Below are 144,179 nucleotides of genomic sequence, written 5' to 3'. Positions count from 1 at the left end.
GCTATTTGTTTGGCGTTCCATTCAAGCATTATGCCTCTGATGTAGTTTCGGTAATCCAGCAAGTACATGCCTAGGAATGGACATTTGGAGAACAAAGTACAATGTGGACAGATTCCTGTATCGAAAGTCACATTTTCCTGTTAAACCTCAAAATGAAAGTGTCCTAGGATCCAGAATAGGTATGTGTATGCTTAGTCTCTCAGTTGTGTCTGACTCTTTGCGACCCCATGAACTGTAGGCTCCTCTGTCCATGGAATTTTTACAGGCAAGGACACTGAAGTGAGTTGCCATTTCCTTCTCCAGGGGATCTTGCCAACCCAGGGATCGAACCTGCATCTCGTGTGTCTCCTGCATTGGCAGGTGGATTCTTTACCACTGAGCCACCTGAGAAGCCTCAGGCAAATAAAGAGAACTTTTTCTTAAGCTTTAGACCAAAGGAGAAGCTGCTGTCCTTGCAGCCTGAACCCCACAGGAAGTCAGCAGAGCTCTTACTTAACCCTCAGTGGGTACCAAAGGCTGGAATTTGTTTCTAGGGTCAAGGAAGCATCGATCTAAACCAGGGACACAGACATTGGTCAGTGTTGGTGGTTTTGCTGATCTCACTTATTTGCTTTGGTTTTTCCTCTTTATTGATTTTTTTCTTAATCAGCACTGAGAACTTTCATTTTTCTACATGGGAAGTCAGGTTGTGTCCCAATTAGAAAAAAGTCATAGTTGAAAAATATTACGTTATAATAAAAACATTTCATTCTTCATTGAAAAACATTTACTGAGCACCTAGTATATGCTAAAGTAGTGAAGTTCACAATGCAAGTGAGTTGAGATGAGCTCAGGAAATGATCAGATACAAGTTCAGCATATGAGAAGGAGCCAGGTTACAGCACGAGACCTGCAGAGTATATATTGCTTCTGATTTGGCCCCAAGAAAGCAGTCTCCTGAAGGAAGCATCTGGAAGCACATCTTTCTGCAGTAGAGTCTTGACCAGCTCCTTCAGGCTTCCAGAAAGATTATAGGGAAGGGCAGACAATAGAACAATTAACCTCTTCCTATGAGCCTTCTCTTAAAGGTCTCGTAACATCTGGAAGATTTGAGTGACAGCCTAGAAAAGCTGAAACCAAGAAACTCTCTCTGTATAATATTTTCTCTATTTTTCTCCTGTCCACTTTATTCCCTCAAATTATGCTAACAGTCTTTCTTTACTCTCAATTTTAGACTGGACCTGGAGTTTAAAATGCACTGATTTGCAGAAATTGCTTCACTTGTGAATCACTGTTGTATAAGAGAATCAGTGTTTAGAGGGTAGGTTACTGCTTTTACATATAGGAGTTTTGTTGGATTCTGGGAATATGTATAATTAAATCACACGGGTGTCCTGTGTTATTGATATTCTGGAATCTCAAAAAGAATATATGAGAAGCTGGTCATATTATTTAATGAGTACTGCACAACAGAAAACCCCCAAAGAAATTTATCTGCTCACAACTCCGTGGGGGTGATAATTTAAGCAGGCCATGTGGGATGGCTTGTTTCTATTCCGTGTGGTGGCAGCTGGGCTCACTCCTGTGTTCTCCATCAGTTGCAGGGGCTTCACAGTCTGCCTGCTCCTGGATGGCCTCACTCACAAGGTTAGCAGTGGTTTGGGCTTTCAGCAGAGGTGCTTTAATTTTCCCATGTGACCTCTTCATATAGTTAATCCAGACTTCTAACCCAGTGGCCAAATTTCAAGATGTCATGGCCCAATGTACAAATGTTCATCAAGCCTCTGCTTACAGCACGTCTGTTGATGTTTAATGGGACAGAGTAAGTCATGAGGACAACCCCAGAGCCAACTTGGAAAAGGACACACAAGGGCACGTATGATTAGAGACATGACTTGTTGGGGGCCATTAGTATAACAATGTATCACAGTTAGGGCTTCCCCATTGGCTTTTTGCTAAAGAATCCGCCTGCCAATGCAGGAGACTCGGGTTCCATCCCTGGGTCAGGAAGATCCCCTGGAGAAGGAAATGGCAACCCACTCCAGTATTCTTGCCTGGAAAATCCCATGGACGGGGGAGCCTGGTGGGGTATAATCCAGGGGGTCACAAAGAGTTGGACACGACCGAGCAACTAAACAAGAACACATGCCACCGTTCTGGGGAGGATAAGCTCTCTTTAGTGGTAACCAAGTATCCATATTAGTTCTATGCCAAATGATACGGGCTAAACACAGTCACACGCACTCATTTACATTCACTTGAGTGAGATTCTTTTAGGTAGGGCCAAATAGAATAAGAAGAAATCTTAAAATCTCTCTTTAAGAGGAAATCTTAAAGAAGAAATCTCAAATCTTTGAATTATTGGGGGGCAAAAAGTTCTCCTTAGCTGAGAGAAGGAAGTTCTTTTGTCCTTTTCTATGGAAATAGGAATTATCTTGATAATTAAAGGATTTCGATTGCATTATTTGACTTGTAGTATCCATTTCACAATGTTTAATACTGTCTGGTGAGTGCAGCTAGACAGCAAGAAGACTTAATCAAAGTAGAAAATAGAAGAGATGGTAAATTCTTGACTTGCTATGGCCTAAGGGTTAACTTAATATTTTATCTTGATCAACTGCAGAAACTTTCTGGAGGGATTATAAAAGATTTGAGGGTGTGGTGGTTTTGAACTATGTCCACAAATTCTTTGATAGCCCTTCCTTCAAGTGATAGTTTTATTTTCTTTCTGGACTCACTTGTGACAAGCACTGTGTGGCAGAAATGATGATTTGTGACAGACAAGATTAAGATAATAAAATGTATTTTGACTTTCTCTTCGATCTCTCCTCTTGAGTCACATGCTCTGGAGGAAGCAGCAGCCAAGTCATAAGGACACTCAGGAAACTATAGAAAGGTCTATGTGGTGAGAGACTGTAGCATCCAGCTGACCGTTATGTGAGTGACCCTCCTGGAGGCAGACTCCCCAAGCTCACCCACGCCTTCAGATGACTCCAGCATCCCCTGATATCTTGAGTGCAATGCCATGAGAAACTCTGAACCAGAACTCCCCAGCTTAGCCATTCCCAGATTCCTATCTCTGAGAAACTGTATGAGGTAATAAATGTTTGTTGTTTTAAGATGCTAAGTTTGGAGACACTTTGGTGGCTCAGATGGTAGAGTCTGCCTGCATTTGGGAGACCTGGGTTCAATCCCTGGGTCAGGAAGATCCCCTGGAGGAGGAAATGGCAAGTAGTCTTGTCTGGAGAATTCCATGGACAGAGGAGCCTGGCGGGGCTACAGTCCATGGGTCACAAAGAGTCAACAAAGAGTCAGACAAGAGTTCAGAGGAACTGAACCACCTCTATCTTTAATCCCAGATGCACAAAATAGTGCACTGAATGTGCTCAGGAAAATTGGGTCTTCCCAGGTGGCCCATTGGTTGGGACTCCAGGTTTCCCATGCAGTGTGGGGTGAGGGTTTGATCCCTGGTTGGGGAACTAAGATCCCACATGCTGCATGATATAGCAAAAAAATTTTTAATTAAAAAAAAATTGAAAATAACCCCAGTGATGCATGTGGATCACAATAAACTGTGGAAAATTCTGAAAGAGATGAACCAGACCACCTGACCTGCCTCTTGAGAAACCTATATGCAGGTCAGGAAGCAACAGTTAGAACTGGACATGGAACAACAGACTGGTTCCAAATAAGAAAAAGAGTACATCAAGGCTGTATATTGTCACCCTGCTTACTTAACTTATATGCAGTGTACATCATGAGAAACACTGGGCTGGAGGAAGAACAAGCTGGAATCAAGATTTCTGGGAGAAATATCAATAACCTCAGATATGCAGATGATACCACCCTTATGGCAGAAAGTGAAGAATTAAAGAGCCTCTTGATGAAAGTGAAAGAGGAGAGTGAAAAAGTTGGCTTAAAACTCAACATTCACAGAACTAAGATCATGGCATCCAGTCCCATCACTTCATGGCAAATAGATGGGGAAACAGTGGAAAAGTGGCTGACTTTATTTTTCTGGGCTCCAAAATCACTGCAGACGGTGACTGCAGCCATGAAATTAAAAGACGCTTCCTCCTTGGAAGGAAAGTTATGACCAAACTAGATAGTATATTAAAAAACAGACATTACTTTGCCAACAAAGGTCCATCTAGTCAAGGCTGTGGTTTTTCCAGTGGTCATGTATGGATGTGAGAGTTGGATTATAAAGAAAGCTGAGCGCCGAAGAATTGATGCTTTTGAACTGTGGTATTGGAGAAGACTCTTGAGAGTCCCTTGGACTGCAAGGAGATCCAACCAATCCATCCTAAAGGAGATCAGTCCTGGGTGTTCATTGGAAGGACTGATGCTGAAGCTGAAACTCCAATACTTTGGCCACCTGATGTGAAGAGCTGACTCATTTGAAAAGACCCTGATGCTGGGAAGGATTGAGGGCAGGAGGAGAAGGGGACAACAGAGGATGAGATGGCTGGATGGCATCACCGACTCGATGGACATGGGTTTGGGTAAACTCTGGGAGTTGGTGATGGACAGGAGGCCTGCTGTGCTGCAGTTCATGGGGTCACAAAGAGTCGGACACGACTGAGCGACTGAACTGAACTGATGCATGTAGAACTTGCTGATGTTTACTGACCTCTTTCCCACAAAGAGAGATAGCCTCCCCCTTAACTCATCACAGACTTGACCTTTAACTCCATAGAATTAACATGAGAATGAACACAAAGACAATTTTGTCTTATGGGGAAAGAAACAAAAACTTCTGTGCAACACCTCTCCTGCTTACTTCATCTCAAGGAGGAATCTGAATCTAATGAAAAATACTCTACCACCAAAATAGAGCATGTACTGCTGAATTTCTGAGGGAGAAGCCACTAGTTAACGGATCTGTCATGGACAGGTAAGGCCAGGTGAAGACCGTCCCCATGAAGCCTGCAAGGTGGTAAGCCAAGGGTTACTACCACAGAGTAGGGCCACACACCTTTCACTCTTTCTTTCAGCTTTTTTCTCTTCTATCCACAAGTCTGAGAGAAGCTCAGAACTTGTTTTCCTTCAAACAAAACAAAAGCACAAAAACAAAACCACACACAATGGGCGAAGGAGGTGAGGAACAAATTAAAGAGAGTAACGTTGAAATATACATTACCATATGTAAAATAGATAGCTAGTGGGAAGCTGCACTCCAGTGTTCTTGCCTGGAGAAGCCCAGGGACGGGGGAGCCTGGTGGGCTGCCGTCTATGGGGTCGCACAGAGTCAGACATGACTGAAGTGACTTAGCAGCAGCAGCAGCAGTGGGAAGCTGTATAGCACAGGGAGCTTAACACCTCAACCCTGGTGCTCTGTGATGACCTAGAGGGCTGAGTGGAGTGGGCCAGCAAGGTTCAAAAGGGAGGGGATAGATGTACACTTATGGCTGATTCATGTTGTTGTTTGGCAGAAACCAATGCAACATTGTAATGCAACTATCCTCCAATTAAAAATAATTTTTTTTTATTTTTAATGGAGTAAAAATAATACTCCATTGTGTATATGTACCACAGCTTTCTTATCCATTCATCTGCTGATGGACATCTAGGTTGCTTCCATGTCCTGGCTATTATAAACAGTGCTGCGATGAACACTGGGGTACACGTGTCTCTTTCCCTTCTGGTTTCCTCAGTGTGTATGCCCAGCAGTGAGACTGCTGGATCATAAGGCAGTTCTATTTCCAGTTTTTTAAGGAATCTCCACACTGTTCTCCATAGTGGCTGTACCAGTTTGCATTCCCACACAATGGAGTATTACTCAGCCATTAAAAAGAATACATTTGAATCAGTTCTAATGAGGTGGATGAAACTGGAGCCTATTATACAGAGTGAAGTAAGCCAGAAAGAAAAACACCAATACAGTATACTAACGCATATATATGGAATTTAGAAAGATGGTAACAATAACCCTGTGTACAAGACAGCAAAAGAGACACTGATGTATAGAACAGTCTTATGGACTCTGTTGGAGAGGGAGAGATTTGGGAGAATGGCCTTGAAACATGTATAATATCATGTATGAGACGAGTCGCCAGTCCGGGTTTGATGCACGATACTGGATGCTTGGGGCTGGTGCACTGGGATGACCCAGAGGGATGGTATGGGGAGGGAGGAGGGAGGAGGGTTCAGGATGGGGAACACATGTATACCTGTGGTGGATTCATTTCGATATTTGGCAAAACTAATACAATATTGTAAAATTTTAAAATAAAATAAAATTTAAAAATAAAAATAAATTAAAAAATAAATTTAAAAATTTTTTAAAGTTTAAAAAAAACACACACCAAAAAAAATGCTAGCTATCTCTTCATAAAGCCCAACTTATCTATTTCTACTTTAGCTGGATTTCAGAGCAAAAGCCCCAGCCAAGAATAAAATAGCTCTTTGACTTCTTTGCTTTTCTGTGCATATATATACATATGTATATATATGCTTCCCTGGTAGCTTAGCTGGTAAAGAATCCGCCTGCAATGCAGGAGACCCCAGTTCGATTCCTGAGTTGGGAAGTTTCCCTGGCAAAGGGATAGGATACCCACTCCAGTATTCTTGGGTGGTGAATACTCGTGGCTCAGATGGTAAAGAATCCACCTGCAATGTGGGAGACCTGGGTTTGATTCCTGGGTTGGGAAGATTTCCTGGAGGAGGCCATGGCAACCCACTCTAATAGTCTTGCCCGGAGAATCCCCAAGGAAAGCAGAGCCTGGCAGGCTACAGTTCATGGGGTCACAAACTGAAAGAGTAAGCAAGAGGCTTTCAGAAAAGGAGGCAGAAGCAGGGTTTCAAAGTAGGTTCTAAGTGACCACAGTTTGTTGTTGTTTTTGTTGTACTATACAATTATTTAGTGAAATGGAAGAATCATTTGCTTGACTTAATTGGTGAATCAAGCTAAGAAATGGATTCAATGACATTAGCCTGGACTATCTGTGAAATTGTCAGTCGAGCTAATGCTCTGTAAAATGTGAGAAAATGCACAATATTCCAAACAGGAATCTGGCACCATAAGATCAGGCAAAATTTCATAGTGTCGAGCTCAAAATAAGGCACATGGGAAATAGCAATTTCATATCCTTTGTCCTGATTTTATAGTTTCTTACCCAACTCCCATATTTGAAGAGGCAGTTTTGCCTCGGTATGAACTGTGGAACTGGATCGCAGCTGATAAGCTGTGAAATAATGTAACCACTTGGAAAAAAAAAGAATTTTAAAAAGACCCAAAAGTTATCACTGTCATGCCAGGTTAACAAAGTCTTCTGTTTGCTGTGAAAAGAACTTAAAAAGTAAAATTCTGGGCAGTCTAAAGAACTGACTATATATATTAAAACTGTGCATGGAGTGTCTAGTAAATGCCAAATTCATTAAGTAATTGTCTCATTTAATTTTCATTTAATATGCCTGTGAGGGTAACACTATTATCATTCCTATCTTACAGATAAGGAGAAGAAGGCTTACAGAATTTAAATGTGTTGGTCATGATCACCAACAGAGGGTCAGGAGGAAAATTGAGACAGGCTGACCCCAGAATGTTCATTCCTAAACAGCTCACTCTAGTGTCTCTAATAGGAAAGAACCCTGAAAATATTGAAGTACTATTAAATACCACCAGCAAATTCTGCTAAAAGATTATGAGCTTTCACTCCTAGAGATACTTAAGATCTGATTATTTCAAAGAAGAGAAATGGAGAATTTTATTCATTATGTCTTTCCTTGGCTACCAGCTTGGTAATATTATAATCTTAAAGTCTATCTGTGTGTCTGTCTGTCTGTCTTACTCCCTCTTATTCTCACCTTATGGGTTTTGGAAACGTCAGTTCTTTCTCTCTGATTCAAAGCTGTGTATCTAGGAGATATTCTCTGTGTAGCTCAAAACTGTCGCCTTCTTCCACATTCAAAACACAGCCTCAGGTCAAAAGCACAATGCCCTGACCAACAGCTCTCAACATCCTGGAGAAAATCTACATGCTGCATCCATCATTGTTGCCTAGTGAAGCCTTGTAAAATGCTCTCGTTTTACCTGCATCACTGAACAGATGGTTTTGCTGTCCACTTCAGCTGTTCTGGCGCGAAATCCACAAAGATAGCATTGTGCCAAGCCCTCAGCTTTGGACAGGAATATCAGCGACATCTACTGTTTGACTCTCTGTATTAATTCCCCCTGACTTTAGAACTCCGGCATGGAGCCTAAGGGAGCTAGCCAGACAATCTGAGCATCACTTCACCATGATGAAACAGAAGTGTCATGAATGAAATATCATGAAGATGGTTCTCCCCCGGGCTTTGTGATAATCAGGGAGAGTGGAACAAGGCTGGCTGTCAGCCCCTAGAACAGGTATTGCTTTCTCTCTACCAGGCTCTTGGTTCCTCATGAAAATATTCCCTAGCAGGTCCACTAAGCAACCCTCAGAATGTGCCCAGATGCACATGAATCTGCAAGAAACAGAGTTAGCTGATTATTCCAGCATTCTGGATGCAATATCAGAAGCCCATCACCAGTCAACTGCAGGACAGCCCATATATTATAACCTACTCAAGTGTCCATTTTTTTAAATGTATGCTCTAGCTTGGATCAAATAGGATGTGCAAATATTGTTAACTGTTTTGTTTATGATTAAACTAAAAGCTGAACAAGTCTAGCAATTCTAAATTACAATCTGTATATTTAGGAAAACTTCCAATCTCATCACAGTATTAAAATAGCACAGAGAATATAATATTATCCATATATTTGTCGATCAAAGCATAAATATCATGCCAATTGAGGACATGTCTAATCACACAGGCAGCATTGAGAACATCTTCATGAGATCTTGGTTCAGAAAGAAGCCACTAGAACAACCCTTCCTTGTCATGCAAATAAAAAGTAGTAATTAGGCATATATTTACAGGGCAAGTTTGTGCAGAAAGGGTGTAAAATGACATTTTTTTAAAATCAGTTCAGGCTTTCTTGTCTGACAGTTCTAGTAGGCAAAGCTCGTCAGTGGAAAGAATAGACAATAAGCAGAAAAAATCTGACACCTTTTGGGCAAGACCTTGAGAACCCAACCTCTGCTTTCTAAGACTACAAATTAAGGAAACCTGGCAGAACAAACCGGGTTGCCCTCGCTGAGGTCCACTGGTAGAAATGAACTCTAAAGGCCCCCAGAGAAATGAAACATGTGAGAAAGGGCACTTTGTTCTGCTGACATGGAGCCTCAGGGTTCATCAGCAACGGCTGAGAATTGGAACTGGAAGCCCTTTGGGACCCAACAAGCATATGTGAAGTAGAGGATGTGAAGATGGGAGTTCTTTCACACAAAAGCCACTTATAAGGAGCCATTCTGTTTCCCAGTCTTTTTACAAGACATTGTACCTGCCCTGAAGATTATCACAGTGATGACTGGAATGGGGGAATATCGGACATTGGCGGTTTCTTGTGGTATCTTGGTTAGTTCTCTCAATAACTCAGTAAGATTGACGTATTCCTCATTATTTTCCAGATGAGGAAATCGAGGCAAAGAGAAATTAATCTGTTTACAAGCATAGGAGCAAACGATAAAGCTGAGATTTGGGCCTTGATCTGCATGATGCTAAATCTCATACTTTTTCAGAGTTTGAGGTCTTACAGATGTGGTGTTTCCTGGAGATCACAAATTCTCAAGATGTATTCAGATGAATACAGACCAAAGTGAGTTGATAACTTTGGAACTGAAGCTACCAGAAATGGATGAAAGTAGATGATGAGAATTCATAGGGTAAAGGGAGTTGGTAGCATACAAGTCAGCTTAGGTGGGTGAAGTACTGGTTACTGAAAACATAAGGGCGGGGTCTGTGTGAGAGCAAGTGGGGTAAGCAATTAGAATGAATTAATAGATAAAGGTAGACAGGTTTGGCAGAGGGTTTTATAAGTGGACAGTGGGATTTGAAGAGGAATTATTTTTTCTTGATGGTAGAATAATAACTTCCTAAAGAGTTAGGGATTTATTGCCATATTACATTTAATCAGTGCCTTTTTCTGAATTAAATAATCTTATAGATTATACTGCACTGATTTTATACCATTGGGAAATAAGAATCTATATTATTTTGTAAATTAAAATCTCAAAACACTAAGTTAGAGAACGGGATACTTTAAATTCCCATCACTGTCACGGAAATTAACTTAGTAAGTTTCTTGTATTTTATATTAAAATAACAGTATATTAATATAACGGTATACACAATGGTATACTATGACAGGGCTGTTAATTTCCTTTCCCTAGATCCAGTCTCTGCATTCACCTTTAGTAATAGAAGTCAATTATATAGTTATTGACATACATTACTTCATAAGTTTAAGGTGTACAGCATAATAGTTACATACATCATGAAATGACTACAGACTCCAGTTGCATTTGGGCAACCAAGTTACGATTCAGGAGACTATATTTTGTGTAATTTTTTATGAAAAGGGACAGCTTAAGTCCATAAAATGAAAGTAGAGAACTTGTGTGCCTTCTTAGAAAGTATAGATTGTCTTTGACTCCTAAGTGTGGCAGAGTAGCAAAATAAAGGGAGACTGGATCCCTGACAATCACTAGGGTCATCACAGTGACAGCAGCCAGCTCCCTGTAGACTCCTCTATGAAGAAGTTAAGATTCTCCTTGTGTAAGCTTCTATGACTTTAGGTTTTCTCATTTTATTTGGCCAGATCTGATCCTGACCAATATAGAACTAATTAGATTAAATCATCATTGACTTGAGCTGTTGTTAAATGCTAGATAATCTTCAATTAAAATTGTAGTAAATGATAAATAGATAATTCGAGTAATTTAAAATTTATAAATAGAGTTTGTGACTGAGTTTGATCCATGAGTAGCACATATAATAATGATTTGAGAGCTGATCTGAAAAGGATGAGTCAAAATTAGGTAATAATAGATAAAAATTGTCCTGAATTTCTTTCACATTTCAGGTACTTCCCACACAGAGCACAAGCAATAAAGACAACAGAATGTTTGGACTATTTCCTTACTAATTAATGTTCTTACGATAAAAAAAAAAATGTTCAAATGCAACAGAAATGTATGAATTAATTTTAATGTCCAGTATTCATTGATGTATCTATTCTTTTTTGTCAAATTATTGAAGAAAATGTGTTATTTCTAAAGGTAATATGATTCTTGAATATAATTCTTATGATAACTTACCATCCATTAAATTAATAATAAAATAAATAGAAAATTATGGAAGAGCCATGAATATCCTTGCTTAAATTTCATCCCAAAATTTTGCTGCAGTTAGGCTCTGATTTTCTGTTTTATCACGTACATGGTGTTCTTCAGGTAATTTCACACAGAGGGAGATCTCAGATGCCCTGATCACAGGGTAGGGTACTTCCAGAAAAAGGAGCAAGGGTCACGGGAAAGGCCATAGGACAATGCTAAATGGGATGCCATGTATACTTAAAAAATATGCACATTAATTGGAAGAATGAAAAAATAATAATTACTTAGAGAAAGTAGATAACCAAGCCCCATCTCTGTCGGTGAATGAAGAAGGAAGCTCCAAATAGTAATCTCCTTGGCTCTGAAAAGGAACAAATCCATTTAAACTGTCCCTCTAATCAGAAAGTGTCCTTGGCTTCCTCACTTTATCTTGCTTTATGCTCTATTATGGAGTGATTTCTCTAACCCCACAATCTCAATTGTCACTTACTTATAGATGAATCCCAAAGGTCCCTCTCCAGATCTCCCACTGCTGCCCTGTATTCTAGGTCTGAATAATTTATTATCACTTGGATGTCTAACAGATCTCTGCAACCCAAAGACATTAAAAGGAAAAATAAATATTTTCTCCTACTCTTCTCCCAGCTCACACGTTCTCTACCACGGTTACGTCATCATCTTTACTGTCCATTTCTATCTACTCTCTCTTATCCCCTCACAGATTTACCTCTGCAAGATTGCTTTTCTTTATCCCCTCCTTTCAGTTGTCTCTGCTAATGATCAAAATTAGCCACATCATCCCCATCTCCTACTAAAACCACTGGACATTCTTCTAACCAGTCTTCATCCCTCCTGTCCCTTCCCCCTTCCACTGAAGACAAGTGATTCCCTAAGACCTAGATCTGACTATACTTAACCTCTCCTTAGAAGCTTTCAATGACAATCTGTCCCTAACCACCTTTGTATTTTCACCTCCTGTCATTTACTTCCCATGACCTTTACTCCAGCAACATGAAGCAAGTCACATTTCTGCAAATGAGATACCCACTGGAGCCAGGTGTGCATGGTTTGCCTGCTGCTCTTTGCCCTGCATGAGATGCTCCCTTTATGTCCCCCCTGTGTGGTTCCTATTACCTGTACGTGTGTGTCTTTTTCATGCTTCTTTGTCAGGATGAATTGTTCTCCTTTGTACTCTAAAATCATTTAGTACACACCCCTATTCAAACACTTATATTTGTATGACACTTAATTTTTTACTTCCCTTTTCACCGCTAGACTGTGAGTTCTTTGAAAGAAGATGCCATATTTTACCCATTTTTATATCCTTAATATAGCATATCCTACCTTATATATGGTAAGTGCTTGATTCTTCCAAGTTGATACAAAATGTACATACTGTCACATTAACTCAAAGGTTTTTGTTTTATAAATTTTTCTTTCTCTCTGAAAATTACCCATCACTTTAGTTTTTTGTGTTTTTTTTTCCTCAAAAGGTAATGACTTGAAATAACGAGGGAACCAAACCTGGGAGCCACTTGTACTGCTATTACATGTACACAGCACATTTTAAGTGCATCTGGTGCTTAATAACCACCCTAATTATTTATTAAAATTTAACTCTCTTTTCCAGTTAATTAAATTTGAATTTGGTAGAGCTATCCAATTTTGGCAGATAAGCAGCTTTTTTATGAGTATGTATGTATGTTAAAAGCTGACTGGATACAATATTTGCAGCAGCAGTTTAAATTTCTCTACCTACTTAAATCATGGCAGTATCACCTCTTTAGCACAGGAAGGCTCTCCCAAAGAAACAATGAGACTTAGCCTATTGCCTCTGAAGGGGCAAATCTTAAATAATTTAGAGGCTCGTTATTTTTTGCTTTAATATCCACCTACTTATAGATTAAAAGTACCCCTCTTTTAAAAAACAAAAACATAAATATTAAAAGAGTCTATAGCGTGATGCTTGGTCTTCCTAAATAATTTCTCCTACTATGAGTAAGTGATCTAGATGTTACGCCAACGAAGAAATGCAGAACCCGTATTACTTCAAACGCTCTCATCTCAGAATGTATCAATACCAAGACAGGACATTCATTTTCTAAGAGACATTTGTCTTCCTCTCTGTTTTGGGATGCAAGTGCTATTTGTGGAGTACACAAGCAAAGGCAGACACGTTTTTATAGATGATGTACAGAGTCTCTGGAACTGCTGATATGATTCTGGAGCTTCGGTCACAAAAATGCCACACTCCAACAAGCGTCAGTCTACTCAACACACCACTCTTGTAAGGGGACATCCAAATTGGATTGGCACCAAAATTTGATTACAATAGATATATTTTTAAATGGGGCAGTAGGCTGAAATTTTTTAAAACCTTAAGTATTTAATAATAGAATATTTTAATCATACCAAAAAAATACCAAAAAAATTAACAGCCTTCCATATACCTACCACCTATATTTGACAGGTGTTAAAATTCTTGAGCAAACTCAGAGAGACGGTGAGAGACAGGGAAGCCTGGCGTGCTGCAGTCCATGGGGTTGCGAAGAATCAGACAAGACTTGGTGACTGAACAGCAACAATATTTTATCACAATTTACTTTTTTTTTTTTTTTAAGGAAATAAAACTATACTGCTAAATCCTAAGTCCCACTCCCTATCCTTTTTCCCCTCTCTCTCATTAAGTGATAATACACTAAATAGTAGTATATCTTATTTATGGACGGACCTAAATAATACAAAAGTAAAAGACTTCTTTTAACTAAAGACAATAACCACAAAAAAAGAATGAGTTCATTCAGAATTTGTGAAGCTATACTCTAGAGTCTAGAATGGAACTTGGCAAATTTTTTAGGTAAAAGGCAGATAGTAAATATTTTAGGTCTCTGTTTCACCTACCCAATTGTTTTTGTAGTGTGCAAGCGGCCACACAAAATACACGAATGAATGAGCATGATTGTGCTCCCATATAACTTTATTGACAAAAACAGAGGGCAAGCTGGATTTGGCCCACGGGCCATTGAATTGTATTAAACAGTTAGCTGAAATACAATTAGATAAAGAGTGAGTTATTAATAATATTCACTACAGTTCTTATAATAACTTCTCTAAAAGAAATCAAAACTGCCCCCAGGATCCATTCTCTCCTTCTTTTATACTGATATCATTTTTAGCATATAGTGGACTAGAATAACAGATGGATTTTCCCATATGAGTTTTCCAGACTCATATGTTGCTTGTGGCCATATGACTCAGCTGTGCCCAGTGAGCTATAAGTACAAGGTTACATGGCAGCTTCTGTGAACTTTCCTTAAAAGAAAGTTGGCACACGCCCTTTGGTGCTTTTTTCTTTTACTTCCTGGATCCTGCTGCTGGAAATGTGGTTGCAGTCATCGGAATTGTGTTTTAGCTCATGAGGACATGAGCCCCACCATAGGAATGGAAGAGCAATGAGTCCAAACAAACCCAGATCCCTGGTGACTTGGCAGAAGGAGCTCTTCTTATTGCCCATCTCAACAAACTTTAATAATATTAATCCAGAGTTATGTGGGATTCTTGTGCATGCGTTATAAGTCGCTTCAGTTATGTCTGACTCTGTGCGACCCCATGGACTGTAGCCCCCCGGGTTCCTCTGTCCATGGGATTCTCCAGGCAAGAATACTGGAGTGGGTTGCCATGGCCTCCTCCAAGGGATCTTGCTGACCCAGGGATCGAACCCATGTCTCTTATGTCTCCTGCATTGGCAAGCGGGGATTCTTGCAGCCACACCTAATTCCTACTGATACAACTTTCAGGCCTACTCAGCAGGCGCTGGGCAGAACCTTCAGATCCACCTAACATCAATATTCTTGTCTAACAGAATGTCCTCTCCTTATCCAAGCTCTGCATGGCTCGCCTCTGTTCATCATGGAAACTGCTAGGGGAGTTCATGTTTACTTATATTAGAAAGTTAAACAAGGAGGCTTCCCTGGTTAAGGGTGAAGGCTTCCCCCTAGTGGTTAAGTCTCCAGGTTCCAGTGCAGGGGGTGTGGGTTCAATCCCTGGTCAGGGAGATAAGATCCCACATGCCTTGTGGTAAAAAAAAAAAAAAAAAAGCAAAATGAAACATAAACAGAAGCAATATTGTAACAAATTCAATACAGACTTTTACAAAATGGTCCACATAAAAAAGAAAAATCAGAAAAAAAAGAAAGGTATACAGAATTATACAAAACGTAAAGAGCATGAATCTCCTCTGTACAGCTCTTGAAGGCATAGACCTAAAGTAGTAGCAGAGACTTTCTTTTACTGCGCTAATTCTGATTAATACAATACCTATAGCAGTTCATGCAAATGCTAAAAATTTCAATGTGCTTTGTTCTAAATGTTTTGTGCCTATTACCCTAAAGAACAGACTCTCCTAGCTACACTGACAATGTTGTTTCTACACAGGAGCCACTATAATGGTGGCTGATGTTATTCGTGCTGCCATAGCAGAGACTGGAAGCACATACATTCTCGACTGGGCAAAACCTGGAAACAGTTATCCCAATGCATGAAAACCAGGTCATCCATACTTTGAACGTAACATATTCTCTCCTAACTACAACACCCTGGGTTTGAAATAGTTTATTTCACATCTGTTTTCTTTTTTTAATGTTTTATTTTTTATTGTGGTAAAAGTCACATACTATAAAGCATGCTATTTCAACCATATTTAACTGTACAATTCAGTGGCACTAAGTACATTCACACTGTGCAACTCTTGCCATCATCCATCTCCCAAATTTTTCACCTTCCTAAACTGAAACTCTATCCCCATTAAACACTAAGTCTCCATTCCTCCTCCCCAGTGTGCTTTCTGACTCTATGAATTTGACTATTCTAGGTATCTCATATAAGTGGAATCAAACAGTATTTGTCTGTACCTAATGTAAAGTGGAATGCATTTTTAAGGTTAACTTAATATATGTCCTATAAATATATACACTACTGTGTATAAAATAGATAACTAATGACAACCTATGGTATATCACAGGAAAAATAAAAAGTCACATCAGTTTATAAACCACTCCTCCTCATCAGATCCTAGATAATGACTGGAGGAGGTAAGTTGCAAAGAGAATTACAGTCTCAATTTAAATGCCATTGAAAATAAAAGAAAGATTAGCAGATACAACTAATATTTCTAACATGGAAAAACTACTGGGGAAAAGGAACCAGAATGTTAATGTTGCTTATCTCTGACTGGTCAAGTTACAGGTGGTTTATTTCTTCCTTTTTAATCTTCTAAATATTCTCCAACAAACATTTATTGCTTTTGAAAACAGAAAAAAAAATGTATATTTCAAGTTCCTGAAAAAACTCTATTTAATAAAGAAAACAAGTAGGAGACTGAAAAATATGAGAAAAATCAACATGGCACAGAAATTAAAAGCAAATAATAGACCAACAATTTTCTTTTATCTGCAAGAAAGAAAGGCAACAAAGATGTGGCTACCCAAAGAGCAAATGATTTTCCTTTGGTTTGTTTTAGAGCTCCAATCCAATTAACCTTCCAGTTTCTTATTCTCTGAGCCTTTGAACCTCAGTTTTCTCGTCTGTGAAATTGCACCCATCCCTCAGTACAGAAGATTGATGTGAAAGCACCTGGATTTCCATTTCTAGCAAATGAATAATCAGTTCCAATCATTATAATAGCAGATTTCAAATAATTCATGAAATGCAATGTGGCCACTGAGCAGTCATGTTGAGTGGGGAACAAAGATGAATGGGAAAGTCTCCCTTGCACCCAACGATGTCACAACTGAGTTGGGAGGATTAGAAATTTACCTGAATCGCTCCCGTGCAATGTTCCTCATCACAGAGGAACAGAGTACAATGGAGTTCAGAGGCAGATTAAGAACAGTTTTTCAGGACAGAGTATGACAGTGTAAAGATGTAAAGAAACACTCTGGCAAGGGGAGTAAAAATGCTGAATTCTAGAGTTGACTGTGCCGGTAGCAATGTGGCACAGGATAGGGTTACAAACCCTAAGTTTCGGATTCATCATTTTTCCAATTAGAAGGATTTTCCCAGATGATCTCTAAGATAACTTCTGCTTTTATAACAAACACTTATAAAGTGTTTTATGTGAGAACTGACCTTCATAGCTACAGATAAAAATTGTGCATGCGTGATACAGTATAAGGGTATACGTATGTTTAATCCTCATAAACATGAAGATACAAATAGAATGATGATTGTTCCCATTTTTCAGCTGAGGAACTGAAGCACAGATAGTGAAAGTAAGTTGCCTAAATCCTAAAGTCACATAACTGGAATTCAAATCTAGGTAGTCTTGAGGCAGTACTGTTTGAGGGAAGCCTTGAAAGAGTTTTAGGGTTATTTTTTTAATAATAAAAAAGAAATGAGTTTCATGGAAACTCACCATGAACAAAGGCAGAGAAGTGGGGGAACAAGAGAGATTTAAGGAAGCAGCATGCAGTCCTGGAAAGGGTGACCTTTGTATCTAAATACTAGAGTTGGAATATTTATTCATTTTGTGATAGTGATAAAATTACATAGATGCTCTAAGCTTTAATTATCTGTAAAATAAGGATAATAATATGTTCCCTGTAGGGTTGAAATGAAAATCAAATAAGATAGTACATGTAAAATGCTAAACACGGTGACAGGCACACAATGTGTACCTAATACATGGGAGCTATTACTACAAATGAATAGCCTAGTTTGGGCAAAGCATGTCAGGATAAGATGAGAACTGGACAGTAATTGGCTACAAAGGTACAACTTGGGAAGATTTTGAATGCCTGAACAAGTTTCAATTTTTTAATCGAGTCACATAAAGTTTGTAAGGAGGGAATTTTTGTATGTTGACAGCCAATATTAAACTTGAGTTTCTTGAGCATTCACCTGATGGTAGGAGGAATATGATAGTGAGGGGTCCTGGGCTAAATAATAAAGATATATGGAAAATAATCTACATCCATTTACAAGGATACTGGCTCTGATTTCCCAGTGTATGGGACTGTTGAATTTTCAGGGTAGAAATATATTATTATATTTTAGAAGTGTCAATTTCTTAAGGGCTAAAAGTATAGAAAAATATTATTAAATAGAAAATACCTGAACTGCCTTTATTCATTTATCATCCAAAGTTCAATGTCCAATCTAGTGACTTCTCACTGTGAGCAAATGAATATGTGACAGAAAGAAAACATAAACTAAATAAAAAGAAAGAAGTCATAATTCAACCTACTTGGACAGTTACAGATTAAAAATGAATGTGAGGACTTCCCTGATGACCCAGTGGTTAAGACCTCGCCTTCCCATGCAGGGGATGCAGGCTTGATCCCTGGTCAGGGACCTAAGATCCCACTTGCCTCGTGGGGTCTTTTTTGGCCAAAAAAGCCAAAAAACATAAAACACTGCTACCAGAAGCAATAGTGTAACAAATTCAATAAAGACTTTGAAAATGGTTCACGTTAAAAAAAAAAAAAAAGAAAGAATGACTGTGGAATCGGTCAATTTCACCAAAAACTAATCCATGCATTTATTGAAAATAGATTATATACCTTACACTTTGCTAAAGGCTTCATGTGTTTATTTCAATTAATCCCTAAAGCATACTCACAGTTAAGTATTTTATTATTGCCATTTTTTAAGTGAGAAAACTGAGATTCAGAGACATTAGTTTGCAAAAGTACACAGAGATATTAAACGACTTGAACCTGAATTGAAAACCAAGCTTTGCTGCTCTTGTATTTACTGCAGCCGATACCAGCACCTTCACTAACACTTTCACCCGCATCTCAAGCACTATGGCACTAGCACAACACCAACACTCCCACTATGACCATTATGACTTCCTCTACCTCTGTTACCACTGTCATAAGTACAACCACCACCAACAAATCACCACAAGTACCAACACCATCCCCATCACCATGACAACCATCACAGTCACTAGCACCACTACTACCATTATCTACTTCCATTATCACCATGGCCACAACCATCATGGGCGACGCCAGCACAGGTAATCACCATCACCGTCATCATGACCACCATCACTCCCACCATCTCCATCACACTAACAACAATCGCGCCATCCAGTCATCGCCCCTATTGCCACTATTACCAGCATAACCATCTCTGCTCCCACCACCCCTGTTTCCTCGACACCGTTACCCCCACAGTCACCAGCATCAGAAGCCTCATCCCCAACACCAACACTGATTCCAAACATCTCCACCACCAACACTCCCTTCTGCCTCCAAGGAAGACTAGCTGCTTTAAAACCAAATATCCTCCCAAGGAATAATGACTGATGTCCATAATATCTCCCAAGAGTAAATTTCTTTCCCAGCTTCCTCCTACACAAGAGTCATGTCTTCAGCAAAAACACCCCTCTCCCAGAACATTGACCTCAGTACTTTTACTACAGATAGTTGCTAAAATATTTTTAAGATCAAGAAAACCAGAATTAGTTCTATTCTCCATGGTCCTGCAGTAATGTATTTTATAGCATAAAAATATTTCTAAGTTTTGAAGGAGTGAAGTTCATAAAATGACATGCATATTTGAAGGGAATGTTTCTAAAGCTTATTACTTAAAGGATAATCCATAAACCAGCATGCGGGCAGGGAAGCTTGTTAGAAATTCAGAATCTCAGGCCCCACCCCATGTGATAAATCAGAATCTGCATTTTAACAAGATCCCCAGGTGATCTGTGCCACCTTAAAATTTGAGAATCACTACCCTAAATCTCATAATTCTGCCATTCTGCATAAAACAGTGGGTGACGTTTGTCCATTTTTTTAAAGAGCTCAACACAGCCCCATTAGAAACATAAAAATATTTATTTTTAAATGATAGTATAAAAATAAGTAATAGTATAGAGCTGTTTTCAAGTAGCTAAGAATCTAGCTGGCTGATCACTGAGTAATGAAAATAAAAACTGATATTCTTTCTTAGAGGAAGGCACACTTCAATACGTAGGAGAAACTTTGAGTTATGGAAAAAAAGAATATCAGAAAAGGGTTAAAAAACAAAGCAAAATATGAGCAGAAAGAAACAATAACAGAGAGAAAGCATCCTTTAAATAGAACAGGAATAAAGAGGACATGGAAAAATGCTGCCCCCCTTTGAAGTAGAAAAGACAAGCCCGGTAAATGGTGATGCTCAAGTGACAGAGGTTTAATAAGGTTCTGAAGATGTGATTTTCACTCCCCCCACCAATATATATGTATATAGTAATCAGTTTGGTACTCTGTAGTCAATTTTTACAAAAGATAGCCTCAGTGACAAGGGTAGTTTAAGAATCACCCCAGAGATGAAGCACCTGATATCTCATGGTCCTCTCTCTCTTTGAATCCCGGTTCTTCCTCATGGTGCCTTCTCTTTATACTAAAAAATGCCTTTCTCTTTTCAGTTTCCACCTTTGAAACATGTGTGTTCCCTTGTCATCATCTTCCTCTCTGAGTAATATACTTGATTACAAACAATTTCAGAAGTATTTATAGATGCCTACCAGGGACCCATTCTCCCATCATTTAAAATCACAGTATTTTAGGATATTGGAGAGACCCACCTGATGCAAAGGAGTCCTGTTTCCCTTATAAACTCTCTCCCTTAGGAACTAATGCCTCTGTTCTCTTTCTCCATCTTCTCCGGCCAGCCAGGGTAGATGCAAGTGGACAGCAAATTCCAAATTTTATCAAAATATTTTCATACATTTAAAGTCTCAATTTTAGCAACAGGGTCCACTATGTCTCTATTTTTATTTTGCTTTAAGAATACCTCTTCTCAGTGTTTTATGCTGATTCCATTTTTTTCTATCCTTTAAGTGCCCAGTCATGCAAATTATCATCAAAATAACATTTTTGCTTAAGCTACGAACTGGAAAGAATCTGTTGTAAATGTCTAAACACAATATCCAAAGAAAAGTTGTCTGGACAATATATTCTATTGTAACATGATTTTATTTATGTATGTTTACCATGTAATTTAAAATGTCACCTCTTATTTAAACTTAAAGAAAGGAAAACTCTATTTCTCGGGGCATGTATAGGCTTTGTGTTTGCAACAGTCACCCACCCACATCAGAGTCTGTTAGAGCCAGAGTATTAGATTTCAGGGTGACGATAACTAGTAAAAACAAATCTCTTCCCAGGCAGAATTAATCCCCTCTTTTCTGAGCTCCCAGGGCAGTGGAACATACTTCTGCTACAGATCTTTGAATTATTATTAATTGTTTAAATGGTCTGACCCCTCTATTAGAGAGGTCACAGGACTATATCCTGTGCCTAGAAGGCAAAAATCTACTCTAATTCAGATGGCTAGGTGTTCAGTTTGGAGTTGGCTGAAACATTATTTTTGGGAAAAAAAAATTCTGTCATTTAAAAATATGTGACTCTGTACAGAATTGCCTATTAAGATGATCTTACAAATATATAAAATATATATATATTTAAAATATATATCTATATCTGTGCTGAACAGTTACTGAATTAAGGCCAGTCAAATATATATTAAGCCAGTCAAATGCATATATAAGCCAGTCTAACATATTAGACTGCCTATGTTAGAATCCAGGCTCCATGGTCAAACCATTAAATATCAGTATCTGCGTCTCTCTACAAATGAGAATAATAATCATATGCACTTCCCAGAGTTAAAATGAGAATGCACTGAGAGCTTAGCATACAGCAGGTGATTGGTGTTCATTAAAGCAAATTCAATAAAGCTATTGATTTTTCATCAGAAAATATAAAACCAAGAATCATAGATATTAAAGGTAAATTTTGCTTTAGTTTTGAGGGAAGTTGTATATTCTCTTGCATTTTAGCACTCTGTCAACATATCCAGAGACAATCCAGGCCAAAAATCTAGCACCATGTTAGGGTTTGCTCCTAATTTAACTTCATACGGACCAGCCCCAAAATACCAAAAATTACTGCTCCCTGTCCCACTTAGGGCAAGTCAAATACTTCCCGTTTGCCAGGTTCCTGATCACAAATTAAATACAATTAAATTACAGAGAGTCATTTACATGTATACACACACACACAATCACAAAAAGAATATATTCCAGATCCTAGTGTTACTTATTTTCATTTAACAAGGACTGAAGCGACACCGTATGAGGATTTTACCGGGGAGCTCAACGTGGCCAGTTCCGTCTTGCTCACATCGCAGCTCAAGGTACCCGTGCCTGCCTGTTGGTGCTCTGCCTCTGATCTTCCTAGTATTGTCAGTATCTGGAATCAACAACTTACTTCTTATTTTGTTGATTATATAGCTCCATCCTCCCATAAGAACATAAACATTTTGAACTCAAGTATTCATTATTTATCAAATGAATTAATAAATAAATGCATGCATCATTTGCCTCTGCAGTTTTCCTCCTGGATTCTGAATTTCTCTGCAGAATTCTCACTAGAAACTAGGAAATAGCTGGATATTTCCCAACTTTAGCAGACATGGGGCAAGAAGTTTCTACTGCCACTTAATGGTGTATGTCCCCACCATCTCCTCCTAACGGGAGCTAGTCATTCATAAAGTTAACAGTTAACCCAGGTAAAGTTTGTGTAACTACAATCTGGAAAGACACTTCCTAGTTTAAGTGAAATTTGTTTTTTCTCTGCCAGGAGACTCAACTGTGTCTGCAGAGCAACACAACTCTGCTATACCCTTTGAAAGATGAAGAGGGAAGAGACACAAGTGCATTGTCTCCTATTTCCGGAAAAGACACAGAAAATCAAAGCCGGAGACTACCCTACCCGAGAGAGAGCTTGATCTATCAGGTGGAAGTTCAAATTGTTTTAAAAAGAAAATATTTGTTTTTCATTAAGGTGAATTATTCTTCTCTCTGTCATGATGAGGTCTATAAAGCTGTGAAGGGTAATTATATAAAGGATAATTACCAGCTGTTGTCTATTTGGAAGGAAACTTAAAAGAGGAAGAAACAGACATCCTCAAATAGATTGTGGGTTCCTTGAGGGTAAGGGCTACATATCGTATTTTGGGGGTTCCCCCATGGGTAGATAGGCCAGTGTGTTATGACATAAGGTAATATTGAATATGCAGTGAATTGTGTGTTGAGGGACTGGGTTGTATTTCAAGGTAAGGAAAAATTTGTTGTTTGGGGTGTTAAACTAGGAATTGGGTTCCTGAGAGAGGCCAGAAATCTTCTCTAAATTTCTTTTCAAAAAAGAATAAACTCAAATGCAGCTATCCTGATAAGTGATTTTTTTTCCCAAATATAACAAAATGCATACATTTTTATATGCATGACTTTTCTCAGTCCCTCCAAAATGTGACCTTCCCTTACATAATCATATTTAACAAGAACAAGCTTTAGTAGAGTTAGTTTTTAGTAAAAGGCAATCTTCCTTTCACTCACAGCAATTCAAAAATTTCATGATTTTATGGAAAAGTCAGTGGAGTCTAAAACCATAAATGGCATTAAAGTGATACAGCCAGAATCCTGGTTTTGCGGAAGAGAAACCTTGTTCTGAAGACACAAGGTTGAGAGGTCACTCAGCTCTCTATCTTTTTTTAAAAAAGAGGAAAGGGGACAGAAGGAAAGGGGCAAAGTCTCGTAAAGACAGAATTTAAGTCACAGGCAATCGGAGGAAACTTCAGAAATGTTTATCACATTTTAAGATGCTTATTTCTTGAATGCCCTTTTGATTAACTAATCTTATTTGAAGGCTTATTTGCAAATATAAGATATTCCATTTGAAGTGTGGCTTATTATAAACAAGTATCTTAAGATAATTTTGATTGTGAGAAAAAGAAATATACTTTACTTTGTATCTCAGTACACACACACACACACAAGTTTCTTGCTCACACCTGTCACAGGAGATGAACTCTGTATTTTCTATTCTACTTCATTTTTTAAATGTATCTTGTGCCTCCTAAATTGGTTTCAGAACCCTATAACAGCCTCATGGTATTTCTAAAAACACTGCCGAGTCCCCTTATCAGACCATCCCCAGGTTAACACCCACCCTCCAAGGGTCTACAGCACTGTATCTACTTTAGAAAATATTTTGACAGTGTTCAGACAGCAATAGAGTTAAATCTCTGTAAACGCCAAGTGCTTCTAACAGGTGCAACCCCCTTTGGCACTCAATAAATGTCTGTGTCCGACGGTCAATTTTATCCTCTTGAGAGGCCAGAGAGCCTCATCTTTGATCCCACTTCTCCTATTTCATCTTCCCTGAAATTTACCTACAGAGAACTCTCTTATTTTCCTCCAATATTGTCTCTAATTACAATTAGCACCTGAATTCATCTGGGTCCCTTATGCTTATACCACACACAGTTGGACTTATTTTATAAAACACTCATGCCATTTTCTCACTAATTCTTAGACTTCTGTTTTGTCTCTCTAAGTTACAGTTAAGGGTCTTAGACACCTTTGGTAGCTTTATAGAACCAAGCACCATCCTGCTCAGAATACCAGTTGCCAGTCGGTGATAATGGATGCCCGAGGATAAGCCTACAACAGAAGAATCTCCCTGTGCTTGCTTGATAACACTATGCTGAGGACCGCAACACCCTCCGCTTAGCAGAAACTCTTACTGATTCAATGTTGTTGCCACGATTTGGGCTACAATAGGGAAATACTCAGTGCTTGGCCCCCAGAAGTTGACCATAAGGGATACTCAGACAACTTTAATAATTTTCTGCTTGTTTGCACTGGCAGAGGGTAGTGAATATTATGTAAGAGACGTGTCAAAGGAGGGCATGGTCAGGTAGGTGTCGGCTGGTCAGCCCCAGATGGTTAGCGGGGGGCTATTGAACCCAGGAAAAAGTCAAAGCACAGAGGGAATATTCATATCTACGTCCAGAATTCAGATTTCTTGTACAGGTCTTGTTTGTATTACTGTGTGTGTGTGTGTGTGTGTGTGTTTCTTTGCAAGATTCCTCTCCCAGTGGTCCAGCTACCTTTCCCAGTCATATTTTTTACTGGTAAATACATCATTCCCACTTAGGTCCTCAGAATGAAGGGACTGTGGGATAGTCCCCTGCACTGGGGTGGTGCTGTAGTGTTTGAATGCATGGTGAGTCACACACAGCCCTCTGGGTCACCAGACTGGAGGTGGCAGCGCGAAGGGGGGTGGGTTATGAAGGGGAGAAGGAGCCTGGAAAAACAAAACCCCTAATAAGGTCTGCCTTACCCCAATGAACCCCTAATAAATCTGTCCCTGGACTCTCTCTTCCCCCTGAAAACCCCCAATCAAATGAATTTGGGGTGCCCGAAGTCCCCCCGGAGGGTGGGAAATGGGAGTTCAAATTAGGACAGAAACACACGCACCTTTTGCCTATAGTGTAATCTCTCCAGGGAAGGGATGAGAGAACAGATGGGTGCAGGTTGCAGTCCCATTCACAGGGTACCACTGACGCCTGAGTGCTTGGGAGCAACTCGGACTGTCCCGGAAAGTGTGCTGTGTTGCTGTCTGGCTTTCTTCCGTCCTATTTGGTTGCTGTTGCCGTTAGTTCTTTTGCTGAGTGCGGTAATGTTAGTAACCTGGACGGTCCACGGCCACTTCGATGTCCCGGGACACGGCGGGATGTTGCTTTCTTAGCCCAAAGTCCCTTGAACAGAGTTAGGAGAAAAAAAAAAAACAACAACAGTATCCACGGCTTCCTTGCTCTATCCAGCGGTGGGCAAAAGGATGCTGAGGGCTGTGCGTCCTTGGAACCAACTTGCCCACCTCTCAGAGCGCTCCCGCCAGCCGGAGTAGTGCCCAGCCTGGAATCGGGTTGTCCTAGGCTCTTCCTGGCATCAGAGGCTTTGGGAGTGGCTGGGGGTTGGGGGAGAGAGGCACTCGAGACCCCGGTCTTCCTCACTTCCTCACTCCGGGTAAGCCACTGTGCCCACCAGCAGCCCCCCGTATGAAGGGCGCTTTTCCTCTAATCCAGCCTGCGCTTTCAGCTCTGCACAGCTGCCCCAGTCTGAACGCTCTGCCCGCACTTTCCGGACCCCCACTGCCTCTCTCCTTACCCCAGCTCCTTCCCCGGCTTCCTCTCAGGACCCCAGTGCCTAGCCCACCGTCTCCCCACCCACCTCCATCTCACTTTCACCACCTCGCCCACTAGGGACCCTCTCTCCGCAGGCTCCCAGGTGGTGCTGTCCCCTGAGCAGTGGCTGAAGGAGCTGGGGTGGCACGGTCTCCAGGGGTGGGTTCTTTTGGAAACTCGCCCCTGCAGAATTGGCATCCTCTGGGGGAGGGGGACAAGGCTCCCCAAATGCTACCTCCGTCCCCCAGCCCAGACTGTTGCCCCCTCCCCAAGGTCTAACTCGGGTCCCTCTCAGGCTCTTCGTGTTTACGCCGCCTTTCACTCCGGGGGGCTCGTGGGGTGAGCCCCCCGCCGGGAGCGGCGGCGGGCCCAGCCCCACTCGCGGACCAGGGGGGCAGGGGGCTGTTGCGGAGGCGCTTGGAGCTCTCCTGCTCCCCCTCCCTTTCCGGGGACAGGAGCGGGCTGACGGGGGCGGGAGGGTTCGGGGACAGGGGGGGCTGGCGCTCATCAATTCCGCTGCCACCTCCTCTGCTTCCACGGGGGGGTGGAGGGGGACGTGGAGGCGGGCCGGGTAGGGCGGGGGAGCGGGCAGGAGAAGACTTAAGTAGGCAGAAGTTTGCGTCCAGCTCACTGCTGGAAGAGAAGGCGCCGGGAAGGTGAGCCTCCTGGACTTTGGGGAGGTTGGAATCAAGCACGGGGATAAGGCAGTTTGCCTCTTAGCCTATAATACAAGCTGGGGTTAGGGGTAAACTCTCACTTAAAGCAGAATTAAAGTGTCAGGAAATCAGGAGAGGGACGAGACAGAGAGCGCTCCGGACTAACGCGTAGTTTTCTCTCCACTAGGACGGCCAGCCCCCCAGGCTCTGGGTGGGCTGCGCCGCGCCGCTCTCGGACCTTCCTGGGTCGGAGAGGTGCTCACGCACCGTCCGCACCGCACCCAGCGGCGGCCGGCCGTCTCCAGCTCAGGAGATGCCCGCTGGAGCCTGAGTTCCTGAGCCTCTGGAGCCACCACCTGCGAACGCCCTTGGCTTCTACCCAGCCACCATGGAGAGCAACTCAGAGAAAATAATCCAGGTAAGGAGGGTCTTGGAATGAGAGGGATTTATTCCAAGCTCTAGGATGTTCCGGGGTATGGTGGAGATGCACTAGGTACCTTGGGTTTTGATTGCAAAACTGCAGTTTGATTGCGATGTTTGAGGGTCTGATTAGGGTCGGCTTAGTCTCAGTCGCCTCTCCTTACCCTTGATTAAAGCAAAACTAGTTGTCCTGGGAAGGTGCTGAAACTCAGGGTGTCATGTTGAAGAGTCCTCTGATTGTGTGTGAGTTTTACTCTGCTGTTAATATCAATTTCCCTTAAAAGTTTCATTCTTCAGCTTCCTGAGTCTGAAAAATTACCCAATGAGGGGCTGAATGCTGTGGATTTTTTCTAAGAGATGTTTATTACCTAACAAACAGATGATACTGGCATCTACACGCTGTGTCTTGGTTGTTCTCGATATTGGTAATGAGCCCAGTGGTCAATGGAGTTACTTGTTAAGTCATGTTTTACAGAGAATTATTTTCAACAATCATTTATGCATAGCAGCCATTCTTCACACCTATTAGGAAAAATATGTTGTGTGCATAGTTTCCAAAAGGGTACTCTTTCTTTCATGATGCTCTTTCCAAGGCCGGGTGAAAGACTTCAAGAAAAGCTCTAACATATTAGTTCTATCTTCCCGAAACATTCATTTTCCTTGTGGTCCAAGGAAATCCAGTCAAAGTCAAAAATTAACAATCCAGTTAGCTTTTTAACCCATTATTCAGGCTATATTTTGCAGAACTGTCTAAGAAAATTTCCGTCTGAAAGCCTTAACCTAATATTACATAGTACTTGCAAACTAGAAGGCAGGGTTCCATCGCCGATCTTCAGGAGACCCTGACTGCCGTAGTTAACCTGAACCAAATCATCTATTCGAGGTTATTTGTTGCATTATTGGGTGATGGAAAGTGAAATGTTCAAAATAAACCAAAGTGTGGCCACGTAGTTTCTGAAGCTAATCTTTAGAAAGCAGAGTGTCTAAGTTTGAGTGTATCTTAAATGGTAATAGAAAAACAAATGATCCATATATTTGGGCAACCTTCACTTACCATTAGAGACAATGGTAGGAATGGCTTTAGTGTTGTGGGATTTTAGTGGTTTTAGTGTTATAGGAATGGCTTTAGTGTTGTGGGATTTATAAAGTATCATTTGTAATAGCATGTTGGTAGCCTAGTCTGTGTCCACTTGGAACCCAGCTTTAAAAGGTCAGAACTGCTGGTTTTCTATGCTGGCATTATGAGAGGGTCTAAGGTGATTAGCTTTGCAAAACAGCTTTGCAGTTGAAGTCAGTATTCTCAGTGGGCACTCATTTCTACTCAGTATTTTAACATAAGTCAAAACATCCATTGGTTGGGGTTTGCTTTGGTTCCATGCCTCTAATCTACAGTTAATTTCAGAAACTATAGCCACAAGAATAATAGTCAATCCTTGTAAAGTACTCTAAGGTTATTTGTTGACCATACCGACATACCCAATATGGTAAACATGAAATCCTTATTATAAGTTATTCATAAGAACATATAAATAATCTTAGAGTTGTTTTGTTTCATGATGCTCGAAGTCAAAGAAAACTCTATTCTTAGTGAACTTCTCAGATTCTTTCAATGTTGACATGAATGAAAATATTATCTACTGCTGGTTTTTATTAGAGTAAAAATGAAATGGAAATAAGAGACTGGTGATGTGTTCAATGATAACCTAAACCAGTGTTCTCAACTCAGGCTGCAAATTAGAATCAATGGGAGAACTTGCAAAAAAAAAAAAAAGGATGCCCAGACCCTATCTCAAACCAATTAAATCAGATTATCTGATGAGGGGGTTTACATTGTGATGGCTTCTTTAACGTGATTGTAATCTGCAGCCATGGTTGGGAACCACTGACCGAGGCGGTTCCCGTCGGGTTTGGTAGAGTCGGGTTATGTCGGAGAGTCTTGGAACATAAATGCCATATGTTCTATTGTGGGTCTAATTTTATTTTTAATATTTATAACCTGATATCCCAAATAGAAGAAATATATATTTTTTCCACTGTTGATCGTAGATGTTTAAACCATAATGGTTTCTGATAAAAAAAAAATATTCTTTTTTTCCTAAAAAACAATCTATTGAGTCTGAAGCTTATCTGACTGTCCAGAAAATGGTTTAATAAATTAATTCTAGTTTTAAGAGCTACGGGAAACAATGTTTTACCAAATACAGAATTTGATCTCATTTTTGCTAAGATCTATATGATGTGTAATATGCAAATATGTACCCTTTTGAAGGCAGAAAAGAAGAAAATAGTACCGTGTTTCTCGGCACACCAAATAGCATAACCCGGGTGCCGACTATAGTCTAGTATTTTCACATAAATTATTTTCTTTAAAGCTTACAATAGCCTTGTGAGGTACCAGCTTTTCTTTTGATTTTACCTATAAGGAAATTAACTCATTAGGTTAATGAACTTGTCCAAAGCCACAAACTGAGTAAATCTAATATGTGTTTGAACCCTGGTCTTCTTCTAAGTTCAATGCTGTTATAAAATATAGTTAATACATATATTTATATATGTACATCTATTTAATTTAAAGACAGCATTTTTCACAAAGCAGTATTAAGAACACAGATTCTGACAGGGCTCTCCTTGAGTTTCATGCCTGACTCTACCATCTTCTAGAAGAATCTGTATGGTTTGCGGCAAATTATATAACCTTTGCGTATCTTACTTCTCTTCATGAAATCAGGTTTTTCTAATGAGAATTAAATGAATTAATGTTGTAAATCACTTTGAGTAGGTGCTTGGTACATAGTAGGTTCTATGTAAGTGCTATATTTTTTAAATGTCATTTATTCAAAAAATATTTGTGATTATTTATGATATGCCAAGCATTCCATTAAGCCTGAAGGTACCTCGACAAATAAGGACCTGTCCTCAAGGTCAATAGAGAATGACCAATACATAAGTAATATTCCACTCAGGTATGAGATTTTACTCAATTTTAATTATAATTAAAAGCATTATTTTATGTGACCACTCTGTGCTTTTCAATATTGATATGACCTTATAGAAGTCTATATAATAAGTATTACAAAACAAATTACAAATGAGTATTACAAACCAAGTGACAATATTTTGTGTTGTCACCATGGTATTAACTTGTTATTAATTCTATCAAAACACAGAAAATAATATTAATTTATGTTTCTGGCTTCACTTTGTGAATGTAGAAAACTAGTAATATGGAAAGGTGTTAAGTTTTCATATGTTTATTTTAGCAATGAAGAATTGAGAGGGGAAGAATTGATAGAAAATGTCATCAGAATCTATTTCTCAATATTTGCAAGTGCAGTTTTCTTTTTTTTTTTTTTTTAAGTACAGTTTTCTTGAATTGTTTTTCCAAAAAGGGTGTTGTCTGTATGGAATGCAGTTTAGTGCTTTTTTTTCCTTAAAAGAAAAAAAATTTTTATGGTCAGAAGCGTGGATCAAGGAGTGCAGTTAAAGGTGTCTAATACCCAGCCAACCAGCCGGCTCTGCAAGACCATTTCTCATGGAAGCTGACTGTGCTTCTCCCACTGTGCCTTCGGCTCCATGCCCTTGACCTGCACTGCAGGATACCCCAGGGTTTCTCTGGGTACCTGAAGTATAAGATTATGTCTTTGTTCAAATGAAAAACCTCTCTTTATTAAAAGTAGCGTATGAATTGGTATTCTCTGTAGAGGAATAATACAAATACTCTAAACCCAGGAGCTATTTCTCAAAGAAATAAAGTATCTGCCTCCATGAAATATTTTCTGCTTTTGTAATCAGTATTTAACCATTCTATTTCATTAAAATTTCTGTTTGCAAATGTGTATCTTGCTTCTGTCTTATCAACTCTCAAGGCTACTCCAGATTTTTCTCATGGAGGCTGCATTTTTCTTCTGCGTAGTTTCACTGCCACCCCTCTCATTTAAGCTTTATTACCTTTAACAAAATACTTAAATGTCCCCCTAATATTCAGCCACGTTTAGTCTCTCTGTAACGCATTCAGTGTTACACACACGGTCAGACTTGTTTTCTACGCTCCCATTTTGTCACCCTGTATTCGTAATTATTCAGTGCTTGCCCTGGGAGCCTAAGACTTAGAACCACTCCAGCCTAGCATGGAAGAGCTTTCATGATGTCATCTCATTTTATCTTTCCCATCTAAGCCAAGTAGAAAACCTCAACAGCTTCTTAATTCCAGTTCCAAAGCCATAGTGATGGCACAAAAATTGAATCCAGTCTCTCCTTCATTTCCAGCCCTTATGAAAATTTTCAGCGGGCACTTTGAATTGATATTTTATTGCTTCAGAATTGGGGTATGGGTGGGAGGGGGCCCCTTTACATTAATGGTTTATTTGCAGAGCTGCTTTACTCTAGTTTTAGTTTTTTTCCTGAAACCCCATCCCCAATTCTTGCCTTTTATTTGTCTGGTAGTTCAGAATTTGTCATTTCAAATATCACCTTCCCCTGTCCTTCAGAACATATTCAACATTCCCCAGTAACACGTCTAACAAATTACCATTCTCATAGCTTTGTCCACATTTAAAAACTCAATAAATGTTTACTAAATGCCCATTGCCGTCCTAGTCTGGGCATATTGTGACAAATTACACTTCCTGGCTTCACGGGGGACTGGAAGAGTCAGACAACGCAACAGACAATCACGGACCCGTGGGGTAAGTACTCTAACAGAGAAACGCCAGTGAGCACTGCCCAGGGAGGAACAACCCCGAGCTGGACACCGTGGAAGCATTCCGAGGGAGGTGACCCTAAATGGGGACATGATTCAGCATTTAAGTGACAAAACAATGAGCCAGATAAGCAGGGGAATAGATGGGCTGTGTTATAGGCAGGACACCAGACAGTAAAAAGCCCCGAAGGCTTGAGCCAACATGGTGATTTGCGAGAAGCCACAGGTATCCAGAGGCACCCAGAAAGTATCCTGCGATGCAGGACACGGAGTCGAAGGCTCGGGGTCAGGGGAGAAACACCTACAGCTCCAACAAGATCTAGTCTTGCCGAGCCAACTTGATATTAGAGCAGTACGGAATCTGCCACCCTCTTAATTTGTTTCCATTCTAATACTCTTCCTATCTTTCAGCCAGACTGATGTGCCAAAATGGCAGATCTGATTATTTAAAAGTCCGCTTTTAGCTCTTTCAAGGATCCCCATTGTCCTCATGACGAAATGCAAACCCGTTAGCACAGTGGCATGGAAGCTTCTTGTGACCCTGCCGACCTTGCCAGGACTAATCAAAATACCTTCTGCAGTAACAGAGAGGAGAAACAATTAGAGTCACCTTGGTGGAGATAGAAAAGAAAAAGGAAAAAACAAACAAAACAAAAACAGTAGCTTACAGGGGTCTGCAAGGGCAGTTGATGAATGATAGAAATGTGACTAGGAAAAGTGAGGGAAAGGAACCATTGTGTGATCAATTTCAAGTTTCTTTCAGATTATAGGAGATTATAGAGATTACAGGAGAGATGGATGTCCTTCACATAGGACAAGTAATATTTTGGGAAAGGCAGATAAAGAATTTAATTAGAAATGTAATGCATTTGGCTTATCCACGTGGCAATGTCCAATAGAAGTAGATATAGAAATGTGTTTCAAGAGATAATTCTGTACTAAAGGTACAGGTTTGGGAGACAATCGTATAGCTATTTCAGCTGATGGTGTAGGAATGGAGGATATAGCCTATAGAGAAGTTAAAAAAAAAAAAGAGTCAAAAATGAAGGGACAAAAGCAAGCACAAAAGTAAGAACATCTATTTGAGAAAACCTGTTTTTTAAGGGTCAGTGGAAAATGAGCCTGCAATAGAGATGAAAGGTTAGATGAAAGGAAGAAACACAAGAAAATGTCGTATTAGGGAAGCCAGAGAGGATGAAGTGGGCAGGCACCTAGACTCAATGTTGCGAGTGAGTCAAATGGGATAAGAATTGAGAGATTGCAACTGGATTTAACTAAGAACGAGAAGTGAGGAAAAGCAAGCATTGAGTGTACACGACAATTTCAGTCAGTTTGATATATACTCCTTACTCTATCTCCCCTTTTTGAACTCTTACAATTCCCTATAGTTTAACTTAAATATTGCTTCTTTTTTAAGTCTTTCCAGTGGTCAATTCCCCTGCTCTCAAGCAAGATATAATATCACACCCTGTGACATCTCTTTCCTTGGGGCTTCCAGGGGTAGCATGCATGCACACCTGTGTGTGTGCCTCTGTGTATATAAAGTATTCTTCCCTTTTGTCATTCATTCACTGACATAAACTCTTAATCTCTTTGATATAACAGTGTAGTGGGGGAAAATATGAGTTTTATAACTCCCCTCCCTGCAAATATTGCAGTCTAGAAATATCCCCTTTCAGCACCCAAATGTCTCCCAGAATATGTGTGTACTTAGAAGCTGCACAGGTGAATTATACAAGTGAAAGATGCCAATTTTGGATCACAAAGTATACCATTTTATATTTGTTTAATGGCATTTTATTCTCCGTTTTCTGTTGTGGAATATCTTGTTTTTTTTTTTTAATTTCCCTACTATATTAAAAAGGACATTCACATATTTATCCCATATCCAGCACACACAAGAAACCATCTCTTCTCTTCGTGAAATGGGTTAAATTTACCTAAACATGGCCATGCTTTTTTTTTTCCCCTGTAATTATTTTTGTTACATTGAGGCTTAAGTTTTTCCACTTTTACGGTATCAGCTCAATATTGCTACAGATTTTAGCCCCTTCTCTCTCAAATCAATAACCCATTCACATCTCAAAGCTTCTTACACCCACACTCTTATTTCCGGATTGAGTTGGTGTTGATTGGAAGAGCCAACTCTGTTCTCTTCATTGAGCATTTAAAACAGAACTTACCTATTCAGAGCGTAGCATTTTGTTTAGGCATGCAGAAGCATTTCCCACCGGCCTCTTTACACTTTATTAATCACAAAGTGGATTCTTCTATTTCTCCCATGCTTCTTGCACTAGGCGGAAGCTACTTAAGTAGTATTTATTTTCTGTACAAAAGGAAAAAAATAGAACTGACCTCTCTCATGTTACCAATATGGACTGGCATCCTGGGAGCAATTAATTCTCAACTGTTTGAATAACTGATCATCAGCAAGTTAGTACCTTTAACACGTTAGGAATATAAATAAAATAATTACGAAGCAGCTATAATTCATTGAAGTCCTACTGTGCTGGAGAGAGTGATGTGCCATCACTTCTCATGACAGCCCTATGGAAGATTATCGATCCCAGTCCATAGGTGAGGAAGCAGAGACACAGACAGCCAATGAGGCTCACCATGCTTTTCGGAAGCGGCAGAGCTGGAACTCAAGCCTGCTTGCCTAATGCCAAAAGGTTGGTTTATTTCACAACTGCAGTCAAATGAAATTTTGATGACAACTTAGACATCTTTTATTAGAATTGTATATATGAATTGTCTTAAATGATCAGAGCCTTTAATAACCAATGGAATGGGGAGCGCCTCTCCATGGACATTTAAGTCAGTCTCTCTGGAGGTGTCAAGCTCAGTTTTCACACCCACTAGGGTTTTAGGAACTAAGCCTCTCACAGTAACCAACGCCCAGGAATTTGGACGCATTCGCCTGCGTTCCTAAGCCTCCCCTGGTTCACGCCATATGCCAAGTGGGCATTCTAGGTAGCTATGTATGTACGTAGGAATTTCCTGCACAGCAGTGAAATGTGACATTAGTTCTTCTAGGACTTTAGGCTTTTATGTCTGACCCAGCCTATTTCTATGAACTAAGCAAATTAATTTGTTATAAACAAATATGAATTTGGTGTCAGCTGACTATGAAAACTGTATTTATCCCTTTCTGGAGCCCAAAAGTAATAGCACTTACCCCAGGACTAGACTAGGAAAAAATTATCACTTTGATGATAATTTTTAAAGGAAAATTCTGCCATTTTTTAGAAATTTCCTCTCTGGTGGGGTTTTCATGAAGTCAACTTGGGCAACAAGGGAAAAAAGGACAGGTGACGTGCATTGCTGCCAAATTTAAATTTCAAATGGACTCAACTCATACATTAATTAACCCAAACTTCAGCATAATTATTTGTTGCTAACCTTAAGTCTGACAGACAGAATTCTTACAAGCAGTAGAGTGTAGAAAATGTCAGTGTTTATGGACATTGAGGTGGGATCTGTTTAGCCCAAGATTCAGAGACGTTCGGGCACAGAGAGCACAATAATGCAGATTGCTTTAACACCTCATTCCCTGGACCCACCACAGGGCTAAAAGGTCAGGACAATATTAGAACACTTTTTCATCCCTAACGTCATATAGACTGCAATGATGGCATTAAGGCAAAAGCAAAAATCCCAGCAAAGTGGTGAGTGATCACTGTTGCTCGAGGGCCAATTCAGGAACAACGAGACTTTACAGGCTTGCTTCTTTTCCCCATTCAAAAACAAGAATGATTTTATTGCCTCCAATGAGGAAAACGTATATTCTTGCAAATTAGATATATCATTTTAGTGAATAGAAGGTCAATGAGAAACTTGGCCTTTCTTCTTAGCTGCTGAAGTGTTAATAATTGGGGCAGATTTGAGTAGTGGCAACTTGGAGTCAGCATATATCAACGCTGGAAGTCGTCTCTCTGAGCTGCATTTTAATTTGTGAAAAGGCACTCCTAGTATTTGAAGTGATGCCATACGTTTTCTCGGTAGCTAATATTTTATCCATATTTTTGATGTGGAGTTGAACGCTTTCACTAAAGAGCAGACTGAGGCAGAGATGGCGTAGTTCTCCACCAGTAGATGACGGTGCTGCCCTGTAAGCTCCAGCCTTCTGACTCCAAGTCCAGTGCTCTCCCTGAAGAGTCTGCAAAGGGGCAGGGAGTCATGAACATTTGCAGGCAAATATTTGCATGAATGTACTTAGAGATGCCCACATGGAGCGTTAAACACATGAATAAGAGTGGCCCTGGGCTACATTCCATAAGAGGCGCAGCCTGTCTCTGGAGCCCCCTCCCTTCCCTTACTTTCCCAAAGCCCTACTGCTCACGGTGTTCCCCTTTATTCCAGAAACCTGTTCTCCTAAGAAAAAGCCCCACTGCTTGTCTTTCCACAGTCTCCCCCTCAACTCCCTTTTGCACCAACCCCCAAATCAATTGCTTTTCTTTTACCCTATTCCTACAAACCCTGCCATCTGCAGATTATCTAGTAGTGGCATAAATCCTGCTGTCTTCAAGAAAAAAACAATCACGTTATCAATGATTCAGGAGGTAATTCTTGAACCTGGCATTCACTGACATGTATTATTTGACCAATCAGTTTGGATCTTTAGTATCAAATTTGAAGCTTGATGCTACCCTGGAGCATATTAAAAGCTTCGAAGTCCTATTTGCCCTGTATCCTCCGCGGGCAGTGTAACCAACCAGGGTCATCCCTGCCAGGGCCGCTCCCCTGGCTCCTGGCTGGCCTGCTCACTGGGCCTTGCACCCCTCCCCTACATAGTCTCTGCTCACACCTGAAGTAAACTCCTAGCGCGTAGATCAGAGCAGGTATCCCCCCGTGCATCATCATTAAGGGCTTCCCACCACACCCGTGCCCTGCTGCCCCACTCTTTGTCGTGGCCTCTAGTGCTCTGTCACCTGGATGTCCCAGCCTCACTGCTCCCAATCCATTTACCTGGACCTCTCAGTCCACCGCACTCAGCTCGATCCATTCACCAGAGCACAACACGTCTTTTTCCTCCTCACACCCTCCACAGGAGCTCTTCCCTCCGTCCGCGATGCTCTTTCACTCACGTTCACGTCTCTAGCTGCTTCCCTTACTTCAAACCTTAGCTTAAATGTCACTCCCTCAAAGAGGCCCACCACAGTCAATCACGCTTTCTAAAGTATGTGTTGCCCTGTTCATATCTCTCTCTCAGCTCCGTGATTATGTCCTAATAGTTAGAACAGTTCATAATCATTTTATTCTCCGTTCTTGTCTCTTTTCTATCACCTTCATTAGAATATAAAGCCCATCGGGTCTGTCCTGTTGATTCTTTTTATTTCCAGCACTCGATTAATATCTATTTAACAAATGAAGGTATATATTCATTTAATCTTGTCCTCACAGCATTTCTCAATTTACACAGCCACAAGACCCTTTTGTGATACACCAGTTCTTAATACCCTGCTGAAAATCTTTGGGAAATCTGCGTTTTCAGAAAGTGAAGATAATAACAGGAACTTTAAGTACAGATGCAAGGGTGGCTTGGGGCAGGTGGGCCTTTTTGATCATTTTCAAGTTTCCTCTTAGATACAGCTGTTCACAGTGGGATCAACCGTATGATGTCATATTCATGAGTCTAAATGGGTCTGGTACTTGCTGAGACAGAACCATATTCAGGCTTGTAAGAGCTAATTTTAGTCTGTATCGCTTTGGAGGATATGTGTTTTCTTAAAAAATCTAATCATTTTTATAAATATTCATAATTATATCTTCTGTTCACAGCCTTGGTTGAATCTGTAATTTTTACCAACCAAGATTATCACCTACCTGCTTTGCTGCCTGTATATAAAGACAGGCAATTCTAAGTAAAATGCTGAAGAACTTTCCATGAATTCTTTGGTTCAAATAGGATTTTTCACTAAGTATTTCAAGTTGCAATATGCAAAACTAGCTGAAAAAAAGGCATTCTGTCACAATAACCAACTTGTACATGGTAGGTTCTTAGGAATTAAGTTTTGGTGTTGTAACTGACAGGAACAAAGTCCAATGTGAAACTTTGACCAAAATCTGATTCACAACAAAGTGTGTAATTTTTCATTTTCAGGGAAAGTATGTATTAAAAATTTTCAAGGAAGCTTGGTTATAAAATAGATTTATTGAAATATTTCAATAATGATAATAACATCTAATAATTACATAGCACTTACTATGAGCCAGTAATGTTCTAAGCCTTTTATAGATATTAATATATTTAATGTTCATAGCAACACTCTCAGGTAGGTACAATTATTATCCCCTTTGCACAATAAGGAAACGAAAGCAGGTAGAGGTAAGTTACTTATGGAAGAACACACATCCAACCCAGGACAGAATTGGAAAATGAAGGAGGTCTGGCTTCAGAGAGTAAGTAAATCCTAAAAGAAAAATGTGTTTATTGTACATTTATGTTAAAAGCTTTACAGTCAAAGTGTTGTTATCATGATGTAAAATGTCAGCACGACATTATAAACAACTATAATTCAATAAAATAAATCTAATAAATAAATAATGGAAAATGTCTTTCACTTTAAAATTTTTTTCAACAGGGGATCCATGGATTTCTCTCTTTTTAGAAAATTAAAGAAATGGAAGTGGTTTTCCTTATTTGTTCTAAATCTTAATCTCTCCAGCGGTCATAGGATGCACCTGACGTGATAGTATTCCACTGTGGTTTATAAGAAGGGGAAACTATGCTTTGCCAAGTTGACATCTCATTCATAAAAAGCAGAGTCAAATGCGAAAACTTTGTTCTAAGGTGCAATTTCTACTTAAAAACAAAAGCAAAATTTTGTCTTAGCAAAATATAGTTTTAAATAGCATTTCAAAACTATGTCTTGATTACTTACGTGAAAATTAGTCAGAAACCCATGATAGATAGGGTTTTAATGATGTGGAGGGAAAAAAAATTGCTCTAAAAATGGTGAGTACAAATACATTGAATTTTAATCAGTCTAAAAATGGTCAAGTTTCCTATTCACTCACTTGAAGATGATAAACTTTCCAAGATCTATTTTGGAGCATGGCAACACTTTTCCACGTGTTGTGAATGGTCTTATTTCCCTGTGAGATGACCACTTTGGCACTCTGTGTACTTGCTTGCAGGGGGTGGGGAATCTGTTCAGATAGTCAAAGGAAAATCTGTGTGTATTTCCATGTTCAAGCTGCTCAGCCTTTTGCAAGTGATTTTTATTTACCATCTCTGATATGTTTTTAGTTTATTTACCATATCTGCAGTTATTTTCCTTTCTAATATCAATTTTAGCTCTTTTGTTTACTATTTTTTAATTTTTCACATATGCTATTATGTGATATGTTTCAGTCTAAAGCTTTTTTTCCCCTCCACTGTTAAGGCTCATTTTAAGAATAATGAAAGAAAGAATGGAAAACATATGTTTATGGGGTATTTCACAGAATATTGATCTAGAACCTAACTGCTTCGCATTAGCCTATCCAGTTTCACTGTGAATCAGGTCATTTTTCCAGCAGTAGGTTATCATTTTAGAGGCAAGGGAAACGAATGTACTCTAAAAGAAGAAGGTTTAATCCTCTAAAGTAGTATGAAGTATAATCACATTCATGGAGGGGGGGAAATGTATATACAGCACAAGGAGAAGCAGTTTTATTTTATTTCAATCTAGTTGGAAAAGAAAATCTACTCTTAATATTTATTGTGCTAATTTGATGTGATACTACATTCTAAGTACTCAAGAAAAATAAAAGACTCAGGATTATCTTTGCCCTTTATCAATCTCAAAATATTACAGAGAAATATTTATATTACCCTCAGTTAACACAAAATATCCTCTGAGGACAGAAAGAAAAAAAAAAAAGAAATCACTTGGTCTTTAACACAGAAACTTGTCTTGAATACTTTTGAAGATGGATCAGTGTCTGTAGCAGAACAGAGCACTTATCATCCTATTCTGTTTAGGGAACCTTCAGAGAGGTAAATTAGCCTAATCAATTTAGCAGAAGTCCGAAGTTTCATAGACATTGCCTTGTAGAATTTATTTAATCCCAGCCTAAGTTCTTCTCTGCCAGAAAGCCAAAGAACAGTCTGGCTTACAGACTGAAGAAGAGCAGACTGACTCTGATGATAACAGATTGGAGCTGGAAAGGTGAGATGGAACCTTTCTTTGTTGATTTAACAATTTTTCCCCAGCCCCCTTCCAGTCTGTACCACCTCTTAGCATAACAAGGACAATACTTTTAAGTCCTTCTTCATAGTTATTTAAATGCCCAGCTAAATGATTCAGAATAAAACCCAAAGTTTTAATAACACCAGGTTTTGACAATAAAAGTTGTCTCTCACCATCCATTTGTCATGTGTCCCTGTTCCCAAAGTTCATTGAGTCTTAACACCTAGTTACGCTCCTTTAAGTTAGTCCATGACCTGCCTGTGTATTTGATGAATTTGCAAAAGAATGTAACACCTTTCTCTCATGCTCCCTCTTCTCAGTCACTTATCAATCTTCTAAAACTACCTTTTCCCCACTCCTTAGTATGCATCTTCTTACAGATAATTAGAGAAGATCTTAGCAGTCCTAATCCAACCCCTTCATCATATAGATGAAGAAATAAAGGAAATATGACACCTCCGGTATCACATAGATGTTTCACTTTATCCCCTTAGTCAGATGTTTTGGGGGAACAGTAAAAAACAGCTGTTCTAGTTCCATACCATGGTGCATTGAACAATTTTTAGATTTGGAGGTATGTATTAGAAAGAAAATAGGACATTCTCTATCAAGGAGAATTCTCCATCAGATCATAGCCGTATAAGCTGAATTTATCCTTCCTTTTGATCTCATCTACAACTGCCAGATACCACCCCACAATAAAGAAAAGAACGGGTCGAGATCCAGACATAACCCCTGTAATAACTAGCAGGTAGAAATGTGGGAAGCTAGATGGCACCTTGGGGGACCCCCTGAGTTGTCCATGCTGATGGACATGAAAATAGACTTAGGCAGAAGAGAAAACAATCTTATCTGGTCTTACCATTATTCATTGTTTCCAAGCTGGAAAAAAAATTTTTTTTGAGTCTCTTGTCTTTTTTCTTTCCTCTTCACAATACTTTTAAGCTGAGCTCTAAAATAGGTATTGCTGAGTTTTTAAGTGATAATCACGAATGTGTTTTGCTTTTAGGATTTTTCAGTGTGCTTGTTTAAATAACATTCAAAACTTTCCCAAGGCAGTTTGCTGATGGAATTGCTTTCAGGTGCATTCAGGACCTTAAGGGAATAATAGATGGGACAGGTGAGTTTTTAGATAGATGATGGAGGGATTGGCTGGGACAGAGTTTCAAGTACAACACCATAGAGGGGCTTGGAGATGTCAAGGACCACTTGCCAACTGTGCATGCACTAGGGGAATGTGGAAGGGAAATGCCACAAAAAATAGTAAGGACTACCATGTATTGGGCTTTTGATAAATGCCATTCTATGCACCAACACACCCACTCCAGTGTTCTTGACTGGAGAATCCCAGGGACGGTGGGGCCTGGTGGGCTGCCATCTATGGGGTTGCACAGAGTTGGACACGACTGAAGCGACTTAGCAGCAGCAGCAGCATGCACCAACACGGATTGTCTCATTTAGGCTCCACAACAATCCTGCAAGCTAGCTATTTTTATTTCCATTTTACAGATAGGTAAGCTGAAAATCAAAGAAGCTAAATAAATGAATAATAATAAAAGAAATAAAGATAATTATAATTATTAATAATATGTTAACAACAGATTAATTTTAAAACTAACATTTTGGAGGGCTTACTATGTTCTTAAGTGAATTATCCCATTTAATACTCATAATAATCAAGGCATTATTATTATATTCTTTTTACTTCCTGGGAATAATGAGCCTTAGGGACATAAGGAAAGATGATGTAACTGGAAGCAGAGGCAAGATTTAAATGCAAACAGTCAAACTGCAGAGCCCATGGTAGAGCCGCACACCATCCTGTGCTATGAAAAGCAGAACATGCTTTCTCACCCAGGTCTGTCTGCTGCTCAGTCATGATTTTTTCACAGTCCCACATGGTCTTTAAAATAGGAGTTCTCAACTTTCATCTGATGACCCATGTGGATCCATGATGAGGTTTCACTGTCTGGCAGCAAAATTAAAAAGCTCAAAGAGCATGTCAAGAGTTTGTCCTACCAACAAGTGTGTTCAATTTAAAGGATTGAGCTTTGTTCAGAGATATATTCACTCCTTTCTGGAGCAAAAAAAAAAAAAAAAAATCCATTCTTTTTAATCTAATGATGATAACAGTTGATGACAGGTTTTTAAAAAGACTCTTTATTTAAAAATTATGAATTCATCAGCCCTATGTCCCCTACCTCACACTGGAGACAATGGGAGAGGAATTGTACTTATTAATAAATTTGAAATCAAGGCTTTTCTGAAAAAGAATGCTGCTAGGAATGAAGAGTGGTACAGAAAGCAAACTCTGTAAAATTTCCCAAGATTAACCCTTATGCTAGTAAGTACCACTTTATAGTTTTTTAAAAATTTTCAAGGAAACAGGTTATACTTGAAAGAAAATGGTATCAGTGAATACACATATCTTTACAATATAGCCCTCTTCATATTCAAAACACCTAAGCCTGGGTTGAGTGAAGCACACAGCATCTAGGAAGTAAATTCACATTCAGTATCTCATTTGATCCCCACTCATGGGAGAAGGCAATGGCACCCCACTCCAGTACTCTTGCCTGGAAAATCCCACGGACAGAGGAGCCTGGTAGGCTGCAGTCCATGGGGTCGCAAAGAGTCAGACACGACTGAGTGACTTCACTTTCACTTTTCACTATCACGCATTGGAGAAGGAAATGGCAACCCACTCCAGTGTTCTTGCCTGGAGAATCCCAGGGACGGGGGAGCATGGTGGGCTGCCATTTCTGGGGTCGCACAGAGTCGGACATGACTGAAATGACTTAGCAGCAGCAGCAATACTCTATGATGCAGTACATGCTTTAAAGGATACAGCAGAATGTACTGCATATTAACATTTTTTGGCCTCGCTTAGCTAACTCCGCTTCCTTTAACGAAGGAATTATTTCTATCTTAAAGAATTATTTACAGATTTACTATAAAGTAGGAAAAGTGTCAAGAATGACACAAGATAAACAGCAGTCAGTAACTGCTATCTATTTTATAATTATTTTGATCCTCATTTTATAGAAAAGAAAACTTTAACTCAGGTTAAAATGTGCGCTAAAAGAGTCCATTTAGTTTAGTAACGAAGTTGGGGCTTGAGCCTAGTTCTGTTCACAGCCCAAAGCGTCTTTTGGTTACCCCTCACCCACAATTTTATGTGAACCCCAAACCTTCTTTCTGCTATCCCACACCACAATCCCACTAATGGTAAAACCCTGAGAAATCCCATTGATTTAAATGTGCCTCCGTTATTCTGTGGATGTATGTTTTAGACTATGGTGTCCATATGGGCACAGTATATAAGTTTATCAGAAGGAAAATCAGATGAAATGAAAATGGTTGATTGCATATATCCATCCAATAAAAACATTAAAACAAAGACAAGTGAGAATGGAAATTGTAAAGATCACCAGATGATAATATCTTGCAGGGCATAAAGGAGGGAGTCACTGAAGGTCATCAGTTGCACGGGAAGATAAAATTTGAAAGTGGATCCGTGACTTTTATGTCTATAAAGAAAAAAGACCTCATTGTGTGATTAGTCCAGAACTAGCAGATCTGTTTTTCTAAATTACAAATACTGAGCATCAGTGTGTTGTTTATGTCTATTTAAATTACCTGAAGAGCAACTTCATCTCCCTAGAAGACAGTGTGGCTTTGATTGCCAATGGAAGACTAGAAAAAGTAGACATTTCAATGATTCCTCACAAAGAAGCTTTGTTTCCATCATAATGCTAAAGAATAAGAAGTTTCTGTCTTTTTAAGAAAAAGGAGAAGTATGACATGTTTCAGTCCTCAAAGCACGTGAATGAGGAAGGAAAACCAATTCCTTTTCTTTCAGAGGGGTTTTCTCTTAATATAGCAGGCTCTAATTTAGAGTTCCATCTCTTGTTTTGAGCTCATTAGTGATCTGGATCTTAAATAGCTGCTTCTAATATATTCAGGGACAAGTGCATAGGAATACACAATGTGTTGTGAGAATAAATATCTTGAACTTAAAAAATTGTGACAAATATTAGGTTTCATATCTTCCTGTGATGTGGGGTATAGTTGTGCAGCAGAGAGCTTGTCCCATGGTCTGTCAGCCACCAGACAGGGAAGATAAGAAGGCTGGACCTCCAAAGGAAAGTTGTTCAAGAGACAGGGACCCAGCAAGAGAATGAGAGAGAGAAAGATAACATTTGGGAATCTCAATTATCAAATGCACTGATTATGAAAAGGGCTTGAAAATATTTGTATTCAAAGGCCAACATATTTTTTAAAGATTAACTTTGCTCCATGAAAAGTAAAGAGTACAAATATTCAAAATGTTTTTTTCAAGTACCAGGTCTTTCTCCAGAAACTCTTAACTACACCTAAAGGTGAGAAGGTGGGGGGTGCTCACAGCATTTAGCTTTGGGCCTTAAAAATTTATTTCAGGTAATAAAAACACTTTAGGCTAAATAATCAAGCTGACCACTAACGGTGAAAGTCCCAGGAAGTAGCTATTTTTCTTCCTGAAACAAATGGCAGAATAATGTCCTTTTAAATAGTACAAATAATTAAACAGTTGTCAAACCTTGGTATACAAAGAAAGATCCTACCAATACAACAGTTTTGGAAACTATGACTGCTGGCATGATAATTATATGAAAGACAGAAATTGCTTTCTTTCTTTCTAAAAATTGGATATAGGGCAGTAGTTATAAGGGTGTTTTTATTTTTGTTTTATGTTTTCTATATTTATTTGTTTTAACAATAAAAAAAGTTTTAAGAAAAAGAAAAAATATGGATGTAAAAGAGACTTAGATTTAAATTTGTTTTTTCAAACCACATATATTAAGTGCTCACCCTGGACTAAGCATTGTTTTTGACAGTTGAAATACAGTAACAAAAGAGACAAGGCCATGCTTCCCAGGAAGTATTCTAATGCAGAAGATGGGTGGTAAACAAGTAAATATAACCAAAAGATTAAAAGGAGTCAAGGTCTTGCCTTATCAAAGGTCAAAACATGTCATGAAATGGAAATATATAATATACCATGATATAGACACAGAAAAGCATAAACAGATGAATGGAACTAGATAAAGAGGCCAGACATACCTCGAAATTTAACATACGATAACCCTGGCATTTCAAATCAGTGGTGAAATGATAAGAAATTCAAAATGCATGTCTGCATTGTACCATACTCATAAATACTGATGTATTGCAGGTCTAAGTGTAAAAATTAAAACTGTAAAGGTACTAGAAGGAATAAAATGTATTTGTTACTACTTAGGTATTAGAATTCTGAGCTTAATACAAAACACCCAAAAGGTTAGGAAATAAAAAGTCCAATTAAAAAAAAATAAGATTATAAATCATGGAAGATGAACCACATGGCCAAAGTTATTATAATAAGGCATTTAGCCACACTAACAATCAAGGAAAAAGAGGTGATTTTAGTACTATTTGTCAAAATTGGGGAAGGCAATGGCACCCCACTCCATTGTCAAAATTACAAATGCTCACCTGCTGTGGCCTAGCATTTCTGTTTATCATCTACCCTAGAGAAGTGAGGGTCTTTCTGTATACATCCTTCAATACCTCTGTAATGTTCCTTGCAGTATCATTTGTAATTCTTCAAAGATGGATACTCCCTAAACGCCAATGCCATATGTGTATTATGCAATACAATACGGTCATTTGAAAAGAATGAAGTAGATATTTGTGCCTGCATGCGTGCTAAGTTACTTCAGTTGTGTCTGACTCTCTGCGACCCCATGGACTGTAGCCCACCAGACTTGTCTGTCCATGGGATTCTCAGGCAAGAATACTGGAGTGGCTGCCATAGCCGCCTCCAGGAAAGTGAAAGTTGCTCAGTCGTGTCAAACTCTTTGCAACCCCAGGGACTCTACAGTCCATGGAATTCTCTAGGCCAGAATACTGAAGTGGGGAGCCTTTCGCCTCTCCAGGGGCACTTCCCAACCCAGGGATCAAACCTGCATCTCTTTGTCTCCTGCATTGGTAGGTGGGTTCTTTACCACTAGCACTACCTGGAAAGCCCTCGATCTATATGTACTGCCATGGAAAAATATTTGTATACTAAGATAAGAAAGGTTCAGGGCAATATATTTTGATAGATTTTCTTGTAGAATTGTGTGTTCTACACATATCTATATGCACATAAAAATATCTAGAATGGTAAACCTCAAATCGTTCATGGTTTCCACTTCTGAACAGTTATATTGGAGAAGTGGGATGAGTATGAAGGATAACTTTAACTTACGTAATATAAAATAAAGTAGAAAAATGTTTCCTTCAATTTAGATTTAGTGATTAAAAATATGTATTTTGCTAAAGGCAATAAGAGAAAAAGCAGTGGAAATTTTTTAAAACAAATTTTAATTAAAAATTAGAGAACATATTGAAGATGCCCCATGTCAAACAGCATATACCATATTCTTCTTGAATACGATCTTTGAAGGAAAATGCCCATGTTCATTTTTGAATTGTTTGCAGGATATAGTATTTAAGTCAAGCCATGCATGGTGAAATATCTGTTCCAAGCGCTTGACTATCCAATTTACTGAATTCAGTATTACAGATTAATTTTATTCTTTTTTTATACTGGAAAATATTTATTTTTAATTGAACACTGAGCACATTTTCTTTTCCTGAGTATTGCTTTGTCCACTAATATTGAGTGCCTCCACACAAAAGTTTAAGTTCAGCATGAACTCCCCACCACCTTTTTTTTTTGGTTGGTTTAGATTCTCTTATATACTTACTAGATGTTAACAAAATCTGTATTAGTACCAGTTGCAGTTGTAGTGGTACATTTTACCCTGAAGTTTTATTACAAGAAAATATGTATTTTATCAGAATCTTGACTTTATTATGTGTCATCTTCATATAGTTCTGAAAAACTACATGCTCATTATTCAAGTTTTTAATAATCTGCACCTCTTCTCCATTGAGATTCTAATGAGTCCATATATAATGCCAGAACAGGAGAACAATCATAAAATATGTTGGTATAGTTATTGAAGAAATTATATTTTAAAAACGACAGTAACTAAACTGTTTGCTATCAGCAACAATTAATTTTCTGTCAGTGTATTTTGTAATTATGAAAGTCCAAATGCTCTTCCATATAATCTATAAACAGAGAAGATAAATTAGCAAGCACCTCGATTGAACATCGATTTATAGAATATCTAATGATCATTTTTAACTAGTTTCACTTAGAGTCTTATTGTAGCTTAGTTATCCATTCTTGTTTTTCTGTCAGTAAAGAGAATTTGCTAGTTCTCTTGGGGGGAAGACTATTTTACTCAATATTTTCCTATGCTTTTTAAAAATTTTATTTATTTTAATTGGAGGCTAATTACTTTACAATATTGTAGTGGTTTTTGCCATGCATTCACATGAATCAGCCACGGGTGTACATGTGTTCCCCATCCTGAACCCCCCTTCACACCTCCCTGCCCACCCCATCCCTCAGGTTTGTCCCAGAGCACCGGCTTTGAGTGCCCTGTCTCATGCATCAAACCTGGACTGGCGATCTATTTCATATATGATAATATACATGTTTCAATGCTATCCTCTCAAATCATCCTACCCTCTCATTCTCCCACAGAGTCCAAAAGTCTGTTCTTTATGTCTGTGTCTCTTTTGCTGTCTCACATATAGGGTCGTCATTACCATCTTCCTAAATTCCATATATATATGTTAATATACTATATTGGTGTTTTTCTTTCTGACTTACTTCACTCTGTATAATAGGCTCCAGTTTCAGCCACCTCATTAGAACTGACTCAAATGCATTCTTTTTAATAGCTGAGTAATATTCTATTGTATATAAGTACCACAGCTTTCTTATCCATTCATCTGCTGATGGACATCTTGGTTGCTTCCATGTCCTGGCTATTCTTTTCATAGTTGGTGAGAAGGACCTCAGTGGATAGGGGATATTTTAATTAGATTTTAATTAAGCAGAAATATTCTTTCATAAATGTGATAAATCTTCTGTGTCCACCAATCAAAAGATATGATTTCAGATTAGATTTCGCTTGATGTTTCTCTTTTAAGACTACAATGAGCTCAGTGCTGTGCCTGACCTCTCCCACTTTGATTTAGTCATTAACCTGCATCAAGAAGCTGTTTAGCAAGTTTTGAATTCAGTATCTCCCCTTTGATAAATCTCTATCCCTTCAAAACAGCTTAAAAGGAGACATTCTAAATGCTTGCATTTAATCTGCTCTGTAAGTAACTTTTTTGCTGTTGAAACCACTATCAGATTTATTTGGGGCTACCAGCCAAAGTCCCATCCCAGCTGCAGACCTGTCATTTCTTTCTCATAACCAGTTTGAGACTAATGAGTAAGCCTTCCTCCGGCCCAGTCATAGTCCCCACGGGTCCTGAGTTAACTATGCCTGCACTGCTTTGGAGTACGGAGGGCAACGAGGCACTGCTGGACCCTGATCACAACAAAATTCCCCCTGACTATCAAGTTCCTGACCATTGAGTTCCTGACCATCTGTTCATCTAGAAGCTTCTCCAGCCCCATGCAGAATACTGACCGCCTACTACTGCCACCTGCCGAGTGGCTCTGTTTGACATTCTCCATCATCTGGCTAGGACCTGCCTGCCTAGAAGTCCCCACAGGCCCTGGGACCGTAGGGAGATGGGATCTGGCAGTTCTGAGAGAGCCACAAGGACCGTCAGTGTAGCAGCTGAGTCCAGAGACTCTGGAGTCAGAGACTCCGAGATCACACCCCGGCCTGGCTGGTTACTGGCACCGTGGCTTGGGGCGAATATTTTAACCTTCCATTGCCTCAGTTTTCTCATCAATTCAAAAGGGGTATGAGTCCCTAATAGTCCCATCAAAGTGATTGTGTTAATAAAGATTGAATGAGTAAGGTTCTTGGCACAGGGCCTAGTATAAAATAAGTGCTCGATATATCCTTATAATATGTATGGCCTGGCAATTGGACTCTTCATTATCTCTGCCTTCAGAATTCTGCATATGTCTTATTTCTGCAGCTGAGACTTCCCTTTGAAACATAGTGCTTGAGAAACAGACTAGAAATAGCCTGCTGCTACTTGCTTGTAAACTTTCTGCCCTTCCCTACAGACTATTGCTGGACTTTGTATCCTTATATTAATAGTTTTCCTGTGTCCTTCATTTTACCTAAGGGTTAGCTTTCTTGTTCCAAGAAAAGGCTGATAATGAATATCAATCCCTTTTCAGACACAAATGATGAGAGGGTCATCTTTAATAATTTAGGTCACTTGTGCTGTCTGACTTCTGTCTCCTTTCATCTCTTTGCATGTAGATTTCCTTTCTTTGAGGAAATCTTGCATTTCTAGAATGGTTCTTAATCTATAAGGAATAGAAACAGATATCTTCTAGCAAGTATTGAAAACCTTTCTTGGCAATCTCTAAAAAATGAAATAGCATGAAAAATAAATACATATACTGTCAAACAGATGACTTCTAATAGACATAATACCACTAATGAAGCACACTTCTAAGAAGCACATTTTTATACACCAGTTTTCATGATGGCTTATTAAGAATACACATCTCTTCATAGGGAAAAATAAACAGATAAAACCAAAATCTTGTGGCAATTTACCAAGGCCACAATGAAAACATCACACCGAAGCAAAAAGTGGGGTGGAAGTGTCAGTCTGAGGTCTAGCTCTTGATCCTGACAGGTTTCACAGTTAAAGTTTAAATTTAAATATCTTGAGCAAATTAACAAAAGCAGAAATGACAATAAGTTTCTTCTCACCTATCTACTCTAGAATCTGGTGTTGAGAAGGATGCTGAGGTCACATCTAGGCACAGTGGTATTGGCATTGAGTGCTATGCTAGGAGATTAATATCTGCAATGGTTACAGGAGTGGGAAGTCATGGAATTTGTAGCACATAGTCACCACCCCTGCCTGTTTGGGGATTACACATACATTCCCTTTATGTAGTCAAAGTCGGGTGTGCATTTAATAGAAAAGAAAAGTGCATGGACTCCTTGGGAGGGAGTGTGCAAGGAGTATTTGAACGCATTTTCAAAGAACATGTACTCACTCACTGAGTCACTGTAATACCACCAAAAAGTACATACTGCTATTAACCACACTTTACAAATGGGGAGTTTGAGGCACAGAAAAACATCATTAACTGCCCAAGGTGATACAGCTAACAATGAGCAAAGCCCATTGGCAGAGCTGTCAGGAAATCTGATTCCACACTCCTGTGTCCTTACCACTGTACTAATATGCCTCCAAGGCCTTTTTGTGCAAAAAAAAAAAAAGAGAGAGAGAGAGAGTAAATCTTTCTACAGTATGAATTTTGTAAACCTAGAGTTATAGAATCCTAGTGTGGGAAGGGATCTTGCTGGTTATCTGGACCAAACTTCCATCTGTAAAATGATCGAGTACCCTGTCCCATCTCAGTATCTCCAGGTTAAACAGCTACCCAAAATCTTTGATATATTGAGCCAAATATACTTCTCTATATGTGTGTGTTAGTCACTCAGTCTTTGTGACCCCATGGACTGTAGTCTGCCGGCTCCTCTGTCCATCAAATTCTCTAGGCAAGAATACTGCAGTGGGTTGCCCTTTCCTCCTCCAGGGGGATCTTCCCAACCCAGGGATCGAAGCCAGGTCTTCTGCATTACAGGCAGATTCTTTACCAGCTGAGCCTCCAGGGAAGTACTTCTCTATGAGTTACATCTTTGATCCTATTTGCATCCTTTATGGAGCAAACAAACCAGTCTCTACCCTCTAACCCCAAGATGGCAGTCAGCATTTTGTCAGTGAAGTCTCTCCACCATGGCTGAAATCTGATACGCAAGGAGGCAGCAGATTTTAAAAACAATCCATAGTTGAGTGAAAGACCATTTTATTTTAAAACTGTCTTCCTCTAAATCAACACTATACGTTTGAAAGAAGAAGGTGGTCAAGGGTTCATATTTCTATTTGCTAGCTAAAAAAGATGTATACTTTTGCCATTTATAATAGAAACAGATTCTCTGTTTATGCCACCCAATGAAGAAGAACTTTTTTCCCAAGGATTGTCAGACATATTCTGCTAAAGATGGTTCACCCGTTGCAACTGGGCAAAAGTAATCCCTTCTTTATGGGGCAAGTCTACTAAGAGAAAACGGAAGCTCTACATGAGTATTTCCTCTTATGATGTCCCTCAATTGCTTTTTACTTAAGATTCATAAATTCTCTTTGATTCAATAATCTATTAATGTATATGAAGTACATATACAAAGATAGTGCTAATTATCAAAGATTAACTTTGAAATTAGTCTAGTTATGTCCTCTAGAGAGGATGGAAATAGGCCAAAGAGAGAGAATTACAGAGATGTGGTTTCGTATAAAGGTTTAACATCAAGCCTAATTCACCCCTACTTCAGGCCATGGAAGTGACTTTCTAAAGATGGGGCTGAATAAAATGTAGACAATCAGTTGATTCACAAAGGTCAAGCTTTGACCCTGGCTTAGTTAAACTCATGTGCACATGTACATCGATATGCATACCAATGGAACTGAATCTTGGTTTTTAAATTACTTAAATGTAAGTAGATGGTAAAGAATCTGCCTGCAATGCAGGAGACCCAGGTTTTGGAGGATCATATTCATTGAGTACTTATTAGACTTTGAGAAATTGAGCTGGGTATTTTATTTTAATATTTTTTAATCTTCATAGCCACTTTCTAAGTTAGAGCATACATTTACCTCGTACAGATGAGGAACTGAAAACTCTGAGAGGCTAATTAACAATGGCCAAGATCTCTGCTAAAGCTGAAACTGCGATACTTTGGCCACCTCATGCGAAGAGTTGACTCATTGGAAAAGGCTCTGATGCTGGGAGGGATTGGGGGCAGGAGGAGAGGGGGACAACAGAGGATGAGATGGCTGGATGGCATCACTGACTCGATGGACGTGAGTTCGAGTGAACTCCAGGAGTTGGTGATGGACAGGGAGGCCTGGTATGCTGTGATTCACGAGGTCGCAAAGAGTTGGACACGACTGAGTGACTGAACTGAACTAAAGATCTCTCAGCTGGTAAATGACAAAACTAGGTTTTGATACAACCTTTTCTCTGCATTAAACTCTTCCCATCACTTAACCTCCTGAATCTGTTAACTTCTTTGTAGAAGTGGGGGTCTACATGCTCTCTATATATTTTGAATCTTGATATTCTTTGACTCTAGTATTAATATTTAAATGTAATGTCCAGTTCTATTACTATTATTCATTTCACTGCTGGCCAGCTGTTTATGTTTTGGCCACCCCATGCGGCATGCAGGATCCTGGTTCCCCGACCAAGGACTGAACCCATGCCTCCCACAATGGAAGTGAGGAGACTCAACAACTGGACCACCAGGAAAGTCCTTTTTCTTAATTTCAATTATTTTATTAAACATTTATTTCAGTTGGATTTAGCAAATTATAGAGTTTCTAATTGGGCTGGCTTAACATGTCATCATGATTTAATCTTATATTTGTTCTGTCAAGTTAGATATTACAGGATTTAACCCCTGAAGCTCTAAGCTACAGGTTCCCTTTGTTGACAGCAGAGGTACTGGCATGTACTGTCCCCTCCATCCAGGAGATGTACCTCTGCAAGGGTGGTCCTCATATTTGCTTTCCCAAAGGGTGGGGAGATAAAAGGACCTATGACCTTTTCCATACTCATCTTCGTTTTTGTTGTCGCTGGCCTGGTGCCTAAAAGTAGCATTATTATTGTCTATGTGGGAATGGACCCAAATGTAGCTGGCACTAAAAAATCCTTTTGAAGGAGGTCATTGTGTTGTTATTGCTGGAATTAAGGGATTGATTCTGAGCATATGGATCATGTTAGCAAAAAGCCTTCCATAATAAGTGGGGAAATAGCTTATTGACAAACATGGTGGAAAGGTTTGCCTGCATATATCCCAGAGCTTTGGGTTTCCCAGATGGCTCAGTGGTAAAGAATCCGCCTGCCAATGCAGGAGATGCAGGTTCGATCCCAGGGTCGGGAAGACCCCTGGCAGAAGGAAATGGTAACCTACTCCAGTATTTTTGCCTGGGAAATCCCATGAACAAAGGAAGCCTGGTGGGCTATTCTGTTGTAGCACAGTGTCAGATACAACTGAGTACGCACACAAGCACGTTCCAGAGCTTCCTCTTTACCAAAGGATGTTAGAAGTCTTGCTGTTGATATACTCATTTCAGGTTCCTGAGTGCATTTCTTGGAAGCTAACAAGTCGTCCAGCAGGTGGCAGAGTGTTAACACTCTGTTAATGGCTTTTCATGTTAGGAACTTTCTTAAATTCGGTTAAAATACAATTTCAGGAAGGACTTGCCTTATATGCATAGTGAAAGGAGTATATTCACTTCATTTCAAGCATATTTCAAACATATTTATTTCATTTTTGGAAATAATTTCAAAATTAAATATTTTTTGAGCTTTTATATCTTGTTTGGAGTTCTTTCATTAACTTTATACTCAGTCATGCCTCGTTCCTCCAGATATTTATATTATACACTTCCAATTGCTTTTTCCTAGAAATAGGTAGAAGATGTAGATTGAAAGTGGATTTTAAAAAATATTTCAAGCAGTTATTTTGCTATCTTTAATCCACTCATTTACTCTATTTGCTTAATACTCTTATAACTGCCCCAGTCTACGCATCTCCTTTTCTTGTGTGTATGTATGTGTTAGTACAAATGGAAATTCTTGGTTACAATAAATGTAAATTCTAAAGATATATTTAAAATCTGCCAAGCTTAATCAAACTGACAAATTTCTCCACTAACCTGTCTTTAAAGGGGAAATGAAAAGATACACTATGTACAGTGTGTGGTATATGCTGTTTAATCAAGTCATTATCTTGAGAAACAAAGCTGATCAAGTGTTCTTACTGGGAAAAGTAATAAAGATTCCACCTCACATTTTGACAAATTGCTGTATTTAGCTAACGTGCAACAAATGATGAACTCCATCATTGTGTTCTGAAGCAAATCGCCACGTTTAATTATGTTGCCAGTCTGATCCCTCCAGAAGATAAGATTTTTAGTGATTAAAACTGAATTGCCTATTTGCACTGTTTAAAGCACTGCTCCTTCAGCAGCATATGGTGGTTTGGGATGGATTAGTCCATGGATAGCCCTTCTTAAATGTACTTGTCCTTGTAATAATATTTAAACACTGCTCATGGTCTTTACATCTCAGTTACAAAAGTTACAGAACAGTATTAGCTTTGCATTTCCCATGAATTCTACTTAGTAAGGTCTTTGGCAAGCTTTCAATCTGCAGAGGGTTTATCTAGTCAGATGATCTGAATATATTCTACAATCAACCTTTTAATTCTTTTACATCCATCTTCTCATCTTGATGCCCAAACCACAGATCTTAACATAACATTTCATAAACTTCCACAGCCAAGTTTCTTAGTCTCCAGGATAATTGTCTTCATATTATCATATATCAGCTTCCTAAGTTAGGTTTTTTAAATGGTCCACAAGTTGAGAATGCTCAAGAAGCAAACTAGAAAATTTCACAGCTGAGATCTCATTCTTTCTCTTATACCAGATTTCCCCTTTTCTCTCTTCACCTTCCCTAGCTGAAAGGGGTATCAAATTGAGAATTACGAGAATCACCTGAAAAATGTTAGTGCTCTTAAATATAAAATACAAGAAGTCTAAGAGTACTTAATCATCACTTAGTGTCTAACACTGATGTAAATCTCCAGGGGAATCATAATACTCATGTGCAGTGTGGTCTTGCCTCTTTGTACCCTGGAGACACATAGGGCAGAGATCAGTTTAAAGACAGAACATTAAGAGTAACTTTTTGGCTGCCCTATATTATAAGGCAATGGCACCCCACTCCAGTGCTCTTGCCTGGAGAATCCCATGGATGGAGGAGCCTGGTAGGCTGCAGTCCGTGGGGTCGCTAAGAGTCGGATAGGACTGAGCGACTTCACTTTCACTTTTCACTTTCATGCATTGGAGAAGGAAATGGCAACCCACTCCAGTGTTGTTGCCTGGAGAATCCCAGGGACAGGGGAGCCTGGTGGGCTGCCATCTATGGGGTCGCACAGAGTCAGACATGACTAAAGTGACTTAGCAGTAGCAGTATTATTTTAACTGTTTTAGACAAATTAAATTGGTTACAGCTAATTGCACATTTCTCATAATGAATCATTGGCAAATCCAATAATGCTAACCAGAAGCAAGTCTGGTGTTCCCTGGATGTAAGTAGAAGACTCCGAAGTGGTCAACATTTAGAACATCTGCCATTATCTAAAGCAAACTTCCTACCTCAGACTCTTACTGCTTCTTGTTATTACATATCAAGCAAAAGGGCTGATCACAATGTAAATTAATATATAAACAAGCTCTTGATTTAAGGTTGCACCATCACATGAGGTTGAAAGCTAGACTTTTTTTCTTTTCTTTTTAGTTACAGTTTTTTGAGTCAGAAAGGTCTTGCTGAACCCCTGGCCCCCAAGTGGAGTCATTTTTCATATGAATTCTTCTTGCTGCTCTTCTGAGGTTGCCATGGCAACGAAAGAGAGGCCCTGGCCATGGCCACAGCCAAGTTCTACCAGAGCCACTCTGCTCTCTCTTCGCCACCTAAGATTGCTCTGAATAAAGAGTTCAGCAGCTAAAACACTAAATGGATTTCATCCAACTCCTTCATTGTAAACATGATAAAACAGGCACAAAAAGGCGAAATGGCCAGCCAGACATCTTTCCTTGAATAATCACTAGAAATTTAACAATTTGGAAATTCTACATCATTTATTTTTTTGTTATATGCTTTTAACTCATATTTCCATTCAACTTACTGAAAATAAGGAAATAATTTACACTCAATTATTAAAAAGTAACACCCTTTTTACTTGAAAATAATTTTTACTTGAAAATTTTGATACTCACCCCATTATAATTCTCTGAAGGAAAAAAAAAGTACAAATGTAAATCTTAGTAAAATCCCAGGGGATAATAATTTAAATACACACAAAAATAATTTCTTCTAGACTGAATTAGTATTACAGTATTGTCAATCAACAATTTCACAATACAACATACCATGAATTTTAAAAATTACTAAATATCTAAAGTAAAGCTTTATTGAAAATGCTTCCCTTAATGAGACATGAAATGTTTTGTTTGTGGGGTTTTATTTTTCTATTTTCCTTGTTCTCATTAGTTTATAATATCCATAGGCAAAGATTATATACTGATAGAAGTATACAGAGTTCAGCATTCTATCCAATTCTAGTCCTATTTTTGGTCTTTTTGATCTAAGTGCTGAGAAAATTTTTTTAACATTAAAAAGAAGATGAAATAGAAGGAGTTTTACTATAATCCTGTACCTCAGTTCTTTGAACTCATCCCTAGTTAGAGGTCAAAATCACATGAGGACGGACCAAGAAATTAAGAATTATGTCTAATCACTTTCCATCTTAACAACTTATTGAGATCCTCCTACAGTTTTATGGAAAGAAAAGAATTTTACTCCACCTGATATGCAAAAAGATTTGTTAGCCAATCATCATAGTCCTTGAGTTCACTTGGTACTCTCCATTGATTTCTTCTTACTCCTAAAATGTCCCCATTTAGGAATTAGAGGTCAAACTTCAGTGCTTATCTCTTACACTATGTATAACATAAACTTCAAAGGAAATCGTGCTCTATACATGAACACATCATGTCCTCATGTCACACTTCCTGGGAGCTCTAGCTACCAACTAGAATCTTAGAACTCTGGCTTTTAATCCAAGTCCACCTGCTAATGCCGGAAGCATAGGGTGCCCACAAGCCTCTTGTCGATCCTTGAGAGGTCTATGCCTTGAGATCAAGGGGCTTTTCCCTGGCTTCCTGGAAGTTGCTAGGGTCAATGGGAGAATTCCCGTTTCTGGGAATGTTCTGCCCTTTCTTCTCTGCCCTTTCTGAGAGTATGTCCTCCTGTTCAATTTTTAACACTCTGTGAGAGAAGAGGGACAAGCATGAGGACACAGAAAGCAGCTTATCCCAGGGAAGAAAACTCAAGTCAGAATCTAGTTTCTGCTCTGTTCTAACAATGCCCTGTGAGTTAGAAGCCACCTCGCCATAGGACACATCTGAGGACACCCCGTGGCAAGCTCTGAAGCCGCACTGCCCGAGTTTGACTTCCAGATTCTGCCATTTACAAACTGGCTGGTTTCAGATAAATTACTGATCCTTTCTGTAAAGTCATCTGCAAAACGAGACTCATAATAATAGTATCTTTCTCATAGTTCTTACTAAGATAAAAGGTAATAGGTCACATAAGTACTATGACCATGTGACTTATTATTCAAGTACACTTTTGTAAGTGAACAGAGAGGTTGTTAATAATTACATCAGGACCACAGGAATAAGCCAGGACTTTCCTTGGAAATCCAGAATTATGGAGTTGCCTTGTCTTAAAACACCTAGCATGATGCCTGGGACCTTGTTAGAGTGAGCTATTAATATCCAATTATATTGTCTGAGGGATTATGGTGAAAATTTTTCTGAGAGTATGGTATTCCACATTAGTATATTCAGAGTTTGTTAATTTGTAGCAGTTATTTTTTTTTTAAAGAAAAGTGTACTCAAATGTATGTTTAGAGGATCCCTTACTACTGTTTTAGAGCTTCCCTTGTGAAGCTAGTGGTAAAGAATCCACCAGCCAGTGCAAGAAACATGGGTTTGATTCCTGAGCTGGAAAGATCCCCTGGAGAAGGAAATGACTACCCACACCAGCATTCTTGCCTGGGAAATCCCATGGACAGAGGAACCTGATGGCCTACAGTCCATGGGGTCACAAAGAGTCAGACACGACTGAGCATCTGAGCATACTACATACTGCCAATGTTTCACTCATTTAGCCCCTACCCACACTTTGTGCAAGGGGAAGGCAAGCCTGGAGGGTAGCAAGAAGGCTGTTTGTATTCTTTCCAATCCCCTCTTGAAAGGGGTGATATGAGGTCAGTCTCATAGTAGCAGCAGGACTCAAGTTTAACTTCAGGAAGTTGATAGTTATTTTTGTTTAGATTTAAAAAAATTTAAAACGCTGTGTCAAAAATCCAGCAAAAATAATTGGTAATAGAAGCAAAGACATTCCAGACTCAGAAGTCCCATGAAGTCATCTCTATACCTCTTGCCAGCATAGGGTCTTTTTAAAACTTGTTCTCAGGGTCCTGGCCAGCCTAGCATCAGCTGCCCCAAAGATGGAGCTTCTATCATTTCTTTGGCAAAACATCATTGAAGTGCAGAAGACAAGGTCTTCTGACCTGAATTTCTCGGTTTAATATAATCCCAATCCTAAGAGATACCACATTTCTGTTAAACTCACCTTTTAACCAAAATCTGCTTCGTTTGAGTCTGTGCGCCTAGAAGCAGAATTGACACAGCATAGTTCAAATTCTTTTCATATTTACCAGCAAAAACTCCTGCTCTTTGAGGTTAACTTTAACAAAACTAGCACTCTACACTTAGCAAAAGGACAGGATTTTTAGTCTATATGATGTGAAAAACAACAGCATCTGAGAAAGTCATATTTTATCGAAAAGTCTAATAGGTTCCTTTCTTCCTGATAACATCAGCAGGAATAGCATTTGTATAGGGCCTTCCAGTTCACAAAGTAAGCCAAGATACATTACCTCATGGGTATTTTATTCTTTCGTTTCCACCAATTTAACATGCGTCAGGTCCAACCTCTTGCACGCCGCGGCCTAAGGAGAAAGCCCAGGCGGTAGAGCATGCGGGATGTTCTCGGCCCCGCTGTGGCAGTCAGGCAAAAGTGGGGCCAGCTCACAGCCCGCGAAAAGATGAGTTCATGTCCAGCCTGGGAAAGCGGCACGGCGGCCTTTCCTGCTGCTCGGCATGAAATGAACCATGAGCAGCGTGAAATCACTGACCACAGGTGTAGAGATCTGCAGTGACATAAATATCTTTGCTGTTTAGCAGTTGGAGGAAGGCTGTGGGAAGACTTGCCACAAGCTCCTCCCGGCCAAGTCTGCCTTTATAAAGAAATGATCATTTCAGCTGCATTGTTGCCAGGGCACTTCATGAGTCCCATCCCAACTTCCAGTTAAAAGACTCATGAAGAATTAGAGATAGATATAGGTGACTACTTCTCTCTGGTCATTCTAAAGAAAAAAGCAAAAGCAAAAAAAAAAAAAAATCCGTGAAGTACAAAACTGGTGTGTTTGACCACAAACAAACTCTTCTGTGTGTTAAAAATAAAATCTCAATAAATAAGATTTACAAAGACAAAAAAAAAAAGAGGCAAAATTGTAAGCTCTATGACAGGGAGATTATTAACAATACAACTATATAAAGTGTTTTAAAATTATGAATTTAACATATGAAAATATGCAAAGAAAATAGCAAGTCATCAAAAGGATGAAGGGAGGTTTCAGCAAAACATATGCAGATGTTCAAATTCACTAATAATATGTGAATAACTGTAATAAATATACTGTATTTACCTGTAAAGCTGGAAGGCTTTTATTAAAACTATAATATCCAGCCTTATTTAGGATTTAAAAAAGGGAGACTAAACCATCTGATTTCAATTTTAATGCTTCTCCCATTTTATTTGATATCAAACCAGAATATTTGTCTGTTTTATTTATTCATATCCACATTATTGTGTTTGGTTCTTAGCAATGTAAGCAGATTAACAGTTGGATTTTTTAACTGAAGTAAAAATTATTCTTTTTTAATGGGAAAATATATTCCAGCTTTGTTTATTGTCACAAATGCCTTGTAACAGACTGTAGGGATTTATTTAGAATTTAAAAGATCCCATTCATGGTGGATGGGCCCAGACCAAGCCCTTTCAGAAGAGTGGCTAGTTCCAGTCACACAGTAAACTCCATACTTGTAGGCAGAGAAACTGAATGAAGTGGAATTTGACTTTCACTTTGCCAAACTGCTTTCATATGTTAGCATACAAGTTACAAGCTTGAGATGCCCTCTAGCCCAGATCATCTGACATACACTAAGGGAACATAAAACAAAACACGCCAGCAGCTGATTTCTTAGTTACAAAAGTATTTGATGTATTGTTCTGAAGTCAATATTTAATGCAAATGCAGCAGTGAATGTATCTTCCCCCAGTTCCTATCAGTTACTTTAAATTCTATTGCTTTTTTATCTTAAAAATAAGTGCTCAGTTTCATGTTTCATTTACAAAGCAATAATTTGATTTTGCTAGTTGAGAGTTTATAATCCAATTTGTATCTATTGTTCAGCCCAGGGGAGTGAATTTGCATGGCTATCACAGCTTACAAATTATAAAAGCAAAACACATATGAAGTTTTGCAGTCTTTATAAGACTACAGTGAGTTTTAATGCCAATCACTTGTCATTTTTCTTAATGAAATTGACTTTTTACTACTGATATTGAACTAATTTTCTATTGAATCCTTCTTGATTGATTATAAATGAGGAAAGAGAGAGGTTGAATTAAGTTGTTCAGCCCAGTGGAGTGAATTTGCATGGCAATCACAGGTTACAAATTATAAACTCAACACACATCTGAAGCTTTGCAGTCTTTACAAGGCTATAGCAAGCTTTAATACCAAGTTGCTTGTCACTTTTCTTAATGAAATTGAATTTTTTGCTACTGATATTGAATTGTTTTCTACTAAACCCTTCCTGATTAATGATAAATGAGGAAAAGAGAAGTTGAATTAAGTTGATTGACACAGGAATGCTAATGTTTATATATTCCCTTTCTTGTTATACCACTTAAAATATAAAGAAGACATATATCTTTAGAGTTGTTTCAAAGTTTGAGCATATGTTGTTTTAAAAAAATGGACAAGTAGGGATTAAACAATACAAATCGCTTTAAAGGAACAAGAAAAAGTAGACTGTACTAGGCTTTTAAAATAAATTGGTTGTCACTGGATACCAAATTTGCCTCCAATTTTCATGTTAATGAATGCATTGGGTTAAAGATCAAAATAGAAAATATATCAGCAAAGATAAACTTTTTACTGGATCTCAATTCAAACAAAATTTTATCTCAGATTTTATGAAACATTTTATGAAAAATGTTGCATGTTGGCACAAAATACTTTCAACCACATTTTACCAAAGAGAATGACCATTTTTAAGTGCACAGCATATTTTCATGCCCGCCGTGCAAGAGAATCCTATCCTAACTGATGACTCCTGTCTTCTTACTTAATGTACTCATAAGACTGTTTCACAGGTACTCCAAACTCACCAAGTCCAAAACTGAACTGCCAGCCCCTCAAATCCTGCTGAATTAATCAGTATTTTTGATTGTACACAACAGAAACTAATTGCAATCTTCTTAGCAACTAGTATTTTGTTGGGAGGCTCCTAGCGCAACTTATAGAAATTGAAAGCGGCTGCCCTCTACCCTCTCCCACCCCGCCCTCTGGGACTAGAACTAGACATTGAAAACCTTCAAGAAGCCTGGCAGTCCTTACCAGCTCTCAACTCTACAGCTCTCTGCTTGTTTGCTTTCTTCTGCTGCAGACCCGTGATGTCCATGGCGGGGAACAACTACCCCAGAAAACTTTTGATGTGGGTCCTCCAGTTCAGGCCATACAAGGACTTGGACTTCCCCTTTCTTCTTATTCTCTAAACGCTTGTCATAGGAAAGTTTCTTCCAGTTCCCTGAGCAAACCATGCTCTTCCCTGTTTCCATTACGACTATTGCCAAGGAATGCTCACCACCCAGTATGCCTTTGCCTAACTGACTTAGAGATCTTTGGGCTTTCAACTTAAAAGTCATTTCCTCCAGGAGACCTTTCTTAGAGCCTCCATTCATTTGCACAACAAAAATTTACTGAGCAGCTACTCTAGGTCACACAGTGTTGGGACTGGAAGAACACTGGTCTCTTGTCTTCATGGAGCTTATGGTCCGTGTGCATGCGTGTGTGCTCAGTCACTCAGTCATGTCCAACTCTTCCAACTCTATGGACTGTAGCCCACCAGGCTCCTCTGTCCATGGGATTTCCCAGGCAAGAATACTGGAGTAGGTAGCCATTCCCTTTCCCAGGAGATCTTCCCAAGCCAGGGACTGAACTGGGGTCTCCTTCATTGTGATTCTTTACCACTGAGCTACTGGGCAAGGAATATGTAAGCATATAATAAATACAGTAGAGGAGAGCAATAGGATAAAGGATAACAGGGTGGTCAGAGGAGGCCTACCTGCAGAGGTAATATTTCAGCTGAGACCTCTGAAAGACAGAAGAGTCAGGGTTCTGATCCAAAGAAAGGAATCACCATATGCACCAGCTCTATGGTGTGTGTGAAGAACTGAAGGGAGGCCAGTGTCCCCCAAGACACTGAGAACATGAACAGGAAATGAGATCACCCCCCAAAAAGGCGGTGGTGCAGAGGTGAAGCATAAGTGATCTGTCCACAAGGTTTGGATACAGATACATTTTGCTTGACTGGTAGAATATTTTAATTATCTTAAAAAAAAAAAAAAGTTAGAACATTAGGCAGGGCAGTACTCCACACTCCACAGTTAGGTCAGATTTCAGACATTTATGCTTCTTGCCAGTCCCCAGAATTCCATTTGAAAGGCACGGGAAACAGATTGGACTGACTGTTGGGCATTCTGTTTCTGTAGATCTGTGGAAACATGTAACACCATATTTAAAGTCTTTGAGATTGCTTATAGAGTGGTAAGAGTGGAATCCTGGAGCCACAGTGGAACCTACTCAAGAGGGACATGAGAACTGAACTCATCTTCTTAGCCTTGTCGTAGGCTGGCCTTTTTATTTCTCTGGTTGGTAAATGCTCTGAAATTATTTATATAAGATTATATAACTTATAGGAAATGCTCTTAAAAGTTTTACATCTTTCAATCTTATCCAGATACTCTCAGAATTGATTATTTTTTCTTTTTATACAAGGTTTCCCTATCAGTATAACTTGCCTCATTTTCTGCCTACACTGCTTACAGTAAAATTCTAACTCAATACGTTAGCCCCTACATCTGATCTATACCAAATAATATATTTTAAAACTATCTGGACCAATGTCCCTCAAATTTTTAAACTTAAGTCTAACAAATCTCAGCTAAGTGATGATCTTCTTATAAAACACTTAAATACAAATAACAATATTGCTTTAGGGGTTGTAGGTAATTATGTTTTTGTTTTCTTTTCAGATATTTTATTCATAGTTCGTGTGTGTGTGTGTGCACACACATGCACACCATGTAGTATGTTTCTTTATCAAAAGAATTCCCATCATTTTACCTTTAACTGTTTCTCCATGAGACTAGTGATACCTGGAATTGTTTATGACCAGTTTCTATCAATTATCAATCACATTTTTGTGAAATGCTTGATGACTAAAAAATCCTACATTATTTTGATATATCTAATAATTAAATCCTAGGAAAAAATATTTGAAAAATAACATGAGGTGACAATTGTCAGTTGCAAAAAGAAAATATTAAGAAAAAATTACACCCACTCAGACACTTATAACTGTCAAAATAAAAGCTGAGCTAAATTGGAAGCACAAATAGAGTTGTACAAAAATAGTTCTAGCTTAATAGTCTATATAAAAGGCATAAATACCCTCTTTGGGGATGTTTTTCTTGAGCAATTAGGACTAAAAGAGGTAATGAAATTCACTAGGTCTTCCATAGTTTTTCTTTAATGTTATTTTTTACATTCTCATTTGTTTTTGTATATGTTCAATTTCTGACAAAGCAGGAGAAAATAAAATAAGGAACCAATTTTACACCTACATTATAGCTTAAATATACATTAGGTTCCCTGGGGAGGTACTCCTCAATAGATTCTTACATACTTTAGTAAAGTCAAACACATTAAATGCTTTTCTTTATCAAATTGCTGAACTTAAAGGAAAAAATATAAGAAAATTAAGAAATCACTAAACATATAATCCATATAAGCATATAATCCAAATCAGGAAAGGAGTACATTACCCTGCTTATTTAACTTATAGGCAGAATACATCATGCGAAATGCTGGGCTGGATGAAGCACAAACTGGAATCAAGATTGCCAGGAGAAATATCAATAACCTCAGATATGCAGATGACACCACCCTTATGGCAGAAAGTGAAGAAGAACTAAAGAGCCTCTTGATGAAAGTGAAAGAGGAGAGTGAAAAAGTTGGCTTAAAGCTCAACATTCAGAAAACTAAGATCATGGCATCTGGTCCCATCACTTCATGGCAAATAGATGGGGAAACAGTGGAAACAGTGGCTGACTTTATTTTTGGGGGCTCCAAAATCACTGCAGATGGTAACTGCAGCCATGAAGCTGAAAGACGCTTACTCCTTGGGAGAAAAGTTATGACCAACCTAGGTAGCATATTTAAAAGCAGAGACCTTACTTTGCCAGCAAAGGTCCATCTAGTCAAGGCTATGGTTTTTCCAGTAGTCATGTATCGATGTAAGAGTTGGACTATAAAGAAAGCTGAGCGCCGAAGAACTGATGCTTTTGAACTGTGGTGTTGGAGAAGACTCTTGGGAGTCTCGTAGACTGCAAGGAGATCCAGCCAGTCAGTCATAAAGGAAATCAGTCCTGAATATTCATTGGAAGGACTGATGCTGAAACTGAAGCTCCAATACTTTGGCCACCTGATGAGAAGAACTGACTCATTTGAAAAGACCCTGATGCTGGGAAAGATTGAGGGCAGGGGGAGAAGGGGACGACAGAGGATGAGATGGTTGGATGGCATTGCTGACTCTGTGGACATGAGTTTGAGTAAACTCCAGAGTTGGTCATTGACAGGGAGGCCTGGCGTGCTGCAGTCCATGGGGTCGCAAAGAGTCAGACATGACTAAGTGATGGAATTGAATTGAACTAAACTGAAACATATGTACAAGAAACAAAAAGCTTTCCTCTTGGGGAAAAAAATAAAATATGGTGTTCCCTACTATTCTGTATAATTTTAAGAGATTGGATTTTTTCCATACGTTGTCAGAGGAGTTCAGAGTTTTCTCGGGGTCTCCAGGTTTTCTTTCCAAAATCAGTTCACAGGAAACATTAACATTTCTTAAATAGAAGTGCATTTCACAGTAAGGAAAGAATGGTCCCTTTAAGCTGATCAGTAGAGCAGGAACAAAATTAATGCCCAGGACTGGTGACAAAGTGTGCCACTCACTTCCATGAAATAGCATGTGACTGTCTGAGGGCAGAAAGCATTTAGCATAGAAAACAGCTTGCAGGATTTATTTTACACTTTTAAAATGCTCTTATACTTCTTCCACGCACTTGAAGCTTCAAATTAATGACTGCTAACGAGAAAGAACTGGGCAGCCTCACCAATTAACTTACTTCTCCTCAGAATAGCAAAACACCACCCTGGGTGCATTTTCTATCTTGGTAGGATGCATACAAACACATGTGATATTAAATAGAGAGGTAAAAGTATTTAATACAACAAAGGTTAAGAAGATACCCTGAGAGATTTGAGAGGATGAAAATAACTATTCCAAAGGTAAAAAAAAAAAAAAAAGTTGAAAAGTCTGCCTAATCAGAGAACTTTTAATATCACGGCATTAGCAGAGCTCTGTATGGTTTAATAGTTCAATGTCCCACACAGGCTCAGCTTATGCCTAAATTCATAAGTCAGAGAAATAATCAAACTGCCCCTTAGGCCAAGCGAAAGTGCTTAAAGATCATATCCATCCCTGAGTAGATAAACCAGGTTTACTTACTTCTGGTTTTGAATATGAGATTCTTTCCATTTTGGAATTCTTTGGCAATTTTCTGTATGCCACAAGTGAAAACTACTAAGCCAAGGAAAGATACATTTTAATCTCAGTGAGAACATTAGTTCACTTATTCAGTCATTCAAGAACTGTGAACTTGAGTTCATATTAAATAAGACAGGCCTCTGCACTTAAGAAATTTAAGCTTCCAAGCTGAAGTATGCAGCTAGGTGGAATTTTTTTTAATATGAAGAATAAAATTTGCATTTCAGCCTGTTTGGTATATTATACAATAGATTTCAGTTATGCAATTACCAGTATTTAATATAAGCTATTGCACTCATCTCACATGCTAGTAAAGTAATGCTCAAAATTCTCCAAGCCAGACTTCAGCAATATGTGAACTGTGAACTTCCAGATGTCCAAGCTGGTTTTAGAAAAGGCAAAGGAACCAGAGATCAAATTGGCAACATCCACTGGATCATTGAAAAAGCAAGAGAGTTCCAGAAAAACATCTATTTCTGCTTTATTGACTATGCCAAAGCCTTTGACTCTGTGGATCACAATAAACTGTGGAAAATTCTGAAAGAGATGGGAATATCAGGCCACTTGATCTGCCTTTTGAGAAACCTATATGCAGGTCAGGAAGCAACAGTTAGAACTGGACATGGAACAACAGACTGGTTCCAAATAGGAAAAGGAGTTCATCAAGGCTATATATTGTCACCCTGCTTATTTAACTTATATGCAGAGTACGTCATGAGAAATGCTAGGCTGGAAGAAGCGAAAGCTGAAATCAAGATTGTTGGGAGAAATATCAATAACCTCAGATATGCAGATGACACCACCCTTATGGCAGAAAGTGAAGAAGAACTAAAGAGCCTCTTGATGAAAGTGAAAGAGGAGAGTGAAAAAGTTGGCTTAAAGCTCAACATTCAGAAAACTAAGATCATGGCATCTGGTCCCATCACTTCATGGCAAATAGATGGGGAAACAGTGAAAACAGTGGCTGACTTTATTTTGGGGGGCTCCAAAAATCACTGCAGATGGTGACTGCAGTCATGAAATTAAAAGACGCTTACTCCTTGGAAGAAAAGTTATGACCAACCTAGATAGCATATTAAAAAAGCAGAGACATTACTTTGCCAGCAAAGGTTCATCTAGTCAAGGCTATGGTTTTTCAGTAGTCATGTATGGATGTGAGAGTTGGACTATAAAGAAAGCTGAGTGCTGAAGAACTGATGCTTTTGAACTGTGGTGTTGGAGAAGACTCTTGACAATCCCTTGGACTACAAGGAGATCCAACCAGTCCATCCTAAAGGAGATCAGTCCTGGGTGTGCATTGGAAGGACTGATGTTGAAGCTGAAACTCCAATACTTTGGCCACCTGATGCAAAGAACTGACTCATTTGAAAAGACCCTGATGATGGGAAATATTAAGGGTAGGAGGAGAAGGGGACAATAGAGGATGAGATGGTTGGATGGCATCACAGACTCAATGGACATGGGTTTGGCTGGACTCTGGGAGCTGGTGATGGACAGGGAGGCCTGGCGTGCTGCAGTTCATGGGGTTGCATAGAGTTGGACACAACTGAGCGACTAAACTGAACTGAACTGAACTGAATATAAGCTGTGGCTTATTATTAGAAGAAATGCTGATTACACTTGGAGAAATAGAGCATAAGCATAGAATTAAAAATCATAGGTCAGCAAGATTCAACAATAGTGAAACTTCCACTCATTTTTCTGTGTATTTACATGAGAAGTTATGGGAAAACTTCTGTGAATAGCTAAAAACTAACCTGTAAATAATGTTGAGAGGCAACAAAGTTTGCCCTTAGAGAGATTGGCATCACGCCTCTATCACCAATTTAATGATATTAGTAAGATTCCCTGAATCTCACTTTTCTCATGTATAAGACGAAGGAAGTAGTCAGTCTCTCTGTTGGTTTTTATGTAGATTGAGACACTGTTTCAAATAGCCATTTCCTTCTGCAGGGTATCTTCCCAACCCAGGTGTTGAACCCGAGTCTCCTGCATTGGCAGGCAGGTTCTTTACCACTAGCACCAGCTTGGGAAGCCCAATATCAACTGCTATTAAATAGACATTAGGAGGTAAAAGCAAACTGCCATCAAATGTGTAAGCAATGACCCTCAGGTTTATTTCCCAAAAAATAACATTTGTGGCTGAAAAATTTGAATACTTTCAGAATTTACTGGGCAAGCAGGGGGAAAGACTGTAAAATGGTGGCGTATCTCTGTAAATTTTAGGTCTACTTAGCTACTAAACCTCATGAGCAAAGGCCCCTAATTCCTGCTCTTCTTCATTCAGAGTGAACCCACAGTAACATGATGAACACCCTTTTATATAAGTGTATTTCCCCACCCTAACTTTCCAGTTTGTGTCTAAGCATCCAGCAATACCAAGTCTTTTTGATCTTTCTTCAATACCATCCCCCATTGAAACCTCATCTTTGACATTTTATTAACACAAAATATAAAAACCAATAGCAACAATGTTTGATCCCTCCCATTGGTCTTGGCATTTCAACAGCAGTCAAAGGCCAATATTTCCCTTGAAAATTTGAAGCATCTTTTATAAAACATGTCAGGCTTCTGAAGGAAAGGATGCCAGATTAGGAAGGTGGTTACAACTTCCTGCGAAAATAAAGTCATCCTGGATAATTACTGCTGAGTCATCTCTTGGGCAGTTTAGTTAATACATGAGAAATGAGTGTCCATCCGACATGCCTTTAACTTGTTCAAATGAAAATCATGTATTGATTTTCTTCGATTTAAAATCCCTAAATGTTATTAAATAAAACAAGAATAAAAATTAAAAAATTGGCACCCCTTTTATGCTCAAAAATGTCAGCCCCCAGGTGACTTTTTAGAGAAATATCATCTTTAATCCCTGAGACTTCATAAGATGTGTTTCTAGAATGTCAAGGCCTAGGAGGTAAGCACCATTATCATACTTGGTTTGTGAAAGATCAAGAAAGAAAAGTAGTTACGGTTGAATAGGTAGTTATCTGCAGAGCTGAGTTTAGGATTAATTTATCAATTCAGTAGACTATTTACTGAGTGACTGTTATGAGCTAGGTCTCCAACCACCCGGCACTGCTGGGCATTCCTCTATTATTGCAAGATTTCCTGTCTGCTTGTCTTTGATTTGGCAGAGCAAAGCAACCCTTCATTACTCTACTCTAATGCCATGAGTTGACCAAGGAGAAAGAGGACTTTGGCTCCTCCACCTTGCGTTACACCTCAAAGCCCAGAAGCCCTGGCCTATACTGGGTGATCCCCCTGGCTATGTTCTCTGGGTTCAATGGCATGTGCCTAAAAGAAAGGGAAAAAAAAATCAAAGCTCTTTTCTTTGATCCTAGAACTGTAAATCCCCTGAAGGCTTTTATTTGACCATCATTCTTTGAGTAGAAAGGTAGTATTTGAAATTGGTTAAACTAACTAAGGGAGTTTGGAGTCAACCAACTGGAACATATGATCACTTTCTTCCTAAATTTAAGTACAGCCCTAATTTGAACCATGATCCAAAGAAGCCTTGGTTCTCTGGCTCCTATGTATACAAAGGTCATATGAAGGGAAGCCAGAGCACCATTTTCCTTACTGGTTTGGCAGTAAATTGATCTTTTATAAAGAATATCAGCCAAATGAGTTGATCCTACATGTAGTTTGCCAAGGATCTCTGCATTGACCAGGAAATGGGAAATTATCTTTCACACCAATGACATTGAATACTCAACACCTTTCTTGAGACTTTTCTGCTTTGATGTGAACAGTCAAGACTCTGTGATATAGATGTGTGTTGAATTCCTGCAGAGTCCTCTGGGTTTTTTGGCAAAGGAGCACCCCTCCTTTTTTATTCTAAAGAATTGCTTCTATAGGCCACAAGCTGTCCACCAGTCCAAAACCTAGCCAGCTGGACTGTTAGTGAGTCTGTTCTAATTTGGGAACCATTGCAGTTCTGAAACAGTGCCTTAATAATTCTGTTCCATGTGTATCAGCCATTAACTGAGGTTTGGCCCCACCATGAAGAGCAATTATGCCGCTTTCTCATTAGTGTCCTTATCCGTCTGTAAAGCATCCTGTCAATAAACTATATTCTCTGCTCTTGAGGTCTTTTGAAACCTAACCTCCTGAATATCTGCCTAAGGTAAAAGGAGATGCAGTAAACATTGGTGCATACAACAGATGCACTTACAGAGATGCAGTAGTGACTACTGGGGAGTGAAGGAGGCTGAAAAGGGCTTGCATCCTGTCCTCAGCACAGTCCTGCCCGTGGAGCTAAACTCTTCCAAGCCTGAATATCATCTCTTTGGGGCATGTGGGTATAACTATTCGTAATAGAGACTGCACTTGTTTTAGAGAGACTCACTCATGCAGTGTCCTTCCCGAAATTGACAAGGAGGGAAATAGTGAGAACTTTGATTAGTTTTCCACTACTTTGATTCATATCACACAGTTATGGGAATGATTTCTGCATGACTACCTGTAGATAGTATTTGAGCATATGCAATAGTGTTCATACTAACAAAATTCATATTCTTTCTACAGTTTGTATAAGTTGTTTTTCTAAAACCTCAGAAGGATATTTTTAAGTCAATGTGAATGTTAACCACACTGTTGGCTTTGCTGGTTTATTTATTCAGTATATGAAATATTCTTCAGCTGTAATTTAAAAACAACTTTTTTGATAATTCATTGATGATCATTTCATCATATTAAAAATTCAGCCAAATTGAATTTGTATTGAAGTATAGTTGATGTACAATACTGTGTGAGTTACAGATATACAATATAGTGATTCACATTTTTAAAAGTTATACTCCATTTATAATTGTTATGAAATATTGGCTATATTCCTTGTGTTGCACAATGTATCTGTGTAGCTTATTTTATGGACAACAGTTTGTACCTTTTAATCTCCTGCCTCTATATTGCCCCATCCCCCTTCCATCTCCCCACTGGAGAAAGAATTTTGATTAAGACTTTGGCCACCAAATCTTTGGGTTGTTTCAATTAATCTAATGCTAGAGAGTTCCTTTTGTTGGTTTGCTTTTAAGCTTCCATTAGCAGTGGCTTTTACAATTGGCACTGTTGACATGGAAACCAGTATAAAGAACAAACAGAATAAAAGAAGTAGGATTAAAAGAATGCAAATATAATCAAATGACCACATAATTCACATTTCCATGAAATTCTGGAATTACCTGGAAGAATACATAAAAATGAATTCAAGTAAAAGAACTATTTTTCCTGTTGACTCCCTGGATTGGCAATTTGCTGATTTCTGCATCTTCCATGGTTTGTAATTTTCAGCTCTTTTTTGATATGTAAAGGAAATATATGATTCAGGGAAATATTCCTGAAGTCATAGAGCATGCAAGATGGACATATGGAACACCAACGGCTATAATTTAGCATCTCAGGTCCCTGCCAGTATTCAAAGACTTTCACACCAACTCAGCCTAGGTAACCACATTCAACAATTTCCATCCCACTATTGCCTAAAGCAAGCTCTTCACAGAGCGAAGTCACAGTTAGCATCCATACAGTGCTATGTTGATGAATTTTTAATTTAAATACATTTTAATATGTTCAAAATGAAGAAATGCCCTGTCCATAACCAAACTATGTTTTAAATTATAAGTATAATTTAAATTATAATATTTTAATTGTTATGTTGTTTATATATATTATAAAATACATAATATTTTAATTGTTATATTCCACTGTGTTCTCTCTGGAGAGCCTTTTTTTTCCAGGCACCTCCATTTAGCTTACAGCAGAGATTATCAAAATTTAGGTTGCATGGGAATCATCTGGAAGGTTTGTAGAAACACCGATTGCTCGGCCTGACCACCAGTTTTTGGCTCAGTAGGTCTGGGGTGGAGCCAAATAATTTGCATATCTAACAAGCTCCCAAGCAACCGGGGATGCTGCTGGTCCAGCAACTATATTTGAAGGACGACTGGCTTAAAGGGCCATCCATCCTGCTAGGCTTAGATTTCCCATCACTCACCCATTTGAAAAACTCTAAAATAAGCAAAAAATAATAATATTTTTTCTCAGCTTTATTGAGATCTATTGACATGTAATATTGTATAAGTTTAACATGTACAATATGTTAATTAATGAGCAAAGAATTTATGTAAGGATCCAAGACGGTTAGATTATTGATAGGTATTTTGAATAGCATCTAATATCACTTTTTCCTTCTGGAAATTCAGAAGTTATTTTCCTAGGCAATGCTGGTGTCCTCAGTCACCAACACCTGTGTGACTAATTGCCATCTGCACTCCCTGGAGCCTTGATAATAAGAACATATCAAGGATCTTTTGGAGAAAGCAATGGCAACCCACTCCAGTACTCTTGCCTGGAAAATCCCATGGACGGGGGAGCCTGGTAGGCTGCAGTCCATGGGGTTGCTAGGAGTCGAACACGACTGAACAACTTCGCTTTCACTTTTCACTTTCCTACATTGGAGAAGGAAATGGCAACCCACTCCAGTGTTCTTGCCTGGAGAGTCCCAGGAACACAGGAGCCTGGTGGGCTGCCGTCTTTGGGGGTCACATAGAGTCGGACACGACTGAAGCGACTTAGCAGCAGCAGCAGCAAGGATTTTTTTTTTTTTTTTAGCAGCAAGGATATTTAATGAATTTTAAGACACACCACTTATGTATAATCTTAAGTACTTTTTACATAAAGGAAATTATGGACCTCCTGTCTAATATATTACATTAATCCAAATAAATGAAATAGAACCAACCCTTTTGTGGGATGTGGCATTAAAGTTCAATTAAAAGGTGAGGATAAAGTCTATAGTTACATAGTCTATATAGCTTCTAGAATGTAAAAACTAGTCCACCTGCTGAGTCCCCAAGTAGGGGAAGGAGCCAAGAAGGAGTAAGGGAGTATTCTCCACTGTCAGGAGACCACAAATCTAATGTTCCCATAAGATTAGCAGAGCAGAAGCAAAAATCTGAATGTTTTGATTTATAAATTTACCACCTGTGTCTGCAGCTGACTTCCTAGGAGGACCACTTGATGTCTCAAACATTGTATTGTTCCAGTTCCATTACAAGGGACAATTATATTGACCTGCCACATGATTATGTGAGAAGACCATTAATGGAAAAGAGTTCTTTTCAAACTTAACTTTCTAGACTATAAATAATGGTCAGAGTACTTATTGGTCTACCTTTGCTCAATTTGATTAACCAATTTGCCTGAGAGTTCATGCTGTAAAAGATGAACACTGAGAGAGAGCAGTGGGGAAAAAAAAGAACTCTATTTTACATGTAAAAATGTAGAAATAGTGATGTTTGGAGGCTTTTTTTTTTATTATAAGCGGAGTATAAATTGAATGGTAATCTAGACTCCAAGGACAATTTTACCTTCACATATATTAACATTAATTTTACTGTACTATCTTTCCAGTGACTAAGTGTTTTAGACTGGTAATCACTGACTTTGCCCAGACCTTAGTCATCTCTCCATTCATTGATTCATTCACTCATTGAACAAATACTAATGCCTAGTATTCTGTTTGAACTATGGTGGAACTGTTCCCTTGACCTTACATTCTATCAAAGTTATGTAAGACCAAGGTACAAGATGTTCAAACATGAAATTAAAAGAAATAAAAAAGATACATGAAAAGATAACCAGCATATATGGGGTGATTCAAAAATAATGAAAAATCATATTGCCAAATATGCAGTTTGGTGGCGCTTCAGATTGTTACTTTACTTTGAAACTAGATTAAATACATACTTACATCTTTTGCTGTATGTCCACTTATCAAATTTCATTCATTAATCTATTTATCCATGTATGCAACAAGTATTAGAATAAGCTAATCATCCCATAATCATATTACAGGCCAGTGCATATACCGTTATAAAACCCAGCATTTCTCTAGGAGGCATTGGAGACCAAGGTTTCCTACAGAAATAAAGCCAAGCATTCCTCTTTCACAAAATCTCCAATTAAGTTGGATAAATACTACATACCAATTTCAGCCTAAATTAGCAACTTGAGTGAGGGTGAATACTTCTGCAGACCAAGTATTTGGGGGTAAAACAGAACATTAGTGTTAATGAACTCTGATCTTAGGAAATTTCAATGTAGCTTTTTCTTTGTGTTTCATTTGTTCCTTAAAGGCTAAATTTGAGTAAGATACATTTCTAGTTCTTTCCCATTAAAGTCTTTTTAAATTATATTACATTTTCAAATAAAGTAACCAATTTTGATAAATTTAAATGGAGAATAATGTTCTGGAGCTTATGTAATTCTCCAGGCAAGAATACTGGAGCGGGTAGCCATTCCTTCTCTAGAGGGTCTTCCCGACCCAGAGATTGAACTTAGGTCTCCCAAATTGCAGGCAGATTCTTTACCATCTGAGCCACCAGTCACCCATTTTTAAATATTATATCATAAATTTTAAAATCTCACAGCAGTTTCCCAAATATTATTGAAAGTGTACTTTGGACCAAACTCCATGCAAGGCTCTGGTTCTGCAGAAATGAGTAGGGTATGGATGTAGATCTGAAACTGATCAGGCAAGTGTTAGCCTTTGTTGATAGTGTACAGAATTTATATAAATATAGACTTAATTTTGGACTATTCAGAGGTGTCAGAGCATTAATTGATTGGTTTTAGACTCTGAGGAACAAAAAACACTAGTATTTCAGAGCAGTAGACAAAGGTATCTTAAACTCTGGAACCTAAAATAAGCCATTAGATTACTTTGCTGCTTTAATAAGCTTACTAAATTAAATTTTACTGGTTCACACAATGAATAACAAAAACTTCATCTCTGTAATTAAAACTGAGCAGGTCTGTTTTCTCCAAAGATGCCTAGGCTTTAATCAGTTTAACCCTGAAGATAAAATTTTCTGTCCCACTAGGGCTAACCCACATGAAATCGCACAGAATTCTGTCCTCATGTAAAGAGCTTTGATTTAGTGAAGTGCTTCTGTTGTTTATGCTTATTTTTTAAAAGAGCTGTAGGTCATTATTGTTTTGTCCCAGAAGCTTACATATAGACACTATTTAGCTAACCCTGGCCAATAGTTTGAAGTGGCCAAAGATTGCTTTTGATACTTTCCCTTGAGAACCATTCAGTCATTTTCTGAAGATGTCTACTTACTTCAGTTGCTTGTCATCTTTAATCAGATGACAACATTTTTAATTTTTTAAATAAAAAATGTTGTTACTAAAAAATCACAAAATTAAATAAATATAAAATAATTAAATTTTCAAATAACATTTTTATAAGTTCATAGCATGTGTACTTTGGAAATCACTGAAAGCTTAAAACTATACAAAACTTTAAAATAACATGTAATGGAGAAAGAGATGATATTTAAATGTAAATGTATGCCTTTTAATAAACATATTAACTTATAAACCATATGTCATACATATAAATTTGCGTAAACGTGTACTTGTGTTTATATTTGTATATATAAATATGACAAATATTATGTATATACATATATATATTGTTGCAGTTTAGTCACTAAGTCGTGTTCAACTGTTTGTGATCCCATGGACTGTAGTCCACCAGGCTCCTCTGTCCATGGGATTTTTCCAGGCAAGAATACTGGAGTGGGCTGCCATTTCCTTCTCCAGGGGATAGTCCCAACCCAGGAACTGATCTCCTGCACCGATAGGCAGATTCTTTACCACTGAACCACCTGGGAAGCCCATATATACCCTCTATAATTCATTCATTTGCCAAACCACCTATTTGACAGAGAAAGAAGAAGATATTTTATGAAGTGAATTTGAAGTTCTGTTAATTGTTAGAGGTTTTTGTATACAATTCTTTCTTGTAAAGAAAAACTATATTTCATAATACAAATCCAAATTTGAAGGAAGAGAGAAATCATAAAGAAAAAGTAGATTTTTTCTAAAACTGTTTTATTCTTTTTTATTCTTATTCATGGTTTTATGCTCTTTGGAATAATTTCGTTCATCTTGTATCAAGGAATAGCTAACCTAAGGCCAGGTATTCTAGGAATGGAATGATTCAAAGCTAGAATTTTAGTATTTTATACTTGTTCACAATCTTAAACTGTCAAACATAGACTGTCTGTCTCACCTTAATCTCTTAATTTCTCCTAGGATTAAGAACTAATTTCTCCCCAACACAGTAATTATTTTTCCCAAGAGAACACAGTTACTTCACTATGTAGAATGAAGTTGACAACTATTTTCATTTCAAACTATTGGAGAGAAATTTTAACTCAGTTCTTCTAGGTTTTTTTAAAAAGGGAAATATCTTCAGTTCAGTTCAGTCTCTCAGTCATGTCCGACTCTTTGCAACCCTATGAACCACAGCACGCCAGGCCTCCCTGTCCATCACCAACTCCCAGAGTCCACCCAAACTTATGTCCATTGAGTCGGTGATGCTATCCAACCATCTCATCCTCTGTTGTCCCCTTCTCCTTCTGCCCTCAATCTTTCCCATCATCAGGGTCTTTTCAAATGAATCAGCTCTCCGCATCAGGTGGCCAAAGTATTGGAGTTTCAGCTTCAACATCAGTTCCTCCAATGAACACCCAAGACTGATCTCCTTTAGGATGGACTGGTTGGATCTCCTTGCAGTCCAAGGGACTGTCAAGAGTCTTCTCCAACACCACAGTTCAAAAGCATCAATTCTTCAGTGCTCAGCTTTCTTTATAGTCCTACTCTCACATCCATACATGACCACTGGAAAAACCATAGCCTTGACTAGATGGACCTTTGTTGGCAAAGTAATGTCTCTGCTTTTTAATATGCTATCTAGGTTGGTCATAACTTTCCCTCCAAGGAGCGTCTTTTAATTTCATGGCTGCAGTCACCATCCGCAGTGATTTTGGAGCCCAGAAAAATAAAGTCAGCCACTGTTTCCACTGTTCCCCATCTATTTGCCACGAAGTGATGGGACTGGATGCCATGATCTTAGTTTTCTGAATGTTGAGTTTTAAGCCAACTTTTTCAGTCTCCTCTTTCACTTTCATCAAGAGGCTCTTTAGTTCTTCTTCACTTTCTGCCTTAAGGGTGGTGCCATCTGCATATCTGAGGTTATTGATATTTCTCCCAGCAATCTTGATTCCAGCTTGTGCTTCCTCCAGCCCAGCATTTCTCATGATGTACTCTGCATATAAGTTAAATAAGCAAGGTGACAATATACAGCCTTGACGTACTCCTTTTCGTATTTGGAACCAGTCTGTTGTTCCATGTCCAGTTCTAACTGTTGCTTCCTGACTTGCATACAGGTTTCTCAAGAGGCAGGTCAGGTGTTCTGGTTATTTCCATCTCTTTCAGAATTTTCCACAGTTTATTATGATGCACACAGTCAAAGGCTTTGGCATAGTCAATAAAGCAGAAATAGATGTTTTTCTGGAACTCTCTTGCTTTTTCGATGACCCAGCGGATGTTGGCAATATGATCTTTGGTTCCTCTGCCTTTTCTAAATATCTTAGAACCTGATTAATCCAGAGACTCACTCATGGACGAAGTGTTCTTGAATATTCATTTAACAAGTAACTTTCAAATTACTATGTTCTATCACATTTCAAGGAGTTGAGTGTTGTGAAGCAACATTTTTGATAATTTCTCATTTAAAATATTAACATTAATTATCCATCTGAAACTTATTGACATATTGGGAAGGAAGAAGTAACCAAAATTTCTCCCAAATGACTTTGCAATTGTTACCCTCCATTTATTAAGTAATCCATCTTTTCCCTACCAATGTAAGACGCCACTTTTACCCTACAATAAACTCTCACGGGGAGTTAGACTTATTTATGGATTTTCCATATAGATATATTAAAACTAATTCCTTTTATACTTCTCCTTTGGTCAATGTTTTGCTCAACAAGATTTTTTTATCTTGGATAGAAAATATGTCCTCATTAAAGCCATAAGATAGAAAGTGAGGGGTCAGTGAGTCAGGTTACCTTCATAGACACAAGGAAGTCCAATGTGTATGTGTGTGTGTGTAATATTGTGAATTATTACAATGTTATATTTAAAAGGCCTCTTTTAAAAGTAGAAATAGTAATCATTTATGTGTACTAATCATTCAGGGTTTATAATAATAATTTTTTAATCTTCCCGACTATGTGAAGAGGTATTATAATTATCAATACCATCTAAATTTTTTAGGATGAGTATTTTTCTCAGAGATACAGGTCATTAGCTCAAGGCTAAGTGGCTAACAAATAACAAAAAGAGATCTCAAATCTAACACAGATCTTGTGACAGTAATTCAAAGCTCTTTCTAATACTTCAAATTTCCTAGAGTTGGAAGCATTTTCAGAGTTTTGGCTTTGTGCCTAGCACTACAATAAATGTTGTGTGGTAGGAAAAAAAATCTTCAGTTCTGACTCCCTAGGTTAAGAGTGGAATCACCTCTAAAGTCCCCAATAGACTGAGCAGAGGCAAAACTGTGAAGTAGTGGCTTATCTTGTCACTAGCTTGGCACCTTTACATTGATAGTGTTCTCGCTTCAAACACCAGCCATTTCATGCTCTCGTGGTTCTAATGAGCAAACAACACATCAATGTCCCATTCCAGTCTGTCTGCCTTGGACTTGGTCTCCTTTTCAGTTTCAGGGCTGTGAATTTACAGCTCTGTATCCTCACAGAGTCTCCAGTTGCATAATAATTGAAGAGTGATATACCAAAATCCTTTCTTCTTGGCCATCTTTACTTTACAAAGGACTTCTAGTAACTGTTACTTTTTTATTATTAAAGAAATATGTCATTATGGGAAACTTCACTTGTTATCCTAAAACTTATGATAATCTTAATCTTTGCTTAGATAAATATAAATATATATAGATATATACAATATAGGGAGAAATAAAACAGTGGAAAGACGTGAGCTCTAATTCTTTCCTTAGCATTTATAACTTGGGTAATAATGGCAAATTTCTTTGGCTGCTAGTTCTGTATCTAGCCTGTGTACATATAGTAAAACATGGTCATGTTCCACTTATCTAAGCCTCATTTCTTTATCTATAAAATGAATATACTTAAAGTTGCTGCACTCACTAAGGCTTGTGAGGTACAATTGAGACCATGTGTATAAAAATCAATTGCAAAGAAACAACGAAGCATAGGATTGAGAGACTTTGAACAGTGCACTCTTAAGGATGCTAATCTTTGTAGAAATTCTGCTTCTACTTTTCTAGTCTCTACTGATATGAGGGGTCTACTCTTGGCATGTAAGGAAATTGAGACTGACACAAACATATGTGCTAGTTATTCTGCAGAAGCATTGGGACTTTAAAGTGAAAAATTCCGTTATTGAAACACAGAATAACAAAGAAGCTTTCCATCTCTTCCGTTGCACTATGAGTTATCCCTCAGTTTATTCTCATTATGTAAAAGGTGGGCAGAAGGCCCCCAAAACAGAACTTCTTTGTCTTGGCCACGACTGAAATTATTATATTTTTTTTAATTAGGCCAGCATCACAGCAGAAACAAATACACCAGTCAGCAAACAGAGCAGAGAAGATTAAATCTATAGGGTGTCAGTATCATTTTCTGTTTTCAAGGCAAATGAAATCTCTCATGCCTTCATTTCAATGACTAAGACAAGAAGCTGGCCTTCTGGGTAGAGGTCAAGGGCAATTTGATAAGGACCTTGATCTCAAAATATGTTAAAAATCAGAACATCTTATAAAAAAATTAGGATGAAGTTTTCTGAGCTGTTGTAAGAACCAGAAAATGTCAAGTTTCAAGAGACCTTAGACCTTATCTGCTAACAAAGCTGTTTCATTTTACAGATGGGAAACTAGAGCTGAGTTGATTAGCCTAAGATGATATGGGTATGGTGAGTGGTAAAATCAGGACAAAAGAATGGATCAATAATATCACTTGAACATTAATATTCATAACTTCAGTAATTATTTACACTCTTTAAGTTTCCTTCCAATTGTACTTATAAATACTGCTTCACAAATGCTTAGGGCACTCCCTGAAATGCTTTCTCCATCTGCCTCACACACAGAATGGTTCAGCATATAGATTACATACTCAGAGAAAGTTTTCCATGGAGAAGAAAGAGAACAGAGATGGGAATGCTGGGATTCTGCTGTTTTCATTGTCACGCTCCCCTTCATCTTTTTCTTTAGTTTGAAAGATATTCGCTCGGTTGCATCCAGTATGACTAAGGCACCATGCCTTACTATTGCTGTTCTTGGGACATGCCGTGTCTATTACTCTTTCTTGTCTTCTTAATCTCTCTCTGCCTCATGTTTTTCATCTGCAAAATGAGGATGACAAAAGTACCTACCCTGTCTGTGAGAATTCATGAGACAGCACATATAAAGCAATTAAACATTGCTAACACATAGTAAATGCTAATAATTGTTATTCATATGACCACCATTATTATTGTTATTTGCACAATCTTTTCTTCAGACAGTGTCAGTGAAATGCCACTTTTTAAAGTAATAAGGCTATTCACATGGTACCTGGAAAAATATTGGGCCAGATAGCTCCAATATATTATTTGAGATTGTTTTTAAAAGCCAGTTTAAGTGCAGAATAATTTTCAGATCCCATTGAAGATTGTTCCTTATAATTACAATGACAGATGAAGCTTTTTTAATGTGTAAAATTTTAAATTAGGTTATTAAAGGAAAAAGTTTACCAGCAATGTGCAAGAACAATCCCATAAATTGAGACTGTCTCCTAGTAATCTTATTTCACACAGAGAGTAAAAGTTGTTCCTAATTCTAACTTTCTAAGGACTTTCCACTTCTCTGTATCTGGGCCCTATCCCTGACTTTTTGGACTTTCTAGAGGCTTCACTATTAAATTACAGTTTATTCTCAAAGAGAAATGGAATTTGCCCAGGCTACAATAAAAATAAGTGTCTATATAATGAATACTTAAAATGTTTTATGGACCCAACTTCCTTGAAGTCTATTTTAATACTGCAAGACAGGCATTATCATCCTTTAAATGAGAAAATGAAGCCTCAGAAAGACTGACTGACTTTCCCAAGGTCACACAGCTCGTAAATGCTATAACAGGATTTCACACCTAGCTTGGTCATTTGCCATGGAGAAATATTAAGAAGCTTTACTGAAAAAACAGCATTCTAGAAATGATTACCTTTTAAAACATATATAGAAATATTACAAATAAAATTTAAGAGAAAAATCAAATAAAGATTATATATGAAGAAATATGAAAAACAAGAAATACCTTTTTAAATCAGATATTCTGTAAGAAACCAGTGATTCTATATTTAATAGAGTGATATCTATATTTAATACCAGTGATATCTATATTTAATAGAGTATTTAATAGAGTGATCTAGCAAATAAAAACACATGTATGTACTTTTACTCTGAGCAACAGATGTTGTTAGATTTTTTTTTAACATTCATTAACATGAATGATTAGGCTGATCTTTGAAAATAAAATTTTAAAATATTTTTTTGCAGAGCATTTGAGACTTCTAATTGTTCTTTGGGATTATTTGTATCCCAGTTTCCTTTAAAGCCAGTTTTACTTTAGGAACATCCTAGAAGCATAGTAAGAGGAGCGTGCCCTTTCTGACCACGTGGACTATAGCCTGCCAGGTTCCTAGGTCCTGGAACCAGACAAGAATACAGGAGTGAGTAGCCATTCCCTCCTCCCGGGGATCTTCCCAAACCAGGAATCGAACCTGTGTCTCTTATGTCTCCTACATTGGCAGGCAGGGATACCTCTAGCGCCACCTGGAAAGCCCAGTGAGAGTCAGGATTCATGTGCAGGTAGAGACTATATCGCTGAACTTTCCAGGGAACACAGAGCATTGTGGAAGAGCAGTAGCTCTGCGTCCGGATTTGAGAATGGACATGTATCAATATTGTGAGAGTGTTAATGATCTCTCTTGGCCTTCATGGGGCTTTTGGTTTGCCTTAAATGTTTTGTTTTTCCTCGTAGCAGTCTCTGCTGCTTTCTAATATTTAGGTGCCACTTCCCGTGTACAGTAATCATAAAATGGAAGGAAATTGGTTATCATAACTGATGTCACTGTTGCCATGTATTGAGGGAAAAAAATGAAACAAGTGCCATTCGGAACCAGAAGTGTTCTGTGGAGTCACACTGTCCTCTTGTGTACGTACAGAACTGATGTTGTCAGACTGCGTGGAGCTCTTCAAGACTTCTTGAAGAGCCTCATCCACTTTTGAACAAGAGTTGCCTTTTAATTAGACTGCTCAGATCATCCATATAAGTCACAGTAATTCACACTATCAAAAATATAATTGCCATAAATATTTTAGGATCTCCAGCTGGATTTAATTAAGCAAGAGCATTCCCCCCACATTTATATTCACCAAATGGTTGTCAGTTCCATGTAAATTTCATGAAGATCCTATGTATGTTTTTAAGATTCTGAATTAATTTAATTACCGATTATGGTACCATCAAACAAAAGACATGCTTTTCTAAAGTGAAGAAATCATCATGAATATGGGGAAAATGAAAACATAGACCATAGATTCAGAAAAACTTAGGTTTGAATTTGGACTCTACCTCTTATTCAGTGGAAGACTTTAAGTAAGTCTCTTACTCTCTCTGGGTGCAGTTTCTGCCTCAATCAAATGAAGATGCCACATACGGCATACGGTCTTTAGCTCTTCATGTTCCTCTGAACCAAGAAAACATGGAACAGAGACATGCTGACCTACTGTGACTTCAAAATACAGCGTTAGGGGATGATACATTTTTATGTCATCAATGTAAATAATTATTGAGTACTCACTACTCTGAGTTCCACTTGACAATATGATTTCCACAGTGAAATAATATAAATGAATGCCTTTGCTCATGACAGAGAAATTAATTTATAGGGAGGAAAAAAATCTCAAAAACCTTTAGAAAAAAAGTTTTTTAAAGACATAGGTCATTTCAAATCATCTCTGAAAATCCCTTCTATAGATTAGTAAAAGTAAAAGATTACTGCTGCTGCTGCTGCTAAGTCACTTCAGTCATGTTCAACTCTGTGCGACCCCATAGATGGAAAAATAATGCCTAACTAACATGATTATAGGGAAGCTTTAGGTCAAACTTACCATGTAGGGAAATTATTTTTTTGTATACAGCCTATAAATATCCACATTTTGGAATTAGGATTACTAATTAAATTATTACTAATTTTACCAGAGATATTTTTCAAATCTATGTTTATCTTTTTGTGATATATTGATGTCATATATATATAATTTACTTGATGCTGAGTCCTTAATCAGGACATAGTTTATAAATGCAACATTGTCCCCAGAATAAATAAGACCAATTTCCATTGAGGAAATAAACTGGAGATTTCTGTATTTGCCAGAAAGTTAATCTCCAAATGTAAGTATTCCAAATGTTGCTTTGAACAAAGTCTTTAGAAAGAAAATAAAACTAGTTTCTGCTTTGAAAGCAGTTGACCTCAAAAGTTTTAGATTGATTCTAAATTGGAATTTTTTGCTGAGTTATCTTGAAAGTTTTTTCATTTTGTTTTGCTTTTGTCAGATGTACTAAAAGGTCCAAAAAAACCTAGGGCATCTGTTTATTTATATTATATAAGGTTAGGAAGCCTATTAGTTCTTAAGTGCCCTGTTAGGGTCTTCTCTTTCCCAGATAACAATATCATATTTCAAATAACTTGAGTCTAAGAGTTGCCAGCAACTCTTGAGAGAATGACTCCCCAAATTACCTTTTCAGTGATGTGCAAGATAAGACTTCATCATTTCCTGTCTAAAAACCAATATTGTTGGAAACAATTTAAGGTATTTGGGGTAAATACACCACTTCATCCCATTCATTCTGTTAGAACTAAAGCTCCCAAAATATTTAGTTATTGGTCATTATTTTATTTTTTAAATTTTTGTTCATTCATTCAACAAATATCTATTGACTATACCTTATGATATACTCTTATGTAGAATGATCCATCAGAGAATAATGAATCCTAAGGCTGGAAGGGACCTAGTCCAGTTTTTCCAACTAGAGATGAACAAACTGATACCTGGCGCGTTGCATCTTTTACTTATGATTAGTTACATTAGACTAATACATCTACTTAGTGGGAGAACTGAAACTTGGCAAATACTCTTCCTTAATCTTTTCCTGAGCCCTTAAGCTGTATTTTATTACAGTTACCTATTGTTGCATAAAGTATTACCCCAATATTCAATAACTTAAAACAATAATCAGCATTTATTATCTCTGGCTGTTTGTAAGTCAGAAATTTAGACAGGACACAGAGGAAACAATTTGACTTTGTACCTTGATGCCTGAAGTCTTATAGGTAAGGTGCCGCTGCTGCTGCTAAGTCACTTCAATCGTGTCCGACTCTGTGTGACCCCATAGACAGCAGCCCAGAATCATGTAAGGGCTCTACCATCACTTGCATAGCAGTTGACGCTTGGGCTGTCAATCCGAACACCCAAACTTGGCCCTTCTACATCTTACAACATGAGCTTTTATACAACATTGTGGCTGGGTTCCAAGGGCAAGTGTCTCAATGAAAAGAGAGAGCCAAAGAGAAACCAATAAATAGGCTTTTATAGCTGAGCCTATGAAGTCATGAAGAGTCACTTCTGCCACACTCTGTAAGTCAAGTCAATTACTAAAGTATCCCCAAATTGAAGAGGCATGAATATAGATGCCACCTCTTGAAGGAGGGTCCACACCACGTCAGTAGATGACATGAGATGAGATTTATATTGAAGCTGCCATATTTGGGAGAATACCGTCTGTAACAAGTCAAAGGTTATTTATGGGAGCCTGGTACAATTTGAAAACAATGTCCATCACTTTTTCATGTAAAGGAGCAAGACAACACAACTCCATCAAGAATACATCCCTGAAAAGCCTAAAGCCAATGTTGCTTTAACAGCATAGCTCAAACATACACACACACACACACACACGCACTATATATATATATATATATCCCTTCCACATTTAATATTCTGGGTTTTTACCATATCTTCATGCTTATTAATGCTACATGAATGATAGTAGTAAGACCCCTGAAAAAATGAACAATAATTGTTATTTTCCACACTGGAAAGTGAAAGAAATTTTAGTGTCCTCATATGGATCCTCAAGAAATCAGAAAAAAAAAATTACAATATATATGGAGATTTACCATATAAAGTCATATTAGAAAACCTCTCATTCTTTTAGAATATTAAGGAATATTTATCTGACTGTTAGACAGGAATCATTGACAAAGTTTAAACCTAATAGGATATTATTTTCTGTTGTGATTAACACAAAATAACCAGAGTGATTAAGACATTTTAAATCATTCAACTAATTTGACTTCATGATGGAAAATCTTAGTTTTACTTTTTATTTTTAAGACTTATTACACTGGCATCTTGTTTGGGAAAATATTTTTTATCACCCTTTCTGTTGCTAATGTAATTGAGCACATATCAACATAATTTAGCAAATTTAAACTGCTTTGACTTGCAATTACCAATTTAGCGGCGGACACAGGGGCCCACTCTTATTATCATATTTAGCAGCCATCTATCATACTGCATGTAATAACTTAAATGAATGCGTAAAGATAGCACTAAAAGGTAAGATGAAAAACTCTCTCTAAGCCTCTCAATTTAATGGCAAAGCTAATTTGCTGCTTAGGTCCCAAAGGAAGGCCATCCTTATTAATTCATCCTTTCTAACCACTAAACGTGTAGATGGTCTAAGTCCTTATTCTAATTTTCAAAGCTCTATCAATTTACTTGGGAATTATTTTCTAAATATTTTTAGAATTTTAAATATAGTCATTGAATTAAAGATGTAGCTGGAACAGAGTCCTCGATTCAAGTATTATTAATTGAATAACCTTAAGTCAAACCCCAACTGAAGAGTCCTTTAAAACTAACTTGAATTCTAACTTGAATTTCATTCCTAAAGAACTAAATATATGTATAAAATTTTTCTTGATATTATAACACTACAAAGGCAATGTTAAAAGATTTATACATTTCCCAATTGTGGCAATTATATGTTATATCCTATAAAAAATGAAATTATTTCAATGATTCTGTTGACTAAATAAATTCCTTTGGGTATATACCAAATGGCAATAGAAGTTATCATTGTACTTAATATCTATGCTTCCGTAAGATTCTTCAGGGGTATCCAATGACATATTATAGACTTGATCCTTAAGTTAATCAGAGATTCAAGGTTTTGTGAAATTTGGACCATTGATTCTTACAGATAAAAATGGAGACATAGCCATCTTCATCTTGTCCATGTGGATAATTGCAGAGGGAAGGCAAATTTTATCAGCCTAATTCCAGTCCTGCACACACAATGATATAGGTGTGGTTTCTTCTGCTTTCTTTCTCAGTAATTCTGTCTCTCCTTGGGGCCTGATTTAACTTCCAGGCTGTCTCAAGAACCCCAACATTAAGAGCACAATTGGCCTGCCTTACCTGGCCATTCCTTCTGCCTCTTTTCAATCCGGGCTCACTGCTTTTCCTTACCCTCCCAGCTGGTCGCCCTTTTGAAATGCTGCTGTTACACTAAGGTTTTCTCAGTCAGGTGTTAACTGACGTAACAGCTTAATGGGTCCCCCTTTTCCCACCCCCTCACGTCATTGGAGGGTGCCTTTTCAACAGGGAGTGTTCTGCGACCTTATAATTACATTAAGGCTGCTCAACTTCATTTTCACTAAATTAACCCTAATTTGGCTCTTTGGGACTTTATTCCTTTCTGATTATTAGTCACTTTCAGGAGGAGAAGTTCTTGCTTAGAAAAGTAAGCTAGAAAGCAGAGACCCTCCAGATCTTACACAGTCCTAAGTGATCAAACAAATATTTAATATAGAAATCTTTAGCTGGGACCAAAATCTACGGTTTGCTCCATAATGGTATGTGTTTCATCATTATTTGGTTCCCACCCACATAACACATCTGTAATAACTGTTAGCAGTTCATTCACGACCTCTGGCCATTTAACTTATTTCCATTGAAAATTTTACCATGTTTGCTCTGTCTTTGGTCGTTGAGTTGCTGAGTCATGTCCAGCTCTTTGTGACCCCATGGACTATAACCCTCCAGGCTCCTCTGTCCATAGAATTTTCCAGGCAAGAATATTGGGGTGTGCTGCCATTTTCTTCTCCAGGGGATCTTCCCAACCCAGGGATCAAACCCCCATCTCCTTTTAGGTGGGCAGATTCTCACCATAGAGCCACCAGGGAAGCCCTTGTTTTGTCTTAGTTTATGATTCAGTTTTGTTTTATGCTTTTTCTTTTTCTGTTTTTATGATCAGTTCAGTACTCACCATGGATATACTTACTATCTGGGCAAAAACCACCCTAGCGAAGCATTTTAATGACACAGCACTCTATTTTTGATGGTAGCTCAAGGCAGCTTGTTCTCAGTGCTCTTTCCCAAGAAATTGTGCAGATAATGTCCAGAAGGAAAAGACAAGATCTATTAAAATACCTAATATCCCTTGATGTAATGTCTATTTCTTTGGAAACACTCTGGAGATATCCAGGAATGGATGTCCTCAATGACTTCTTTCCAAGAAATTCTCCAAAGAAAGAAAGTATCTCCCCCTCTTTAAACAGTATTATTAAACAGAATATTTGTTGTTTGGCACTGGTAGCTCAGACAGTAAAGATTCTGCCTACACTGCAGGAGACCTGTGTTCAATCCCTGTTTTGGGAAGATTCCCCTGGAGAAGAGAATGACAACCCACTCCACAATTCTTGCCTGGAAAATCCCCTGAACAGAGGAGCCTGATGGGCTACAGTCCATGGGGTCGCAAGAGTCGGACACCACTGAGCGACTAGCACAAACACACACCTCCCCTTCTATTCAGAGGTTACAATGATAGTGTATACTAGGAATTGCAATGCTGAAATTGTAAGAATTTGTTGTATTCTTCCCCTGCTAGTGGGAACTTCCAAAAAAAAAAAAAGCAAAGTGGTGATAAGCAAAATGGAAAATTGGGGCCATTTTCTGTAATATCTCTGAACATGTTCTGCCTTTGTTTATATTTTGTCAGTTGTTTTTATCAGTTTATTATGACTAGTGTTTTCATTGGCCATTGAGATTCATTTCCCTTTATAGTTTGGTAATTACATTTGTGAAATATACTTTTAATACCTAATCACCATCAGGGCACTCTTAAGGGATGTAGTTAGAAATATCATCAGACATTATGTCTTAAATGCATTGCTAATTCAGTACTCTTTTTTTAAATTGCAACTTGCTATTGTGTCATGAACAGAGCTTTAATTATACAGAATGGTCCTTGCTGAAATGGCACTCTCTTTGGTCTAAGTACCTTCTTTCAATTTATGGAGTATTCCTTTGGGGAATTATTGTGAAACATTTTTAAAATTATACTTCCAGTTACTGGAAGACAGATTGAAAGCAGAACCGAACAGTTAAGGTGAGATGAGTATAACTTTTCCTTTTCCTCCCTACAGCTTTCTTCTTCTGTGCTCCAAAGCTACACCACAGGGAACATTCATATTAGCAAGACTGAATAAAACCCAGAACCTGCATCCCTAAACCAAATAACATTCATTAAGATTGCTTCCTTGGTGTTCTTAATTAAATCAGTTAAATGATTGGAGAAGTCTTATTTATGAACCATAACTTCTTTATATACTGAATTTTTTTTTTAAAGCAAACTGGCAAAGTGAGTCATGAGCAAGTTCTTCACAAATACCAAACTTTCTGTAATAAAGCAGGTGGCAACATGTTCTCTTCACCTTTAATATTAGGTTGCCACACTGAAATTGACTTGGACACCATCAATTAAGATAAATGTCCTTTAGATCATATTAGGGTCATGGTGGGAAACAACTGCTATGATGGAAACTATTTACATCATCATGGCTTACATTTAGCCATCCAACTAGGCTGACCATCCCTGATATGATTAATCCTGCTTAATCTCTTTATTTCCCACACCCCCCTCCCCAGGAATCGAGCTAACTTTATAGAACCTTTTGAACTGCTCACACAGCCATGAAAAAAGGATCATTTCCAAGGTGCTCAAATTTCAGGGAAATGGCTCCTTAAATAATTTAATAAGAAAAGGGAAGCTTTGTAATAATTAAATTACATTTGATGGCACTTTTCAGTATTTAGTAAATATATGCTACTGAATTGGAAATACAAGGGCAAACTTGTCCCTTCTAAGGTTGAATATCTTTGTGTGGAATCTCAGAATTGTGGGTGCATAAGGGTATGTCCCACTCAGACATTCTCTGTAGTGTGTAATGGCTGATAAGAGCAAGAAATGCATCTGACTCAGTAATATTTAAAGAGTGAATTTATAAATACAAGAAATGCTTTCTTGTATCGTACAACATGAAGAATATAGCCAATATTTCATAATAACTGGAAATGGAAAGTAACCTTTAAAATTGTATAATTTTTTAAATAAAAGAAAATATTCTTAATCACTAGAGTCAGAGAAATTAAAATTTTTTAATTCTTTTATTAAAAAAATGTAGTGCTTTCTGCCTTTTCTCACCGCAACTCCATTTCTGCACCCACAAATTTGGAGGTACACACACAATGAATAGCAGAGTTATGGAAGAAAGGAGAGAAGCCTGGGCTGCTTTACAGCTGGTGAGTCTTAGTATAACAGCACCTGTGGTTAACAGCCAGCAATTGTTCTGAATGATGGATGTTTAAGTAGCAACAATTGTTAAATATTTTGAATAAAACCACAGGTCATTTCTTTATTTAACCCATTTGTTCTGGGGCTAAGCACCTTCTACCTTAAGATACCCTTGAGATCAGCGCCAAACAGAATTCCTAAAGGTAATTAAGAGAAATTGAACTGAGCGAGAGAATGGACTATGGTCATGGGTTACATCTATTCCAACTAGACCCAGCCTTAGAGGTTTCACTGGCAGAAGATTGAACCCAACTAGGGAAAATTTTGATGTGGGACAAGATAGTAAGTCAGAGTGTGTACTAGTTTGGGGGTCCATGATTTAGGCTCACCAGAGCTCTTTCACTAACTTTCTAATCAATTTAAGGGAAATCATTTCAGTAGGTTTTCAGTTAAAAATTCAGAAAACTTGAATTCTAGAATCCTTTCCAGTTCCATCGTCTGATCAAATCAGGCATATTTTTTTCTGAAAGAGAATTTTTTCAATAGTGTGTAAAATAACATAATAACATGTATGCTGCTGCCGCTGTTGCTGCTAAGTCGCTTCAGTCGTGTCTGACTCTGTGCAACCCCAGAGATGGCAGCCCACCAGGCTCCCCCGTCCCTGGGATTCTCCAGGCAAGAACACTGGAGGGGGTTGCCATTTCCTTCTCCAATGCATGAAAGTGAAAAGTGAAAGTGAAGTTGCTCAGTCGTGTCCGACTCTTCGTGACCCCATGGACTGCAGCCTCCTCCATCCATGGGATTTTCCAGGCAAGAGTACTGGAGTGGGGTGCCATCGCCTTCTCCGAATAACATGTATAGGAAGACTAAAATCATAAACCTACAGTTTTAAATTTCTGTGGGTATTTATAGACTGTTTTAATGCTTGTATGCCATTGAATTCTACCTAAATATTTTAAAGTTTGACTTAAATACATACATCCTGCTTCTCTCAGGGGTGAAATCATAAGACTTTTCACATTCAGGTGAATTCTTTACCACTGAGCCACCAGGGAAGCCCTGATACACATATGTATGCTTTTGACTTACTAGTGGGCTTGAAGTCAATCAAAAACAATGCGTCATGATCAGTGTATGACACTTGAAAATTACAGTTTACATCCTGAGTTTCCTGGCATACTAATATGTAAATTGAATATACTTTACTTCGGGGTGGGACAAGTATATTGAGCATTGTATGGTCAGGCTTCTCAGGATGGTTATTTTCTTGCTTTCCATACATCCCCTGCTTGACCAGAGCCTACTTCTCTCACATGAATATCCAATCCCCTTAATGATAGGACCTAAATAGTAACTGTCCACCTGATTGCCCTCTGCCCCAGCTGCTGGTTTCCCTGGTAACCAAACCAACATGGTGACTGAAACAACATGACGTCATTCCCCTTTGAAGGGTCGCAGCTTTCCCCACCCCGCTGCCCCACCCTGCCTGCCTGTCAGCTCCTGGCAGGCGGTATCACTCCAGAGCCCACATCAGTAAACACCTGAGTCTCTGTTGCCATCTCCTATACCTCATGGGTCCCAAGGCTGGGCAACTACAAGGCTTGTAGACCTACAAAGTGCAGCCCTCTGTCAATCCTAAAGGAAATCAACCCTGAATATTCATTGGAAGGACTGATGCTGAAGCTCCAATACTTTGGCCACCTGATGTGAACAGCCGGCTCATTAGAAAAGGCCCTGATGCTGGGAAAGGTTGAAGGCAGGAGGAGAAGGGGACTACAGGGGATGAGATGGTCAGATGGCCTCATCAAATCAATGGACGTGAGTGTGAGTAAACTCTGGGAAATACTGAGGCTCAGGGAAGCCTGGCATGCTACAGTCCAGTCCATGGAGTCACAAAGAGTCAGACACGACTGAGTGGCTCAACAAACGACAGCAATCACTGGTGAGGCAGCCAAGAGGCCAAAAAACTCCTGTGAGCCCCAAGATATCAGAAAACAAGGATGGGTGTGAAAAGTTGAGGAAGTGATCGGAGGAGGCAGTCCACCAGCATGTATGACCCTGCTGACCACCACGAGAGATGAGAGATGTCTTTCTCTTCCATTAAACTAACGATCTCCTGCTAACCTCAGAGCCTCTTACAAGTTTAAAGGTAGCTGTCCCATGCTCCTGGCTGTTGTGACTATGTGGGGATGGCTAAAGAATACAGACAAAGTGTAAGGACATGGATTATCTAGGATGTTAGCTGGTCAGGTAAGACAAGCATACCCCCAACCACCAGCCCTAAACAGCTACAGACACAGGCTTTAGGAGTGTTATCTCAGGGGCAGGCTCATGAGTTGGAGGTGGCCAGTTAACCAGAAGGGTTTGGGGCCCATGGCAACTGCAAAATACCCTTGGGCTTCTGCTCCTAGCTATGGAAGTGGGAAGAGCAATGATACTGCATAATAATAGCTACGTGTAGTCTACAATGTGTTACAACAGGTGCAACCCCATGGACTGTACAGTCCTTGGAATTCTCCAGGCCAGAATACTGGAGTGGGTAGCCTTTGCCTTCCCCAGGATCTTCCCAACCCAGGGATTGAACCCAGGTCGCCCACATTGCAGGCGGATTTTTCACCAGCTGAGCCACAAGGGAAGCCCAAGAATGCTGGAGTGGGTAGCCTATCCCTTCTCCAGCGGATCTTCCCCACCCAGGAATCGAACTGGGGTCTCCTGCACTGCAGCCAGACTCTTTACCAACTGAGCTATCAGGGAAGCCCCACAACAGGTGCAAGCTGTTACAAAGGCTTACTGGAGCTGTAGAGCAATGCAAGATGGCCACAAGTTCAGGAAGGGGTCAATACAGATGCTACACACTAGCATTTCCACCTGCCCCTCAGGCTAATTGAAAGGATGAAGGGGCTAATAATGACAATTGAGATGGGAAAACACTCTCTCTACATGTGAACACGTCCCAGGAGCACCCACTCCAGTGTTTACACCATGTTAACCCAGAGGCAACTGGTCAACACCATCCAAGTTCAACTGTTGACCACCTGAGGACTGCTGCCAGTGGTTGGTCAGGACAATAGCTTGCTTTTGCTCTTGCCACGGGATCTGCTCCCAGAAGAACACATTATAAATCACCCTGGGGCTGGCAGGTACGGCCCCGGTGGTTTGGATTTACTTCCTCGTGGGGGTAATATTAGAAAGGGATTTAAAGGCTTCACCTGTCTTCTACTCAGCCCCACCTCAAACTACTAAAGGAATTAATTAGGGCACCATCATCTTACCCTTGGTCCATTATACTGTCTCTCCAGTATTCGGCACCAGCTCTGGGAACTAGGTCTGGACAGGTGGGATCATACTACAGACCAAGACAAAAACCACAGCAGGGTGGTATTATCTCAGAATGTTCTTACTGCTTGTATTTTGCTTAATGGTCATAGCTCCCCTGTATTGGGCCTGCTGACCATCTTACATCCTCTCCTTAGTCTAAGTGGAGGGAGTCTGTTCATGGACTGGGCGACAGTAGTGACCTCACTGTGAAGTGAGTTTGATTACTGGGTCCACGGGTTGCAGAGTCGGACAGGACTGAGTGACTGAGCGTGCATTGTTGTAGTGAGATGACACTGTATCCTCATCTGGACTTCCAGATGAAAGTTGGCCTGAAAAGCCCCTGGCTCCAAAGTTTGCCCACCTCTTGGCTGCTGTTACCTGTATTGCATGTGTGGTGTTTGGTTGCAGCACGCCTCTATATGCCTGACCCCAGCGATATCACAGAAAAGGGGTAGGCCAAGATTGCAGGGATCCTGCAGAGTATGTAGGGATGGAGCGTATGGTCAGGCCACTCAAGATGGCTGCTCTCTTGCTCTCTATACATCCCTGCTGGACCAGGCTTTGTTTCTTTCAAGTGACTATCCAGTCCTCTTAATTATAGGCCTAATTAATAACTGCCCACATGCTTGCTCCCTGCCCCAGCTGCTCGTTTCCCTGGTAACTGAGCCAACCTGATGTGAACTTCCCCCTAAGGAGTAGCCTCCTTCTCCCCCGAGAAGCAAAGATTGCCGCCATGTCCTGCCTGGCGTTTGCTGACAATGGTGGGATTTGTTCCAGGACTTTGGCTTAAGATCCCCTCTCCAGTGAACAGTTGATGTTTCCGCCGTGGTCTCCAGGCCCTTTCTTCGGTCTGCAGTCTTGTAGGCCTACAGGGTACAGCCCAACAGGCACACAGTGTGGATACTAAGTCAAACCAGAATATGTAAAATCTGACAGCAGTACAATCAATATGGCATTAGATGCAATTATAACCACTCACCCTTATTTGAAACAGTTTTCACACAAATCCCACTGAAGAAAGGAAATATTTGTGTTAAAAAATTTTTTTCACCCCTTTATTTTTCCATGTATAAAATTATCTGCAGGGAAATGAAAAACTGTTTATTTGTGACAAAGCAGCCTATTTCTGATTATTGTGCCCTTGAGTAGGACTGGTGAGCTGTTAGGTGACAAACCCAAGTCTTACTGTGGAAGAAATTTATTCTTAATAGCAACTTGAAACTTGAAGAATTTATAGGAAAGAAAAATCCTCAAGGCTCTAAATAAACTATTTAAATGAAAGTTGGCTTTGGATTACCCAGAAGGCATGGCTATTAGTCCTTTACAAAGCACAAATTTTATTTATTCGTGCCCATGGAAGTGACTTTTTTGTGGATGTTTCCAGTGAAAATTTCAGCAGTTCTTTTGATGCTATGTGTTAATTGAGGTCCACATTGATTGCTCTTGATTTCTCAGAATCTTTTATTGTGGTCCTGACATGTAAAGGGGGCTCAAGAATTTCTTACTGGGAGAACTTTAGACAACAACCAGACAACAGTCTCTCCAGGTTGAGAGGAGGGGCAATGAAATATGCAGTTGCATTTGCCTCTAAAAATACTGTTCTCTTTTTTTTTTTTGTACCTCTTTTTTTATTGGAGAATAATTGCTTTACAATGTTGTGGTTGTCTCTGCTTTACATCAATGTGAATCAGTCATAATCATATACATATATCCCCTCCCCCTTGAGCCACCCTGCCCATTCCATCCCTCTAGGTCGTCACAGCGCGCCAGGCTGGGCTACCTGTGTTATACAACAGCTTCCTGCTACCTATCTCTTTTACACATTATAGTGTGTGTGTGTGTGTGTGTGTGTGTCAAGCACACTGTTCTTACTTTACATGGATTTTACTTAGGGTGTCTTGGGACACTGATCTTCAAGTCAGATCAACAGGGGAGAAAAAGGCCACAGGCAATATTAGAGCTACATTAATTTAAATGTCTTTGTTACTTTTATATTTTTTAGGTCTTAAAAGACCGTTTTCAAAGGCCCAAGATGAAGTTCACACTTACACGCTGGTGCTTGACCCTCTTCATCTTCCTGAATGTAAGTGAAACAGAGTTATTTTAAGCTATGTTAATCAAGAATGCTCAAACAGTAAGGTTGAGTATAATTGAGCAAGGGTACACATTGTTCCCCAGAAGAAAAACGATAATTTTCTTCAGTATTTTGTTAACAAATCTCCTCTTTACATTATTCAAGGAAGACTATTACTAACATTCCATGCCTGTCAATTTAATTTTAAGGGGATTTACTTTTTATAATGTTACACATCAAAGTTTATGGGAATAATTGCTAATGCAGTCCTTCCTTCTGTACCTGTCTGAATGAGGATAGTTTATTATGTAAGGCAGCCGTGTTATTTTAATCTTCAGATAAAGTACAATATAATTTGCTAAAGGTAATCCAGTACTTGGAAATGCATGTATCTTCATGCCATTGGAAAGAAATTTTAAACAAGAATATTGTAGAAACTATTGGAATATTTTCTTTTGTCTGTAAATGTCTAAGCCTTATATCATATTCTATAGATGCAGAGAGATTGGTATATTTTATTCATATTGATATTGTTATTCATATTTCAAATGAAATCCTATGTGATCAACTATATGTGAATATTCCTGAATTTTGCTTCACAAATCATGTAACTAGACATTGATAGAAGAAATGATAAAGTAACTACTAGATAATAAGATAGTTTGAATATTATCCAATCATCTATTTTTTTTAGGAAAGACTAAACAAAGTCTTTTAACAAAGACTACAAAACTTTTGGTGTGTTGTTTTTTTTTTTAATAAAGCTCACCTTTTAAAAACTCTTACCTAGTACATTTTAAAATTCAAAGATTGAAAGAATTTCATATATTTGCATGAGCATGGCAGGTGCCTTGTGGTTTGTAGGCATCTTTTTACTAGCAAGCATGATTGCACAGGGCACTTACGTGGCTTTATGAGGTCTTCACTGTGACAAGCAGAAATTTTGCTTCTGTTTGGATTATATATTTGATCTGGAGGATTTGTCCATAAAATTTTTGATATATCAGTTTTCTTCTAAAACACTCATTATGTTCCACATTAATATTCTTCAAAGAAAAGTAAAATTTTTCATGACATTAATTACTCTAAAATGTCACTTCTTAGATACATTATTATGAAAAACCACTACCAATATATTTACTGAATTCTACCAACCTGATTTCCAAATGGTCTTTAAAAATTATCAGTCTGGTTCACCACATTCCCTTAGCCTCATCTACATTTACCGAAAGCAGTCATCACTTTCTCTTCTTGTGCAGTAATGCAATAGGCTTAGAACAGTGCTTGGCTCATAGTGCCCCAAAGATGCTAGTGAGGACGATGACAGTGGCCACACCAACAACGAGGAAGACAGAGAGAAAGCAGGCTCTTCTGAGAAGCATTTGTTGTTCTTGGTCACTTAACTGTGTTCCCCGATTTGTGTTGAAGTTATGACACCATGGACTGTAGCCCGCCAGGCTCCTCTGTCCATGGGATTCTCCAGGCAAGAATACTGGGGTGGGTTGCCATTTCCTGCTCCAGGGGATCTTCCCAACTCAGGGATCCAACCCAGGTCTCTTAGTCTCCTGCATTGGCAGGTGGGTTCTTTACCACTAGCGCCCCCTGGGAAACCCCTTATGATATATATAGGAGTTTTATATAATGCTTAGGTAGAAAGTACATAAAAGGCGTCTGATCCCATCTGGAAGAAGCAAAGCTAACACTTGACAGACCTCTATTTCATCCTTTACTTTGAAAAGTATAAGTAACTGAAAACTACAAATCATCCTAACATAGACATTATCATTATTAAGAACAGCGACATGGAAAGTTGGTCATATCAACTTGTGAATTCTGGATGCATCTTCCCATTAGAACAGGTCTGTCTGTGACAGTCTGTAGAAACGTCCTTCAAGCCAGTAGCATGGATCCCCATAGTCCGTAGCTTTGGATCATTTCTAAAGTTCTACACAGAACTGCTCTCTTCTTGCTCTCTCGCTGTTCTTCTGGAAACCGCCTGTAACACACAAGGAAGCTGATTGCCTTACATCAAAGTAGGAATTGCTTAAGCAGACAGCCATTCAAATCAGATTGCTTTACTTCTAGACCCCATGACTAGTGTGGATGAGACCTTCTAGAATGTAAGCTCCACGAGGGCAGGGACCTTGCCGGGTTTGTTCTCCCTGTTGACTCTTCAGAACCTAGGACAGTGCCTGACATATGGAAGGCATTCAAAGTAGAAGAACACTGATGTTTCCTCGGCGGACTACAGCTGTCAGTGGCAGCTTGGTGGTCGTATGTGTGGCGCCATCTACTGGAACGTTTAGGAGTGACATCACATATATGGCGACTAAACTGCTGCATAGGACAACAATTAACAGGTGTTTTTTGGTTTGATTTTGGAAGCATCATGCAAGATGGCTTGAATGCAAAACTTCGAATTTCAGTCTTTATTCAGAAAAACATGTCCTTCATGTCTCATTTCTATCTTCACGTGAGCATAAAATTGTATATTTACATTCCACAAACATATAGAATAAACATAACACATATGATAAGTGGAATATTGTTTTCACACCACTTGGTGGTTTAATCGCTACTGTTTATATTTTCCCTCTTTACTGCTGAAAATTGTACCACCTCACTAGCAATTTTTATCTCTGAAATCATCAGCAAACAGTTTAATATGAAATTTACATGTTATTTTTCAGCAGTAGTAATTCCATGATTGGAATTACATAGATGTAATGGTTATATATGTATATATGTCATGGATACATATATAACAGACGCCTCAAATTGTATGTTATTTTCAGAAGAAAATCACTGAAACATTCAGCTACCACTGGAAAAACTGCATTGTCAGTGCTCCAACATGAACCAGACCAGGCGCGGACTCAGATTATTATGGCCCCTCTGAGGACAGAAGTTCTAATTTCTCATTCCCTCAGTGTTGAAACAATCTCCGTTGAACCATGTTACAGGAAGTTCACTGGAGTTTGTTTCAACATTGGAGGAATGATAAGATGCTACTGTTGTCTACATGAACTACAGCTACTTTTTCAGATGGTCATGTCGCCATGATTACTGGTGTTTAAGACTGCATTGAACCAAATAATGTTGTCATTGAAAATACAGGTTTCCACTTGCTATTCTTGCACATACTGCCTCCCCATGGCCTCCATGAATATCCAGCTAAAACAGGAGCATTTAATGGGTTGTTCAGTCTGTTTAAAAATAGAATTCAGAATGTTTCTTTGGTCAAGCTTAAGCAAAATAGTTCCTAGTGTCTAGCGTATCTAATATAAGTGACAGAAAAAAAATTATATATGACATCATATTCTATTACAACATAATGGTTTTCAGCCACATTGATAAGGGATGTGTACACCTTTAATCATCATTGTCAGTGTGTTCATTTCTTCTGTCTTGAATTCTAGAGGCATTAAAATTAGAAATAATCCTAACACTTGGAGTGGTGTCAACTACATTTGCAATAAGTATTCATATAGAGTTGCAACCATAATGTTACAACAATAATAAATATTCATCCTCTTCTGTTTGCAAGTGATTTCTGCTCAGATGACTTGCTGATGCTTCCACATCCAGTCCAAAAGAGAACTTATCTTCTCCCCCAAGAAAGGTTTTCCTTTCTTAATGTCTTCTCTTTCTCTTTCTCAAGACACTACATTTTTTTTTTCTTAGCTGTATTGGCTAAAATATCTAGGCCATTTGACTCTTACTATTCTCCACTCCTTATCAGGTCTACTTCAGTGCTTTTATTGAAAAAGTGCTGAGTTGCTGTTTCTTGGTCCATCTTAAGGTGATGTGGTCCATGCCTTGAGCTGCCTGGCTGGCCTTCCCAGCTCTAATCTGATGCCTAACTCTCCTTTCACAATCTTCACTGGTCAAAAAACTGCAAGACATCTTTACTTCATCATGCTTTTAAAATACTGGCTAAAGTATCTTGAGCCTTTCATGTCCCAAAAGTTTTTTGTTTTCATAGGGCTCTGTATTATCTGATTTTCCTTGATTTCAGTTCTTACCCTCAAACATGCTCCCCTCCAGTTTGGTTTCTGTACAATATCACACATGCCCTTTCTTTCCTCTGGGCTTACCTGTGTGCCTTACCTTCCATCCAGAAGGCCTTCCCTCTCCTCTCTGCCTATGCAGACAGTCCATATATTCAAAGTCTAATACTACCTTGGATCTGTAGTCATTCCCATCTTTTCTTGCTCCATGCTCTCTCTCCACTATTAATTTTTATTGTTTAGCCTTTAGTGATAGACTGTCTCATGGGACAGGATGCATTGTCTACACAGTGAGATATGCTAGAAAACAGTGAGGCTCTACCATGAATAGCCTGGGGTATATGGAGTATAAGCATATTTATTTTAGCAACTGTGGAGAATAGAGAAAGGTATGTAATGCTATCTCTGCCATCAGTACATTGGGTAAACTTCCATCTTAGAATAATTTAAACAGAATAAGGCCAATTAAGTGTTTCAGTAGGTGTGATAGAAAGCCAGGAGTATTTCTAACTTGAGAAAAACAGAAGTCAGTGCAGGTTGACGCTTGCAAGTCTCCTCCAAAAAACTCTCTATGCAGAACATGGATATAAAAAAATTCCAATTCAAACATAATCAAAACATCAGAGCCACAAAAGAAATTGAAATCTATCTAAACACAACATAAGACAATTTGTCAGACATCCATCTTTTCAGATACACAGACATACAACTTTGATTAATAGGACCTATGATGGTAATGAAAACTAACAGACTGACAAAATAATGTCAGCCTGCACTGAAAATTTAGAAGCACTAGGAAAAATATTTAAGATTTACCTTAATTTTCAGCAGTGAAAATCAATTACCTTGTATAGGTCATCTGCTGATGAAACCAGTTTAAAGAGATTAAGGCAATTATCCAAAGCAGAATATTTCAAAAGAACATATTATGTTTGTTCTGTGGAATAAATGGGGTAAATTTTTTGGCAGTGTGTGCAATCTAAGTACAAACAAATCAGTTGAAAGAATCCAATTAAAACTTATTTATTGCACTAATATATCTACTTTGAATAACATGATTCATGATTCTTAGGAGCTCCAAAGAAAACAAAGTTGATTTAATATTCATATTTTTTGGAAATCAGGTTATTTATTTCTAAACTTTACATTGATAATAAAATTTTAAAAATCTTGTAATGAGGTGCGTGGGTCTGTGTGTATGCTATACATTTTCAGCGTGGATGAAATGAATGAGAATATGAAATTTTTAGGTAGAATTTATAGATGAAATATAAATACACTTAAATTATAAAGAAAAAATAATCCATGTGGAGATTGTGCATAATTGTTGCTTATAGAAGGAAAATAAATGTTTTCATACTTTTTGATCGTCTCATTATATATTCTCCTCTCTCTACTTTCCATAAGTAACTCCATTTCCTGTCTAATACAGCGCCCGCTTCCGGTTCTTCCTACCAGTTCAGATTCCACCTACTCTCCAACACTGGAGCCGGAGCCATTTCTCTTCCTTGTAGGAAAACAGAAGCTGTTGCAGGCACAGCACAAATGCTTTGACCGAATGCAGAAGTTACCCCCCTACCAAGGAGAAGGTAAAAAGAAGGCTGTATGTGAATGTGTGTTTCAAACATTAGTAAAGGCTGATTTTCTTCTGGGGGTAAATATGTGTTAACTCAATTAATTTAATATGCCAATGTTTTTAACAGTGGCTTTCATACTGTGGTATGTTTGTGTATTTTATGCCACAGACATGCCTAGTTTCTTTGCTCAGGTTCATCTGACTGCTTTTGGTTAACATCTGCCCCTAAGACAAAATTAAGTAGAGTAGCCCAGTAGTGGCTCAGCAGTAAAGAATCTGCCTGCCAGTGCAGGAGACCCAGGTTCAATCCCTGGGTTGGGAAGATCCCCTGGAGGAGGGCATGGCAACACACTCCAGTATTCTTGCCCTGGAGACTCCCATGGACAGAGGAGCCTGGTGGGCCACAGTCCATGGGGTCCTAAACAGTCAGACATGACTTAGCAGCTGAGCATCCACCCACGATAGAGCATATCCTTTCACGAGGTTTCTTTCATAACATTTCTGGAGATATCGTAAAGGAGAAATTTTGGAGGAAAGATACGACACAGATGACAAGTAAGCCTTTTGAGGAATAAATGGAGAATACCCTACCAAAAAAAAAAAAAAAAGAAATTCTCTTAGTCGTTGGAAAAGTTAGTACCGTTATTTTGTTGCTACTGCTGTTTGAACATTGCCTTACCCGAGTGGAGAGCCCCTGAGTGACCGTCTATGCCCTGTTACATCTCGCTGAGGACGCTATGGTGTGTGATAACTGCAGTGCAATCTCTCTAAACGGCCAGGTCTGTACTGCAACCGCACGTGGGATGGCTGGGCCTGCTGGGACGATACACCCGCCGGGACGCTCGCTGAGCAGCACTGCCCAGGCTATTTTCCGGACTTTGATGTGGAAGGTAGAGTATTTCTTTTTATTTTATATTTCGCAATGAATCTTTTAGCACTTTTCTAGTTCCCAAAAGAAAATCAGATGCAAAATATACTACCAAATCATAGCCTCTACAGTTCAGCACGTCCTGAAAGATCCCCACAAATGAAATATCCAGTTGTCCAGAGACTGTGAGCTGCCCTTATTTTTTAAGTCAATGACCAGTTATGCATGTTGGTCATAAATTCTATTAAATATTAAATAAAAATGAAACATTTATATATTTTAAATATGTAATATTGAATTTTAATAAACATTGCAATTACTTTTTCTAAAACTGAACAGTTTTTATTTACAGCTGAATTTTTTGTAGAATTTTCCATTGTCTCCCATTTGATGACTTATGCAAATCCTTGATCTAGAGTTTGTGTGTACTGGGCTGGTAGAACAAGCATAATGGGAATTTGATTGTAGTGTTGAAAATGATATAAAACTATCGTGTGTAGGGAATAAAAATCAGAAGGTGGTAACTCCAAACACTTACTAGATTTCTGTTCCAACAGCAGATGATTGAAATACGCTCAGTAAAGAAGACTGGTACTATTAACATGGATCATACTAACCCAGCTCTATGCCCTGCCCCATATGAACAGCCAACAAATGTGTTAAGTTAATTAGTAACATCAAAGTCACTGTAATTATAAAAGTAACAAAGGAATGTTTTCACTGAATAGTTTTTTTTTTACTTTCCAAAACAGTTTCATATATATTATCTCCTTTTATACTCACACAATATTTTATATAAAACCACAACTGAACCCAAGTCTTCTGAACTCCTAACTAACCCTTTTCTAAGTAAATGAAAAAAGCATTTGAGAAACAATATTTCTAAATCATTGTACAAACTTATATAGGTTGAAGTGGTTTTCAGAACTTTCAAGCCAGAACATGGTTCTCCTTCAGGCTTCAGTCTAGCCACACTGGTGGGGGACTTGCTTTCCTGCTTCCTCCGGGAATGAGTTACAACCTTTGACCCCCGTGGAAGCGGAATTACAGTGGAGCACTTTTAAAACCAGTTCAGGCCGGCCACTTCTAGGAATTCTCATTTTGATTTAAGAGTTGGAATGTGAAGAGAGAAAGAGCATATCGCTCTTCCCTGCTCATCACTGCTACTGCTAAGTCGCTTCAGTCGTGTCCAACTCTGTGTGGCCACATAGACGGCAGCCCACCAGGCTCCCCCGTCCCTGGGATTCTCCAGGCAAGAATTCTGGAGTGGGTTGCCATTTCCTCCTCCAACGCATGAAAGTGAAAAGTGAAAGTGAAGTCGCTCAGTCGTGTCTGACTTGTAGCGACCCCATGGACTGCAGCCCACCAGGCTCCTCCGTCCATGGGATTTTCCAGACAAGAGTACTAGAGTGGGGTGCCATCGCTAATCACTACCTTCCTGTAAACCCTAACTCGGTGCTATTTGATGGTGGTCCCCAGGTCTTTAGTGACTCTTCCCAATAAATGATGCTTCATTAATCTTGATCTGATGACTGCCTTAGAGGAACCTGATTGGCACAAAGAGTTGTTCTGTAATTGAGGCTGCAAGGCCAGTTCCAAAGCAGCAATGGGCTGTTGGTAAAGTGGCTACAATTATTAACTAAAAGGCAACTTTGGGGTTAGCCAAACAGTGATTTCCAGGCATAGATCCATCTTTTCGGCCTGATTTTTAGATACAACCCTCTCAGCTGGGGAACAAATCCACTTCAAAAGAAAGGCAATTCTTAAATACATCTGTATTCAACAAACTTAAATTTTTTAGTACTTTATCATTGACCCAAAGCTGTATCTCGATGATCCACTCAACAGTTTAATGAAATGACAGAGATTTCCTTTTAAACAAAGTGCTTGGTAAAAAGGTAGCTAGATAATCAGAGAGTGAACAGCAGTGTTAAGATTCCAATGAGGCTGATAGAAAGAAAGAAAAAAAAGTGAAGTTTGGCAATGTAAAGTGGAGATAGCAATGCTTCACCTGGCTTTGCTGAAGCTAAATTGAAGCAATGCATATTAAAGCATCTTGTGTGGTGCATGGTTCCTGGTTGTCTCTATTGACTTCTACTCACGTTCAGGTTCTATAAAGTGATTAACCCTTTGCAATGGCTCTTTAGCTTTCATTTATTGTTTTTCTGTCTTGCGATTTTGAGATAGTAATGAGTTCTGTTTCACTAACAGAAAAAGTTACAAAGTATTGTGAGGAAGATGGGGTTTGGTACACCCATCCTGAGAGCAACATTTCCTGGTCCAACTACACCATGTGCAACGCTTTTACCCCTGAGAAAATGCAGGTAGGTTCTATTGCACATTTCAGTCCTGGAGGAGAATGCCGTTATCTGTACACGGAAATGTATGCCTAATGGTAAAACCCCTGCTACCGAGAAGCCAGCCTATTTTGTAGAAGGAAATCAGATAATGACCTGTCAGTTTGGGGGAGTTTAGGGAGTGGCGCTGGAGAAACGATGCTTTACTTCTTGGTTGGCACTCAATCAGTGACGGTTCCCTGAGCGTGTGGAATAGGCCATTTATGGCAAGGGGAATGTGTCCATGGAGCAAATGATGGAGTTCCCTACAATACCAGACATTAGGCAGCATTTTCAAGAACTCCCTCAGCAGTTCTCTCTGGGAAGGGTTCCAGAACTACAGATTTCTCCGCAAGTCACCAGCTAACAATTGACCACTCTCTGTCCTGAGAGTTCCATGACAGTTTTGCTATCAAGCCTTGAACAAACTCTTAAGAATGGAGCTTCTCATCAGCCCACTGATAGGAGTGCAGCTGTTTATTTTTGTGGAAACCCATTCTAATTTGTTACTTCTTGTGTCTTACGGTTAAATAGCTTTATTATCTCTGCTTAGAAATATTGAAGCCAATGGGGCGGGTGGTGGGAAGTGGCCAGTAGGTAACTACCCCCTTCTTCAGGTTCTTCAGAAATCTGAAAGGATCACCAAATCTGCAACCAGCCTCCTGTCCCCACGGGCTGGGAGACACCATGGGTCAGCGTTTCGTCACACAGGGCTTCTCTGGGCAGCCCTGGTGGCTGCAAAGGAAACCTATAGTCTCCTTCAAGGATAGGCCTGTATGCTAAATAATCACTAATTCAGAAGCTACAGAAACATCAGTGCTTTCATTTTCTATAAAGCTTTAAAGTATAGAAAACTTTCCTGTCATTAAAACAGAATAAAAAACAATTGAACAAGATGAATAGATAGCTTAGAGACCAGATGACTAGAGGGACATCTCGGCACAGGCCAAGGACACCAAAACCAGTTATAGCATTTTGTGTACAAGTTTTTCATCTCTCTTGGGTCTGTTTTTTCCCCTTGATCAGTCTTGCTAAGAGGTATTGAAATTCTTTTTAAGAACTAGGTTTTGTCTTTGAGCCACTCAGTATATATTCAAGTTCTCTTTATCATTTAAGTTTAATTTTGTTTAGATAGAAATTTAGGTCATTGATTTTTGATCTTCTCATGTATGCATTTTAGTCTGTAAACTTCCCTCTGTGTGCAACTTCATCTGTATCCAAAAAGTTTTGGTGTGTCATTATGAGTTCTTCTTTGACCCAATGGTCATTTAGAAATAACATTTTTACTTTTTAATGATATGAGGGGTTTTTTAAAGTTATCTTTTTACTGATGCTTTCTAGAATATGATGATCAGTGAATATCCAACTTAAGATTTGAATTGAAATACATTCATTTGCTTTACTGACTAGTATATGTCAATGTGAATATCCTTTGTTTTTTTTTAAAGAATGGGCATTCTGTAGATGTCGTGTGCAGTGTTTATTTTATGTGAATTAGTAAAATCTGTTGATCGTGTTGTTCAAATCTTCAAATCTATAGATTGATTTTTCCTCCTTGTGTTTATTCTATTGATGACCAGGAGTTGTCAGTTTTTGCTTTATGCTCTCTGTGACTTAAGTTTATATTATTAGGTGCATAGAAATTTAGTATTTCTGGGTCATCCTGACTTAACATCTAGAGTTTTGTAATTTCACAGCGGTTTTCTTGTGGTTAGTGTTTACCTGGGTCATCTTTTCACAACCTTTCAGATCCAATATTTCTGTATGCCTGGGCTAAATGATGTTCCTTACAGCAGCATATAATTGCTTTAAAAATTGTCTAGTCCAACCACATTATTTTAAAGATGAGGACTACTACAGTCTGGGAAAGTAAAGTGACTAGACCTGAGAGTCACACGAATACTTACTGACAATACTCTGAGTAAAGAACACTCTGATGAACCCACTCTTAGATTCTTCCCACCATGTCATGCATATTCTGGTTTAACTGATGTTCTTATGATATCAGTTAAGATAGTTAATCCATTGATCCAATTTATAATTCAATATAATTTAATTCTCTGAAATATTTACAATTATAGTAGTTTTTTTAAAGGAGAAAAACAGTTGTCAATTTACATCACTTAGAAACTATTTTCCCTCTTGTATAATGATTTATTCATGTATTTGTCTTTGTAACTGCTTTGCTTTCCTTCCTGTGGTTCCAGAGCGCGTACATTCTGTACTACCTGGCTATTGTGGGTCATTCGATGTCGATGGTCACCTTGGTGATTTCCCTGGTGATTTTCATGCGTGTTAGGTACGTACACTTACAGCATCTGCTTTGTATTTTCTCTTAGGCGCTAAAAGAAGTGGCATACTGCAAGAGTGTTGCTCCTTATATGTTCCTTACAGAACAATCTGCACGAGAAAGTCTGCAGATTCCATGACATGTGACACTGGGAGTCTTGGAGTAGCAAGAAAAATGAAATTAATTAAAAATATGCTTTTTAACCCTATCCTTGGGGAAAAATAGGATGGATTCATATAATTTTCAAAAGCAGTATACCCCCTTCCCAAAATGAAATAATCCTGTGAGCCCGTAGATACACTACATTAACATGGTCAAGTTCCACTTACTGGCTAAGCTGCCACGAAGCATTGAGGAAAGAATCTTCATCCTTTTTTTTTTTCACCCCCACTCTGAAATATGGAGGCCACAAGTTCAAACACACCCTGCTTAACTGGGAATTGTATTGTAAGTGGGTTGGGCCAGAAGAGAAGTGGGGTTCGAAGGCTCCAGTCATGTGCATCCATGTAAGGAAGTCTCTTTTGGCCTTGACTCGGCCAGAGTCAAGGGCAGTTTCTTGAAGAGGATGGCCTGGTGTCAAGTGTCAGGTTTTTGCCCCTGCATCCCTACCATTGTTAACTGAAATTCTCTTCTAAGAACTGTAAGAAACGAAATTCCAGTGAGGGTTTCTACTCAGAGGTTGTGTCCATACAAATGATCGCATTATCTATTGCAAAATGATTAAGTTGATTCAGACACTGATTTTACACCAATAGAGAATTTAAAACACTGACTCTATATTTTTCGAAATGACCACAATATATGTGAGATAGTAACATATCTCAAACATAAATTTGGTCCTAAAAGCCTCCTAAATTTAGTGTCATTTCTATAGGTCAAAGTCAGGAGGCACTGTGGTAGTCTTTCATGAGAATTCTAATTTCTACACTACCATGGTATTTCCTTCCACTAATACTTTTTTAGTGATATTATACAAATGACTAAGAAAACCTCATAGACACAGACTACAAATAATTCTCCACACTTAAAAGATGTGAGATATAAATAAATGTACAGTGATTTGTATACAGAATACCAGAATCTTAAATTGACTTTTGTTCACATATTGCCATAATAATAGACAAAACTAAACCAAGGAATCACTTGTAAAATACACCCTTAACATAAGTATTATTTTTCCTTGATCCTGTTTTTAATCTTTGTCTATAACTTACATCATAATCACATTTATGTATGTCTACATTTTATATCATCAAAATTTATGTTGATTAAGCAATATAACTGAATAGCAAGGTTTTGTTAACTAAATAGCAAATAATAGTATAAATAAGCAGAAAATGTGTTTCTTCCACATATGGCTGAACAGGAGGAAGACTGATAAAGCAACAAGACATGAGGGATTAATTATTTGAATAATTTTTTCAATTATAATGATTCAGGATACAGCAGAGTGAGCACGTGGCATGGTTAACCTTTGAATGTCTTCATTTTTCAACTACTCTTGACCATAATGCAAAAAATACATCACCGTGGCTCTCATATTACATTGATTAAAAAGTCTATCACTGAAAGTCTATTCTTTCATTTTTTTTTTAATATGACCATAAGAAAATTCAAAGAAAAGGCCCCAAATTTGCAACGGTGCAACTAAATGCATGCAGGACTTTAAAGATGAAAAAAAAATGTCAAGGGAACATTTTTCTCCTGTCACTTAAATGAGTGATGAGGTATGAGAACCAAATCAGCAAAGAAAGTAAGGATGTTCTTTCAATAATTATTTGTCTGTTAAACCACTAAAGACAGGTGTTTAACAGTGCAGCACATAAGCAAAGTGAAATATTTCTCAATTCCAGTTAGTCCCAAAGCAAAATTAATCTGGTAAAATTCTTTGAGAGCGTGTGAGGGCAGACTGTCTAGGAAGCACCAATTTTTGCCCTTACCATCTCTTCTTTCAAGAACCTACCAAAGAGCAAGTCTTGGGAGGAAAAACACGTCTTATTGAGGTAGAATCTGGATGCAATGATGGGAAGACAAACTGAAATGCCTTGTTCTCCAGGGCACACACAGTAAGAGTGACTAGGGCATGAAGAACACCATATTCAAGTCCAAAAGCAGTCACGTCTGATTTTTATACCTGTTCTTAATCTTACCTTAAATTTCCCCAAACTAAAAATATCAAGGCTATCTGTTTTCCTTAAAGTACATTTCTGGGAATTTCCTGGTGGTTAGAACTCCATGCTTCCACTGCCGGGGGCATGGGTTTGATCCCTGGTTGGGGAACTAAGATCCCCACAAGTCATGCAGCATGGCTAAAAATAAGTCAATAAAGTACGTTTCTGATTCTTCTCATTTTTTCTTACATTTGGATTTTAGAAATTCAAAATGATTGTGAAAATAAAAGGGAACTGATCTATGACAACATTTTTCTCTTATAGAAATATTTTTCTAGATTTTTTTCAAATGCTCAACATCACCCTTGTGATATTAACTGGACATTATAATGGGAGGCTTTACAATTTATGTACTTAAATGGCATCATCAGTGTGAAACTTGAGCAAGATCTAATCATCACTCCCTTGCTTAATTCTGCATGCCCAGGGTTGAGTTATTTAGCAAAATGCAAATAATCCATTTCATAAACCTTTCATGAAACCAAAATGAGAAGTTACACCCAGCTCCACTTCTGAGACCTAATGCCCTATTCACAATCATCCCATTGAAATCTCACTCTAATTTCACAAAGTGTGCTTTCTAGGGTCTATAACAAGGAATAAGTCTGCAGGTATCCTACTCAAACCAGCAAGCCAGGAAGGCCAAGAATTTAAACTTACTGAATATATGGGAGCCTGTAGAACAGCCAATACTTGGTGGGAAATCCTGAGACATTACTCAGAATGAGATCATTAAGGCATGCCACTAATCTTAATGTGATTTTATTCTGAGTATTCGGGAGAAGATAAAAGGCAGGACTATGTAACTGAGACAAACAAGAATTATGTTCCCTGTGCTGTTGGGAGTGAATGTATAAATGTATGTAAAGTCTTTGTTATTTTAAAAGAACAAAATTGAAGTTCTATGCCCTCTTCAAGATAAAGGAAAATTTTTTCAGTGATTTAGATCATAGAAAAGGCAACACTGAAGATCTTAACTGAATAAAAATGGCAGAGTTAAAAGAATTTCAGGATGAGTATGCTGGTTACCTCTGATCCCCCAGTTTAAGGTTGAAGATAGCCCCGTTAGTATGACATTGGTTTTAGGACATTCACTGGGAAAATAGGAGCAATACCAGGGAGAGGAATTAAATAGAAATATCACATTAGTTAATCAAGACTCCTTACTACTAGATGCCAAGAGTAAATGTCTGTAAGAGAGTTAAAGTAAAAATACCCTTAGAGAAGACTGGCTTATGAAAGTCATGCAAGTGGACATTTGTGTTTGTTTTCTGATTATTTTAAGCAAGTTTGCAATGAATTCACCTATCTCTTTAGTACCATTTATAATTTATCAACTTACATTTCTGCAGAACCATTCTAAGCACTGAAACATCTCACGGATTTCTCTTAAGGAAGGTCCAATAATAGAACATTCGTTAACCTCCATTTTGACTGCTTAGTATCCGTGCATTGCTGATTGTTAAATATTGTGAATATCAATTACTCTTGCCTGAAAATATATGTTGGTTTGTAGAGGTATATGTTGAAAGAGGAGTGTCTTCGTTGCATTCCATTCTCTATATTACATTGGCTACGTTGGCAAAAAAAAAAAGGTGGGGTGTTTTCCACTGGGAGCTCCAAAAGGAATATTGATTCCTCTATCACTCAGTATTCCGTTATTCTATTTCACATCTTTACAGAGGATGGATAGATAACTCTTTGTCTTGCATAGTATCTTATTATACATCGCTGGCTATTCCTCCAGAGAAACCATTAAATCGATGGCTGCAAAAAATAGCGTCCTTTCTCCCAACTCACCCCAAAGATAACTGTTGGTCGCGTGTTGGCACCTGTTCACTCATAGACCAGTAGGAATGAGGAAGAGAGGCAGGAATCATAATTGAAAGGGAGTTCCTTAAGGGTAAAGATTTTGTGCTAAATTCAAAGCTACTAAGTCCCTTGTCAGGTAGGAAAGATGTATAATGTTTTGAATTTTTCTAAGAGTTTTAACATTCTGCTCCAGTCTGTTTCCCATTCCCTTCTTCCCGCATTCCTCTTGTTCATCATTAACAAGGAATGATACCTAAGTAAATGGAAACTTTTAAAATTGACCCTTGTCCCCGTGATAGCAAAATGATTTATACAATCTGTAAGACTCAAGGCAAATTTTAAATACCGTCTCATATAACTTCAAGATTCCCCCAAGCACACATATACATACATAAGATACCAGTAACTTGGAACAGTTTTTAATGTGAAAGATTTATACCAGGTAAATTAAAATTATGAAAGTGACATGTGGCTTCGGCTTTAAAGTGTGACATCTTGAGATTCGTAGGAAAGTAAATCATTATCTCATCATCATATGTGAATGACACCTTGACTGGGCAAGACAGGAGCAGATTATGTTGTCTTATCCTCCCACTCTTGGAGAATTTATAGTACTCATGGTTCCCTATCACTCAAGAGTAAGCAATGTCCTGTCCATCTAAATACTTATTTCTTTTTTATCGAGAGGAATAATATGTAGCTAAATCTGCTTCATGCTATTTCCACTAAAGACATTACAGGTCTGACAGGAAAATGACCACTTTTCTCATGTTCATTCAAGCAACAGGATATTTGTATTGAGAACAATTAAACACATCATTTCTTAAGTCCAAGTAATCCTCTTGAATATCCTATACCTCTCTTTCAGAACATTTATTATAATAGTAAATAACTATGTAATACATAAGGTCCCTGAAGGCAGCAGCTGTTTTCTTCACCTATATGTCCCAGGCATCTTCAAGAAGGTTTGAATCAGAGTGGATACATAGTAATACATGTTAGATTATTAAAAGAATTTTCGTAAATTTAAAGTACCTTCAACTCACTTCATAAAGCAGATTGTAAATGTCAAATAAGTGTAATAAAATTTTTAAAACTCAATGAGCAGAAATTATATTGAAATCTTCAAGAAACAGAGACTTGTTTCTTGAAGAACTTGTTTCAAAGTAAGTCATATTCTTACTTTGGAACCTAACAGTTTATCCAGCTTTAAGCCATCATTTTCTCATTGTGTGCCTAGTGTAAATAATACATTTACATAATGTGAACAACAGGATAATGTCCAATATTAGTTCATTTAAGAATCTGGCAAATGTTCAATATGATACAAAGTGTGAAATATGAGATCATCTAACATTTGATGTTAATTCTCCGAAGTACTGGAAAACTGTTCAGTGGTCACGGCTCAGAAGAAGAGTTCTATTTTGTAAAGATTTTTAGTGCAAAAAACAGAGTATTAAGCCCTACCACATGCCAGACCCTCTCCTCCTAGGTATACAAAACAAATACCTTTATCAGTAGGTCCCCTGGAGAAGGGATAGTCTACACCTCCAGTATTCGTGGGCTTCCCTGGTGGCTCAGCTGGTAAAGAATCCGCCTGCAATGCAGGAGACCTGGGTTCAATCCCTGGGTCAGGAAGATCCCCTGGAGAAGGGAAAGGCTACCCACTCCAGTATTCTGGCCTGGAGAATTCCATGGACTGTATAGTCCATGGGGTTGCAAAGAGTCAGACAAGACTGAGTGACTTTCACTTAAGCAAATATATGGCAAAGGATAGTAAGTGTTAAAAAGAAAAATAAAACGGGGGTACAAGTGGCCCCATAAACTGGAAGTAGAGGAAGCATATTTTGTTCAGGGAAGTTCTAGTTTACACAGGAGACTGAACATTAACCAGTTCTGTAAGCTAATGTCCATCGACAGATTATTGAACTCTGCTCAGTCCAAAGAAAATTAGGCATGAGAGTAACAACACTGAAGGATTCATTCATCCATACTCCTTAGTTCTGCATAATGTCAACTGTCATTGGTTTAGGCCAGACTGAATCCAGTAATGAGACCACAGATATTTGCCTCCCAGGGAGAAGAATTATAAAGTGCTATTATGACTACATGAAAAATGGCTGTTCACAAATTTAACAGTTGCTTTATGGAAGAGCTTATGCAGTATAAATGGGCATGATAAATTTCTATTTAAAGTCTTAAATTTGCATCCTACTTTTAAAGTACTATTATAAAACCAATTAGGTTCAGTTTATTTAACAAAATTTTCTGCTGCTTCATAAAATAGTACATGGTAGTACGTGTGTATGTGACAGAGAGAAAGTTCTTCTCTAAACCCCATCTTTACCATTGGCTACCTCCTGCATTTTACCCCTGCTCAACAAGTTGAGAATTTAAGAATATTCTGTATTAACTGTTTACTAATGCCTGTACTTCCTATAGAGTTGAAAAGTGTAGCCACAATAATCAAAATATGCTCTTCTCACAGATCCCTCATGGCTTAAACTTACTTTTCATTACAGATAATTGACAACTCATTCTCCTTTGATTTGAAATATAGGAAAGCATTTTCATTGTCATTTTTCCCCAGAATTTTCTTGTCTAAATGCCTGGAATTCTAGCTTTATTCCATGAAGATTTTTTAGGAGTAGTTACTATGATCAATCATTGGCATCATTAACCGAACATTAATGTTAAAGTCCTCACATTATGTTAAATGTTCTTTGACTGGATCGAATATGGTAAACACTAGATTTTAATTCATCTAGGATAATCACTCCAATTTTGTACAGCCCTCCTGCAGGCTCTCTCCATTTGCATCAAAAAGTGAAATAGGATATTTAAACTAATGTTCCTTTATGTGAACATTCACACAAATACATATGTACAAATTTAGGAAGTGGAGGAGAGGAGAATGGAAAATCCAGCAAACGTTTAGTACCCCAGAGGTGGGGCAGAACTGTGCCAACGAGCAGAGCACTTAGAGCGATCCCAGGTCTAAACCACACTTGTGCCCCAGCACGACGTCACATTTGAGCCTAGTTAGAATTCTCTGTCTGTGTCTGGGCTCCACCATCAGGAAGACATGGGAAAGAGGAGCCGTAGAGTTGATTCCAGTTGGAATACGAGAAATTAGAAGGTATCAAAAGAAATGGTGAGGGGACTTCCCTGGAAATCCAGGGATTTGGACTTCACTTTGCAATGCAGGGAGTGCAGGGTCGATCCCTGGTCAAGGCACTAAGATTCCACCTGTCTCACTACCAAGACACCAGAACATAAACAGAAGCCACATTATAACAAACTCAGTAAAGATTTTAAAAACGGCCCACATCCAGAAGAGAAAAAAAGAAATGATGAAAGAGAAAGATGACAGGAGACTTAAGAAAATCAGCCTATGTGAGGGGCCAAGGACATGGACTCAGTCTTCTTTCCCATTTGCCACTCAACTTCCGGCAGATTACATCAGTGGAGAGTTGGTTTTTTTCCTCTGAAGCACCACTCTAAACCCTAATAGTTTCTCTTAGAAAAGTTCTTCTCAATTAATTTTATGACATTTGTTACAATTACAATGGATTTTTATCCCTCACTGTTTTAGTTATTATAGGAAGTCACCCTGAGAACCGAAAACTGTGTTACCATGACCGGGAAACTGTCTAAAAATCAGGCAGAAAGGTAGTAATGAACCTTAAAAGATGGGACCAGCCTCATTTATATGTTCTTTCATCTATTGCTAAAGAGAAGGTTTAAAATATTACTACATAAGGTTTATTTTCCAGGAGCATCAATATTTTGGCACTGGTTAATGCTTTCTCTTCCTTTTTCCTTCCAGGAGCCTTAGCTGCCAGCGGGTGACTCTGCATAAGAACATGTTTCTGACCTACGTTCTGAACTCTATCATCATTATCATCCACCTGGTTGAGGTTGTGCCCAATGGAGAGCTCGTGAAAAGGGATCCGGTAGGCGTGGCATGATTTGTTTTTAATTTTATTTTTAAAGATATAGTATCTGTAACTGGGCTTCCCAGGTGGTTCAGTGGTGAAGAATCCGTCTGCCAATTCAGGAGACGCAGGTTCAATGCCTGGGTCGGGAAGATCCCCTGGAGAAGGAAATGGCAACTCACTCCAGTATTCTTGCCTGGAGAATTCCATGAACAGGGGAACCTGGAGGGCTACAGGCCATGGGGTCGCTTGAGTCGGACATGACTTGGCAACTAAACAACAACCTCTGTAACTAGTGAAGGTGGTGTGATTGTCTTACACAAGCAGCTTTTACATATATAATAATATTTACTTTTACAGTTGAGTTTTGCATTAAGGCATATCATCCCTGTGTAATTTTTGGAGGTATCGGTTATATGCTATAGTAAAGGGCTGGAAATAATTAAGTTATAGCCAAATAAGATTTATACCATCAATCATGAGTTGCCATAACTAATCAATAGTTTACTAACATCTCAGGGAAGTTCGCTGAGCACACACACTAGGTGTTATAAAGTAGTGCTTTGTGGTGGCCCCAGTGGGTCACTCATGGGTTACAGGTGTGCGTAGGTATTAATTGCTCATCATTCTGGGGCCTGAATGGTCTTGGGCCAATCATTTCAGCTGTAATGCATTTACTCTAGTGGTTCTTAGGAATTTTATCATGGCTTATGTCTGCATGACTTTAAAAAAGGTTTGCATGTCCCTAGTTCACACGCTCTCACCTCCCAGTCTCTGCTGGTGGCCCCTGTGAACTGAGCCTAGCCAGAAACCAGAGGGTGAGAAAGCCCCGAAGGATATGCACCGAGTGGTTTCTCTGGGTCCCGGGGCAGAGTAAAGAGTGCATCTGAAAGCACAAACGGAAGGTATCCGGCACACAATGAATGGCCTGGGATATTTTCTTTCTTTCTTTTTTTTTTGTTTCTCTGCTTAACTGCATTATGCAAGCATCTGTAGATAGCCTCATCTTTCAGAACTGGTACTTGATGGCTTTGCCAACCCGATGACAAAAATGCGTGAAATCTGCCCAGAGCGTGCATCCTGTGTGACAGTGGCACGGCATGGGAAAGCAGCTTAATCTGGCTTCTAATGGATCCACAGTGTTAATAGCCTCTGCAGTGTGAATACATCCAGGAAGGCATTATGATCTATCTTTTCAAACCATGGCATCTGTGATTGGGACAGAGTCCCGTCTTAGGTGCACAATGGGTTTTATCTTAATGAGTTTCTTTTTTTTCGTGTCAACTGATTTTAATAAAAGTAATCTTATGTCACTTAATCCTCACAAGACCCCAGTGAAGAGTGGATATTATCCCCATTATTAACTGAGTAAATGGAGGTTCAGTGAAAGCACGTGTCTTCCACACTATGGATCATTAGAGGTGGGGTTTGAACCCAGACCTGTCTTACACTGAAGCCCAGCCTGTGTCCTGTGTGCCGCATGGAGCTCTTGTTTATCTTGGTTTCTTTCCTTAGGAAGATTGTTCTTTAAGATACATACTCAGCCATTTCAAAGTGATGGCTGTCCATAATTAAAGATGCACACTGTATTTCATTAAGGAAGCTTACCCCCACTAAGATTAAAACAGGTGTAGAGGAAATTCCCTAGTGCCTTCCAATGTAGGTGATGCAGGTTCGATCCCTGGTCAGAGAACTAAGATCCCACATGCCACAGGGCAGCTAAGCAAGCCCACAACTAGAGAGCCTGCATGAGTAATGAGAGATCCCACATGCTGCAGATCTGATGCAGCTAATGAATAAATAATAAATAAATGTTTACAAAATAGAAAAATAGGTGTAGAAGCCATTAACTAAGACTATCTCAGCGAAGAAGACTCAAATTTGGAATTCCCTATGAAGTATGAAATCCCTGTTGATTGGCAATTCCCTAATACAAAGTAAAATGTTTAAAATTGGGTGGAAAACAAAAATCTGAGAAAGGTACCATCTGTTCAAAGTAGGCCAGGGAATGGCACTTTGGTTATTGAATAATCAGCACATCAACCTGGGAGCAGCACTCAGTCAAATGATGAGATATCGCCAATTCTTAAGTAGACTCTCTCCCACCTCTCCTGTGGGGGTCTCACACCCCCTTGTCATGCCTCCACCCCACTCTCTGGATGTTAGAATAAATGGGCCTCTCATCCATGATGAGATGATACTTAACCTGTTATCTTCCTGAAATAGTATAAATTCAGGACTTTTCCAAGTTCACTAATAAATTGTAGAAGCCATTTCACCTTACCCATCAAATGAGAGCAATAAAAACTTCCCTGTTTACTTCTAAGGGGTTGTTCTAGAGTCCCAAAGACCCATAAAGCTTTTAAAAATTCCCCAGGGTGTGCTACTGCAAGCAATTGCTTGCAAGGTAACTGCTAACCCCGTCCTTGTGGCTAGCTCCTTAAGTCTCTGCACACAGCTTTCTCGACCAATCTGTTACTCTGTTCATTGTCTCAGTGTCCTAAGTTATCGTTGGTGGATGTTTTCACTTTTATAGTATACTTTAGGGACAAACAAGCCTAGGTACTCTGCCAGTCAACACGCACAGCTGCCTCCTAACCACCACCAAGCCAGCTCAGCCCTGCCTTGCAACTCCACTATTGCCTAGAAACATTTAACAATGCCTGGGAGAAGGCAATGGCAACCCACTCCAGTACTCTTGCCTGGAAAATCCCATGGACGGAGGAGCATGGTGGGCTGCCATCTATGGGGTCGCACAGAGTCGGACACGACTGAAGCAACTTAGCAGCAGGAAGCAGGTACCTAGGAACCTGGCTTAGCCACAACACAGCTGATTCCCTGGGAGAGTGTCAGTGTGAGCATAGAGGAGTGGAGAAATTAATAGAAAGCCTCCTTCTTCATGTGGAGGAGTGAGGGGTGGCTCTTTGACACACATTAGGCATTCTCAAACTGATGTAAGTTTGAAAAACAGGAAAGAAGTTCATCTTTATAGCATGACCTAGTTCTCCTAATCAATATATTTTTAACCTAACAGACTTGGTTTTTGTTGTCTTTTGTAGCTATGCAAGAGCAAACTTCCTAGGAAAAAGCTGTAAAACTCTTGAAAGGTAGAATTTTATCCAATTAGTCAAATATTGATTGAGTGCCCCAAACTCAAATTTTAGTCTTCAGGCTGAACTAAATTCATATCATTTGGGGGAAATGCCTATTTATGACATTCTCTTCACAATCCCTGGAAATACACCCAGCCTCACATGGAAACAGCGTTCTGTGTCTTACAGCTGCGTATGTGAGGCTCCACCATTTATTTACCTGTTTCAGTGTGTGTGTGTATGTGTCTTTTTTTGGTAGAAAACAAAGGAACAAAACATCTGACTATTTTACTTGGTATGCCTGAATGAGAAATCTTTCCTCTGAGGTTCAAATGAAAAAAAATGAAAGCGTTAGTTGCTCAGTCATGTCCAACTTTGCGACCCCACTGGGTGTAGCCCACCAGGCTCCTCTGTCCATGGAATTCTCCAGGCAAAAATGCTGGAGTTGATAGCCATTCCCTTCTCCAGGGGATCTTCCCAACCCAGGGATCGAATCCAGGTCTCCTGCACTGCAGGCAGATTCTTTACCCTCTAAGCCACCAGGGAAGGAAAGCCACCAATCACAACCCACTTACAATGGTAGATGGGGCATATGATCGTGTGTGAGCACATGCTGCCCTCTTTCATGTGTGCAAATGTCTGGTTCTTCCAAGGGACAAACTCTGAAAGCATGTGTCTTTCACCAAATAAATAGCATAGGCTAAAAACAAATGACCACAATGACAAAAGTCAACCTATGTTTGTAAATTGTGAAGCATACACTTGGCCCAAAGCGGAGAAAAAAAAACAAGGACATTTGTTTTCAGTATTTCTCTATTTGAACAGAGCTTTTGTTTTCCAGTGAGATTTTGATCCATCTCTTATCTCACCTTCCATATACAAACAACACCAGACTGCTCTCGCAGGCAGGCATAATTAGTTCAAGAAAGGGCAGGAAAGAACTCTCCAGTGGTTATAGCTTGTATGTTATTCATCCTTGAAACTGCTTATTTACTAGTTCCAAGACAGACACAGGTCTTAAACTTTGTATTGAATCTCACCTTGAAAATGCATATTCTATCATAAATGCTATCATAGAAGTTCAATTTCTTGGGGATCTTTTCCTATCCAAAAGACTATTAAAGTAAATTGCAGTTGAAACTGTGCATGCAGGCATTAGGAATAAAGGAGATTTTGCTGTTGTAACATATTTGAACATACAGGTCAAGAACAAGGAAAGGTTTAATTTGATTTAACTAGAAAATCCCCATCTCTCCCAGCAGTAAATTCCCCACCTCTAAAAAGACAGAGAAAATAATATCCAAACACTGAGCATCATATCATCAGCATATTATTAAGTCATGTGTAATTTTAAATTACTCTAAATTATATGAAATATTGCATTTTTCCTGAAAAACTGACATTACAGAAAACATTAGACTAAGGTCTTCCCTAGCTGAGAAGAGTAGAGATAATAAAGAAAAACCCAAGAAAGGAGAGACAAAGAAACTAAGAGAAGAAACTTTTGGAAAAGGGAAGTTATTAGATATTGTCAATCTACAAATATTTATTAAAAAATTGAAATTAACATGAAAAACACAACCAAAGTTATAGAGAAAAGCACATCCATTAGACTCCATCTGTCTGTGATTCAAACATATGTCTCTTTCCTATAAAAAAAAATACAATTTTCTATATACAAAAGAATATATACTTTTTAAAGACTTTCTTTTTTAAGCAAATTAAAGGCAGAATTGTGGGTTTGTTTGTTTTTTTCCCCTTAATTTTGACCCAATTCTCAGGTCACTGAATCAGCAGTTAAGAGGCAAAAATATTTCCCTTCCCAGTGCCCATGGGGATATATTAAAAAGAAAGTTATTTCTTGTGAAAGGAGGCTGCATCATCCCAAATGCTTTTATACTACTTCTGTGAGGGTGTATTTAGTTGGGGGCAAAAGAAAACCGTGTTCTCAGTCCTCAGCAGGGAATCCCAGTGGGCTTCTGGTCCCTTTCCCATCAAAGTAGTCAGTCTATTCCTGTGGAAGGTTTTTGGCTGGGCAAAGTCTCTCCAGTAAAACCAAGAGTGAGAATCTTCTTCCTTCACACAACTTTTTTTTTTTTTTTTAAGTTAAACTCAAAATAACTCATGGAATAAATAAGGGCTGAATAGATCCTCAGTTTACTGAGTGATATGAAAATTGCTGATTGTCACTTGTATCATTTGAACATTTCATTTCCATAATATCTAAAATTTCACTTTCTTGTTCTATCTGCTTTTTCAACAATCTTCATGGAGGGAGTCGGGAGGCAGAATTACAAGCATTGTTCTTGCTGCATCTAGAGGAAGCCAGCAGCGCCCTCATCATTTTCTAGAAAGAACTGTCTCTCTGAACTTTTTGTCTGAGTCCAAAAGGGGACAATGCAGCAAGATTAGTTTTTGCTAGGAACCTGAGCATTTTGTATCTCAAACGCCAAAACAATTGGGTCACATTTTCTGTAGCCTCTTACATAAGCAAAGTTAAATGAGCCCCAAGTTCTGAAAAACAAAGTGGATTTCTTCTAAGTCTCACTTGTTCAGGACAGCTGGGACAACGGACTAGGTCAGAACTTCACCCTAGTCACAGGAAGCTCAGCTTGGAATGGATGCTCAGAAGTGAAACCAAGGGTCCAAACTGACTCCTCCTGCCCAACCTAGAGGAGCCTGGTGGGAGGGTGGGCTTATACACATGAGGGAAGTGACAGCAAGGCTTGGGGGATGAGAGATCAATGGCCAAGAAAACTGTACTGGAACTATCCATTTTGGTGCCTATGGAAGATATTTGATTGAGAAAGAACAAGTAGTATGGATCTGAGGAACAGGCAGAGAGAATAATGCCGAGATGTGGCAATGAAGTGAGGTATCTTACCCTGGTTACTTGTGTGATTTCACTTGACTTACATAAAAACACCAACAAATGGTCTTTTAACCAAGACCATATGGTACAGAAAAGTATAGAGGATATCCTTATTCTTTTTAAAATGTATTAATTATAATCAACCATATTCCCATATGGCTGTAAAGAATTTATTCTTAAGATGGCTATAAACATCAACCCAGTTTCTCTCATCTAACCCCTCTGGGCGATACCTCTGCACAAGAAATTCAGTTCAGCTCAGCTCAGTTCAGTCACTCAGTCGTGTCCGACTCTCTGCGACCCCATGAATCTCAGCACTCCAGGCCTCCCTGTCCATCTCCAACTCCCAGAGTTCACTCAGACTCACATCCATCCAGCCATCTCATCCTCTGTCGTCCCCTTCTCCTCCTGCCCCCAATCCCTCCCAGCATCTAAGTCTTTTCTAATGAGTCAGCTCTTCACATGAGGTGGCCAAAGTACTGGACTTTCAGCTTTAGCATCATTCCCTCCAAAGAACACCCAGGACTGATCTCCTTTAGAATGGACTGGTTGGATCTCCTTGTAGTCCAAGGGACTCTCAAGAGTCTTCTCCAACGCCACAGTTCAAAAGCATCAATTCTTCATCGCTCAGCTTTCTTCACAGTCCAACTCTCACATCCATACATGACCACAGGAAAAACCATAGCCTTGACTAGATGGACCTTTGTTGGCAAAGTAATGTCTCTGCTTTTGAATATGCTATCTAGGTTGGTCATAACTTTCCTTCCAAGGAGTAAGCATCTTTTAATTTCATGGCTGCAGTCACCATCTGCAGTGATTTTGGAGCCCAGAAAAATAAAGTCTGACACTGTCTCCACTGTTTCCCCATCTATTTCCCATAAAGTGGTGGGACCAGATGCCATGATCTTTGTTTTCTTAATGTTGAGCTTTAAGCCAACTTTTTCACTCTCCACTTTCACTTTCACCAAGAGTCTTTTTAGTTCCTCTTCCCTTTCTGCCATGAGGGTGGTGTCATCTGCATGTCTGAGGCTACTGATAGTGACCTACAAGCAGTGTCTTGCAGCATGGTTTTGGGAGGGAGTCCTCATCTCAGTGTTTGCCCTTGTTTCCCTTGCTTTGAGAAGGCTGTCATGAATTTAGTGCACTTATTCTAGATTTGTTTTCATTCTTAAAAAGAAACTTTCAGCTGAGATACTAGAAGTTTTCTTTCCCCTTTTGATTTATTTTGTTTACCTTTTTATTTTGTATTGGAGTATAGCTGATTAACAACATTATGGTAGTTTCAGGTGAACAGCGAAGGGACTCACCCATGCATATACATGTATCCCTTCTCCCCCAAATTCCCCTCCCATCCAGGCTGCCACATGACATTGAGCAGAGTTGCCTGTGCTATGCAGTAGGACCTTGTTGGTTATCCATTTTAAACACAACAGTTTTTACACGTCCATCCCAAACTCCCTAACTATCCTTTCCTCCCATCCTTCCTCCTCCCTCCATCTGCAACCATAAGTTAGCTCTCCAAGTCTGTGAGTCTGTCTCTGCTTTGCAAATAAGTTCTTTCGTATCATTTCTTTCTAGATCCTGAATATAAGGGATGTCATACGATATTTGTCTTCTCTGACTTACTTCACTCAGCATGACAACCTCTACATCCATCCATGCTGCTGCAAATAGCATTATTTCATTCTTTTTAATGGCTCAGTAATATTTCATTATAATATGTACCACATGTAAATACTAGAAGTTTTGTACACTCCCTTGGGATATGTTGGTTAACTGTCAGAAAGCTATGGAGCAATAGTTTGATATTTGTTGTGTTTAGGGGGCTTGCTTCAAATACCATAGCATTGTTCTTGCTAAAGCCCAGGATGTCAAATCCCAACTCTTCTACCTACAGATTAATCTTGAGCCAGTTACTTAATCTCACTGTGCTTCACTTTCCTGATAATGATAACCATAGTGCCTTTCTCAAAGAGTTGCTTGTGAGGATGAAATGAACCAATACATCTAAAACCCATAAAATTGAGTCTGCCACGCAAGAACTCTCACGTTAGCTATTATTATTTATATCATAGTTGTTACCATTGTCATGGCCGTAAGCACTCATGACTTTCTAACCGTGGTACCAAGTTTCATTTCTGTGTTACACAGCATGGGAGACATGGAAACTCAGAGCATGTGTAAAATGCTGCTCAAATCTTAAATGACTAAGTGTGAAAGCAGAATGCACATACTCAGAGGTTTTTAAATCTCAAATAACCAAAAGGGCTGTGGCATGAGAATATAAAACTCATTCAGTCATGGCTTTGAAAATCCCCAAAGTGATAATACCCTCATTATACTGTATAGAGAAAAGACCCTTGAGTGTAGCAAGCTGTTAATTTTTATTCCCCTGCCACATGTCTAACAGGTGCCCCCCTCCAAAGCATGTTTCTGTTTTCTCTGGCCTTGTTTCCCAATCACTTCCAGAATGTTGCCTTTGCCAATTTCTGGATCATTTTCCAACATATTTATCTCATATGGGACTTTTTCTCCAGCGTTTTTTTGTTTTGTTTTGTTTTTTTCTTTTTGCTAAACACACCCAGTTGTGACCACAATCACACAGATTCAAGCTCATTTTCTCTGAGGTGTTATCAAAAATCAGTCCAAGACTGCATGACAGATTCACATTTAATTGAAAACACTGGATCTTCTAAATTTCTCTAGAGAGAAAGGCTGCAGTGGTTTCCTTCAAAGTTAATGCTGACTTTCTGACTGGGGGATCTTCCTCCTTCATTCAGCTAGCACTAAATACTGGACCCACTGACAGTTTTCAAGTTGACAGGCACACGTTTTGCCTTTCAGTTCATCAACTGTTCCGGCATCTTGACAAACAGTTCTCCAACTCCTCCTCAGGTGGTTTTAGTATGCATGTGAATCAAAGCCAGGGCGTTGCGCCACTGCATTGTGAATCTGCTGGAAGAACAAGCTTGTGCTCTTCAATGGTTAGGGTTATTATTACCGGAAAGCTAGCAAGAAAGCAAAACAGGAGTCAGGTGCTGAGGAAACTCCTTATATACCCGAAATCTATCCCAAGTGTGGCCCTTAAACCAACAGCTTAAGCGTCACTTGGATCCTTACTAGAAAGGAGAATCTCATGGCACCCTAGATCTTCAGAATTAGAATCTCTACTACTGGAGCCCCCAAAATCTGTGTTTTAACAAGCTCTCCCAGTGATTCTGATGCATGCTGACATTTGAAAAGCACCACTATGAACTCTTTTATTATTTATATTTGAATTGGATATTTTTGGAGGGATTATTCAGTACCAAGTGAGGATGCCATCCTTATCTCTGTGTCCCAAACATTTGGACCCCAGTGTGGAAACTAAGGCTCCCTTATAAAAACAAAATCCCTCGGGTCAGATGGGCTCAACACAGCTCCTGGCTCATGTATGAGAAATGGATCATCCAGTTCTCTCCTTTTTTTTTTTTTTTTTAATGTTAAGTAGGTATCATTAACAGATCAGTAAACTTCAGGACAGCATTAACAATTTCTGTGTTATTCTCCTCATTGGCCATAGAAAAGGGGCCATAAAAGTCATGTGATGAATCCTTGGATGCTGTCAGAAATTATGGTTCTCAGACACATTATAAGAAAATAAACTTGCCTAGTCTATAGGTCCCTGGTGGCTCAGTGGTAAAGAATCCGCCTGCCAATGCAGGAGACACGGGTTCCATCCCTGGGTCGGGAAGATCCCCTGGAGAAGGAAATGGCGACTCACTCTAGTATTCTTGCCTGGAGAATTCCATAAACAGAGGAGCCTGGCGGGCTACAGTGCATGGGGTCACAAAGAGTCAAACGCAACTTAGCGCAGACTAAACAACAATAACTCTATATAACTCAGCCCACAAGAACACTTGGGGCACTGGAATTCCATTGCCCTAGTTGGCTGTTTACATGTGATACTAATCACCTATGAGCTAGTACCCTGATCTCTGCATCTAGTAGGTGACACATGTTGAGAGATGCTCGGGGAAACTCTCTGTCTGGCTGAATGCAGATACTTTGGCTCATTTTCACGTTCATCCTCTGTTCATGGCCAAATCATTGCAGATGTCTTCCTCTGAGTATCTTCGTTTCTTTCCAACAGCCGATGTGCAAGGTTCTGCACTTTTTCCACCAGTACATGATGTCGTGCAACTATTTCTGGATGCTCTGTGAAGGCCTCTACCTGCACACTCTCATCGTGGTGTCTGTGTTCGCTGAGGGGCAGCGCATGTGGTGGTACTACCTCCTGGGCTGGGGTAGGTATCTTCTGCTGCTGAGTTTTGATCCGCTGTTACCTCTGTCTGATTGTAGTCTTCTGCTAGTCTTGATCAGAAGAGAGTCAAGGGCTCAGGTTCTATGAGGAGAGATGGAACACAGGTCCTGGCCACAGTTCAATCTCCAAGAGAACTTGATAGACACTCTTAATAAGTTCAGACAGACTGTGGTAGGCATGGGGGTGAGTGCCACAAAAGAGGGCTGTGGTGATGAGAATGTCTTCAGGAAACAAACCCAGCTGACAGATGGGCAGAAACCATGCCCTGATGGAGAGAAGATCCAAATCTCCCCAAGAGAAAATGAAAGAATGCTTCTTTCAGGAGTTACTTCCTTATAAGTCGGCATGGGACCACTTACTGGTCATTTTCTCCCAAATCGAAGCAACTTCAAATGCTGAAGTTCTCAGAAAATTCATTTATTTTACAACCCACTTCAGATTGATTCTTTGCCTTGCTGGCCCTCCCATTGTTGTAATCCAAAGAATGAAATTCCCTACCCTCCATGAACTTTTATAGTGAACAAACAAAACATATCTAGCGCTCCAGGAGAAAAATCCTAGGGGGAGAAGGATTATTCTTTCTCTCACTGTCTTTAGTGGAAGGGAAAGGTTGTTATGACTCTGGAAGCCTGGAGGGAGAAGAGGAAAAGGAAAGAAGAACTAAACTGTGTAAAAAGTGACATCATGATTAGGGGAAGGTGACGAGCCCTAGGAATTAGCAGATACAGAGTCCACACTCTAAAGTATGAAACACGTTTCCTTTCTACAAAATGACAAGGTAGAAGTGAAATCTCCATATTGCTTCTCTAACTCTAAAATGTGCATTTCAAAATCAATCCAGAGGATGAATCTCTGATTCTAAACCTGAGTGGGGTGTTAGAACTGCTGTGAATAAAACACAGTTATGTCTTGTGTAAATCGTCAACTCAGAATTCTTTCAAGTCAAACATTTAATTGATGGTCCCATTTTGAACTATATGCTTCATGGGTTAAGAAGCTGAGGTGGTTCTTAGATGAAAACTCAATATTCTGAATATCCTTTTGCACAAAATTCACAGAAAAAAAAAAGTGTGGCAGTCTAATTCACCTGAGACACATTTCTTAATCTGAGGATAGGTTTTAAAACTGTCTACAAATCTCAACCACATGAAACAATATTTTATTGGGCATGGGTACATCTGAGAAAAAGAGAATGTTTTGTTTTTTATAAAAATTACTTTACTCTAGATTACTTTTATATAATGAAGGTTAATTTGTAAAAGATTCAGACAGGGTGCACTGCCAGCAGCTACGTCCTTCATTCCATTTGTAAATTCAGCTGTTTTTGACAAATACTTCAAGGTTTACTCAGGGAAGTAGATTCTGAGCTACAGTGTTCTTATTCAACGAAAATAGGATCAACACACGTGTTGTAAACAGAAGAACAAAAAGCCTAGAAGAAATATTGAGAGCATCTTTGGAGCAATCAGACTTTGGCTTTCATACGCTGTCTCAGGTCAGCGTATGACCTGAAGGTCACGTCCCTTCAGGACAACCCTGCTCCCCTCTGTAACAGAGCCCAGTTCACACACAATGAAAAGCTTTCTGGTCTCAGTTGCTGGTCATCATCATGTATCTACCACACTGGATAATTTGTGAAAGGCTTTTAAGTAACTGGATGCTGTTAACCAAACTCTGTTACAGTTTGTGACGTTCTAAGAGCATTTTATCTGCTTTGACCAAAGATAATTTGCACAAGAACATCAGGACGACATCTTGACAAGATGTTGAATTTGTCACTGTTCTTTCCAACCAGCTGTAGTTATAGCTTTTGCACTTTTTTTTTCCCATTTTAGGACTCCCGCTGCTGCCAAGCACTGCTCATGCTATTGCTCGGGCTCTGTTATTCAACGACAAGTAAGTATTGTGGTTGTTAGTCAATTTATTTGTAAATAAAATGTGATATTAATGTATTCCCCCTTCTTTTATTCAGCTGCTGGCTGAGTGTGGACACCAACCTGCTTTACATCATCCACGGTCCGGTCATGGGGGCACTGGTGGTGAGAATTGCTTTTTAAATCCATTATTAACAGTGTTATCTCTCTGGGGTGTTCTGTTGAGATGGTTTTATGTAGTATGTGTAGCCCAACTCCAAAATGAAGTTAATTTAATGATAATCTATAATAATAATTTGACCCAAGGATCTCTTTTTTAAAATGATTTTTATTTAATACAATTGAGCGGAGGGGCATAAGCTTTTTTCTATACAAGCCACAGCAACAATACAGTGGGGTTTTTTTTTTTTTTTAGACAATTCAATAAATTCTCCTAATTAAAGATAAAGACCAAAGGTGAAGATGTTGCTGATAAGAATGAGAGAGACCACAAAGTCCCCTTGCACCATTTTCCACTGGGCTCCGCCAAACTAAACCATCTTCCATCTCACCTCTGGTCCACGAGCCATCATCATGACTACCACTGAACATGCACTCACAGTATATCAGGCATTGCACATACATTGCCATGCTGTTTGCTAACAGCAGTCCTTCAGAGTGGACACATCAAGATGGTTCACTCATTAGGAAAACTAGACTCAAAGGCTCAAGTTAAGTCATTTAGAATCCCATGCCAAGTAGGTTGGGCAGGGAGAGAATATGATTATCTGAATCTATATCCAAGTTCTTTATTTCTACCCATAGTTTACTATATGTTGGCCATCATCAGAGCCATCAAATTTAATATTTAGACATTATTTCCCCCATTAATCTCAAAGATTGTTTTCTTCAGATAAGAATTAGAAAAATAAAAACAGTCGGAGTCATAGATCATACTCTTCTCCTGTACTGAAGAATCATCCATTAGTAACTGATCAAACTGGGTCACACCCAGACTGTCTCCTGACTTTCCTGGCCTTTCCAATGCAGATTCAATTTCTTTTGCCATTTTTCAGAGTAGCGATGTACTTACTAGTTCATCTGTGCTCACAAGGACCTACTAACGTGGGTCTTGAATATTTATCACCACTGCATAAGAATTTTATTTTTATTAAAGATCTCTTTCCTTCTTGAATTTTGGGGGTAACAACATTTATTTCTACTCCAGGTAGAAAAACCACTCTGATTATTTTTAAATAAATGATCAATTAAAATGTTAAAACAACCTTGGTTTCAAAACTAACTTTCACAGCCAAAAGTAGTTTTTTGTGATCTACAAGAACAGCAGATATTAAAGAGTGACCATACCAAGTGCTGGCAAGCATGAAGAACAGCTGGAATTCTCACATAATGCTGGAGGGAGTGTAACATGAAGCCACCTCTTTGGAAAGCAGTTTGGCAGCTTCTCATAAAGTTAAACATACATTCCCCATGTGAACAGGCCTTGCCTTCCACTCTTAGGTCACTTTTCCAAATGAAAACATGCCCCCACAAAGACCTGTACACAGGTATTCACTGCCTGCTTATTCATAACAATCAAATTTTGGAAACCATTGCAATTTCCATAAACAGGAGAATGAATAAACAAATTACGTGTGTATTATTAACATAATGCAGTACTACTCAGCAGTAAAAATGAATGAAATGCCAATATATACAACACAAATGAATCTTACAGATAGTATGTTAAACCAAAGTAACCAAAGAATACACAATGTGTGTGTGTGTGTGTGTGTGTATACACACTCCCATTTCTGTGATGCTAGAAATCAGTGGCTACTAGAGGTGGGGGGATGGAGTTGTTGACTGCAAAGGGGCAAGAGGGGGCTTTCTGGGGTGGTGGAAGTGCTCTTTTCTTGTTTGGAGTGGTTGTTACCCTGGTACATACATTTGTCTAAACTTCCCAATTGTAAACTTAGAATCTCTATTGAATGTACATTATGCCTCTGTGAAATGATTTCCTTTAAACAGTGTTACTAGAAAACAAGAAGTAGTTTGGGTTAGCCTTCTCCACTGCATAAGCTTTACAGGTAAATTTCTCAGACCCCCATTTTACTTTTAGTTAACTAGTCCTAGCTAAGGGGGAAATCTTAATGAAAAGATAAGAAGGTGATATCTAAAAATATCATTTTTTACTTCCCTTTGGAAAAACGATAAAAACCTAAATAAAGAATAAAACATCTTCCTTAGATTTGAACCTAATATAGTTACATATTCAGGATATTATTTTCTCACTTAGAAAAAAAAGGGAGGGATGTTAATTCATGCTCAAAAAGAGTATTTGGCCCCCCTGATGCTCCATGTTGTCATAACAAGGAGCAGATGGTCTCAGTTCTCAGGCAGTCTCTTGTGTTCCATCCAGTGTGGGTGCCAGCCCTCCTCCCCACCCCACCACACACACTGGGTAGCTAAGAACTGGGCCCAAGGGGGTGTCCTTCAGGGACGTTCACCGGGAGAATTTGCTCAGAACATCGTCAATCTTTGCAGTTGAACTTCTTCTTCCTGCTGAACATCATCCGGGTGCTTGTGAAGAAAATAAAGGAATCGCAGGAGGACTCGTACATATACCTGAAGGCGGTGAGGGCCACCCTGATCCTGGTGCCCCTTCTGGGGGTCCAGTTCGTCATCCTTCCCTGGCGACCTTCCCACCCCGTGCTTGGGAAGATCTACGACTTCGTGATGCACTCTCTGATTCACTTCCAGGTGAGGGGTGATGTGCTCTCTGATTCACTTCCGGGTGAGGGGGGAACCATGGATGCAGCCACTCTCTCAGCTACTTGGAGCAGGGGCCACAGTTGTCTGGGGCTCCTCTGTGATGAGAATGAGCCTTTCGAACACGCATTACCTGGAAGGGAGGTGGCCCTCTCTGTCTTCCTCACTGCCTGCTTCCCCACGTTTTGAATCTTAAAACTGGGCAAGGAAACAGGAAATGGGAGGCCTGAACTTTGAGAATACATCTGGAAATCCCATGGACAGAGGAGCCTGGCGGGCAACCATCCATGGAGTCACACAAGAGTCAGAAGTGACTGAGTGACTAAACAACAACAACTGAAGTATTTGTCCAGAAATTGACCCACTTGCCCAGTGCTGAGGACAGAGTTACTCCCACAGTCGTTGACCTCTCCTTCTCCCCCACATCTGAGGGCCACATTGGGTTTTACTTTTTTGAGGAGAATGTTGAAGACCCATGTAATCCATGCCAGTTGGCTTTCCAAATTGGATCATCATCAACAATTTTGACCATTTCTCTAGACACAAGCTTGGGGACGCAGGAATCTTGAATGGTGACAGGAACTTCAGAGTAGTTCCTAAATCCATGTCCTGTTTGGCGAGGTGGACTTAGCTGTGGGTACAGTACTGCGCTAGTTCACCACAAGGAGACAGGTCAGAGTCAGGCCTATAACCATGCATTGTAATGTGTGCTTGCAAAAGTTCTCTCTACTAAACTCTACAAGAGCCTCGTTTTTAAGTTTTTTGGGTACAAAAATTCTTTTCATATCCCCTATAATCAGCATATTCTGCTATAAGTCTCCATGTTAAGGGAAGCAATATATTAACCAGATTAATGAGAACAGTCCTTGTAGCCAAAAAATAGAATCCTTATGAGAAAAAGTCATTCCTGATGGAATAGTCTTGGAGCTAAGCCCTGGACATGAGTGGTAGTAATTGTTTTTCCATCAAGCTTTGACTTGCTATTGCCGTAGTGAAATATTCCTCTCCAGGTTGTCTATTTGTATTGATTACTAAACAACACAACACACACAAAAATAACTTCAGCTCCATTTTTCCTCCTCTTTTTAGGGATTCTTCGTGGCCATCATCTACTGCTTCTGCAACCACGAGGTAAGCGTGCATTTCACGTAATAGTGTCACCTCTTTATATGAAGCCAGCACTTTACCACCTCCCGAGGGCCTCTGTGCGCTTTGCACTATCTCTCACTTCTACAGTTGACCTTACAGGGTTTCCTGACTAGCCCGATCTTATTTTTTCCACTACTGCAAGTTGAATCTTATCTATGTTCTTGTGTGGTACAATTGCAGATATTATCCAGACAGGTAGATAAATTCACATTTCCTGGCATTGTACTGTAAGCTGGTTGGAACCCTGAGAAGCAACAGTGAAAGCTATTCTGGGTTCCCATAGAACCCAAGTCACATCCCCATTCCCTTGGGAAGGACCAACCCATCACTAGGGCAGAGCCAGTATCTAGCCAGTCTGTCTTGAGTCACTGCCTTCTTTTCCATTTGCCTGATGCCAGCGTCACAACACCTATTCAACTCTTGGAAAATCACCCTGGAGTTAAGACTCAAAAGGGAGTAAGTAATTTGTTACCTGAATATTTAGATCAGGAAAACCTAGAGATCCACATGGCCAGTGTTTTAAAGGGTTTTTTTAGCCAGAGTTCCCTTTCTTCCAATGATATTCTACATGGAAGCCCAATTTGTAAAACATAAGTGGAGCTGCTTAAATTTGTACCAAAGAACTTCCAGGGCTGCAAAGAATGTGATTTGAAAGCTCCCTCGTTTGTCAGGTGAGAAATCAAAACTCCAGAAAGATCACGTGACTTGCACAATGTCACAATCATAGCTTATAACCAGGACTAGAACCCAGATTTCCTGATTCCTAGTTAAATGGACTAAATCTTCCACTGCACAGCATTATATATATGTCTCCTTCCTGAAGCTTCATTAGTATACTTCTTTGAGTTATACACCTCATAACTTTTAATGTTAAAGTATCTGTGATCATTTTAAATCAATCTTTATTAATAACTTTATACCAAAGCATATCACATTTTGTTAAGAGATCTATATATTATTTCCAAGTTGGTAATTAGAACCATTGTCTAACCATTATCAATTGATATTTAATGAATTTTCTAGTCTTTATTGCTTCAGTTAAACAACATTCAGTGAGCACCTATGATATTTTGCAGCTCTGCAACCTCTTGCTCATCTCCAGCCCTCAAATTGCAATACTGTTGCTCCTGTTCTCTGTTTTAATTGATATATTTTATTCCTTCATTCATCCATCAACTCCTTCCTTAATCCAACAAAAATATACTGTACATTCTTTATTGCTAGGGACTATCCTGAAAGCCTGAGATAGAAATGTAAAACATCTTTCTGTTAGCAACAAAGTATCTCTTTAAGAATAGTAAAAACGAATAAATATATAGGACTTAGGTCATCCCATCTTTATATCAGTTCCTGTGAACATATATCCCTGCCTTTTGAATTGGCTCAGGTGGCATACAAAATAAATATTTTCATCTAAAATAATATCAGTATAGGGCTAATATAAAAATCAGGTTCAGGCAGAGTATACTTTGAAAACACTAGAGAACTGCATGCACTTATAAAAATACCTCAATATTGATTGTGTCTTAACCATGATGCAGTCTCTGAAGTGGCAGGCATAGAAAGTGGGCCCAGAGGTGCGCCTGACAGTTGAAAGTCTCTAGTTCAAGTGTATTCTCTCTGCTTTTAGAATTAAAGAAACCATCTCCATTTTAATTAGTATCATGTTACTGGGGGAACGTACAAGTGTGACATTTCTAATAATATAGAAATTATGTAGTGTGCCAAATGCAATATCACAGTCCCATGAATTGTAGGCATCTGGGCCTCAGCTGGGTCTTCTGTGGGCATATTGTCTTACCACACTGAACACGGGCAGGGCACTTGCTCCTGCAGGAAGTGATTTCCAGCTGCATCTGAGATAGGGCTGTGATCAGGCTTTGCCTGACTGAGTTACATTTTAGCAGAAATCTAGGGGACTGATACGTCAGTTCCACAATGAAGATAAAGGTTTTAATTTTTCATTATTATCCATTTGTGGTCAGTGATTCCTGCCATGGAAATGGATCACATAGTCAGTGGAGGAAAGGATTTTTGAGAATTCCAGTGCCGGGTGTCAGGAGGTGACTGTGAGAGCACGCTTATGTAAAAAACATTTCCCACAACTCTTCCCAGACAGTGGACACTGACCATCCAATCATTTCAGTTACTAAGGATCTAAGAGACCTCAAAAAGATGACTACAGCTATGTGCTTAGTTGCATCCGACTCTTTGCGACTCCATGGACTGGGGTCTGCCAAGCTCTTCTGTCCATGGGATTCTCTGGGCAAGAATACGGGCATGGGTAGCCATTTCCTTCTCCAGATTACAGTCATCAAGATGCCCAATTTTTCCTAGCTCTGTACTCACCACTTCCCTTTCCTGTTTGCAAGGGATTCTCCTTATGTCCCTAGTGCTATTTCCAGATCAGTAATGTTATCACTTCATATGCAAAGCTAAATTTTTCTATTTAAAAATTTATTCAATAAAACTTGGTTTTCAAAAATACTGCCTTTCTAGAAAACTCAAGAAAGTCAGCTTCAAGACCCAAAGCTAAGCTATGATTTCTTTGTCCTAGACAAAAAACAATCAGAACTCTTGAGATAAAGCTCATTTTCCATTCAAGAGCACATAATGCAAGTTCTTACAATGAACTTAACAGGAAAACAAAGGCCGAAGACTAAAACATCCAAACAACCACGAAGATTCCAACCTGATTTTCTTTTTCACAAATATAGCAAGAGAGACCTCCAAATGTTACCCACCCTATACAGTTAGTTACAAATAGAACCAGCTATAATCATTATTCCTTCAAGCCATCAGGACTCATATTTTTTTTACAGTTGACAATAAATTTGGCATAATCGGGAAAATGTGATGTGATCTGTTAATTGCTTTTATAACTAGCAATGCATTTATATAATTCAAAACTTTGTGTATTCTACGCTCCCCATGGGCAACTCCTTATATTTCTGATGCTTTTCAGAAGCAACCAAAGTCTCCTCTGTTTTTTCAAAATAGATTCAATGCCCATATTCTTGTGATCAAAGCACTGTTAGGCTCAACCTGAGGTATTGTAGGAGATAATTGCCCTTATTAAACTGAAATTATTGAAGTGTCTTTCACATGCTGCTAAGGGCCTATTCTTACATGTGTGGTTTACAAATGGAAGCAGATTGCCATCTCCACACAAAAGGATAGCTTATAATTCTGGAATACAATTACAGGAGGCAATGAACATTTCTGTCATAATTTTTAAAAATTAAAATAGACTTCAAACCCTTTGGCCTCATGCTGGGTACTTCATTAGTATGCATAGATCCTCCAGTGGAGATTATTTTAAAAAGACAGATGAGGCAAAACAAAGGACTTCCTTTTTTACCCCTGCTGGGCACTGTCCGCCTCAGACAGTGTTAAATATCTGTGTTACGTTTATCTTTAAATACATTTAAATATCTCTAAATATCTGTGTTACGTTTTAGCTATAAAGACAACGTTGGTATTTAGGAGATTTTGAATCCACAGAAACCATCAGTCCCTTTGGGGACAGTGGTTCTCTGAGCTGTATATTTCCTAATTCAGCAGGGCATTTGATAGTTCCTAGATCATAAACTCAGCATTTAAGGACCTATTGTCTAATAGACAGTACAGCCCCCAAATTGGAAAGCAATTGAAATATTTACTAGGTTCTTGAAGAGGTGCTAAAGGAAGAATGCCATGGCCACAGGTATTTAGCTGAAAGTATAACTCAGGAGGGATGTTCTTTCCCAAATGGATTCAGCTATGGTTTCATATCAGCCTTTTTTTATATAATCAGTCTAGTCTCTTCAATTCTGTAACTCTCCATACTGCATAGATTGCAAAGCAAAGCTCACAAACTGACAGGGAAACATGGTAGCTTTTTCAGGAGTGAAGTAGAAGACAAAGTGGGTGATGCAAGAGGAGAGTCTGAACTATTCATTCATCAATACCTTTAATAAGAGCGTTCGTATTTGAAAATACATTGCTAGGGTAATCTTCCCATCAAGGGTATTACCTTTCCTTTTCCCAAAAACATTGAACAACACCCTTTCCCCAGCACAAATCACCATGTGAAGAAAACTTTCATTCGCATTGCTGCTGCTGCTAAGTCGCTTCAGTCGTGTCCGACTCTGTGCGACCCCATAGACGGCACTGAGCAACTTCACTTTCACTTTTCACTTTCATTCTCATTAGCATCCAATATTTTCCAGGCTGTTGAGGACTCTCTGTGGAGACCTAGCTTAGAATATATGGGAAATAACAACATGAGATCAGAAACTATGTCATCAAGAGCTCTTTTTATATCCTTGGCAACACCACCCTCCAAAGATATACATCCACACACATGACAGAAGAGTTTCCTTCAGTCTAGAGACCACCACCCTGCCATAATAAGGGCATCACCGTAGGAATACTACTAGCCTCCTTCTTTGGTGTTATACTACGTCTTAGATGCCACTCGATTCATACTGTAGCCATGTAATCCATCAGGCAGCTAGGTGAGATAGAAGAGTTGTATCGAAGAAAGTAATCTCAGAGGGGTTAACTCTCCTGCCCAAGATTTTCATGGCTAATGTGGGCAGAGCAGGTTTCTTGACCTAAAGTTCAATACTTTTTCATGGCATCAAATGAGACACAGTGAAATGGCCTTGTCAGTGGAAACGGCATTGAAAGGTGATGTGATGTTACTATTACGAGTGTTTGCTTCTGGTAATTCCAAAATGAGCAACCCACTGCAGCTCCCGAGCAGTTCTCCAAATCATACACCATGGCGTGAGAGAGAATACCGAACAGTAAATGTAGATGACCCAGTGCTTTATAACTCACCTCAGGGAGGGACTCAGGTTCTCCAAAACCTGTGTTTCTAAGTCTTATATCAAAACTCAGGCTTTCATATTTGCATGAAATAAAACTTCCATTTCTTCCTCAGATTCAGTCTAGACATTTTTAGCACCCTCACCCTAATGCCACTGGATGTCAATACACTAATTACAATACAGTCATGGATGGTCATTTTCTTGGCGTTAGAAACTCATTCTAGAATGGATGTTGACACCATTCAGAAAACATTTATTGAATAACTGCTCCTTCCCAAACACCATGACATCTAGCGTTACAAAAAACGAATAATACATGGTTTGTTAACCACTAACCAGAGTTTTATTGGGCACACCTCATCTCATGCCATGCTGGATAAAGGAAAATCAACAGTATAAGGCCATTATCATAAAATCCAGAGCTGTGAAATGGCTTCCAGATACTTTTTCATGACCAATAACGTGTAGATTTAGATAAAAGCTTCTGCTGTATCAGAAGTTGTAGCAGATAAAAAGGTTTCAAATTCTGCCTTCTTAATATGATGAGCGTGCCATCTTGAATATGAAACCAAATCAAATTTCATTCATGGTGTAAAAGCTCTAATGAAGAAACTTTCGCTCAAAAGAGCAAATAATCTTGCCAGGGGCAGCTGAGGCAAATTACTCAGTCCTCCGGTCTGCAGATTATTCCTCCAAGATGGGTATTTCATAGCCAGAGCCTTTCCCACACAGCCCTTTTAGATGAGAAGTAAAAATTCAGCCACCCCAAACCTCTGATGGGGGCTTCCCTAGCGGCTCAACGGGTAAAGAATCTACCTGCAATGTGGGGGAGACCTGGATTCCATCCCTGGGTGGGGAAAATGCCCTGGAGAAGGGAATGGCTACCCACTCCAGTATTCTTGCCTGGAGAACCCCATGGACAGAGGAGCCTGGCGGGCTACAGTTCACGGAGTCCCAAAGAGTTGGACACGACTGAGCAACTATCACACACACACATATACACACACACACACACACACACACACAGCCTCTGATGAGCACCGAGAATTGTGCTCAGGGCATTCCTGACAGTAATATGAACAGAAGGTTCTCTTTCGTCTTCCAGGTCCAGGCTGCCCTGAAGCGTCAGTGGAACCAGTACCAAGCTCGGCGCTGGAATGGCCGCCGCCGGGCCCACCGTGCGGCCAACGCTGCCGCCGCCACTGCCGCCGCCGCCGCCGCCCTGGCTGAGACTCCACCGATCTACATCTGCCACCAGGAGCCGCAGAACGAGCCCGCCGACAACCTGGGCGAGGAGGCTGCCGAGGTCATCCCCATGGAGGGAGGGGAGGTCATCTCCATGAAGGGTGCTGAGGTCATCGCCGTGGAGGGTGCTGCTGAGGTCATCGCCGTGGAGGGTGCTGCTGAGGTCATCGCCGTGGAGGGTGCTGCTGAGGTCATCGCCGTGGAGGGTGCTGAGGTCGTCGCTATGGAGATCATTGAGCAAGAGTCATCCGCTTGAAATGTGACGCCAACAGCCTTGTGGTCCCTGAGCCCTCATTTCCTGGGAGCAAGACCAACCCTGCATCTCAAGTGATCTCCATCCTCCCAGGAGCACACATCTCATTTGTGAGAAGTATCAAGTGCATTTGTCCATAGTGAATCTGAAGACAGTTTTACTTGGTACTCTTGCTTCCGGGAGACAGTGGAGGAATGGAGTCTCCCTCTACAACACCTGTGAACTCTGCAACACTTGTGAATTCCTGTGAATACCATCTTTCATCCAGGACTGAGATATACAAATGTCAGAGTAAAGTAAGCAAAGTATCCGAGTAAAACATGAGTGGACCTAGTTCAGATCCAGGGTGCTCCTTGTTAATCTTGAGCCATTTCTACCTTCAAAAAATTCAAGTCACCATCAATGGTTTTCTTTTTAACTCAAAACTTTTAAATTAGGATACTTTGGTATTTGGCTATGGTTCTGATTTTTTTATTTCTTTTTTTAATTTCAATCAATTCTGATGTTATTCAGATTTTTACCATCCACAGACACACCCACAATGTAAACCGCACAAATTACAACTTGACCTCCTCAAAACAACGTGGCTTTCTAGTGTAGAGATGACTAAGTTTGTGGGGGAAAAAGACCTGCATTTGGCAGGAAGATATAAGGCTTTGAATGAAAAAAAAAAAAAAAGTCAGTTTTATATGTGTTCATTACTTTACTAATACTGTGTGCTCAGCTTGGTCTTGGGCAGGTCCTGACTTCTGTAAGAAGGAATTGGCTTTCATGTTGAATGTGCTTTGGTTACTAACATTTATAAATTGGGAGGTCACAAAGAACCCATCACTAAATTTTTCACAAAACTGCCAAAAACTCAAATTCCTAGTGGAAGAGAATACTCTCTCTAAAGAGAGTTTTCCACTTTCCTAAACTCCAGGATTTATAAAGCAAATCACTCGAGGTTTCTAAAGCAGATTACCTCTTGCCCTTGGGTGCTATCTAGCAGTAAAAGATAAATTTGTTTAAGACTGGTAATTAAAAGACCCCATATAACTCCATTAACTGCTTTCCACCCAGCTTCTAAGCTTAACAAGATCTCAGCCTTTTCCAGAAAGATTCAGTAGGGCTAATTAGAAATCAGTTTGTAGTTGACCTCTTGTTTGATGCTATTAGTGAAACAGGAGGGGGAAAAAACAATTAACCACTACAAGTTTAACTGTATACCAACTCATTTAAAATAAGAGTTTCTCATTAAAATCCAATGTTATATTCCCATACCTCTCTTTACTTTCATATAAAATCTTCAAAACTCCCTGAGTAAACCAGTATCATTACCGGCACCTGAGATTAATTTGTGAGTTTGCAACAGTACTCAGTTACCTTTATGTAATTTGTATTCTAAATGAAGAGATACATCAAAGCCCTCCACATCTCAAGTCTCAAGTATGTGCTCTTATGCCACTGCCTTTCAGAGATGATATAGTTTTAGAGATGATATAGTTTTGGAAAGACAAAAGAGAAATATATTCTTTCAGAGAAAATGTATTTTGGATACTAAAGTAGTTTATGTCTCCTTTACTTGAATGTAAGGGAGGATTTGAAAAGAGGGTATTTTTCCAATCACAGTGTTTATGTAATAGTGTTCCTATTTTTGTTTACAAACATGGAAAACAGTATTTCTGGCAGCTCTAGTACAAACGTGATAACATTTTGCTGAAATATTCTAAATGCTATTGTGCTAATATAGTAGTGGCTGAATAAGATCAAACAGCTTACTATAGAATTGTGCACAGTGCCAAAATGACGTGAAATGCTTGCCCTGTATCCATGTATGAATTAATAAAGAGTAATGATAAAGCAAAAGTTGTATGTGTGTTTCAGTTGTGTCTGACTCTCTTTGTGACCCTATGACCTCTGGCTTGCCAGGCTCCTCGGTCCATGGAGTTGTATGTGTGCATATTTTCTACAGAAATATATCCATCTTTTCATTCATTCATCTCATCTCCTAAGCTCATTCCGTATTATCTGGGATGCTAACATCTCATCTTGCTTGTATTACAGGAGATGGCAAGATAATCCAAAAATATAAATTAGAAAACCATATGCAAAAATACCCTCAGAGGTTAAAGCGTCTGCCTGCAATGCAGGAGACCTGGGTTCAATTCCTGGGTCAGGATGATCCCCTGGAGAAGGAAATGGCATCCCACTCCAGTATTCTTGCCTGGAGAATCCCATGGACAGAGGAGCCTGGTGGGCTGCAGTCCATAGGGTCGCAGAGTCGGACACGACTGCGCGACTTCACTTTCACTTTCATGCAAAAATACCAAGGTTATTGTCTTTGTCAGTGTAGCCATCTTCAATCTTCACTTTGACTATAACCTCCAAAGCACGGTTCTCATACCTTTGTTAATGCAAAACCACCCAGGACTATCAGCCTATTTTGTATACGTTTGGGAAGCACAGCTAAGAAATCTAGAACAAGAAAGTATCACATTCTTTTATCATTGCTGTTTTGTTTTTTTTCATTATTGTGGGACCAGACTTGAACTGTCCAACATCACATCAGATCGTTAGAATTGATGTAGTCATTGATTTTTAAGATAGTTTTGGAGATTAAGGCTGGATAAAAGGCAACAAATTAAGTATCATTAGAATGTATAACAGCCACTATTAGAAAGATTTTCAGATCTGGAAAGCATGAAATGGAAAAAAATGAGGATTAAATGAGAACCATGATGAACTAATACAGGCAAACAGAAGCAATTTGTAGGTTCTTCATGCAATGTAATTGCACTGAGAATTGCTAGCCTCTGGAGATCCAAGGAAATTTTTCATAAAGGATACATCAAGACTACATTTTCCCCTTTGTGTTCTACTGGGGAATACAAATAAATATCATTACCCTTGTGATGTTGAACAAAAATAATTTACCATCATACTGTAAAATCTGACTCTCCGATGGGGTAACTTGAATTCAAATGGTCAGCTGCCTGCCAGCTTTGGCCCAAAATCGACCTTTGGATGTATGTTGATACCATGGCTTCTGGAGGAAGGAGAGATGTTGGAAAGAAGTGATAGAAACACTCATCACAGAGCTCCAACCCTTCTCATTCATTCCTTCATTCATTATCATTGATTGAACAGATGTTTCACACACCTTTCATCCAGCTATACAACAAATATTTGCCAATAGTAGCCATTATGAAACAATTTCTTTGTGTCAAACCTGCCAAGGGAACCCATACCCTTAAACCATGCACGTGTGTGTGCTCAGTCGTGTCTGACTCTTTGCAGCTCCGTGGACTATAGCCCTCTGTCCATGGGATCCTCCAAGCAATAATGCTGTAGTGGGTTGCCATTTCCTCCTTCAGGGGATCTTCCTGACCCTTGCGTCTCTGGGCATTGGCAGTCAGATTCTTTAGCACTGCCTGGGAAGCCCACACCCTTAAACCATAACTTGGGGTGGAAGAACACACACATGGGGTGGAAAACCAAAGCAATATAGGGTTGGAGGTGGTAGCTGAGTGTGACCTTTTCTCCACCTGAGCCCTGAGTGGGACAGCTAAGTTATAAGAAATATTCTTAGAACAAGATCTCTTCCTAAAGGCTTAGCAAGGACTCATTTTCTTGATAATAAGGTCTAAAATAGTAGTTCTTTCATTGGCTAGGTTACAGTTCAACACCTTACCATTGTAATTAACACAGAGTTTAAGATTATTCATGAAGAGGACGGATCAGAAGACATATTTAGGAAAGCATACTTAGATAAGCTCAGAAAGAAACAATCATTTGTCATTTTGAGAGAGGAAATAAGATGCCTCCCTCCTAACTTAAGCTTAGGAAAACTGATTTTACTGAATCAATCCATAGACAACTTGTATGGGGTGGGGAGGGAGGTTGGGGAATTAGCTGGAAACATAAAGAAAAAGGATGATAATATATGCACATGCAGACACAGGAAGACACAGAGAAGCCACATTTGAAAATTTAAAACTAACCATATTTTTAATTTTTGTTCTTCTGGACATAAAATTAATATGTTTAAGATCTGTGAAAAGCATTGAAGGAGAGAAAACAGCCATTGAAACTACAAACTAACTTAGGTCAGGAAGACTTTCCTAATATACCTTCCTCCAAAACCTCTGAAAGATTTCAGAGATTTTTCCATTAATTTAAGCATTGATCAGCCAGTCTCTTAGGTCACTGATCAGTGTCCAGTCTCCATTTCCAGACATCCAATGCCTTCTACCTAAGTCTCTCAGAAATCCTTCCACGGACATTCAAACTGTGCTGCTCTTTGCCAACTAACCAGCCATCATGACCAACCACTGCACGTCACCACAGCCTCCTTTACTGCAGAGACTTAATATCACATTTTAATTTGGAGAAATCGCCTCCAAACAAAACCTCAGAGTATCACTGGTGAAGTGCTAAGTAGACATTCAATAAAAACCAACTGAGGGATCTTCAATAAGAAAAACAATTCAGAATAGATCAGGATATCTGTTTTCACCCAATCATGCCAGACTCATTCATCAGAGCTAGGACACTAGTCTCATGCCAAAACACACAGCCAGCTGTGAGCCCTCCAGATCTCTGCCCAGTAGGGTAGCTGGTGAGCTCTCAGGGCAGTTAGCACTTCTCCACTGCATGCCACCTTATAGTTTCTGTATGCTGTCATTCCAAAATGCATACTGTGAGGCTTAATATGGAGTTCAGTCACAGAGAATTTAGGAAGAACATCCATCAAGTAGACATAATCTGAGAAGGAAGAAAAGAACACCAATCATTGAAACACTGAAGTCAATATAAACCTATGGACATTAGCTTACCTCCCCTTTAGAACAACCAAACGTGTTTTTAATCCCCATTTTAGTGATGAGAAAACTAAATGGAAGTCAAGTGGGAATAACGTGCCCACCACCGTCACAAAGTAAGTGGCTGAGCTAGGGTCTGAATCAAGAGTACCCAGTGCCTTGAGCAGCCCCATGTAAATGGGGTTAGGTTTTACAAACTCACTCACAAGAGCAGGCAAGCTCCTCTCTTCCTTCCCCACCACAAAACAGGGACTGAGGAAATAAAAACTGAAAGTCCTTTTGAGACTTCCCTGGTGGTCCAGTGGTTAAGAATTTGCCTTCCAGTGCAAGAGACATAGGTTCAGTCCCTGATCAGGGAACTAAGATCCCAAATGTCACAGAGCAACTAAGCCTATGTGCCACAACTAAGACCCTAAGCAGACATAAATAAGTAAATAAAAAATTTTAAACTTTGAACATTACAGCCAAGCATCATATCTGGTGCTTCCCAAGAGAAACTGATGGGGAAACACTGCAAAGCTGTATTTATTGAAATACAGAAACTATTGGGATTATTTGGAGGCAAATCTCAGATTTCTATATTTATTAAACCTAAATCAATTCCTGATGTTAAAAAAAAAAAAAACTGCCCAACGCCACTGCTTTTTAAATTTCCACCTTGGAAAGACTGGCACAAGCTCTTGTTTGGGACTTCTGGCTTCCTACTAAGAATGTTGCCACATTTTGTAGCTTCCCCTTTCCCAGTGGAGATGCAAACAAGACTGACCAGATGGGTTTAGATCCTGGCCCAGAGCACCAGGGTGGGGACCCAAGGAGCATTTGTACCTGGAATAGTGGGTGCAGTGAGGCCTGGGTGAGCTGCTGAGACAGGAGGATCGACTCCAAGTTGTAGAAGTTGATTTCAAAGGGGCTCAGGAATAAGGAGGGTCAAAGGCAGCATCAGAGCCCAAGTCAAACGTATTCAGTTCGTACTTGGTTACTGCTTCCAGCTCAAGAAAATGAGTCAAAGCTGAGGAGACTGGCCAAACAGGGATCACCTGCCTGGGAGCAGAGATGAGAGACTTCACACTGCAGCTTAGCATCACTAAGCCGGGGCCAAGTGAAACGGTTTGCAGGGGTGGGAGTATGGTTCCACTTAAAGAGATAGAGGTGACACTTTGAATTTTTAAAAAAATGATGTCTGAAAATCAGGGATAATTTTCTACTGCAAAATGTTAACTAAAACCTGTCCTTCATGGTAGATGTTCTCTACCCAGAGTAGGACAGCTGTCAGTTCCTTCTCCCCATCCACAACCAAGGAAGCCAGTATTTTTTCCCCCAAGAGGTTCGGTTGCAATCTTCAACAACTTATTCGTCATAAATCTCAACAGGCTACAGCCACCATTAACTCTGTTAGGAGAAAATTTCCTCTGACATGTTGCCATGTGACTTGTAAAGCCTAGTTGGTCATTCTCAAAGAATGGGCATTGGGACTTCCCTCGTGGTCCAGTGAGTAAGACTTCATCTTCCGAGGCAGGGGGTGCAGGTTCCATCCCTGGTTGGGGAGCTAAGTTCCCACATGACTTAAGGCCAAAAAACCAAAACATAAAACAGAAGCAATGTTGCAACAACTTCAATAAAGACTTTAAAAATGGTCCACATTAAAAAAATAAATAAATAAAAAAGGTGGGGCATTATTTAGAATGGCCCAAAGGGGAAATTAAGGCCAGTGAGATGAATCTTTAGGCTCATAATTCTGCAAAGTGGCAATGAAAGGGTCTATACCCAATACCTGGACAAAACAAACTCTAGAAGGAGACCAGAAAATGAAAATAGAGAAGGGGGAATACTTGAAGAAATATTGTTTAAACCCTCCAGGATTAAAGAAAAAGACCCAAAATAGGAAAAACTCAGAGATTGCCAAATAAATTCCACAAACTAAAAATCTTACTAATACACGAAGTTGGGTCAAGATCAACATAAGACAGCAGACTAAAACTTTCTCTTTTAGGGAAAGAAATAGAGACTTGGATAGCTAAGAAAGCAATATGTTCAGTCGCTTCAGTTATGTCCCGCTCTTTGTGACCCTATGAACTCCTCTGTTCATGGGATTCTCCAGTCAAGAATACTGGAGTGGGTTGCCATTTCCTCCTCCAGAGGATCTTCCTGACCCAGGAATCACACCCAGTTCTCCTGTGTCTCTTGCATGTCAGGCAGATTCTTTACCGCTGAGCTGCTAGGAAGCCCTAAGAAAGCAATATAGGTAAATAAACATGAGTATGGGTCATAAAATACGTGAAATATCTTAATATAAGATTAATTATAATTAAATGGCCATGATCACTTAGTCAAAAACAGATCGTCTCATACTGGGAGCAACTCACATACAGGCTTTATTACTGTCCAAGTAATAGTGGACCATATAATATAGACCTCCGTATAATAATAGTGGTCTAAATAAAAGTGGACTTGGTACTGTTCCTCACTCATATTCAACAGCTTTGGGTGAGGTAAAGGCCAGCTGATCGAGATTTCCTAGTTTAAAATTAGAGACCTGGAAAGAATGTTTATGATGATCCAATGTCCAGTACCTAGCACAGTGCCTGGCATCCTACAAATATCAAACATTCAGTGAACATTTGTTGAATTGAATGTACACCAAGATAACTAGTCAGGGGCAGAACCAAGATCTTCTATCAGACAGTGGCCCTTTTGTTACTTCTTTACTCTGGGGTTCAGTTCAGTTCAGTTCAGCCACTCAGTTATCTCCGACTTTTTGCAACCCCTAGGACTACAGCATGCCAGGCCTCCCTGTCCATCATCAACTCCCAGAGTTTACTCAAACTCAGGTCCATTGAGTTGGTGATGCCAACCAACCATCTCATCCTCTGTCGTCCCCTTCTCCTCCTGCCGTCAATCTTTCCCAGCATCAGGGTCTTTTCAAATGAGTCAGCTCTTTGCATCAGGTGGCCAAAGGATTGGCGTTTCAGCTTCAACATCAGTCCTTCCAACGAACACTCAGGACTGATCTCCTTTAGGATGGACTGGTTGGGTCTCCTTGCAGTCCAAGGGACTCTCAAGAGTCTTCTCCAACACCAGTTTAAAAGCATCGATTCTTCGGCTCTCAGCTTTCTTTATAGTCCAACTCTCACATCCATG

The 144,179-nt window shown here is 39.0% G+C and overlaps 1 protein-coding gene across 2 annotated transcripts; it reads left to right on the top strand.

Annotated features, from left to right (window-relative positions):
- Nucleotides 1-26,708: 26,708 nt before the first annotated feature.
- CALCR (calcitonin receptor) lies at nucleotides 26,709-138,087 on the top strand. 2 transcript variants are annotated; one of them, XM_061413454.1, is made up of 14 exons: nucleotides 26,709-26,863; nucleotides 27,051-27,281; nucleotides 94,811-94,891; nucleotides 100,325-100,481; nucleotides 101,248-101,358; nucleotides 103,548-103,660; nucleotides 105,880-105,971; nucleotides 113,775-113,901; nucleotides 123,980-124,133; nucleotides 125,986-126,046; nucleotides 126,123-126,189; nucleotides 128,551-128,766; nucleotides 129,865-129,906; nucleotides 135,847-138,087. In XM_061413454.1, exons 2-14 carry the CDS (start codon nucleotides 27,252-27,254, stop codon nucleotides 136,240-136,242), a joined length of 1,647 nt encoding a protein of 548 aa, XP_061269438.1. In that variant the 5' UTR covers nucleotides 26,709-26,863; nucleotides 27,051-27,251; the 3' UTR covers nucleotides 136,243-138,087. The 2 variants fall into 2 exon arrangements, with proteins under 2 accessions (XP_061269438.1, XP_061269439.1); XM_061413455.1 differs by lacking the exon at nucleotides 26,709-26,863 and having other exon boundaries at nucleotides 26,889-27,281.
- Nucleotides 138,088-144,179: the final 6,092 nt, after the last annotated feature.

The sequence above is a fragment of the Bos javanicus genome, chromosome 4 (assembly GCF_032452875.1).
Source record: "Bos javanicus breed banteng chromosome 4, ARS-OSU_banteng_1.0, whole genome shotgun sequence".
Taxonomy (NCBI): domain Eukaryota; kingdom Metazoa; phylum Chordata; class Mammalia; order Artiodactyla; family Bovidae; genus Bos; species Bos javanicus.
The sequence above is the reverse complement of the archived record's forward strand: the minus strand, read 5'-3'. Positions and strand labels throughout refer to the sequence as shown.

Bases quoted from the DNA above. Each gene is read 5' to 3' on its own strand.
- CALCR (XM_061413454.1), top strand. From the start codon at position 27,252: ATGGAGAGCAACTCAGAGAAAATAATCCAG. The intron at 100,482-101,247 runs GTAAAAAGAAGG...CTAAACGGCCAG, and splicing joins ACCCCCCTACCAAGGAGAAG to GTCTGTACTGCAACCGCACG. The intron at 126,047-126,122 runs GTAAGTATTGTG...TCTTTTATTCAG, and splicing joins GCTCTGTTATTCAACGACAA to CTGCTGGCTGAGTGTGGACA.